At 36.7% G+C, this 144179-nt stretch overlaps 1 protein-coding gene across 1 annotated transcript; it reads right to left on the bottom strand.

The window, feature by feature from the left end:
- Nucleotides 1-51474: 51474 nt before the first annotated feature.
- Nucleotides 51475-125206, bottom strand: Slc13a1 (solute carrier family 13 member 1). Its single transcript, XM_034519347.2, has 15 exons — nt 125063-125206; nt 110126-110254; nt 98627-98763; nt 96223-96410; nt 95564-95621; nt 95435-95483; nt 80871-81022; nt 70852-70971; nt 67402-67500; nt 66604-66705; nt 63513-63619; nt 60814-60923; nt 55630-55791; nt 54140-54277; nt 51475-52279 (listed from the first exon to the last, which is right to left on the bottom strand). Exons 1-15 carry the CDS (start codon nt 125159-125161, stop codon nt 52142-52144), a joined length of 1788 nt encoding a protein of 595 aa, XP_034375238.1. The 5' UTR covers nt 125162-125206; the 3' UTR covers nt 51475-52141.
- Between the last annotated feature and the right edge of the window lie 18973 nt (nt 125207-144179).

Below are 144179 nucleotides of genomic sequence, written 5' to 3'. Positions count from 1 at the left end.
TCTGTCCCCAATAAGAGATAAACAGATACTGGATTATCAGACAAATATGTGAAATTGATATTAAAATATATTTAAATATGCATAGAAATATATATTCAAATGCTAAAGAAAAGTATTTTTTAATAAAAGAGAAATAAAAAGTTTCAACAAGTAAAAAAAAAAAATGGAATCTTACCCTATGGCCTAGAAATCTGTGTGGAAAGGGTAGAAAGATTTTAAGAGTTGGAGGTTTTGGATGATTTCAAGGAAACAGCTTCTTCCAGATATAATAGAACAGATGCACATCTGGACTCACAGCAATTGTGGCAGCATGAATAAGACCAATGAATGCTCCAGCCAAGCCAAATCCAAGCGTTGAGCGTGGAGGGGAGTATGTACTCCCGCCACTAGCTGTGGAGCTATTGTGACTCTTGACAGCTGCTGGGGGAAGGAGAGTCAGGTTTTTAAAAGGATACAACCATGGTAGGATGGCTACAATCAGAGACAGTCCAACCTCAAAGTAGTACAACACAAACTAAACTCACTGGGGGAAACAAAAGAAAGACAATAGCAATCTCATAGTTGAATGGGAAGGGATGGGTAGGCTGTGGGAGAGGGGTGGAGATAGGTTAACATGTTCAAAATGCATTGCATGGAAATTTTAAATAATTAATTTTAAAAGTTATCTAAAATGCAAGTTCTAGAATCATCAACATAACTGAAATAAGAATTTACTGCATAAATTTAACATAAGATTCAGATGGTGGAAGATAGTCAAGAATCTAAACATATCTGAGGCACTTTCTGAGAAAAATACTGGAGATAAGCTGGGACAGGTCTTTCACAACATCCAGATCGCGGTGCATGTTGAATATCTCTTGTCAGAAGTGCTTGGAACCACAAGGTCCTTAAGTAGGAATGGGGCAACTACAGGAATATCAAATCATCTGACAAGAATATCAAATCATCTAACTTACTATGTTTCTTAAAAGTTCCAGTCTAAATACAGAATGAAAGTAGGTAGAAAAAAAATATTTTAAAACAAGAGTAAAAAATGCCTCACATCTAAATGCTCAAGAAGCCCAGCCATCTGAAGCAGGGTGTGCTTCTAGCTGCTGATACAGAGTGCTTATTCTGTAGGAGTTCTATTAGACAAGAAGGGATATATATATATACATATTTAAATATATCATTGGCTTGGTTGTACTTTAAAAAATCTAGGACTGTACTAAGCTAAGGGTAGCCATTAGGCACAGATGGTTTGTGAGCCCCTGTGTATATACTTCAGTTCTCTGATGGCATTATACAGGCACTCAATATTTTTCAGACTGACTTGAAAGAAACTAGCACTTTGCAATTGTGCAAAGAAAAAACAGCAAGGACTGGGGACAGGAATGGGGGACATGTTGGGCTACCTATCTTTAGGCGCCTTAAAGATAATGTATTCACAACCTTTATGACTGGCTCAACACCTTGTGATACTTACCTCAAACATTTAGAATGTATTAATTTAGTTGACTTCACACTTTGACCAACTCTAGCTAAGACTAGTGTAAGCTAGCATGTGAACCCCACAGAAAAGATTTCCCTGTTCTGCTATAATCTGCCTACTTTTGTTTTCACTAAAGCATTGGTTTGTGACATTCTTTTGTTCTGTGCCTCATTCCACAATAGAACATATCATTCAAGGCAACCTAAATTCCTGTTCCTGCTGTTGGATGAAATGAACTATTATTCTCTTTAGCACATGAGCTATATTTAAATCAACATTGAGAACAGGATTGATACATGATGAGATTATATAGTATTTTGGATTAAATAAAACATATTATAAATAATTTTAGCCACTTCTGTTTCTGTTTCTTTAAACTATTGTAGCAGACAGCTTTGTGTTACCTTAAGGAGCTTACACTATTCTTGTGTTGGTTCAGTTTGGTTGGTGAGAGCACTGTAAAGTTGTTCAAATACTTGTCTCAAATCAGATCAATTGGGACTACATACTTTCAGTTGTTTTATTTTGCTAGAACTAATTTAGTTTTATTTTCCTTTGACTCATTTGATATTGTTTTAATTTGTGTTTCTGGAGAGGAACCAGAGATCTGGTGTGTATCAGGAGATGTCATTAATAATTGACAATAGATAATTCTGAACTGAACTTATGACATGAGGTTTCAGTGTTACCAGTTCAGTTGCATCAACTCTCAGTCTCATAGTTTACAACAGTGAAAAGTACTATGAATCATTCTGCTTATGTTCATGTTTCCTCTGAATATATCACAAGGAATATTAAAATGTTTTACAGATTCAAGCACTGTCTACAATGGAGATGTCTTAACAGATCGCTTCTGGAAACAGTGTAATTTTTAAATTTTCATTTGCTTCTCTTTAAAAACCTTTTATTTTCATTTAATAGCCATTAAATTAAACGAAAAACATTGCTTGTAGTCATTAAGAATTCCATTCAATAATACATTTTAATGTTATTTTCACAGTCTAACTGTGAACCAGTAAAAGGAAAGATCGAAGTGATTTGTGCATTTGTTTGAGTACCTGCTACGTGCCAAGTAATACCCTGAACATAGCAGTTTACATGACGTATGTAATTCATTTCCTCAAGGAACTCAGCCTTGTGTGTGACCATTTCCCCTGCAGAATTTTGTTGTCGTTATTGTTTGTTTGTCTGTCTGTCTGTTTTGTTTTCATTTTTGTCTTCCATCATATCATTTCACCCCATAAAAAAAGTGAAGAGCATTACACTGTTCTGAGAGTCATTTTGCCCTTTCAGATGCTCCTGTGAACTTCCAAGTTAGGGTAAGGATCCTTGAGAGTCTAGAAGGTAGAAGGGTGGAGAAATGGCTCACATACACCTGTCTGTGATGGTTATGTGATGGTTACTCCAATGTCCATGGTCATTTGACAAACTGGGATATTCAAGACATCACCACTGCAGGTCATGCTGTCCCTAGAAAAACACTAAAGCCATAGTTTTACTGAAATGACCTGTTTGTGAAAATTGTTTCTCTGAGGATATTTTGCTCAAAAAGACTTTCTGTTTTCATTTCTGCAGATGTTCTAGCCTGAACACTGTCTATTTCTAATAGTATATACATTTTAAAGGACATTGAAAACCTGCTACCATATAATGCTAAGAAATATATAAGGTGTTTCACAAAGGCACAGAAATTAGGACAAATCAATAATATGTAAATGTTATATCTGAGCTTCTCTAGAATAGGTGTGTAAATACATTCTTCCCTGTGTGTGTGTGTGTGTGTACACTTGTGTCTGTGTGTCTATGGATGGGAGACAGGTTACTGCTGTGGAACAATAGGTGATTTTGTTGTGGCTTTTCATATTTTAATCCAACAAAAATAAAGATATTAAAAAAATAAAATAAGTTAGAATGTACTTATGTAAGGCAGAATAGAAATGAGCAAATTCATGTTTTTATTATATTTTCCAGCTTCACTTTGGAAAGACGTAGTGAATAGAGTGTGTATTAAGATGTGCAACTGTGATAGAAATTGACAAGCACTGATTCATCAAGCATCAAACATACACATAGACAGAGAGAGACAGAGAGATGCAAGGGAGAGAGAGAGACAGACACACACATACACACACACACACACACACACAGAGAGAGAGAGAGAGAGAGAGAGAGAGAGAGAGACAGAGAGAGAGAGAGAGAGAGATCCCCTAGGAAACCCCACACATACTTGATGAGAAGTGCATACCAGTTCATCTCTATTGCCAACATTTATCATTGAAAACATTACTCAGCCAACCCACCAACAAAACTATCGACCCCAAATTTATGTTTTTTTACAAGAAATGCGGGGATGAGGAATAGAGCAAAGACTGAGGGAATGGCCAACCAGTGACCAGCACAACTTGAGACCCATCCCATGGGCAAGCACCAATCCCTGGTACTATTAATGATACTCTGTTATACTTGCAGACAGGAGCCTAGCATGACTGTCCCCCTCACACACACCCAGAGGCTCCATCCAGCATCTGAGTAAAACAGATGTAAAGACCCTCAGCCAAACACTGGATGGAGCTTAGAGACTCTTATGGAAGAATTGGGGGCCTGAAGGGTATAGGAACTCCTCAGGAAGACCAACAGAATAACTCACCTGGACCCTTGAGGGCTCTCAGAGACTGAAACACCAACCAAAGATCATACTTGAGCTGGATCTAGGTCTTGCACATATGTAGCAGATATGATCTTCAGTCCTCGTGCGGATCCCCATCAACTGGAACAAGGACTATCCCCAAAGCACTTTCCTGTCTCTCAAGTACTCTCCTCTAACTGGGCTGCCTTGTCTGGCCTCAGTAAGAGAGTATGCACCTAGCACTGCAGAGATTTGATGTGCCAGGGGTAGGGGGCATACTCAACAGGGCTGTCACCCTCTGAGAGGAAATGGGGATATGGGGAGGGACTGTGTTAGGAGAGGACTGGACCCAGGGGCAGCAATTGAGTTGTAAACAGAACACATAGATAAATACATTAAAACAGAAAAGAAAACACTACTCAGCACTAATATCTAACTAAACAAAATGGGAAGTCTGGTTATGTGTAATACCAATCAGAATGGTGAAATGAAAAGCAAGTCAGCCTTCCTTTGCTGTGGAAATGAGCCAAAGAAACAGCTTAAGGGAGGACACATCTACTTTGGCTCCTGGTTTCAGAGGTTTTGATCTATGGTTACTGGCTCCATTGCTTTTAGGCTATGGGAAGATAGAGTATTGCCTAGGTGTGGGTGTGGTAGAGAAGAGCTGATCAACTCCTCACTGTTGGAAGCATAGAGATGGAGAGACATGATGTACTTCATAGGTGTGACCTAGATGACCACCTTCCTTTCCTACACCCACTACCCTGTAGCACATTGAGATAATAAACCTATAACACAATCAACTCTCAATACTGCCACTATCTGGGCATCATACCTCAATACATGAGCTTTGGGTATATTTAATATCCAAACTTTTAAAATTGATACCTTTTCGCATATGAAAAGCCGGTTGAAACATTCTAAGAAAATAAGAGAAAGGGTCATATTTTACTCTTTACATGCAGGACAAAATGATCTCCTGGAGAAAGATTACTTATATAGATGAAGCCAGAGGAAAGAAAAAAAAACTGCATTATTTTGTTAAAGAAAAATACAAAAGAAACCAACATAACCTTTTTGATGATGCTGCCTGAGCCTTAGATACAAGCGCTGTGAAGTAGATATATTCACTGGCGCTGGAGTCCACATCATCTGCTGATCTCTGCCTTGTGTCCAGTTATGGTTTTCTTGGATGGTTTCCATTTGCTGTAAAGACAGGTTTCTTTGGTAAAGGTAGTTTGAGGAAGCAGCATGCTCATGTAACTGTCTCTCCTAGAAATGGCTGCATAAACAATGTCGGAACAATGGCAATAGAGAAAATTTCACAGGGACCTGCTTCCATGAAAAGAACTACAGAAAACTAATGACAGGGTGGAGGGGAATTTGCTTCTTTCAAGGATTAGCTCCCTTATTGGTTGTCCAATTCAAAGTGGTAAGCATTTAAATCACATCCACATGCACATGAACAACAGAACAGAGTCAGCAAGGTCATTTTTTTCACATTTGTGCACATGTGCACACACACACACATGAAACAATTATAATCAATAAAAAAAGGGACCTTGGGAGGTTGGGAGACAGAGAATGGAGCATAGCTGAAATTGGCTTAAAGGAGGAGGAAAGTGATATTATCTTGTTTTGAGTAAAAAAACATGTTATAAAAAGAATTTTTAAAAGCCTTCATAAACTTTACAATTGACAAAAGTGATGAGAATGACACAAAAGAAATTGAAACGACAATGGTCAATGAAAGGCAAATAAAAAACACATCTCTCAACACACTGCAGATACAATTCAAACAGCCCCTAACACGTTTTACAGAAATTAAACCTAGTTATTAGTTATTATTTCCTTCTGTTTAGATGCCCATTTAATCATCTGTATAGAGACATCTAGATTTGTAGTAAGAGGAAATATGGGCAATTAAGCTTTCATAACGTTTAACTTAAAGTTTAAATTCATGAATCCAATCTTAAAGAAGAGAATTTCTTCTCCAGAAAATATACAGGACATTAAAAAAACAAAATAAAACATCCCTCTTAGAAAAAAAGATGCCCTGTCATTAGTGTTGGTCATGGAGGAAGCCATAGGAAATAGCAAGTGGCACCATTTCAGTACAGTTTGTGGATAATGTCAGTGGTTGTCAGTGCACCTGAAACCCTTAATAAGAACAATAGACAATGCCCAGTTGAGGCATGGTGGACGTCTGCTAGTAATTGGGGATCACAGTCTTGCAAACTGAACTTTCTTCTAATTAATTCTCTGATCATAAGACTTTGAATAGGATCAGAAAGATACTAAGGAATTTATATATGGAAAATTGTCTTTCAAGAAACACTTTTATTTGCTATGATGGGTGTTACACTTGCAGGGATGAAAGGTGATTTTCTTTTATTTAATTGGATATACTATTTACATTTCAGATTTTACCCCCTTTCTCCATTCTCCCCAACCCAGAAACCCCCTATTCCATCCCTCCTCCTCCTGCTTCTATGAGGATGTGCCCCACCCACCCACCCACTCCCACCTCCTCATCCTCAAATTCCCCCACACTGGACATCCAGCCTTCATGGGACCAAGAATCTCCTCTCCCACCTAAGCCCTACAAGGTCATCCTCCCCTATACATACAGCTGGAGCCAGGAGTCCCTCCCTATGTGTTCCCAGGCTGGTAGTTTAGACCCTGGGAGCTCTGGTTGTTGGTATTTTTGCTCTCCCCATGGGGCCAGAAACCCTTTCAGGTCCTTTAGTCTTCTTTCTAACTCCTCTATTGGGAACCCATGATCAGTTCAATGGTTAGCTGTGAGCATCTGCCTCTGAATATGTTAGACTCTGGCAGACCTCTAAGGAGACAGCTATATCAGGCTCCTGTCAGTATGTACTTCCTGGCATCCACATCAGCATCTACCTTTGGTGACTGTACATGGGATGGATACCCAGGTGGAACAGTCTCCAAATGGCCCCTCCTTCAGTTTCTGTCCCACACTTTGTCTCCATATTTGCTCCCATGAGTATTTTGTCACTCCTAAGAAGGACCGAAGCACCCACAGTTTGGTCTTCCTTCTTCATGAGCTTCATGTGGTCTGTTAGTTGTATCTTGGGTATTGCAAGCTTATGGGCTAATATCCAATATCAGTGAGTGCATATCATGTGAGTTTTTTTGTGATTGGGTTAGCTCACTCAGGATGATATTTTCTAGTTCCATCTATTTGCCTAAGAATTTCACAAATTCATTGTTTTTAATAGCTGAGTAGTACTTTATTGTGTAAATGTACCACATTTTCTATATCCATTCCTCTGTTGAAGGACATTTGGGCTCTTTCCAGCTTCTGGCTATTATAAATAAGGCTGCTATGAACACAGTGGAGCATATGTCCTTGTTATATGTTGCAGCATTTTCTGGGTATATGCCCAGGAGTGGTATAGCTGGGTCCTCAGGTAGTGCTATGTCCAATTTTCTGAGGACCCACCAGACTGATTTCCAGAGTGGTTGTACCAGTTTGCAATCCCACCAATAGTGGAGGAGTGTTTCTCTTTCTCTACATCCTCACCAGCATCTGCTATCACTTGAGTTTTTGATCTTAGCCATTCTGACTGGTGTGAGGTGGAATCTCAGGGTTGTTTTGATTTTCATTTCCCTGATAACTAAGGATATTGAGCATTTCTCGGCCATTCAAGTTTCGTCAGTTGAGAATTCTGTTTAGCTCTGTACCCCATTTTTAATAGAGTCATTTCTTGAGATCTTTGTATATTTGATATTAGTCCTCTATTGAATGAGGATTGGTAATGATCTTTTCCCAATCTGTTGGTTGCCTTTTTGTCCTATTGACAGTGTCCTTTGCCTTACAGAAGCTTTGCAATTTTATGAGGTCCCATTTGTCAATTCTTGATCTTAGAGCATAAGCCATTGGTGTTCTATTCAGGAACTTTTCCCCTGTGCCCAAGTATTCAAGGTTCTTCTCCTCCTTCTCTTCTATTAGTTTCAGTGTATCTCGTGTTATGTGAAGGTCCTTTATCCACTTGGACTTGAGCTTTGTACAAGGGGATAAGCATGGATTGATTTACATTCTTCTACATGCTGACCTCCCATTGAACCAGCACCATTTGTTGAAATTGCTGTCCTTAAAGATCTCCTATGCTCATGCATTGGCAGGGTTAATATAATAAAATTGTCCATCTTGCCAAAAGCAATCTACAGATTCAATGCAATCCTCATCAAGATTCCAACTCAATTCTTCACAGAGATAGAAAGAGCAACTTGCAAATTCATTTGGAATAACAAAAAACCCAGGATAGCGAGAACTATTCTCAACAATAAAAGAATTTCTGGGGGAATCACCATCCCTGACCTCAAGCTGTACTACAGAGCAATAGTGATAAAATGGTATTGGTACAGAGACAGGCAGGAAGATCAGTGGAATAGAATTGGAGATGCAGAAATGAATCCACACAACTATGGTCAATTGATCTTTAACAAAGGAGCTAAAACCATCCAATGGAAAGTTGATTTTCAATCAGAAGTAATTCATTTCAGTTTTCACTAACTTGAAGTCTGGTTTAAGACAGAACAATTTTACCTATTGCAACTTAAAGACTATAGCTATTCATCGGGGGGGGGCAGCTAGGAAAGGAGCTCTAGGCATGAACTGAAGTAGAGACCATGGAGGGATGCTGCTTATTGGTAAACATCCATGGTCTGACATTTCCAGTAACCTGCAGCATCTACTTCAACTAAAGATTATCTTCAACAATGGCTTCTCCTGGACTCTTATGGTGTTATGCCTCAGCCTCTCCCCATGAGCCCCTTAATTCTGCAACCCTCTTGCCCAAACTAGTACAATTTGGAAGATCCTCACACATTTCTAAATTTGGCCTCCAACTTAAGATGTAGTCTTGGGCCTTTTTGGACCGCTGCATCCGTGTTGACTCGGAAGAAATTCCAGAAAATTTCTGCATATTAGTGGCAGCCTATTCTTAATCACAGCTGATTTTTTCTAGACCTAACTGACAAGAACACAGAGATTCTTAGTTCCCAATATCACATGAACGATGCTGATAGTTTTTGAGGGACTTTCATACTTCTTTCTGAAGCTTCACAACCACACTTCCATCATCTGTATTTCTCTCAGCTTGTCTTCCAAGTTTTGATATGAACGCACTAAGTTCTGGGTACACAGTGGGTTTGCTTTACTACAGCTCCAAAGTCCTACATCATCCTTACACAAAGCAGTTAAAGGCATAAAAATCACAAAGTAGTGTCCATCAAGGAAAACTCCACATTCCTGGTACCAGTTTCTTTCTTAGTTTGGTTTCTCTTCCTGTGATAACAATCATGACCAAAGCAATTCGAGGAGGAAAGGGTTTGTTTCAGCTTATATGTATTATAGTTCACTATCAAGTGATTCGAGGACAGTACTCCATACTGAAACCTGGAAACAGGAGTTGAGGTAGAGAATAGGGGAAGTTACGTTTCACATACAAAGAAGACCCCTTTCTCAAGTGGCTTAGTTAGGTCTGTGTCTATGAAGGGACAACAGGACCAAGGCAACTCTTATAAAGGAAAAAATTTAACTGGGGCTGGCTTACAGTTTGAGAGGTTCATTATCATCATGATGGGAAGCACCAGGGATAGATGGTGCTGGAAGACACAAGAGTTCTGTATCTTGACCGAAGGGCAGCCAGGAGGAAAGTCTCTTCCCCAGTCATCCAGAAGGAGGCTCTCTTTCCACACTGGGCAAAGCTTTAGGATGAAGATTTCAAATCCCAGCCTTATAGAGACACATTTCCTCCAACAAGCCCACAACCATTCCAACAAGGCCACATTTCCTAATAGTGACATGTCCCATGGGCCAAGCATATTCAAACCACCACATCAAGGATAAAACTGCTCATGGTGGACATGGATTTCCTATATTGATTAGCAATCAAGAAAGTGCCCCAGGACATGCCCCCAGGCCAATCTGATCTGAGCATTTCCTCAGACGCTGTTCCCATTTACCAGGTGTGCCAAGTTAACAACCAAGATTAGCCACCACATTCATAATCTTAAAGAAATTAACAAAATAAAAATACGAGTCCCTTTTTATAATTTATTATTTTGATATTTAACACTTTCTGATGTCAGTGATGTCCTCTGTTTATTTTATTTTAGAACCATTACTTACTGGGGAATGAGACCATATCCTCCTAAGTGTTAGACTGACAAGAGATACAGGAAGAAATTCTTGATTGTAATTTTTTTCTGAAATGTCAGTGGACTTAGAAAAGACCACCACTTGCACACTTCCTTTTATGAGTTATCTAGGGGCTATTACAATTCAAGATCTTTACAACTGTTATTAAAAACTACCAATATCAGGTGGGATTCTCTAGAGGAACAGAACTGGCAGAATGGTTATATATTAAAACAGGACTCATCAGATTGGCCTTCATGATACAGGCTGGGTAGTCCAATAATGGCTGTTTTCTTAACCACAGAGGCTAAGAAAAAATACTTTTCCAGCCCATAAGGCTGTATGCTTCAGTTGTCCCAGTATGGCAATGAAGCTGCTCATGATTCCAGAGGTCTCCTAGTCTTCAGCCCAAATTGGGAGGTGTTGAAAGGGAAGAAACTGGGCTCCCATGTCAGGAAATAGTGTTTGTAGTAATTGTGTTGGCACAGACTGATTAGATGTGCTGATCATGAAGAAGTGAATGCAAACAGACAAAAAAAAAAAAAAATGGAAGTTTTCTTTTTGAAACCTCTTTATATCTGGGCCAGCTCCAGAAAGTACTCTCACTCTATGGGAGAAGGTCTCCAACTAAATCCTTCCAGGAAATAACTGTCATAGATTTGTTCAGAGGTTAGACTCTTTATTGATTTCAGATTCAGTAAAGTTAACAACCAAGACTAACCAAAACACTGCCTCGAAAGGGTGCAAGAATACATAATTATCAATTTTAATTGAAAAATTTAAAAAACACTTATCATTTTCCAGAGCATCACAAAGATGCCATGATTAAAACAAAATCATGCTGATGGAAGACATGGGGGAATGGGTGGATATGTTCAAAGGAGTGATATTCAGTTTGAAACAGCAGCAAGCAAAACAGATAAAACACTGAAGAAATTGTATCATTTTAATTACCACTCATTATCTGGCTGGATTGTGTTTTTTTCTTAGAGATGGAAATAGTTTAATTTAATAGCTGCAGATCAATTTCATAAATAACAGTAAATTGCTAAGTGCATCTAATGCTGTTTGAATATTAAAATCAGCCATGGTGACAAAATGTTTCAGGGTTCTAGGAGAATAGGGGATGTTGAGGTTGGAGTTGATGTCTGGGAAGAGAGTCAGTTTTCGAAGATCAGATTTGAAGTAACTGTAAGTTCTAGACATTCTGAAGATAACAATGCCCCTAACTCTACCAAAGGTTAAATAAACCCCTGTGCCACTTCAGGTAAAAAAATTCATATATATTCAATAGTGTTGAGAAGAATCTGCCCCAGGAGCCCAACTAGGGTATGAGCCTCCTTCATGAAAGATGAGGATAGGAAGGTGAAGTCTAAAAGTATACTCTTAATTCCCCTTAAAGGTCAACAAATCTGCTCTTGTTATCTCTCTAATGCAGAAGCCTCACTTCACTAGGAAGTCTAAGCATGCTATGACAAGCTTTTCTAGGGATATCCTGAAGCAAGGTGCAGGAGCTCTGATGCTTTCTTATTAAGCAGAGGACTACAATTTTGAAGTAGTCCATTACATGATGACAGTACCCATAGGAGTTCTTCTGTGTTGATAACTCAAGATCTGAGCACGCACCTAGCCCAAGTGTTGTGCTTCTAAAGATGATTTAGTCAGTAAAATGCTTGCTTTATGATTTGAACCAGAAGTAACAAGGGTTTCTAATGGATAGGTGTTAAATGTGAAGACCAGGGCTGAGAAATAGAGAAAATGAGGAGTAAAGAAGACAAAAGTAATAACTGGGACCAGGGGTTCTTGCATAATCTGGTAAATCATGCCAAACAAGTTTATGAAGAAGAACATATACTATTTGTATGTATTATATATACTATTTGTATGTATCATATATACTATTTGTATATATCATATATATTATTTGTAGGTAGTGAAATCGCCAAGATTAACAGACAAGAACAAGAACACAGAACTAAAGTCCTCTTTGTCCTTACGTCGGGGCATCTAAGCAGATCTTTGGTTTTCTGGATCCCTTAGCCATACAAACTTGAGGACATAAATTTAATCTCTAGCACCCACCTAAAAAGTCATGCACTGTGGCACATACTTACTATTGTAGCCCTGGAAAGTGGAGACAAAGCATCCCTGGGGTCCACTAACCAGCTAGCCTAGCTTAATCAATGAAGCCCTGGTAACTGAGTGACCAAATCTTAAACAAACAAATAAAAACCTCACGCACAAACAAATAAACTAGGTTGGGTGGCACAAAATACTAATCTTAGTACTCAGAGACAAAGGTTGGTGAATATCTGAGTTCTGGGCTATCCTTAAACTGCATAGTGAGTTCTAGACCAGCCAGTGCTATGCAGTTTACCCTGCCTAAATCCCAGCCAGCCAGCCAGCCAGCCAGCCAGCCAGCCAGCCAGCCAACCAACCAACCAACCAACTGCAAAACAAAATCCAAAAATTGACAGTACCCATGGAATGACTTTTAAGACTGATTTCAGGCATCCACATTCACCTGCATACATATGCACCAGCATAAGTACGCACACGCACACACACACACACACACACACACACAACTGGTGCTTTTTAAATACTTTATTTTTTTTCAACTGAACAAAGCTCATGAACTCTCAGAAACTGAAGCAGTATGCACAAGGCCTGTGTGGCCACATGGCATAAGTTCCCATGGATATATACTACAGGTTTTGGTTTAGTGTTTCTATGGGATTCCTGAATGTGAATGTGTAAACGAGTGAGTCTCTGATTCTTGAATCTTCTCTTGAGGCTCTTTTATTTTTCTGTTGGCTTATCTTATCCAATTTCAATGTGATGTTTTTCATTTTATTGTATATCTTTTATGTTTTATTTTGTTATGTTTTGTTGTTATCTCCTAGGAACCTTTCTAATGAGAGATAAAGAGAGACTAGATCTGAATGGGAGAGGAGGTTGGGAGAAACTGGGAGGAGTAGAGGAAAGGTGTTAGGGTTGGTCTTGTGTGCTATGTATTCAGATGTTGAGTCCTGTGCTCCAAGATCAGGTTGCAGTCTGGACATGGGCATTGAAACGACCAATGTGCTGTAAACAATGCTCCCCAATAATTTCTGATTGGAAAATAAAAGGCCAGAGTTTGTGACTGGGCAGAAGAGATGGAGGAAGGTAGGACTTGAGATCAAGTGGTGGGGGTGGGTCTCAGGTAGGGACCAGGGAAAGAGGAGGGAGGAGGTAGAAGAAGGAGGTTGCCTTGAGGCAGGATGGACCATAAGGATGCACCATGAACACTTAGCCAAAGGAAGCTCATCCTGAGAACACACATGAAACAGAGAAAGATTCAGTTGGCAAATAATGGGGCATTTGTCTAGTTATTACTAGCCTAGCCCAATTATAATAGTCTCAGAACCTGCCCAGTTTGTTTGAGGCTTGCTAATAAATTCTGTTATCTCTGTGTTATTTACTTGGGAGCTAAATGGGACAGAATGGGCCAAAAGGCCCCCATAAATTGCTTCTTTAGGAAGGCAAACTGTATTCAGAGTAGATTATATGAGAACAGAACCTATCCTTAATAAAAGGGAAAATAAATAAAATTTTAAAAAGAAAAAAATACTTCATTTGTTGATAATAGTTTGTATCTTTGCACCAGTTACCATACCATTTACATAACTTTTCACCAGTATATTTTTTCTAAACTTATGATCTACCCATCTATTTTTCTATCTATTTTGCTGAGTAATTTTGAGGAATTTAGTAGCACAGAATTCTAGAGTTAAATGCACACAACAAGTGCATTTCCTGATGTGATTATTGCTGGTAAAGAAGACTCAATGACTTGATCAGCATAACAAACATTTAAAGATCTGGGGCTTGCTCTGAAAAGAAAGACAAATCCCTTCTCATCTGAGATTTGGAGAAAGGATTAGTCAGGCTGTGCAAATGACTGAGATCTGGTCCCTCTTGATATTAGACTGTTTGAAATGAAAAGTTTTTCTTTTAATTTAAAGGAAAGTTTTTGGTTTTGTTTTGTTTTGTTTAAAAAAGAAAAACAAAAATACTTTTCCTCCTGAAATGTAGGTGAAATGGCTAGCCAGATAAGAAAGACATACTAGATATTCTCTCATTGTCAGGAAAGGAAGCAAAAGAACCAGGTTAGGCACATAATGTCAATTCGTATCATCTTTTGTTATATTTCTGGATCCAAAGTTGCTTGTATGTACCCTTGGAGATCTGATGAAATCCGGGCTGTATTTAAATATATCATACCAAAAAAAAAAAAAAAAAAAAAAAAAAAAAAAAAAAAAAAAACCAAAAAAAACAAAAAACCTCACCCTGTTCTATACAGTCATCATTTCTAATTTTTTAATTGAAAATCGATTTTTCTCTCATAAAATACATCTCATCCACAGTTTCTTCTCATTCCTTTGTTGTTATCTCCCCAATAACTCCCCTCATTCTCAAATACACCCCATCTCTGTTTTCTTTTCAGAAAAGATGAGGTCTCCAAGAGAAGACAGCAAAATAAGACAAAGCAAGATCCAACAAGACAAGATGAAAGCTCATGGATCAAGGCTGGACAAGACAACCCAAAGGAGGGAAAATGTCCCAAGAATACTAAATACATCAGAGGCACACCTGCTCCCACTCTTAGGACTCCCACAGACACATCAAGTTAGCAGCCATAATACATACACAGAGAACCTGGTGCAGACCCATGTAGGTTCCAGTGTCTGGGAGCCCATGTGAGCCCTGCTTTAGTTTATTCGGTGGGCCATGCTCTCCTAGTGTCCTCCATCCCTTCTGACTCCTACAATCTTCCCTCGCCATTTTCCATGGGGTTCCCCAATCTCTGAGGGAAGGGAAATAATGGAGACCTCCAATTTAGACTCTCTTGCCACATAATTTCTGGCTGTGGGTCTCTGCATTCACTCCCATCTGCTGACAGAGGAAGCTTCTCTGGTGGTGATTGCACAAGGTACCAGGATTTGAGCATATCAGAACAACATTAAGAATCATTTCATTATTGTTGTTTTTTTTCTCTGGGCTATCCAGTCTCTGGTTCCTGGTCATCCAGGCAGTACAGGGTATGAGCTCCCACTTGTGACATAGGTATCAAGTTCAACCACACTTCAGTTGGCCACTCCTATATATTCTGCAACAACCATTGCTCTGGCCCACCTGGCAGGACGCACATATTGTAAGTAAAGGGTCTTGTGGCTAGGTTGGTGTCCATATTTCTCATTCTATAGCTTTCAGAGCACAGGGTACCTTCTTGCACCAAAGAAAGTAGAATGCTATATCTCCAAACCCACATCAGCAGAATCTCTCTACATTCAGTGAACTGAGTTGTCCTCAGCAACAGGGGCCACCTTTGGTTTTAGCATCTGTCTGGGTTATTTAGGTATCTCCATGGGACCTCCTCAGCCAAGGACTCAATCAAATGAAACCAGTCTCAACACTGGAAGTCTTGCCAGACTACAAAAGATAGGTATAATCATTCCTAATTTCTATAAGCTATTATTGATAAGAAGACAAATGACTTGAATGATATCTGTGCATACAAACTGAAATTCCATTTGAATCTAGCCAGAGTGACAGAAAATAATGGTAGTGTTAATAATAGAATTTATAAGTGTTAATTCTGAATTCCACCTATTACTGTTACAGTGAAGGGTTCTGTTTCCCAACAATATAGTTATAGTCAACATTTCTTTGCTTACAGTTCCAGCAAGAAAGCATTGTATCCTCATTAGTCAGATAAATGAGGTTAGGCTATGGTAGTGACATTAACACTAATTCCAGATTGCATTGTAGGTTTGTTTCTGTAACATACTTTGTGTTTAAAGTAGGACATGTCAGAGTCACTCATGATCTTGGTTAAAGGAGGAACTGATACCTCAATACAAGGCAATAGGGAAGAAGGAAAAGAATGGGGAATTACATAGTGTTTTTTTCCCTGCTAAAGTCTAGGGGTGACATGTGCCATTTCCACTCAAATCTTTGTAACCAAGGCTACTAATGTGGGCTTGCCTCACTCTAGCTTACCACACAGGAAGTGAATATGTAGCTTTTATCTCAGTACACTTATGATACTTACAGTGCATATATGGAATCTAGAAGTAGAAACATTGACAAAGAGAATCCAACCAGCTATTTGGAACTGCATAATAATCTGTCTTAAAGAAAGGTGTGTCAGTCAATCTGTCTTTCTGCATATTGTTGACACATAATCAATAAACCATTTATTTACACACTCAAGCATAACTCCATTAGGTCTGATATCAAAGAGGACAGACGTGCCCTTGTGACTTGTGTCCTCCACATGTGGCTATACATCATATCTAGCTTTATGGTTCCTTAAAAAATCAATGATTTTAGTAGAAAAAAAAAGTCAGAACTCCTGCAGACCAGTTTACTGCTCAAGAGTGAGTTTAAGGCTTAATGGCATCCTGCTGTGATGGACAAATTTCTCCACAAAAAAAAAAAAAAAAAAAAAAGAGAGAGAGAGAGAGTTGTCAGGTGGTTCTACATCAGTAAACCATTACAATGTTTTATAAGGTTTTCTCTAGATTCTATTTCAAGCAGGGAAAGACATTTGCCTCCCAAATCAAGTGTTAAAATGAACAGGCAGGTGAAATTCCTCTCTGAGCTTAGATATCAGTAACATGTTAAAAAGTAGGAAGTGTGTTATTACCTGGAAAAAGTTATCTACATTTTTATAATCAGAAGAAAACAAATGGACAAACAACCTAACAAATTGTACATAATGATTGAAGTAAAAGACTTTGAGAAATAACTTTCTCCAGTCCTGCCCCCTCAACCTCCTCCTCAACTTCTTCCAGGCTTTCCCTAATTTCTTAAAAGAAAAAAAAAAAAACCAGAATTTTATATATATATATATATATATATATATATATATATATATATATATATATATATACACACACACACACACAATACCTTGTGGTTCTGAATTACTTAATGAATCAATCATGTTGTCATCTAGTTATAAGGCACAAGGCCAAGATCAACATTGTAATGCTGATCGCTATGAGAATTGCCATGAGAATCTCAAATGAAGAAGACCGAGACGAAAAATAGCTAACAAGGTAGTAATTTGTTAGGGAGAATTCTGTACTGGACTTTTGGTTTCTTCTTTTTTGATAACTTTTATTTTTTTTTACAGTCCAGTTGTTACCCCCTTCCCTGTCTGCCCTCCCACAGTTCCTCATCCCATTCCTCTTCCCCATTGTCTCCAAGAAGATGCCCCCCACCCCACTTCTGCCAGGCCTCCCCACTCCCTGGGGCCTCAAGTCTCTCAAGGGTTAGGCATGCCTTCTCCTATTGAGTCCAGACCAGGCAGTTCTCTGCTTTATATGTGTTTGGGGCCTTGAACCAGCTAGTGTATGCTGCTTGGTTGGCGGTTCAGTGTCTGAGAGATCTGAGAGATCCAGGTTGAGACTGCTGGTCTTCCTATGGAGTCACCTCCTCCTCAACTTCTTCCAGGCTTTCCCTAATTTCTTAAAACAAACAAACAAACAAACAAACAAACACCACACCAGAATTATTATAAGAATATGCTTTCATTTTAAGTCCAGATGTGGGGGCATGTGGGGCTGTTTCACAATAGCTGACTATGATTTGCCTCATGCTCTAGCAGAGGCATAGTTTTGCCAGCTGCAGATAGTTTCTGCAATTATGTAATATTTAGAATTCTGTAATATTTAGAATTCCCCCTCCCCCTCTTCCCCTCTCCCCCTCCCCTCTCCCTTCCTCTCTCTCCCTCCCTCTCTCTCCCTCCCTCTCTTTTTCCCTCCCTCCCTCCCCCTTCTCTCTCACCTGTATCCTTCTTTCTCTTATATGTACAAATAGGGGATGAAACCAGGTGGGGTAGGAGTAGGGTATAAAAAGTGGGAAAAAGAAGAACCCACAAAGTAGCAAAGAACAACTCCAAGTAAAGAAGAAACAAGAAGAAAGAACTTAGATTTCCTCTCCCCTCTGTCTTTCTTTCTCTCTAATGTAGTGATGGAGGTGAAACAGCAGTGGTAGGGGTGGAGTGGATAAAACGTGGGGGAAAAGGAATCCATAAAGTAGTAAAGACCAGCTCTACTGATTACTATACAGTAGCATCCATATGAATACACAGATACCCACACATACATAACTTAATGGGTTGTTCATTTCCCTGGATCAGGGCTCCTTACCTTCATGTTTTGAGTTCAGAAAGTCTCTTGTATGCTCCTCTAAGTACTGTAGGATTTCCAGTAACAAAGGTCTTTCTCCATGCTTGGAGCACCTCTCCCTCCAGCAGGGGCAATAAAAATGTTTCCAGACATTAACAGATATACATAATGAAGAAATCAGCTCTTTTTCTAGAACCACTGATTTAAAGGGAGGTTAACAAAACCAGAAAGGACACCCACAGATTAGGCTAAAGAAAATACTAAAAGAGAATGAAATGTTTTTTAAAGTGATAGTTTACTTTGAAGTAGATAGATGGATATTAATATTTATGAGGAATGAAATTAGGACATGAGTATTTTTAAATAAAATTGGTAGAAAAAATGGTTCCTCTGATTGGTTGTCACATTAATTAAGGAAGTGGAACGTAGATATAGGAATTGAAAAACTAAGTGATAAAACACGACAGAGAGTTCAGAAGTATAGCACACACAGCAGCCCTAGCATTTGAGAGATCTGGATAAAGAACAGAATGAAGATCAGTGTGTTATGGCTCAAGAAAAACAAGCCAGTGACCCCCTCCCCCCATTTGTAGAATTTAGCCAAAATGTGCTGTTTATTCATTCCCAGAGTTCTTGTGAGCAGGTATGTATGAACATCAGAGTTCAGGTTTGCATAGCCAAGTCATTGCTGCATAACTTCTAATAGCTTTTACTAAGCTAATCATTGTGGTTAGAAAAAAATCCTGATATAAGCAAGTCATGAGACACCAATTACCTAGATAGTCATCAGATTAACTAATGAGAAATTACCCACTTCCTCAAAGACTGAGGGTAATGAACTTTTATCTTCAGAACTATAAAACCATAAGTTTCTATTCATTATATATTACCCAGTCTTAGATATTCTGCTATGCCCATACTAAACAGACAGTTGGGAAATGGAAATGTTTCCAGCATATTCTTATAGAGAAATTTTTATAGTCATTACTCATGAGTAAATATATCTTTTCATGACACATCTTAAGTATATATTGTTATGAAGAAAAGGAGAGAAAGAAGAGATAAATAAAATAAAGCCATAGGAAGCACAATTTTATAAACTCACATATATTTGTAAGTATAGATATACACATACATATAGATAGATATCTACATACATACATACATACACGTATACATATAAAACAAAACCAAATCTCTGTTTTTATGTCAATATGATGCTGGTTTTATTACTATAGCTCTGTAACACAACTTGAAATCTGGAATGATGATTTCTTCAGCAGTTCTTGTATTATTCAGTATTGTTTTAGCTATCCTGGGATTTTTGTGTTTCCATATAAAGTTGAAGATTGGTTTTTCTGTTTCTGTGAAAAATTGTGTTATAATTTTGATGGAAATTGCATTGAAAATACAGATTGCTTTTGGTAAGAAGGCTATTTTCACAATATTAATCCTATTGATCCTTCAGTATGGAGATTTTTTCATATTCTAGTGACTTCAATTTCTTTCTTTGATGTCTTAAATTTTTTGTTATACAAATCATTTATGTGTTTGGTTAGAGTTAGCCCAAGATTCATTTTTTGAAGTTATTGGGAAAGGAATCTTTTCTCTGACTTTCTTCTCAGTGTATCTGTCATTTGTACGTAGGAGTTTATGATATTTGTGTATTAATTTTGTATCCTGCCATTTTGCTGAAGGTATTTATCTACTGCAGAAGTTTCTTAGTGAATTTATAGGATTTGTTTTTAATGTATAAAATAATACATCTGCAAACATGACTACTTTGAATTCTTCCCTTCCTATTTATTTCCCTTTAATCTTTTTAGTTGTCTAATACTCTAGCTAATACTTCAATTGCTATATTGAATTAGAATGGAGAGCGTAAGTCTTTCTGTCTTATTCCTGATTTTGGTGGTGATTCTCTGAGATTCTCTCCATTTGGAATGATGTTGGCTGTGGGCTTGTTATACAATTGGTTCATTATGTTGAGGTATGTCCCTTATACCCTCAGGCTCTAAAGGACTTTTACCATTTAGAAAAGACGTTTGGTTTTGTTGAAAGCATTTTTGCATATAATGAAGTGATCATGTGTATTTTGTCTCTGACTTAGATTATGTGATTATGTTTCTTTATCTATTTACATATGTTGAACTATTTCTGAATCTCCAGGATGAAGTCAACCGTAGTATACAATCTTTTTTGATGTGTTCTTACATCCCATTTGCAAATATTTTAATAAAAAATTTTGCATCTCTGTTCTTAAGAGATATTGATTTATACTTTTTCTTTTTTTATGGTATCTTTATTTAGTTTGATACTAAGATAATAGTGGTTTTACAAAATGAATTTGGAAATACTTCTCCAGTTTCTAGACCCATAAGTTGAGCATTGCTCAACCCTCAATAGATGGTAATCTTCATCAGTAGATTGTAATTATCACAGCAACCCCCAACTGGGTAACGTGCAGAGAGTAAGAGCAATAAGTCCTAAACAGGATGTCTTTACCAGAACCCTTCCTTAGAGTCTCAGGGACTTATGCAGAAGAGTAAGCAGAAAGATTGTAAGAGCCACAGGTGGCAGATGACACCAAAGAAACTCTGTCTTCTAGATACAACAGGACTAATATAGATTATAAACTCACCAAGGCTATGATAGAATATTCAAGAAGTTCAAACCAGACAAAATCCCTGCAAAAGGAAGGGGACCTCTACACAAAGCTCCACCCCTAATCAATAAGTTATTTGTAATCAATATCTTTTGGGAAAAGGAAAACCAGTTTTCTCCAATTCATGCCACTGAGTGTATCAATCCCACCTGCATGCAGGCCTCATGCCTAGAAGGAGGTGGGCAACACAAAATGGACCTCAAGGGTTTTTTTTGTTGTTGTTGTTTGGTTGGTTGGTTGTATTTGTTTTGTGTATATGTGTGTGGGTGGGTGTGTATGTATGTGCACATGCACAAGCACATGTGTACTTTGGTGTGTTTTAATTTATGGGGTTTTTTTTTTTTGCTTTTTAGAGTTTTTTGATATTTTGAGGGGGGGTATGCAATTGGGTTGGTAGAGTGATAGGGGAGGATCTGAGAAGAGTTGGGAGGAGAAAGGATAGAATCAAAATATATTGTATGAAAGAAAAAAAATAACACTTAGCCGGGCAGTGGTGATGCATGCCTTTAATCCTAGCACTTGGGAGGCAGAGGCAGGTGGATTTCTGAGGCCAGCCTGGTCTACAGAGTGAGCTCCAGAACAGCCAGGACTACACAAAGAAACCCTGTCTCAAAAAACCGAAAAAAAAAAAAAAAGAAAGAAAAGAAAAAGAAAATAAGATTAATTAAACAGCCCTTCTAAACCCTCAAAAGTAATTTGATCTAGTCATAAAGGCAGCTGTCTAAAACTGATCATTTAAAAATAATTCTGTTTGAACAATAAAAAGCTAAAAGGGGTTTATTGTTTATCTTTTTGTACTTTGCAGTTTTACTGACTATAATTAATAAAATTTTACTTTTGTTTTGTTGAGATAGGGTCTCACTCTGTGTTGTCATGGACAGCCTAGAACTCTTTTTATAGAGTAGGACACCCTCAAATACACAGAAAATTTGCCTTTGTGGGGCACATGCAAAACTAGACAGTGGATTAGCAAATAGTGATGCATGTTTTTCCTGCCATGACTACATTCTTAAACTTAAAAGTTTGTATGCTCAGAAAAACCCATTTGTTGTACATTTTCCCTAAAGACAGGAGTCTGTGCTCTTTCGTTTTGGTGTCTGTGCTTTGAGCCATCTCTGGAGCACAGTAATTATTTCAGAATTGCCGACTGAAGTAATAAATAGTGTGTGTCAACTGGTGTAATACAAAATGCCTAACAGGCAGCTGCTGTGCCTAGGTGGCTCTGATGACATGTTCTTGGTCCCATTAATATTATTTCTGTGTTGGAATTATTTATTTTTACAAATCATAACAAAATAGAATTAGGATATAAAAATATCCTATTTTTTTTAAAATTGTAAACTTTAAAAACATTTTATTATATACTAACCATCTTTGTTTCTGTATTTTCTGTACATTGGGTCAGTTGAAGGTATAACTGTAATTAGATGCATTATATATTCAAATAAATACGGCACACATCAGCTATTCTGATCTGGAGGTTATTCTGATTCTCAAGGAGAGAGTTGGACAGGCTCAGGGTTTTTGTTTTGTTTTGTTTTGTTTTGTTTTGTTTGTTATCAGAATTAGCTGAAGCTGCTTCTGGCATTGAGAAGGTAGAGGAAAGATGTGCTTCTAAGCACCCTACTATGTGCAGAATAGACTCAGAACAGAGAACTGCTAAGCACCCTACTATGTGCAGAATAGACTCAGAACAGAGAACTGTGCTAATATGTCAATAAGGATATGTTTACAAATCCTTATCTAAACTGAAGGGAGAGAGAAAAAGAAGCTTTCGGGTATTAGCTGACAAACTCCTGCTCCACAGTGAAAACATGGAACAGAAAACAGAATCTTCTTGCACAGAGGATTTCAATACACAGGAGAGGCTATAAATTTGTTTGATTTCCTTCTCCGCCTGAATAACAGTTGGCAGAAATGGTCCTATATTCACCAGGATATGTTAAGGAACTGAAAATGAAGCAAACACTTACAAGTATGTATAGACTGATCAGAAAGAAAATTTTGCTTATTATAGAGGAGAGTAAGGACTAGCCAAAAGTAATCTGAGGCAAAAGAGAGTTAAAAGCTGAATGTGTTGCTTCTGTGACCTATAACTACATCAGGAGCCATAAAACAAATACAAGTGCATAGTTTCCAGTGTCTGTAAAGAACAGTCTGTTGGAAATCCCATTTGGCTAGAAAATATAATAAAACCTCTGTTTCCATAGACTGTATAAAAACTGTATGTGTACTTTCCCTAAGCTATTTAAACATTAGTAAAACCTGCCAATAAATATGCAAAGCAGTGAGTATAGCTTTTGTAAATGCCATCAAGTGAATGGAGAAGGAAAATAACAAAATAAACTGCAAAGATCACTTAAAAATTTATACCGTCAATAGAAAAATTTCAAGTGCATTAAAAGCCAAATTGCAAATTACATTCAGACATCTTTGCATATTTTCCATAGTCTATGCAAATAACAAGTGAAATTATGCAAATTTTAATGTATTGTGGACATCTTAATTTAATCCTAACATCAAGGCCAAGAGGAAATGCTGAAAACCTGTTTACTATTAACCTTGCTAATACTGAATTGAAACTAAATTAATTTTTTTCACCTTAAACACATCGTTGAGACCAGCATCAAGGATAGAAGAAGAAAGAAGGTTAAAATGTTACTTTGAAGTAAAATATGCAATCTGTTTAATTAAATATACTATATTTGTTATGCATATTGCAACTAACAAAAGGAAGAGACTTTAAGTACAGCATTGGGGGTGCTGTCCTCTGGGCATGGATAGACACTCACCTTTTAAACTATGTCAGCATGCTTACATAGATCCAAGAAGACCAACAGAAGGCTTGTTGATTTTTTATTGAGGAGTTAGAGAGGGACTCACAAGGCCTCTCCCCTTCTCCAAAGATTTATAGGCAGTGAATGGTTACTAGGGAGACGACTCAATGTATATGAACCAAAGAAGATCTTCAAGCTGCAGATAGAGAGCCTATCTCAGTTGTGTAGTGGCTCACAGTTTTCCCATGCTCCTGTAGTAACCCTTCATCCATTCTCTTCTTCATAACTATAGATAAACTGACCGTTTTCATGGATCTAACCTTGAGTAGAATCATTTTTCTTTTAAACTTGTCATTGGTGTCCTCTGTGGCATAGGTAAATGTTTGTCTCTCCAGGAAACTCACATGACATATGGTATGCTAGGGCACAAGTCTTCATTTTACTGGTTCTGAGTGGCAGGAGAAATGATCTAGGAATTTAAAAAAAAAAATCTCCAGTGAAAGGAGGAAAATAGTCTTCTGACATTACAGAGATCATCACAGAACTGTAAAAGCATCAATCTAAGTGCCCAGCTCCTGAGGCACCGCTCTGCAGAGCCAGAAACAGAACAAGAGCTCTGGATAGGAACAAATCTGAGTAATAAAAATCAGTGATTCTCGGCAATGCACAGCAAGAGCAGATGGTGACAGCTTTTAGACATGAAGAGACACATGAGGGAAGGCATCTACCGAGTAGGGCAGTCCCACTGAACCCTGCGTGGAATCCCACAATGGGAAAGGCTGATGGAAAAGCATTGCTCTCTTAAGGATAACATCAGCCTCTTGTTGATGAGACTAGCATGGTACCTATAAAATAATACTGTTGCATATTATAACAGGACATAAAATGAAGGTTGGAATAACATAATATAAAAAAAGTGCATGCTGGGTATATACTCAAAAACTCAAATGTAATGAGCATGGGGACCTTAGTGGTAAATAACTGATAAAACACTAACTAAGAATTAATCATACATAAACACGTGTGTACTAAAGCTTCCTAGAAATGCTTTTAGTCTCTAAACGTGTAGGGGTTCTTTGAGATATCTTTTTGCCATTAGTGGTTAGTGTCTCAGTCACTCTTCTGTTGCTGGGAAGAGACACCATGGCCATGGAAACTCTAATAAAGGAAAGTATTTGTTTAGGCCTTGCTTACAGTTTCAGAGGTTTAGTCCATTTTCACTGTGGTGAAGAACATGGCAGTATGCAGCAGACATAGTATGGGAGAAGTAGCTGAGAGTTCTGCATCCAGATCTGGAGGCAGCAGGAAAGAGACACTGAGCCTGGCATGGGCTTTTGAAAAATCAATGATTACCCCAAGAGACACATTTCTCTCAGCAAGGACACTCCTACTCCAACAATGCCACACCCCATAATCCTTTCATATAGAGCCATGCCCTAACTATTCAAGCATACGAGCCTATGGGGCCCATTCTTATTCAAATCACCACATTCCACTCCCTGGACTTGTAACTATACCATAATGCAAAAATGCATTCAGTCCAGCTTTAAAACTTTCTACAGTCTATCACAGTCTCAACACTGTTTAAAAGTCCAAAGTTTAAAGTCTCTCCTGAGATTCATTGCAATCCCTTAACTCTAACCCCTTGTCCCTTGTAAAGTCACGATGAAAAAGCAGATCACACACTTTCAACATATAATGTCACAGAATCTACATTACCATTACAACTGGAGGAAAGGAAGCACAATGAGGAAATCCTGGACCAAAGCAAGATTGAAATCAGCTGGGCAAACTCCAAACTCTGCATCTCCATGTCTGATGTCAAAACATTCTTTAGGTTTGTAACTCTTTCCAGCCTTGTTGACTGCAATACACTTCTTTCTTGGGCTGGTTCTGTACTGATTCTGCTGCTTTCTTTGGCAGGTATCCCATGACTGACATCTCCTAGTATCTTGCGATCGCCACCAGAATTCAGGGTTCACTTTCACAGCTTCATGAAATGGCTTCTCTGCCCCTCCATGCAGGGACACCCCTGACACATGCCAGATCTCAGCAGCTTTCCTTAGCCTTGAAGGAGATTCCACAATCCCTCTCTTGTACCTCGACACTAAGGCCAAGAGCACATAGTTGCTAAGTTTAGCTGCTTTCTGGGTCTGGAACTTGACTCCCTCCTTCACTTACATTTGTATCAGCTTTTTGTTGGTGTTGATTGAGTTTTCTATTTATTTTTTTCTTTAATTTCTTTCACATGGTGAAAGCTCAGCTGGGTGGGGGTCTCTCCCTTGGGGGTCACCACTCCCTTTACTCTATTTAGCATCAGGCCTTTCTTTAAACCTTTTATCTCTTTGAGCACCAGACTTAGCTCCATCACACTTCCTGGTGCTTCTTTTCTCCTCAAACATTTTAATCTTTCCCTTGCTCAGCTTGCTTCTTTTTGTTATAGATCTGCATAAGAGTGACCAGTAACAACCATATGACAAAGACAATAAGAAAGTGAAATCTCCTCTGCCAACATTTTTAATCTAAAACACTTCAATTTAGCCTCAGGCAGATTTTTTTTTGGATAAGGGAAGAATGCAGTCACATTCTTTGCCAAAATATCACAGGAATGGTCTCTAGGCCACTTACTAATATTCTTCTTCTCTAAAATATCTTGAGTCAGGTCATCATAATCTACTTAACTCTCAGAACCACTGTTTTCCATGTTTTTCGAGTATGGCTCATAATCCCCACTTAACGTGTTCAATTGCTGTTCTAATCCTAAGTCCCAAAGTCCACATTTTGCCAACAAGAAGCATAGTTTTTGCTGTCTCAGAAATACCCTACTGTCTAGTGACAACTTCTGTCTTAGTCAATGTTGATTTTATTGCATTGTGGTTAGAAGATATGTCTTACATTGGTTCGTTATTATTCAATGCAATTACTGTCTAGTGACAACTTCTGTCTTAGTCAATGTTGATTTTATTGCATTGTGGTTAGAAGATATGTCTTACATTGGTTCGTTATTATTCAATGCAATTTGTTTTATAAACTAGATTATGGTTAACTCATTTGAAGATACGAGGTCAGAATGTGGTAGCTCTCTTGTATAGCAAAGATCATCATTAAACTTTATTGAAAAAATTAAAAAACTCAGGTGAAGATGAATTAAAATTAAATAATTAAAAATAAAAACAATTTATAACATTTATGCATCAGAATTTAGAACTAATAGCAGCTTATTAAATATTAAACAATGAATAGATAACAATATATGTAGTAAATCAGACAGGGTAAAACAGTAAGTAGATTGGGTGTAGATGTAGGATTACTTCATAAAGTTACTTTATTTTTGCTTATGTTTAAGAATGTTCTTTAGACCACAGTAAGGGGAAAACCTCTATTCATTCAATCAGTTTATTCAAAACCTTAGAAAAAAGGCAATCCATCCAATATAAATGATCTGTGAGAACAGAAGAAAGAATGTAGCAACAGGAGTCTAATATCAATTGAGTCACGCTGCATATAATAATGCTATAATCTTGACAATGAATTGAGCAAGAATGTGGAGGAAAAGTACAGTCTAATTTCATATATGAACTTTTCTAGAAAACATTAAAATGACTTTTTGACCATAAGAAAAAGAGATATCTTTTAAATAAGGTGCACATAGTTTATTAATAGGGTAAAAGAGGATGAAATTCTGAATAATAAGAAAAATTATTATGCTGATTATTATAGTTAAAAATGGTTCAAATACAATCTACCACTTAAAAATGTGGTAAAAAAAAAAAAAAAAAAACCCATCTGACAGACAGTTCAATACTATCCATCTAAAGAATCACCACAGAAAAAGTACCAGAAACTAGGGAAGTAAGAGACTCTCAGGACTCAGTGGGAGTGACCTTAGTCAAAATGCCCAAAACTGAGGAGAGGGAACTCAAAGAGTCCACCTCCAGTAGATACACAGGATGTCAAGTGGAGGGATGGGGTTACAAATCCACAATCAAAATTTCTGACCCAGAATTGTTTCTGTAGAAAAGAAATACAGGGACGAAAATGGAGAAGAGACTGGAGGAAGGGCAGTACAATGACCAGCTCAACCTTAGGATCCATCTCATGAAACTGCACCAAGGCTTGACACTATTACTGATGCTATAGTGTGTTTACAGACAGGAGCCTAGCATGGCTGTCTCCCTTGAGGCCCTACCAGCAGCTGACTGAGACAGACACGGATAGTTACACCCAACCATTGGACTGAAGTTGGAGACCCATATGGTTGAATTAGGAGAAGAATTGGAGAAGCTAAAGGGGACAACTACAATGTATGAAGACAAGCAATCTCAACTAACCCAGACCCCAGGAAGCTCCCAAAGACTAAGCCATCAACCATGAAGCATTCAAGGGCTTGTCAGAGGCCTCAGACACATATACAACAGAGGACTGCCTGGTCCAGCCTCAGTGGGAGAAGATGCACCTAATCTTTGAGAGACTTGAGGTCCAGGGAAAGGAGATGTCTGGATGGGGAGCACCCTCTTGGAGGCAAATGGGAGAAGGAGTGGAATGAAGAACTGTGGGAGGGGAGACTGGAAAGGGAGGGCAACAGTTGAAATGTAAATAAATAAATTTAATAATAATAATAATAGTATCACCACAAGGAAATAGTATGAAAGAAGGGAACAGTGTGTTTGTGTGTGTGTGTGTGTGTGTGTGTGTGTGTGTGTGTCTGTGTGCACATAATTCAAAGGATATTCAACCACCTCATGAAAAATCAAGAAAATATTAAAGGAATAACAAGATTATTTCCTAAAAGAATGCCAAGAACTCAAATGTCTAGTAATAAATAATGACAAGGATACAGGCAAAGAAAATGTCTGTACCTTACTGCCCACACTATATGAATACAAATGTATCCACACTATATGGATACAAATTCTACCAATGGCAACCAGACGATAGCTTGTGATACTGGTATTGCTTGTTCCCTAGATGGAACTGAACAGTGGGCCATAAATGTCCACACATGAGCACAAGAAAACCTGCACAAGCATGTTAGTAGCAAAACATAGACAATAAATATGCTTCACTAGCAGAACAGATAGAGGTGATTGTTTAGAATAAAACCCAATACTACAGAGAAATTAAAATTCATAAACCAGTTTCAAGCATATTAATATGGTTAATAAGAGAAACAAACAGGGGCCAGAGAGAAGTCTCAGTGGTTAAAAAAACATTGGTTTCTCTTCCAGAGCACCTGGCTTCATTCTCAGGGCCTCCATCGTGACTTACAATCTACTTTAACTCCAGTTCCTCATCCCTTTTTCTAGCCTATATATGTGGTACACAGACATACATGCAGGAACCTGTACCACCATGCACATAAACTAAATTAACAAGATTTTAAGAGACAGAAATCAATTGTAAAAAATCATCTATGGGATAATGAGTAATATAAAACCTCTTTAAAGAAAGGTTGAAAAAATAAATAAAAAATAAAAAAATAAAGAAAGGTTGATTTTATTTTATACATATGACTGTTTTTCCTGCATGTATCTGTGTGTATTGTGTGCATGTCTTGTGCTCGTAGAAGCAAGAAAAAGGTATACGATCCCCTGGATCTGCAGTTAGAAAGTTATGAGTAATGATGTGGGTGCTGGAAACTGAATACAAGTCTTTAGAAGAACATCCAGAGCTCTTAACCACTGAGCCATTTCTCTAACCCTAAGCTATATAAAACTTTCAAAACTCTAAAATGAGCACTATAAATTATTTACACATATTTACAGATGCAGAAAGAGTGATAAAATATGGATGGATGCAAAAATATATTTAAAATTCAGAATAGTGATTACCACTAGGCAAAGAGTTGGTTATAATGAATTAGGGGATTTCATTTGCTATATTATTTAGTTATTTGGAAAAGATTTGAAACATATTTGATGCATGGATGGTACATAGGATAATAGATACTTTGACATTGTTATTTTCTATATTTTTGAGATATTTTGTAATTTTATTTTTAAATATGAAGGAAATTCATAGTTTTGAATGTTTTTGAAATACTGTGAAGTTCATCTTTTTTGTCATACAATGTGTAGAAACAAGGCAGTCAGATGCCAGACTGCTGAGCGAAATCATCATGGTTGCTCATGTTGTCTTTACTTCCTGACTCTGGCCTTATTCCTTACCCCTACACTTCTACCCCAGGGCCAGTGCATTAGCTGTTTTCTTTTACTAACTGCTTTTATTGTTTTGTGGGTTTCAATCATATGACATTCAAAAAATAGCTCAGGAACTTGGGCATTGCAACAATGCAATTTAGGATGTATTCTTTCATATCACTACAATAGAAACATCTGCAGCAATATGAAAGTACACTCGGTGTACTTTATTACATGTAATGTCAGTTGAATTCCCTGCACTTGTTTTTCCCACACTTCCCCTCCCTCTCATCTACAAATAATCCTAATTTGTTGGAATATTTGACATGGAATTAAGGTCTTTCTTGGGAAGGAGACAATTAAAAGTTACAAATACATAAACCGAGAGGGAATGAGGGAGTTACATTCCCTTCCTGAAGGGAATGAGAGAAAAAAAAAATCTCTCTTACCCTCTAGCTACCTTTAGATGCTGTTGATGGATGTGAGTATAATTCTGCTCCATCATTTTCAAATTGTTGGTTGTCCTGCCAAGGGAAGAGAACAGGGATTGGTTGTTCAGTGTCAAATGGCCACCACTGAAAACACACATACAAGTAAAATTATATGAATTCAACAGGTTGTATATAGGAACATAGATGCATATAAATACTTATAGGTATGCAATAACAATTGATGAAAAGGAGGCCAGGAATTTGAAGGAGATTAGGGAGGTGTATAAAGGAGGCTTTGGAGAGTGGAAAGGGAAGAGAATTGTTACTAAAATTTCATAAAGAAAAAAATTCTTGGCACAAAATATATGAATTGAGAGACTCACTTATTCCAAGAACGTGTTTTTCAACAAATGACACATTCATCCCCCTTACTTTAATTTTTTTTCAGACAGTTTCTGGCTAAGTTATTCAAGTTAATTTTGACCTTATTCCATATCCTAGGTTAATCTTGAAATAGCAATTGCCCTACCTCAGCCTCACTTGTTGCTATGATTACAACCAGTACCAGTAGCCTAGGCTTAGGTTTTATGCTTTTGATATTGTAATCATTTTTATTTAAGTTTTTATATGATATGACTGCTTCTTATTCCCTTCTTTTGACTATGAATATCCAGTTTTCCCAGCATTATTTCTTAAAAAGACTCCCCCCCCCATTAAGTATGTGTCTTAATTTGCTGTCTATTGCTGTGATAAAATACTGACAAAAACCAGCTTGAGGGAGGAAAAGATATATTAGTCCATCATTATAGAAAGCCAAGGCAAGAAATCAAGGTAGGAACCTGGAAGCAGGAACTGAAGCAGAGATCATGGAGGACTTGTTTACTGGCTTGCTCTCCATGGCTTGCCCAGCTTCCTTTGATGAGAGCTTACTTGGAGGTTCTAGAAGGGGAGTGTATATCCTCAACCAAGGAATCATCCTCCTCCATTTTGGGGAGGTTTTCATCTTCTATGAGGAGGGATGTACATGGAGTGGTGAAGGAAGAAGGAGAGACCTACATAGTCAGCCAGATCCACTGACTCAACCCTGAAAGTCAATGGGGTGACAGATGTCACAGCCAGATCACTCTCACATCCCCAGGTTGCTTTCTTATACAACTCAAGACCAGTTACCCAGGGGTGGCATCACTAACATCTATTATTAATCAAGACAATGCTCCCACAGACATGCTGGTCAATCTGACGGAGGCAATGTTTTAGTTGAGGTTGCCTCTTCTTAGGTGACTCTAAATTATATCAAGTTGACAAAAACTAGCCAGCACAATATTTTTGGTACTGGGTTAAATGATTATTTCACTGTAGTTAAGTGTGGGTTTATTTGGGGGCTTACATATTCTGTTCCATTATCCTATGAGACTGTATAAATGGCCGAATTCTACTGCTGTGATTACTATAATATCATATATTTAATGTGAAAAAGAATGATGTCTTCAACTTTGCTCTTTCTCAAGATTGTTCCATACAAATTTTTAGAGTATTTTTTTCAATGAAAAATGGCATTGAAATTTTGTTTGAGATTATATTGAATCTGCAGACTGCTTTGTGTCATATGGTCATTGTAACTGTATGACTCTTCTAAATATTAATAGGATATCTTCCTATTTATTGATTTTTTTACAATTTCTTTCACCAGTGTTATAGGTATTTTAATTTTAATTTTAAATTATGTGTATGTGTGTCTAAATATGAATTTGTATACGTGAATGCAATAATAACAGGGCCAGATAAGGAGTACAAATATCCTGGAGCTGGAGTTACAGATGGTTTTGAGCTACCCAATATTTATGCTGGGAACCAAACTCAGGTCCTATAAAGGAGATTTATGATTACTGGGTCATCTCTTAATTCTCTAGCCTCATAATTTTATTGTAAAAATTTCATCTCCAGTTTATTCTTAAGCTCATTCTTCCTGATGCTATTATAAATGTGACCATTGCCTGTAGAGAAATTTTAATCCAGTAAAATGACTGTTCTGGTTAGGGTTCACATCAAAAGACCTTATAGGTCCTTTAATCCTCCTGTTGGGAATATAGACACATCCGTAGTATACATCTTTAATCCCTATCAATGAAGATAAGATTAGTTTGTAAAAAGAGGAAACTATGTTTAAAAGTGACATCTAATTGAAGGGCAGACAAAGTGACAAACAAGAAAGATTTGACAGAATGAGTCATAGGATATGCCCAACTCTCTATGAGGACACAGAGAAAAGAGAGGCAACTTAAGAGAGTAGCTTGGGATGGGGGCAGGGAGCAGTTTTATCTGGACAGTTTTACAGAAATCGGTTACAGGTGAAGACAGAACAAGCCAGAGAACAAGAAAGAGCCAGAGGATTAGAAGCTAATTTGAATCAGTCATCTTGGAGAGGAGTTTGGGTTGGAACAGCTGAGTTGAAGCAGCCAGCCAGAGTTCAGAACGAGCTAGAAATGGCAAGCTTATTCATCAGTAAATCTCTGAGAAGACAATTACATCTGGCTAATGAAAGTTACATTTACCATTGCCTTAGTTCCTTGTTCTGATGGTATTGTGGTTTCAGTATGAAATCTCTCCAAGAACTCAATGGTTTGCCAACTTGCTCTGCAGCTGGAGGAATCAGTCTCAAAAGTCAGGAAACTCTTAAGAGGCAGCATAGAGCTGATGGGAGCAGGTGGGAACAGGTCACTGGGAGTGTGCTGAATGACCGGTCCCTGGCCCTTCCAATTTCTCTTTGTACTTCTTTTCTGCCATGGTGCTACGGTATTCTGTCCATATGCATGGGGCCAGACAACCATGAAAAGAACTCTGTGACACTCTGACCCCACATGAATTTCCCCACATGATGTTTCTGTCTGTAGTTTTGACTACAACAACAACAACAACAAAAATTACCAATTCAGAAAATGTCTTCTTAACATGTAGAAATGCTACTGACTTTTATATATTGACTTATTACTACAACTTTTCTGAATTTATTCATTATTTCTAAACATGTTTTAGAGGAGTGTTTTGGATTTTCTAGTTATACCATCATCATCTGCAAACACAGGTGTGTAACTTCTTTCTTTTCGGTTATGGTGCACTTCATCACTTTCTCTGGTCTCTTGTCTAATCATTCTAAGAAGGATTTACATTTCCTAATAAATAGAACAGAAATGGTGAGCATCTTAATCCCACTTCTTGATCTTAAAGGAACACTTTGTATTTTTACCCTCACCTATAATGTTAGCTACCTTTGTGTAACATGTGGCTTTTATTTTTGGAGACACACTTTTTGTCTTTTGGAATTTATGGAATTTTTTTTTTTTTACAATAAACGATAGTGAATTTTGTCATACCTATTGAAATTATAACCTAATTTTTATCCATGAGTCTATTAATATGATGTGTAACAGAACCCAATAGCAAAACAAACACAAACAAGAAAATAAACCTATTTAAAGTAAGTCCCTGTTACTAAAAATGCCATGTGCCTTAGACATAGGAGTTAGAAGGTTTGAGCTGGAACTGACTCTAAATCTCCTCCTGAGCACTAGCTTTTATAGTATTAGAAGGTACTATGTAAGCTGCTCATGGAGGGAAAGAAGAAACAGTCCTAGTGATGCCTATGAATCACAACTGTGACCATCGTGACAACATATCCTTAAAAGTGTGATAGTGACACTTAATGTCTTGTTGGTAATCAGCAGATATCTAATTTATCTCAAAGCCCACTTAACAAGAGAGAAATTATGCCTGGTACTGTGACCCAAGTAAATACTGGTTAGTGAGGTCAAATATCTTAGAGGAGAACTCATTTCCACCACTTTCCTAAAACAGTATAATTTCTAACTGCATTTGAAATGCTTATCTTTATACTCTTAGATGAATTTAGCTTTCACGATTTATCAGTTTTGAAGCTGAGGGAGACTATTACAGAGAACCAAAACTACAGAAATAAAATACTGAAAACAACTGTCTGTGAGGCACTCCACCCCCAGTTGATACATCTACAACACAACTGCTGCACCCAACACTGAGGGAACACCGCAGAAGGGGCCGGGGTAGGCAAAGGTTGCGAAAGCCAGAGGATCAGGAAGTCTGATGTGAGGTTGTGTTTTCTAGCATTTCCTATAAAATATCAACCACATGGCTTCCTAAATGGAATGTAAACAATTCCCGGAACAGTTGACATTCCAACCAGTACAGGAAAAATCTCACAGGGACTCACCCCTAGATGATTGACTGCTGAGAGAGGAGCTCCCAGTTAGTTATCCAAAACCAAGTGATGAGCCCTAGAAACGTGCAGGCAACATTAAATGGACTCAGCAGGTTATAATTTGTTCATTAGTTTATGTGTGTGTGTGTGTGTGTGTGTGTGTGTGTGTGTGTGTGTGTGTACGCACGCGCGTGTGTGTGCAATAAGAATGGTTAAAGAAGGGGAAGCTATAAAATTGGGAAGGGTAGTGGGCTATAACATTTTGAGTGGTAGGAGAGAGTAAATAGAGGAGGGAAGTAAGTAATGTGGTTACATTTTTTTAAAGAAACTAATAGTAATAAAAAGAAAATGTGTGGAGTAAATTTTTAAAAAATGTTTAGAAAACCTGAGTTGACGCATTCATAGAAATATATACAAATGGACTACAGAAAAATGAAAAGATTCTCAGTATTATTGGTTATCAGAGCCATGTAAATTGGAACCTCAGTAAGATCTCACTTCTTACCCATTGGGATGGCTACCATGAGAAAGATAAAAGCAGCAAGTGGTGAGGCTGCAGGGGAATTTGAGCTCTTGTCTTATAGTGGCAATGTACATTGATGAAATCAGTTTGGAAAGACCACTGAATGAAAGAATAAGAATAGAATGCCCATCTGATCTAACAATTCCATTTCTGTGTCTGTATCCAAAGAACATGAAGTTGGTATTTCAAAAAGAAATAGCTGTATCCTTATATTTGTGGCAGTATAATTTGTGATAGCTATCATATACAAATGACCTAAATGTCTATTGATAGGCAAATATCCTTTATGCATGAAAAGAAGAAAATTGAGCTATTTTGAAGCAACACTGAAGAATTCAAAGAATATTGTTCTATAATAAATCAGTCAGACACAGAAGACATGCATGGTAGGCTCTACATGCAGGTATAATTTAAAACTGTTGAATTCATAGGAACAGAGAATAAAACAGTGGCTAGCAGTGGTTGAGCATGGGAGAGATGAAGAGTCTCTGATAAGACAGTACAAACTTTCAGTCATAAAAGGCACACATTTTGGGAACTTAGTCTCTTGTATGGATGTTTATGGACGTGTTTATTAATTTAAAACAAATGCAGATTATTAAGTGAAATTGTATGATGAAATAGAAAGACACACCTTGATATAAATGATCTATGACAAGCAAACATGACAAAACAAAACCTGAAAAATCAAGTCACTGAGAGCATTAAACAAGGTATTGAGTCTTCAAGTCAGCCTCTGGCATAAAAATATGTTCCTTGCAGGCAAAAGTACATCTTATATGTCATGGTAAGATAATGAACACTCTTTAAAATTAAACTTTTAAATGAAAAATTAGACAGATGAATTAGGATTAAAATGAAGAATCATAATGGGATGTGCATAATGGGATGTGTAAAACTGTGATATTTTACAGAGTAGGAAAAGGATTTTAAGAATTAAATAACCCAACCAAAGTTGATGCAGCAAGAACACTCAGACTTGAGTTTTTACACCAATTCCAGGATCTTAGTACTTTAAAATTTCCCCTACTATTAAATTAGATAACAGCACTCCAGCAAATTACCTGAATGCACTATAATGTTAGATAATATTGCACCAAAGTCTTCATCCTACATAATTTTAAGGCATTTCTCTCCACCACCATTTCCATTCTGCGGTCCTCTTTCCTCCACTTAAACTTTCAAAAGAATGTCCTAGTTATGCTTTCTTTAGAATCTACTGAGCATACATTTTCACAATCAACATAGTATTTATGAACTCATACTAACAAAGCCACAGGATAACATTCCTCCCAAATGTCATGATCAATTTTCATATATTCTTCTCAGCACAATAGGAATATTTATGATGCTACTACATTGTCATGAAGAAATGAAACAAGGTTTATAAGAGAAAACTTAAATCTCGTTACAGAAGTTTGGTTTTTAACAATGCTTGGCACAATGAACTGAATCAGTCCCCGAGTGACTGGAGATTTCTGAAACTTCCAGTTCTCTCAGACACCTTTTGCATACATTCCCAAGAATTTAAAGCAATAGTTGAAAGGATGGCTGCACTATTAAAACATCAGATTTTTTCCCTGAGAGAATAAAGAGAAGGATTAGAAAATGTCAATAAATATTTGTTTGGAAAATATCCTAATACACAGATTGTCATCTCTTCATAGAGAAGACATGGAAATACACCAGAAGTTTCTGCATTGACACATCAGGGCTGCCACTTTATCTGTTAGAGAGTACTTCATCAGACAGTCATAAAATTGAACAGTGTGAACATCCTCTGAGAACGTGCAATTATACTGCAATATATCTATCAATTAATGCACTGATGTGCCGAGTGTGTTAAGGAGATGCTCTACCAGCTATTCTGGCAATAAGAATGAAAACTCAGATGAATTGAAAAGCAGAAAGCTGTGGAGGAAAAGGGAGGAGCAGTGTCATTCCTGCATGTTTGGAGCGTTGAATTTGTCTGTTCGGCTAACCCTTATTCCAACAATAGCCAGATGTACCTCTGTGAATCTGCTTGCCAGCAGCATTCTCTACTAAAGCGTCACATTTCTTTTCTTTCTCAGCCTCCGTCTTCACAGTTCTTTTTTTTTTTTGGGGGGGGTGGGGTCAGGGGCATGTCAGTTTGAGAGGCACTAGTCTGATATAAGAATATTTATAGATTTTCCTCTAATCATCGTTCACATCAGTAACACAAATAGCAAAAACACTGAAGATGCTTCACTCCCAGTCACTGGGTGGGGCCAGAAACAATTTATGAATCCAACTGCACCTAACATAGTAAGAGAACTTGGTATGAACACAGAGATGTGGCCTATAATTTCTGATTAACTGTTGATACGTTTGGAGAATCCAGATTTCTGATGTTTTTGTTTTTACATTACAAATGAGCTTCTACAAATAGTCAGACATAGGTTTTGGTTTGAGCATAAATTTTCCTTTCTCAAGACAATAATTGTGGGGTCACATGGTAGTTTTGTTTGTAGAATGTGTTCCTGTTTCTTACTCTGGCTGTGGCTGTTACGTCCTTCCCAGGCCTGTCTAAGTCATTGAGTTTCTTCTTACCTGCCCTTGACATCTCCTTTGTTCTTTCTCAGCTATTCCAGCAACTGTGCAGTAATAGCTCACAGTTTTAATTTGTGTTTAGATTATGGTTGATAGCATGGTATGTATCATAAATTCTTTAAATTGCTTTGCAGGGCTGGGATCAAACCCAAGGCCTTGTATATGTCAGAGAAGAGGCCCACTGCTAAGCACAGTGTTCTGGTTGTTGTGTTGAGTATCTTCTCATGAGTTTATTTGACATTTGTATTTTCTCTGTGAAATGTTTGTATCTTTTGCTCATTTTAAGTTGCATTGATTGCTTATTGAGTTTTAAGAAAGAAGTAATTTCAGGCAGAAATCTAAATCTCAAGCTAGAACAAAGAAGTAATTTCAGGCAGGAATCTAAATCTTAAGCTAGAGCAAAGAAGTAGGCTTCAGGCATGAAAATGACTTTGGGCTAGGACAGGGAAGTAGGCTCAGATATTTTGGTCATCCTGATAAGCCCTTAGAAATAGTAATCAAAGGAATGATCATGGAACTCTGTTTATTGTCATGCGTGTTCTTTGACTATCTGGGTTTATTGTCTTGCTTGTTCCTTGACTGTTTGCATCTATTGTATTGGTAGTTCCTCAACCTAAAACTGACTTTAAAACTTGCATGTAATTTAAACAGTATAAAAGCAAAAATGGAGGAGGAGGGATGGGATAGGGAATTAATAATGGGTGGGGGCTGGGGGTGGAATGGGGAAAGGGGATAACATTTGAAATGTAAATAAATAAAACATCGAATTAAAATAAAAAAGATTTCATTATGTATTTTGGATATTGGTTTTGTTAAAAACATGGTTTGGGAATAGTTTCTATTAACGAAGTCTTTTGATGAGGGCAAAATTTTCATTTTGATGAATTTAAATATTTTCTCTTTCTTCCAGGGACTAACATTCAGTATGAAGCCTGCATGGTCCTCACCAATCCTAGCCCCAGACCACTTTCTTCTGAGTCTTTCTAATAGTTGTATGATAGTCTATTTTGCATTTAGATTCATGATCCATTTTGAGTCATTTTGCCAAAGATATGAACGTTGAAGCTTTCTTTTTCTTGTCTTTATTTTTATAGCATGTATATACTTGTTCTGATTTAAAATAATCATTATTCCTGCAATGATATGTATTCAGATTTTCATAAAATAATCAGTGAGGCCTGTACTAGCCTCTGCATATATGTTACAGCTGTTATGGTGTTTTTGTGATACTCCTAACAGTGGGAGTGGATGTGTTTCTGCCTTGGGACTCTTTTCTTCCTGTTGAGTTGCCTTGTCCTGCCTCAATATGAAGGCTTTTGCCTTGCCTTGTTGTATCTTACTTGGTTATGTTTGGTTGTTGTCTCTTGGAGGCCTGCTGTTTTCTGCAGGGTAAAAGAGGGGGAGTAGACCTGGGAAAGATGGGAGATGGGGGGATCTGGGAGCAGTGGAGGGAGTGGAAACTGTGGTCAGGATGTATTGTATGAGAGAGGAATTTATTTTCAAAAAAAAAAAAAAAAATCAGTGAGCCACACTTTCATAGGACTATTTCTGAGCCTTCTATTACCTGCACACACACACACACACACACACACACACACACACACACACACACACGCACACACACACAGAGAGATACATATATATACATATATGTATATATATAGATATACATATATACATATATGTGTGTATATATACATATATAGTACATGTATTACATATTCTATACCTTTATATAATGTAGTCTTGATCACTTCAGGAGTATATAGAGCTATATACTCCTGAAGTGGGTAGACAACTATTTTGTGACTATTTGTTGACACTCAAAAATCTTAATTTAAAGTTTATTTCAACTTTTGTGTAAAAGTTATTACTGGGTCACTATTTTGATATGTACAGTATTTGGAACATAGATTTAGAGCATGTTCCATATAAAGTGTAGTAGTAAATTACATTATGAGTTTTGTACAAAAAATACTCCTTCTTGACAGTTGGCTTATATTTCATAAAGTACTTGTTTAATGCCAGTGTGTGTGTGTGTGTGTGTGTGTGTGTATGTGTGTGTGTGTCTGTGTGTCTCTGTGTGTGTGTGTCTTAGGGTTTCTATTACTGTAAAGTGACACCATTCCTAAGGCTACTCTTATAAAAGACATCATTTTACTGGGGCTAGCTAACAGGTTCAAAGGTTTAGTCCATTATTGTCAAGGTAGGAAGCATGACAGCATCTATGCAGGCATCGTGCTGGAGGAGCTGAGAGGTCTACATCTTGTTTTAAAGAGAATCCGAAGACTGGCATCCTCAAGCAGCTAGGAGGAAGCATTGTTCTGCACTAGGCAGAGCTTCAAAGCTCACTCCCACAATGATGCAGTTACTTCAGCAAGACCACACCTATTCCAAAAAGGCCACACCTCCTAATAGTAGTACTTCCCATGGGCCAATGGTTTCCCTTGCTGTAAACCACTACATTCCATTCCCTGCCCCCCACAGGCCTGTTTAAACACATGAGTCTATGGGGGCCATACATAGCCATAGAATAATTTAAAAAAATACATCTAGTCAAATTCCAAAAGTCCCCATAGTCTATAGCAGTCTCAATAATATTAAAACTCCAAAGTTCAAAGTTTCTTCTGAGATTCATGCAATCACTTAACTGTAATCACCTATAACATCAAAATAAAAAAGCAGATTACATACCTCTAACATCACAGGATATACATTATCATTTCAAAACGTCATAGTGAGAAAAATACAGGAACAAAGCAAGATGAAAAACCAGCTGGGCAAACTCCAAACTCTGTGTTTCCTTGTCAGGTGTCCAACTCTTTAAAACTTTGTTGACTGTAACACACTTCTTTCTTTTGGGCTGGCTCCACTCCCTGTTAGCAGCTTTCCTTGGCAGGTATCCTAGGGCTCTTGCATCTCTAACGTTTTAGTGTCTCCAAGGCAATTTCAATTTCACAGCTTCTTATTCCAATGTCTGGAATCTACACATGATCTTCTGGGCCACTCCTAAGGGCTAGTGTCACCTTTCCAGCTCTGCCCTCTGTAGTACTCTAGACTCTAGTTGACTCTATTGTACTGCTGCTGTTGTTGTGGTACTGGCATGTACTGGCATCTCATCAGCTTCAACTGAGGCTGCACCTTCACCAATGGGCTTATCTCGCCTCTCAGAGTGACAAACCTCAGCTGTTCTCCATGAACCCTTTATGTCCTCAAAACCAGTACCACATGGTGACTCTTACACATTACCAAGTCCAGCTGCAGCACAAGGTAGAACCTTGGCTATCTCTGGAACACAGCTTCTTTGTGCTCTTAGAAAATACTTCCCAGAAGAGTTTATTTCAGTTGTGCTGATATCTTCTTAATCACCCCTAATTTCTTAACTCCAGTTAACAACTGTTCCAATAACTTCTATTCTTGACTCTAAAATCAAAGCCACATGGCCAAAGCTGCCAAGTTCTCCTGCTTGCTAGGGCTGGAATGTGGCCCCTTGTTCAATTACTTACTACCAGATTTCTGTTATTTCTGTTTTCCAACTTCTTCACTGTCTAAACTTGGCTGTCCTGGAACGGGCTCTGCAGATTAACCTTGAACTCAGAGATTTGCATGACTCTGTCTCCTGAACGGCAGGATTAAAGGCATGTACTTAATCCATACCTGGACTTAAACTGTCACCAAGGGCCATGTTGAGGTTTGTAATCCATGCTGCCACTTGAGGATGTATGGATGTTAGTGGGCCGTGTTATTGTCAGAAACCATGTAGAAGTCCATGATCCATACTGCTTCTGGCTGTTACAGGCAGCGAAGCTTCCCTGGTAGTGGCATCCATGACTACAAACTCACAGTTGAGAGTTAGGGACATTGAAGGCTTCTGTGACAACTTCCCCTCCCTAAAGAAAGAAAAGATGCAGTCTAGACAGGAAGGCGTTGAAGAGAACCTTTAAAACAGGGATGCTGCATGTAGCTCTTCATGGTTGACAACTTCTGGCAGAGGGTGAAGTGGGGGGAGGGTTGTAGGTAGGAAGGATTCAGTTTTTTTTAAGAATCTGGCCATTGGGAGTTTGATCTTGTGCTAGGGAGTATATGGGCAATACTAATTGGTTTATTTATTTTTGTTGTTCCTCCTCTTCTACTTTTCTTCTTTCTTCTTCTTTCTTTCCTCCTCCTCCTCCTTCTTCTTCTTCTTCTTCTTCTTCTTCTTCTTCTTCTTCTTCTTCTTCTTCTTCTTCTTCTTCTTCTTCTTCTTCTTCTTCTTCTTCTTCTTCTTCTTCTTCTTCTTCTCCTTCTCCTCCTCCTCCTCCTCCTCCTCCTCCTTCTCCTCTTCCTCCTCCTCCTCCTCCTCCTCCTCCTCCTCCTCCTCCTCCTCCTCCTCCTCCTCCTCCTCCTCCCCTTCTTCTTCTTCTTGGAGAATGAAAAGACACAAGAGTGTGGATCTGGAAGAAATGGGAAGCATGTATGATGGGGTACATTGTTTGAAAATCCCAAATAATCAAAAATACTATGTCTAAAAAAATGATGCCTTTAACCCACAGTACAAATTATCTAGAATAAACCTTGACATGTTATTCTTCATATAGTTACAATATAATAGAATATTATCAAATGAGGGTGTCCCCCAATAGTCTTATGTTTGAATGCTTGGTCCATAATTAGTAGAACTGTTTGGGAACTATTAAGTGATGTGGCCTTGTTATAGGAAGTGTGTCACTGGGGTGGGTTTTGAGGTTTGTAAAGCTCATGTCAGGGGAAATGTCTTTCTCTCTCTTCCTGCTGTCTAGTATTGAGGATGTAACACTCTTGGCTACTGCTCCTTTGCATGCCTGTCAAACATGAGCATGGCTAACTCTCTAAAACTGTAAGCAATCTCTCAATTAAATGCTTTCTTTTATAAGAGTTGCCTTGGTCATAGTTTCTCTTCGTAGCAACAGAACTATGATTAAGACAGTCAAAACCCTGTGCTAAGTGTGAGGATGAATCATGGGTTGGTTCAGACTGAAGGAAGATGAAAACATTCTTGAGAAACCTAGAATTTTCCCTGAGGTCAGGACCTATAGCTCTCAGTATCCTCTAATGCTGTGCTACCAGAAACAACTACTTTCCTGTCTGAGATCAGGATGTCACAAGCAACAGAAACAATACCAGCAATAGCAGAGGCAAGTGGCTATTACCTGAATTATGATGATAGACACACAATTGAATGTGTGTTTCCAGATTACATTCTACTACATTTGTACAGCTTCTTCTGTACTAAGTGTACTTTAATAAATCTGGGCAATTACTAAATAAAATACTCAAGCACATAAATACTAAGTAACTATGATGAATAATGTTGAGAAAGTGCAAAGAACATCTCACCTCATCTCATAGAAACACTGTGTTTGAAATTTAAAATGTTTGTCTGGCCATTGTCCTCATTTCACATTTAAGTATTAATAGGTATTTCCTCCTGATTCTTGCTTAGAGGTGTTACACAAACCTCAAATTGAACAAGTTTCTCATTTCCTCTCATGATGTAATCCTATCCACTTCCCATTCCCACAAGAAAGGTTCTTCAACAGAGTTTATTCTCTTATTTAATGACTTACTTAACTATTATAATAAGAGATTTCATAGTTACCCCTATTAATTCAGTTTGCCCTAATTCCAAGCTTCCTAGGAAAAATAAAAAAAAAAAATATCATAATTAAGTTGAACTGTTCTGGGAACTTCTGCATTTGCCAGGCTACAACATTAGGAATACAATACTCTTCTACCTGAAACAAAGAGGAAGCCGAACAATATATAAAACAATACTTCCAGAGTTTGAACTCCGGACAACACAGAACAATGATTTTTGACACATAGAAAGAAGTGAATGCTATAATGGCTTTAGATATTCTATGGAGATAGGTCCTAGGAAGCAGTTTATCCAAGGGAATTCAGGCTAATCCTGGTGTTCCATGTAGAGATGTGAGCCCAAGGTGATTAAAATTCAGAACAGAGAATCACATAGGATAAAAATGCACAGACCCAGACCATCCCATAAAATCTGCCGAACAGTGATCACCAGCAAAAATTCCAGATAAGACAATTCTCAGGTGTCCTCTGGGGATGACTATAGCTGGTCAGACAGAGTGGAAAACTTCAAAACTCACGGAGAATCAGACACAATATTCAGCTTTAATGCTGGTGTGTTGGCTCAGAAGTTGGGTGAATCTATCCATTATGCTCACTTGTTATATGTTAGATACAAATTATTATCCACGTGCTAATGATCTGAATTCCTGGTACCTAGCTTGTTAGGCTAGTTTGAGGGGTTGTAGAAACTTAAGGTTCTAGTTGAAGGAAAAAGGTCACTAGGAGCTGGTCTTTGTGGTATGATATTCCTAGCTTCTCTCTCTGTGTAAGTTCTCATTGCTCTCTGGTTGGGGTGGTCATCAACTCAGTAGCTTTAACACTCACAGGAATGATATTCTGTCTAATCACTATCAGCCAGGAATCATGGTCTGAATCCTCTGAAACTGTGCCAAATTTTATGCTTCAAGGGTCACTACAACATGAGGAACTGTACTGGAGGGTCCCAGCATTAGGAAGGTTGAGTGACTTCATAGATAAATAATATAGATATATAAATATATAGATATTGATGTAGAGGTAGAAACAGATATATAAATAATAAATACAGATATATAGACATTGATGTAGTTATAGATATGAGATAGAGAGAGATGAATAGATGGATAGATAGATGATAGATAGATGATAGATAGATGATAGATAGGTAGGCAAGTAGATAGATAGATAGATAGATAGATAGATAGATAGATAGATAATGAAAAAAAGGCAGTAAACTCAGGGAGTAGCAGGAGGAGTTAGAAATGGGCTTAGTTCGAGTGTTCTTTGTCTTATTAGACTTTTGTTTATGTGTTTGTGTGTGTGCATGTGCTCACATGGACACAAAATTCTCTCCTTGGAACAGACATAAAACATCTACCTCCCTATTTCAAAATTCTTTTTTCTATTAGTCATGGTTCTCCAAAGGAACAAAAGTGGTAGAATGAAAATATAAAATACAAAAGAGAAGATTTTTTAGAAAGGCTTCCAGGGTGTGATCTGAGTAGTTCAACAGAGGTTGTCTTCCAACAGACAGGACAGGCTAAGAATCCTGTAGCTGTTCAGTCCACAATTCTGGATGTCTTAGCACTTCCAATGTGGTGCTGAAGTTCCCGGGGATTCCTCAGGAGATGCTGGTCTCCAATCTACATTGTATCAAAGAAGTATGTCCTAATTCCAGTAAAGAAGCTCAGATGGCCCTGCAGCCTTTCTTTCACTATTCCCTGGTGTATGAACATGTACAACAACAGTCTGCTTCTTGGCCACAGCCTCCCCAAACAGTACCAACAACGGGACTAAGAATTCAAAATTCCTGAGCCTACAGGAGACACTTTTAATTTAAGCCACCAGTCAGTGAGTCACCTCCTCAGAGTATCATAGCTTTCTTAAGTGTGCTAGCATTTAAATGAACAACTACCAACATTAAGTATTATCACTACCCTGAAGAAAGCAGCAATCAGAGCAATCATTATCCTTTGAACTTGTACATTATACGTTTCAAGCTTTTTAGATTAATTTCTTTACATAGATGTTTGTCAATCTTTTACTTACCATTCCTCATTAAGTCATATATGGTTCTTCTAATTTTTCCTTCTTGATACATCTATTAGAAGAACTTTAGTGAACATTGGATGGTAAGGCTTGAAATCTCTTTTTGTCTTTCATCCTTAAAATATATATATTCTTGAGACATGTAATTCTGGGTTGATAGTTCTTCGTTTCAGATCTTCTGCATGCTTTGAAAGCACTCTACCATTGAGTTATAGTCCAGTCTACCCCTCCTTTTAAACTAGGCTTCACTAGATAGCACAAACCGGTCTTAAACTCTTGCTCTTCTCATTTTAGCTTCTCATGTGCTAAGTCTTGTGCCACTGGGTCTCAGCTTTCTTGTATTATCTACTCCAATTCTGATGAAAGGTATGCATCTTATTTTAATTATTTTAATTTTTCCTAACTCCCTCTGGCCACCAATCATCTTTGTTTACTTAGTGAGATTTAGAATTGTTCTGAAACATACCACTGGGTATGTCTATAAATACTTTGAAAAAGGTTTAACTGAAGAAAAGGGACTCACTATGAATATAGTTAGAACTGTGACATGGACCAGAATCCTAAACTGAATAATAAGAAGAGCATGAACTGAGCACCACCATTCATTTCTCTGAGCTTTCTGACTGGGCATGCAATGCAATCAGCTGCCTTGTGGTCCAGCTGCCATGCCTTCCCCACCAAGATGGATTGCACCTTCAACCTGAGTCAAAATAAACTTTCCCTAAGTCGTTTTTGACATGTTTTTGTCCCAGCAATAAGCAACTAATAAATCTTTCTTTCAGAATGTTCCATATTTTAATCCCTGTGGTATACATTTTACAGTTTTTGAGCTTGCCTTCCAGTTCATACTTCTGGTTTGTAAAATGTGTTACTTAACCTCTTAAGTCTTTAATGTTGTGATATTTCCTATTTCTAAAATTTCTATTTGATGTATTTTTTTTTTCTCTGTGGCCATGGTTTACAGTCTCATGCTGCTTATTGTATTTGTTCTCTTTTGTTGCCATAACATATTAATATGAATTTAGTGGCTAAAAATGATACCCATAATAATTGGAAGTTCTGTGGAATTGATGGCCAAAACAAAATCTTGAGGGATAAATTCATAATTTTCTCAGGGTTGCATCAGCAACCCTCATAGGTGCTCTGAGGCTCACACCCTCTGACTGCTGGCAGAGTTCAGTTTCACATAGCTGTAGGGCGGAGATCCTTATTTCCTAGTTGAGATTTCAGTTGCAAAGCAACCTTAGCTTCTCTAAGCTGCCTGAACCACTTGGCTTGAGATCAGCTTAACGCCCAACAATCAAGCATGGGTTGAATTCTTCTCATTCTGACTTCCATCTCCCCACTCTGCCTTTAAGGTCTGATGCAATTTCCCTGGACACACTTGAATAATCTGAATAATCTGTCCTGATCTCTCTAATTTAAAATCAGCTTCTCATTTAAGCTCATAATTTAACAATATCCATCTTCAAGATTCCTTCACATCAGTGAATTATATAAATGTTTCCTTGAACTTCTAGGTACTGAAATCATAAGGGGAGATTGTTAGTGTCGTGCTTATCATTTTTACACTGTTTCCAGAACTCTCTTCTTTGTGTTCAGATGTTAGTCTTTATGATTTTATGGCCTGTATTTAACAATTAGAATATTTGATCTCTTTGTCATTTGGATTCTATTTATTTTGCTAGTGTTAGGTCATACGTGTTACTTCCATCTTGAAGTGGAATTTGTCAGTTTCTATTAAAGCATCACACAAAATGGAGCTGGAAAAATGGATTAGCAATTAAGAGCACTTGTTGTGGAAGCACAAGTTCAAACTCCTAGCACCCATGTGAAAAGTTGGGCATGGTCTTGTGCAGTTGTTACTCTTTGCTGGGATGGCAGAGAGACAGGAGTAGCTTAAGGCTTGTGAGACAACTGAAAGTTCTCATATTTTGAGAATGCTTCTAATTTCTTCTGTATGCTCTTTCTAGTGACAGCTCAGTTAATGCGGGTTACCTCCATGAAGGTGACTATGCTTTTGATATTTGCATTCCTGGAATGTAGCTAGAACCTTTTTGCTGAATTAAAGTGGTTTGTTTTGGTGTTGAGATGACTAGTAACTGGAGTAACAGTTTTAACTGTTTTTCTTTTTTAGGCTGTGCTCCACTAGTAAAATTGGCTCATTTCTCTTGGTTTTACTGTTTCATTGCTAGCATCCACCTCCTACAAAAAAAAGTGAAAAAAAATTTAATTTAGTAAAATCTACATATTCAAGTACACATAATAGTCCTTCATCTAAGAAACCAATACTCATTATAAAGGTTTTTTTATTGGCACAGATTTTTATTCTTTAAGAAATTTGTATACAATATATTTTTATCATAATCAGTCATTATTCATCTCCAACCTTTCTAGACCCCATTATTCATATTCTGCTTCCAAATTAATTTCCCTTTTTCCCTTGCTCTGGCCCCTTCCCTACCTTCTTCTCTTCCTTTACTTCTATTCTCATCTTTCTTCTCCTTCTCCTCTTCCTCCTCCTCCCCCTCCCCCTCCCCTCCCCCTCCTCCTCCTCCTCCTCCTCCTCCTTCTTTTTCTTCTTGTTCTTCTTCTTCCATTAACTAAGTCCAAATCAATGCTGTTCTATTTGAATGGGTATGGAATCCTCTAGCGCATGAGCAATCCACCCTGAATGACACTGCCAAAACAAACTAACTCTCCCTCCCCGAGAGATCATTATCTGTTAATACATCTTCAGCTAGGGGTAGGGTCTAGCAGAAAGATGTTGAAAAGTTGAATGGCTTGATCTAGTAAACAGCAGTCCTCCCTAATCTCTGGTTCTTACACTCTTTCTACCCTCTCTTCAGTGATGTCCCCTGAGCTTTTGGTTGAAGGAATGTGATATAACCAAGCACTTCATAGTCATGTCTTTTCTGCTCTTCGACCAGTTATCACAAAGGTTCTTACTAAATGATTAGCTGCAGCAGAGATAACAAAATATATGCAACAATATTTCACATGTTGAAATCATGTCAAGACACGAACAACATGCCATGATACTATTTTGTCATCTGGCTGCAATAACGTTAATTAGTATTTGTTGAAAGTCCATTTCTCCACTTCTAAGGCTGAAAAAAGAGACAAGGAAACCAAATATGGAAAGACAACACACACATTAGAGGAAAATCTGGATCCTGGAAATACAGCAGGGTACAATAGCAGTTGGGACAAATGAAGGACATACATGTGCCAATGGAGCCTTCACAGTGTTTTCCTGAAGAGTGAAAGGGTAGTTAGTATAACTGCTATTATTATCAAGATGAAATCTGACCATAAGATACTGGAATTTAAAGTGACAACAATTTCTCCTTAACCTTTAAGTAATGCTCAAGATAATAGCAAATACACTATCCTCTAAGGAGTGGGAGGACAAAGATGTGTTTGTTCAAGTGTTTAGGAGTGCCTTTTAGAAATTTCAATGACGGCATGAAATCCTCAGATTTAAAAAAAACTCGAGGGCTTTGATGTAAAAGGGATTAATGTGAAATGAATCAGTCAGTTCTGATCCATCAGCCAAACATAAAGATGTGGCAAGGAAACAGGATGGCTCAATTAAATAATTTCAGGCCAAGTATTACTGTTCTTGTTCTCAGATGGCAGCTGCTGGAAGTAATACATTAAAATTATTCAAGCTGAAGTATGGGTATCATTTTCTTGAGACCAAAATGTTCATGATAATCTGAAAAGTCATTCTAAGTTTTTCATAATAAAAATGTACATATCATATAATGTAATTTGGCTGTAATAAACTAGAAGTGAGAAAAATGTAATTAATATTCCAGATCATAAATAAGAATATAACATAGAGAAAAGAATAAAGGAATAAATAAGTTAAATGAACACAGATTATTTTCAGGAATCAGCAATTCTATATTTTAAGATTTAAAAGAAAAAGTTTTTGCTTGAAAAGATAATTAATTTTTTATTGATTACTAACCACAGGTAGTGAAGATAACAATTCATTGTACATTACTGTAGAAGAAATACTGGACACTGCTTGAGTGACCAAGAACCTGAGACTAGATAGCCCAGGGACCTAGGATAAAACTAAGTACTACTGGTCGAAAAACAAGAAACAAAAAGTAGTGATAAAATGACTCCTAATAATATTGTGCTATACTCATAGATCAGAGCCTTGCTTGGCCATCACCACAGAAGGTTCCTCCTGGAGCAGATGGGAACAAATATAGAGACCCACAGCCAGACATTATACAGAGAGTGAGAGACCTTGGAATATTCAGTCCTATGTAGTGTGTCTCTATTAATTCCTTCCCTCAGAGCTCAGGGCACTCCATGAGAGAACAAACAATAAGTGCCAGAGGGAAGGCAGAACACCAAGAAAACAAGACCCTCTAAATCAACAAGATCAAAACTTTATGCACTCACACAGACTGAAGCAGCATGCACAGGGCTTGTACAGGTTTGCACTAGTTCCTCTGTATATAAATAAATTATATCTTCCAGTTTAGTGTATTTATGGATTCCTGAGTGTGCAAAAAAAAAAGTGGGTCTTTGATTCTCGTGTCTTTGTTACATTTCAAAAGAAACCCAAATGTGTGAGTGAATGAGTGAATGAATGAATGAAAACTTAGCTACTAGGGTTATGATTAACAACTAAACTGTCACTTATACCTGCTCAGAGAGGGATAATTAGTTTTCTCCAGTGAAGTGACACTGGATATATCTGGGTATACCAACCACTCCGGGGCGAGCCTCATGTTCAGGAGAAGTTGAACAGCACAGTTCTTGTGTGTGTTCTCTTTAGATACAGTTTGGCAGGTTTTTTGTTTGTATTTTTTGTTTTTGTTTTTCTTCCTTGGGGTTATTATATTGTATTAGTTTTGGGGGACTTTTGTTATATTGTGTTTTTGTTTATTTCTTGAGAAAGAACTTAAAGTTGGGTTGGTAGGCAGGGGAGAGGATCTAGAAGGATTTGGGGGAAGGGAAGAACTTGATCAAAATATATTTAAATTTTAAAATTGTTTTACATTATAAAAATGTAATTTAAAAGTTAGTATAAAAAAGATATATCATATTTAGAATGTTCTTGATACTTAATTTTAAGAATAAGTGTATAAATAATATCATTCAGAAAAACTTCCAAACTCGGTCTTTAACATCAAGGAATAAGCTTATGAGAAGTAAAAAGCAAAGTCATATTTTTGTCTTCCATATCATTTTAGCAGGAAAGTTTTATGTTCTAGCATCTTAGGTTTTTTGTAAGATTATTTGGATTTCGTTAATTTTATTTTGGTTAGTCCAACTTTGGGACAACAAAGATCTTTCTCTTTTTTCTGTATTATTGTCTTTCTGTCTGTCCAGAGATTGGCTTTCTTTTTCCTATGATCATAAATACTTTTTCTCGTTTGTCAAATAAGTCGTTGTAATTTTCCATTCTATATTTTACTTTTATCTCATTACAGTATTGATGCCATGGAATTCTGTGACTTTTCTATCTGTATACTGTAATTTTTTAAAATTATGTCTCATTTTCCTTATATTATATTGTTTTCTAAAACAAAGATGTTTTAAAGTAAAAAAAAAATAAATTCAATTAGAATAAAGTGAAAGCAATGAGATGAAGAAGAGGTTTTAAATGTTTTATTATGTTTTCCTGTCATGGCTACTTCCTGGACATCTGTTAACCCAAGTGGAGAGAAGGTGTCTGCAACAGATGTGGCTTCAGGTTCCTGTTCTCATGGTGCTAGACAGAAATAAGCATGCTTCTGGATATGATCTTCAAAATTTGTAATCTTTATGTCAATCAAGAGTTAGTAAAACCAGAGAGTTTACTTATTTTTTTCTATGTTAGACTAAAGGAAAGTTTCACTCCCAAAGGACTGTGATTCAGATCTAACAGATGCAGAATGCTATACATTACCTCAATGTGTTAATAGCTTTAATGCATAGCTTTTCTAACTATATTATAAAAATACTACAAATCATAACTTATTTATTCATCATTCTTCAAAATGCATTGCTCAGTATAGGACTCATAGAAGCATAAATATTGGCCTGTTTATTTGAACAAGAAAAAATTAATCATTATAAATTTTTTACTATCAAATGAATTCATGAATTTTGAAACATGTAACTATTGTAATTTAAACTCGGCCTGTCTATACCTTATTAATAATGCAGTTAGGCTTTTCAATAAATAAATACACACTTCTTTTTACATTACACCAAGTAGCCATAGCTTGATGCTTTAGCAAATTCCCTTGACAAACACTGTAGAAATGATTTTCCAAGTATCTCATTTACTTTCATACTTTATTTTCTGCTTTTAGCTTCAGAAGAAGATTGTCAAATCATAAATTGATGTTTGAAATGTTACACTGAACTCCAAGTTTAAGATGTGGCAAATGGCCCAACTTCTTTGAAGGTCCTTAGGCATCATTTCTTTTTTTTAATTCAGAAAGAGCACGCAGATGGTCTGCCAATGCGATCTGAACCTCAGTTTCTGGATGAAGGCTGGTAGATGCTCTTTGGTTGTATTTCAGAAGATATGGATTCTGTATTACGATGCTGACAGGGAGCATGTGTGGGGCATATTCTGCAGTTGCACTAGCTGTATCACATGTGTCAGTCATACACAGTTACATTGTAAGTCAATTCTTAGCAAGTCCCGAAGTCACCATAAACTGGTAGCTCTTGTGTGTTTGTCATGGCATGGTCTGATTGACAACATCAGGAGCCCAGGAGGGGTACTCATGGAGGTTAAACATAGGTGCAATCCAGGTGAACATGCCCAGCATCACCACAGCAACACCCAAAATATTTACTCCCAGTCCAGCTTTAACCTGGAACAGGAAAAAGCATAAATGTCAGTCTCCCAGGGAGAAATTCTACAAAGGTTTCAGAATAGTATCACACAAAGCATACATCTGATTGACATACACCCTTAGTGACCTGTATAGGTTGTGATTATCATCAAAGTAGGAATGTTCTCTAATACCAATGGCTCTACTGTCAAATGAGAATCTGTTTCTAACTATCATTTTGACAACATCAGAGAGGTTTATTTTTTGGAATATATGTAAGTCAATCGGCCCTTGTATGCTAAGTTAGAAGTTGGATAATACCATGTGATAACTGTATTCTGTGGGGTCACTTAGCATTATTGGTTTCCTATGCAAATACTCTTTTTTTTGTTGTTGTTGTTGGGGTTTTTTGTTGTTGTTGTTTTGGTTTGGTTTGGTTTGGTTTGGTTTGGTTTGGTTTGGTTTTTTGAGACAGGGTTTCTCTGTATAGCCCGGACTGTCCTGGAACTCACTCTGTAGACCAGGCTGGACTCGAACTCGGAAATCCGCCTGCCTCTGCCTTCCAAGTGCTGGGATTAAAGACGTGTGCCACCACTGCCGGGCGCAAATACTCTTTAATTGAAAGTTTATAGCTGTCATTTCTAGTCCACTTTCTTAATTATCCTATTTTCAAAACTCTTACATAGTAATTCTAGTGTCCATTGAACTATCTCAAAATTGTTTTTTTTTAATATTAGAAATTAGCTTCCTATCTTAATCTGCTTTTGTTATACTAATTTTTAGACCCAGATGACAAATGTTCTCATTTATTTATATGTTATCTTTGGAGATACACACACACACACACACACACACACACACACACACACACACACACAATGGTGGATGAGGGTATTCGTGACAGAGACTATGGCCTGTGAAACCTAAAATTGTAATTGTTTGTCTGCTCCCAGAGAATGTTTGGATACTCATGAATTCTCTGCATTAAAACATGGCCTTCCCAAGCAAAGGGGAAATATTTAGCATGATTACTGTGGAGATTCTTTTCTCTGTCCATTCAAGCCACTCATTTATTCCATAAGTCTGTTTATATCTATACACACACATATACATATGTCATATTTTATATTAAATATAGTCTGTTTTCCACAAGTTGTTATGTGCCTTTTACACAAAAATATCTCCAGAAGTTTTATTTTTCTAGGACGCAGCAATGGCTATCTGGGTGGGAGGAAGGACCAAGAACTGTCCTTATGATTTCATTTATGTAATAAACATGGAATTGATTTGGATTATATCCTTCTTTGGGTTGGTTTGGAAATTGATGAGATTGGGTGGAGACTAGAATATTCTTAAATTAGTTCTCAGCTACCACTATTTTTGTATTTGGAAATAAGATGTGTGTTCTATCACATAAATTTGCCTTTATTTCTCACAGAAACCCTACAAGAGCAGGTGTTAGAATAAAAAAGGAAGATACTCTTATCTTTGGTACTGGACAGTGTATTAATATTGCAAATGTTTTATAAATACTTGTGATAGAAAACTATAGTGTTGTTTTGATTGCCGTTTGATTCCATCAATCCAGTTTCTTCTACTTGCCTTACTTGACATATGTTTAAGAAGTTGTGTTAAGAAATTCTGTGCTCTTTTTTTTTCCCCCAGACCAGTGTGTATGCATTCCACATCTCTATTTATGACTGTAAACTCTAATGGCATGTCCACTTCTGGCATGTCCACTTAAAAAAAAATAATTCCATGGCCAGTCATGAACACACTTTCAGAAATAGACTTCAAACTCTGCTTTTCTCAGTGGTTGGTTGGATTTCAAGGCTAGCAGATATTCAGCTCCGGGGGAGGGTGTGTTGGGATACAGTATCCTTTTAGCTGCTGACTTACCATGTCAATGACTTTCAGGTGGCCATATGAAAAAACAATAGCATTGGGTGGATTTGCAACTGGCAGAAGAAATGCAAATGAGGTGCAGAGTGTGGAAGGCAGCAAAATTTGAAGAGGGTTTACTTGAATGGCTTCAGCCTGTCATAAAAGAAAAATAGAGAGGTGAATTAAAATGCTGAGGGCAGGCACCAAACATGAGAATGAACTAACTTATTGTAACTTTCTTTCTGGGAATCAGGGTCAAACCTAATAGCCCCAAATTATTCATTATTTATAATGTTTCAGAGCATTTAAGAGAAAGTATCTTCTTATTTATATTATTTATTATTGTTCTGTATTTAAACCTTCATGTTACAATTCATTTAGAAAGTAAAGTATCACTCATTTTGGAAACTATGTTTATTTATCATATAACTAGTGTTCTATACACACATGCTATATAACACAATATCTTTGAATATACTTAAGCATTTTAGAATAACATAGTATAGATCAAAATAACAGATGATGTCACTAAGGCCAGAGACACTAAATTGTCACACATGCTGCTGGCAAGTAAGAGACCAGAAGACCCAGTGCCCGTGCCTCTAGACACTCACTGTCAATGAACTACTAGCTCTGTCACTTCTGTGACAAATATAAAATCCTTAGTGATCATTACTGAATAAGAGAGTTGTTATTATCTGGAACTCATCACATAATCTTCTAACTGCTTCATTTCATTAAATAAAAATAGAAAGTAGAAAGCTGAGACAACATTTTGCCCTTGATTTCTTGCCAATGAGCAATTGATAAACAATCTGTGTTTTATTTTCTAATTTGAAGCAAGCAGCATCTCAAAGATCTGAGCAAAATAACTCTGTGGAATGGCTAGAAAGTATTTTCAGAGAGATCATCCTTTCTTTAAAATGATTCCTAATTTAAAGTGTTTTTTCTTTTCACCAAAATAACCCACCTGAATCAGAAAAACATTTCACTCAAAGCTAAATCTTGTAATTGCTATGGAACATGAAAGAGGAACTCTTTCCTCCTCTCCTAGCAAATCTGTCTAACTTATTTCCTTGGCAGCAAAGAACCATCTAAGATATTTAAGCCTCAAGGTTAACTTCTCATCCATTCACACATCTTCTATAGGAAGCCCTTCTCAGAAACTTAGGAACACTATTCTGGAAAGAGATATTTCAAGTGCCAGAAAATATTGGGTCATCTTATAGCTGCAATAGATCCAGAATGTATTCATTTATCTGCAAATGAAAACAAAACAGAGACCCAGACATAGTGAAGGTGAATTGTTTACTAAACATGACGCTACCTATATGCGAAACAGAGTTCCCTTGAGTACACGTCACCTTATACAAAGACCATATGAGTTGCTTACAAAAGACCCATTTGGGCCAAAAGAAATTCCATAGCACAGGATGAGACCGTGCAGTCAAAATAACAGCATCCAAACCTACTCTAGAGGAAAATAATATAAATGCAATACTCACCAAAGGAGATAATATTGGGAACAAAATGGTAATGGTAGCTGGGTTGCTGGCTACCTCTGTCAAAGATGTGACAATCAAAGAAGATATCAGAATTATTAGCCAAACTGGTAATGAACCTAAAGGAGATAATTTACTTCCTATCCAGCTAGATAGTCCTGATACCTACAAAACAAATTTACAGTATTTATTATTCAAACAATTCACTTTAATGAAACACTATTTAAGCACACACACACACACACACACACACACACACACACACACAATGCATTTTCTGATTAGTTTCTGAAATATGATTTCCCATTTTCTTGTGTTTTCTCAAATATGAGTAGTTTTGATAAGGGACAAATTTTCAGAATTATTTCAATGTTAGCACTATGCTTTAAGAAGTTTAAATTATCTCTCCATGCTTTTCTCAATTAAATTGTAATTTTATGTAATTAGCATATGTAAATGTCTTAATAAGTCATGATGCACTATAGGGCTTTAAGTAGTGGGAAGCCCTGGGGTTCCTTCCACTACTCCTAAGCTGTATCTCCTAGAGGCAAGAACTTTCAACTGTTATCAGCTATGTTTTATATATACATATATATTTATGCTAATATTTAGGTATTAATATAATTATTTTTCAAAATAATGTTGCAATTATGCTTTTTCTTAAATTTTCAATTTGGAACACTATCTGTTAGTTTCCAAATATGTTACATGAGGACTGTGTTTTCTTATACCATTCACCATACATATGTTTCCTGCCTCTTAATTCCCCATTACACAGCAACACTTTTGGCTGACTCAATATTTAGCCTTTACTGCTGTGATTATATAAATATTGTTCATTGTTGAATCACCTAAGCATCTAAGACTATATTTCCTTGCTTTGTTTTCCTAAGAAAACATTCTTCTGTTTGCTTAGTTTTGTGAGTGCCTATCCTAATTCATGAAGCTCTTCAAAATATCTGGAGACCTAGGCAACAAGCAAACAAACACGTGAAGTAAATGGGTTTGCTTTGCTCATGTTCCCTCAAGAGGCTGTCCTGAAATCGACCCTCCTCCTGCTCCATCTGAATTAAATTTGCTTTGAGCATCCTCAACTGTTGTTCTGGTCTTGTTCTTTGTCTCATCACTCTGCTCTGGAGGAAACCTTCCTCCCTCCCTCCCTCCCTCCCTCCCTCCCTCCTTTCTTTCTTCCTTTGTTCCTTCCTTCCATTCATTTGGAGGAACACATCCTTTCATGCATGCTGAGATTGTTGGATGAAAGGCACATTTGAGGTAGTCTCTACAAGTCTGAAAATTCTTTTCCTTCTCTTCATACTATTTTTCTAGTTCCAATTTCTAGAATTCTAGTTTTGAGACCATTGAAACTGTTCAGCAATTTTGTCATTAATCTATTTTCTGTGTCTTCCAGTGGAGGTTGATCACATACTAATCTTTGATCTATTACATGCAGTCCAAAAAACTACTCTAATTAATAGATTTTTTTATTCTGCTTTCTGACTAAATAGAAGGGCTACTCGATGTTTTGTGAGATGTTTATGATAAACTAGGCTATGCACTGAACAAACTTTGATTATAAAAAGTAAATTGAGATCCAAGGTGAATATAAACATCACAGACATGGGCACTAGATATCAGTTGTATTGTTTATTGTTTTGGCTTATGTATGTGTCTCATTATTTTATTTATTTGTATAATTTAGCATATGTTTGTGTGTACTTATGTTTGTGTGTACATATATATGTATATATGTGCATATATACATATACATACATATATATGTGTGTGTGTGTAGGCCTGTGTTTGTGTTTGTATGTATATGTATGTGGGTGGGGGGTGTTGTAGAAGCCTAAGTTGATGTCAAAAGTTTTCCTAGATTGTTCTTCATGAAATTTGTTGAGGCACATTTTCTCAGTTGAACCCAGAGCTCTGGAATTATAGAGGGCCACCATACCACCTGACATTTACATGGGTCTTGGGTCTTTGAACTCTGTTCCTCAATTTTGTAGAAGCTTCTTATCCAGTGAACCACTATATCCAGTATAGATATTAGCTTTATGGATTCAAATACATGGATATGGATATTAGATATAGCTGTTAAGAGAACAGAAACTAAAGTACAAGACAGATTTCTGAAATATGAATAGAGTGGGTTTTTTTTTCTAAGTATGGTTAAGATGTGAGAGGAATTCACCATTCCTAATTTCTTCTGGAGACCATTGTAATTCTATCTCCATTTCGAGTTTCTGAGACACACATGTAGAATCTTCGTGAGTTTCTTCAGTATGAACCTCTTAATAGCTCTCTTAGTTGAAAATGTCACAGGTGTCACTTCTGAGAATTCCTGTGTTACTTTTAGAACTATCCTCCTTTTCAGCATGTTTTCTGTTCCCAAACAGACTCTTGAGGAGTTTTCAAACAAATACTCCAGTTTTCTTATCTTTTATAATTTTACTTTATTTTTATTTAAAATATACTACACCATTTACTCCTCTGTGCCCTCTTCAAGCCTTTCCATGTCCCTCTATTCTTTTGCAGATTCATGCCCTCCTTTTATCATCATTATGCACACATACACAGCCTTACATATGTGAATGCATGCTTATACGCAGGCTCCCAAGCGAGCTGCTGCTGCTTATGTGTCTATGGCTTAGAGCTGACCACTTGGTATTAGACAACCATTTCTTTTTAGTGTTTACTTTCTTTTCCCTTTTTGTTGTAAAGCTGATTCATGTTTACTTCTACTTTTAACATTTTTGGTGAGTTTTAAATATAAATATCATCATTTTAATTTTTGAGACTTTTTGATACTTTTTAAAATGATATTTTCTTTTATTTCCATGTCTTTAATATTTCTAACACCTCTTAGGCACCAATAATAAAATTTAAAGTGTGTTTTGCTTTATACATTTTCTTTATATTTTCCTTGATCCATTTTTTGTTGTTGTTTCTAGATTTGATTTTTCTGTCTTTGGTTATTGCATCTGAGGTTTCTCCAGTCATCTAGTGACTCTTGACTACCTATTCATTTTTATTTAAAAAGACCATAACATGGTGATTTAAAACTCTTGGTAACATAAGGCTCGTTAAGGGAGAGTGTGCTTCAATTTTGCTACAGAGCAAAGCTTAATTTTCTAAAGCATGTGTGGTTATTTCACAAGTGGGAATGGTAGTTGAGGAAATCACATAACCTTGCATAGTTTTTAAACCATCTTTGATATCCAGTTCTGGCTTCTCTCATACTTGCAAGTTAATCTGTTGCTTCCAATTATTTTGTCTGTGCTATACATTTTTTGTCTTTAAAGACTGATAGGTCTATTATTATTATTATTATTATTATTATTATTATTATTATTATTCTGCTCTTGGGAACATAGGAATATTTGAGAAAAGAGTATTTAAGTTTTCACAGTTATCTTAGAAAAATCATTTGAGGAATGTGAAAAACAATATAAAAATTATTCATTGGTAAGAACTGTACAGTGTCTATTACTTTGTGAGACATTAATCATATTAAATCCTATTAGGGACATTTAAGAGAGAGGTCGCAGCATGAGGTGAATAACACATAATTGCTATCTCATTGTTTTGTCAAGTAGAAGTATTCCGTGGCTTGAGACATTTGCCAGACAAATTACAACTTCAAAAAACATTTTTAAAATTGTCTCCTACTATTTTGTAAAACTAATTTCTAGGGTCATATTTGTATACAGACTCTTTTTTTTTTCCTTTTTTTTTTTTTCTTTTTTTCAAAAAGCTGTTGACTTTAGTTTGGTTACTCAGGAGTAGTTTCTATCTAGAAATTCTTCAGAATGTAGATTCTAATTACTAGGATTTTTATAATTAGTTAATTTTCCCTTTGTGATTTCTCTAACTTTTCCACTAACAGAGCCATGTGCATCAGACTAAACCACACCTTTTTATTTCCTCAGATTTTGCTGCTCTAAGGTCTGGTCGATGGTTTCAAAGCCACTTTGTCTAGAGTCCAGTCTAGATGTACTCTGAGGTGAGATGAGCAAATTCTTAGGAATGCCAGACTTTTTCATTCTGCTATCCTCTCAGTTCAAGTCAGTAGACATAGAGATGGCAGTTATTTATTCTCAGAGTTCAGACCTCATTACTGCTGAAATAGTAGAAAAGAAAATTGTTACTTCTATCTGGACAAATTGTAAGGCAAGGCAAACCTAAGCCTAAAACAATTTTGCAAAAGGCTCTCTTTATCGAGCTGATTCCTAAGACTTACAATTATTAATAAACTGTATCGCTAAAAGCTCAGAATCTAAATACTTTACAAAAACTGGTACTCAAGTTAGAAACAAATAATATTCTCCTAACAAATTATTAAGAAGAAGAGATAGCATTTTACCTGAATATTTAAAAAAATAAGTAAAAATAACCTCTAAGAAGCCAGAGGACTTATCCTATTCCCTTCTTGTTATTCTCTTGTTTGTGACTGAGCATGGAAATGAATGCAAATCACCTCTGAGTATTTAATAAAAAGCTACAAACCCCATGTGAGTGAGTGGCTTTTATCAGATAGAAGGAAAAGAATATTCTTTTCATTTTATAAATAAAAAGTTGAGAGTTCCCTTAGTAATGTATATACACCACTCTCAAGCCCCCCTCCCAACACTCTCCCATCTCTCCCCTCCTAAATACATGGTCTTTTCTTTAAAATCATCTTATTGTTTATATGTGTTATTTTCTATGTATATACACATGTATATATACAATCTACTGATCCATTAGATGTCTTTTGTATGTACATGTGCCCATGAATTTTTAGAGAAGAAATTTTCTTCTCGGAAACCTACAATTCCTAGGGCAATTAGAAGGGATGAAAGCTTGCTTTGCATAATCTGGTGGATAAATCAATAAAATGGACAACTGTCTAACTCATGAAGCTTTTATTTCCTCCTGACAGTTGACAAAATATATTACAAATAAGGTAATCTTCTTTGCATTATTTCTTTTGGCATTCCTGAACACATAACATTACATTTATGCTTATAGCCTATTAAAGTTTTTGAACTATGAACTCACTTCACCTGTGTGGGATATTTCATGGTTACTGAATTCTGAATTATTAAATGAGAAGATAAAGGTGATATGCCTTAAGCTTGGATGCACCTGTGTTCTTCTTTTCAACAGTCTAGTTAATTGTTAAATATCTTATACACTGAGCATTACCTGGCAACCATCTGCCAGGGCAAAGCCTCCGCCAACAAGAATGGCTATGTCCCATGGCATGAATGACTGGAATTCTTTCCAAGTAATCAGGGGAGAGTAATCAAAAGCAACTGCAAAACAAAAATATACAGTTAAATATTGTTTAAAATAAGGCAATATGAAATTGTTATCAGTGTCCTGAATAGTCATTCTACAAGAAGCTTACAAAACTCTGATACTATTTTCAAGGCAGAGATTTGACCTGGACTAAGAGTTTCCACTGACCTTAGGTAGAATATTATATTATAATGATTGAAAAATAACTTTGGGGCTGGAGAGACAGCTCTACAGTTAAGAACACTGGCTGCTTCTCTAAAGGAACTGGACTCAATTTTCAGCACTAACCTGGTGGTTCATAAATGTCTATAACTCCTGTCCTAGATCTGGTAATTTCTTCTGGTCTCTACAGGCACAAGGGATTCAAATAGTGCACATACATATATGTAGGGAAATATTCATACACATAAAATTAAAATAACACTTTAATAAAGTTTTAAAAAGTAACAGACAAATCTTTCAGATACTACTTGAAATAAGTTTAGATAAGTTGTTATGGTATTTTCATTAGTAATGCCATTCGTTCCTTGGCTCATTTTTCTACTCATACTATAGGACACTGCACTGGACTCGGCCAATTGGATACAATTTAGAATCACATGACAATGGAGACTCAAGGAAGAGTTGACTTAATTGGCTTGGCCTTACGTCTCTCTGTGGGGGACTATCTTGATTGGTAGTTGATGTGGGAAGACCCAGGCAACTATGGGTCATGCCATTTCCCGTGAGAAGCCCTGGATTTTATAAGATTATAAAATAATCTTCAAAATCACAAATTCATTTGTTTATTATTATTGCTCTTGACAATGGATGGGATGTGACCGAAGTTCTTCCCTTGGTATCACCCAATGACTGTACCCCAGAATTGTCAGCCCAATAATACTTCCATCCTTTATATTGTTTTGTTGTCAGGCTATTTATGTCAGCAACCAACATGAAACTAACACATCCACTTTTCTTTCTTACATCAAATGTTAATTATACTCTATCTTTCCCCAATAGCATAGGCATATAATTTTAATTATTCACTAAAGCTGAATTATTTTTGTAATTTTTTAATCATAAGGAGAATCAATATTCTGGTTTAAAGATTATTCAAAATTCAAAATTAAATGGTGAAGTACTGTTTTCAAGGATGCTCATGCTTGTGAAGCAATGAGCATAAAGATTTTTCCTTATATATATCCATCCACTTGATGAGTAAGTTAACTTAGGAGCACATTATCTTCTTTTAAAATTTGTATGTAACATGTGTTCTCTCTACAACATGAGGTTATAAGTATACTATTAAGCCTCTGTTATGTTTCTCTTTCCTAGATCCAAAGCAAAATTTTAACTGATGACTGAAAATTTGCTCCCACGTTTGTTACTTGGATTAAGATCATGTGTATTCAGAGGCAAGAACCAAGGAAGCTAAAGCAAACTGTATCTTCCTCAACACCAGCATTGGGCATTGAGTATAGAGGCTATAGATTCTAGTGTGGTGGTTCTCAACCTTCCTAAAGTTGCAACCCTTTAATACAGTTCTCATGTTGTGGTGACCCTAGTCATAAAATTATTTTTTGTTGCTACTTCATAACTTTAATTTATTTTGCTACTGTTATGGATCACAACGGACATATCTGATATGCAGGATATCTGATATGTGTTCCCTGTGAAAGGGTCATTCAACCCCCAAAGCGGTCACATCCCACAAGTTGAAATCCACTATTCTAGTGGGCTTAAAGGAACCATTGCTATAGATTGCTACATCTCTATAACACACATTGAAATATCCTAATCTCACAAAGAATGGAACAATTTTATTTCTGCAATATGTTAATTGTTTAAATCATGTCCCCCAAAAATGAAATATTAATCATTTAGAGATGACTTAAGAGGTCAGCTGGACCAACCCAATGACAGAACTTCCAGTTTTACTTCAGAAAAAAAAGACAAACAAAAACCCCCACTCAACTGTGTTTCCAAACTATTATGACCCATCTGTCCGATGTATTTAACTTAGGAATACAGCTACTGAAAATCAAAGTTAATATAAAGCACAGACATGAATGAATTCTGTGTAAAGAGTACATGTCAGAGAATGCATGCTCCTGCAGATGTATGCACTTTTCTGTTCATGGCTTGTAAGTTGAGTGAGTGTGCCTATGAAGTAATTTTTTCAGTTGTTAATCTGGTTAATTCTACATGGAGCTTGTTTTCTTTTTATTCAAGGATTTCTGTGAAACTGGAGGTGACCTTTCTCATGAAATTCATCCTTTTATAGATGCTCAGAACTTCTTGCTGAGGTCTCATCATAAAGAAGTAACATAAACTCTTGTTTCCTTGTTAGTTAATATTCTGATCTTGGCCAGGGTGGTATCTATCATAGAAGACCTGAAACCTGGGTATAAAAGGAAATATACTTCTTCTTCCTGTGAACTCTAGTGAGTCTTCCTGTAGGTGGAGGCAAACTCTGGCTGAGTAGGGAACTAAGATGTAAGTGGGATATGCTAAGATAAGGGTTGTGGCCATTTCTAATATTCTATGTGCCAACTGAAGATGATAGACTTTTGATTTCTTAAAGGTCTTCTAGAAATTCAGTGTTCAAAATGATACTCAACTAATTTCTCCTGCAGATGTCATTTTTGTCAATTTCTTAGCTGGAATTAGAAAGAAAAGGATTCCTGCCACTAAAGCAACCGTTGAATCTGTAACATAACCCGGATACCTGAAAAATATAAACAAATGTGTGCATTAAAGATGGCACTAAGAACCTATGCGAGCTAAAGTGTCAATTAGTTATGTTAATAATGATTAAGTAGAAGTAATAATACAGGTCATTTATTCTGGGAAATCATTTTAAAACATATGGCTTTCCATTGATGCAACTTATATAGAGTCCAAGCATTTCAGAATGCATTCTTAATAATTCAATACATTTCTCATATTATCAGTACCGCATATATAGATGCTACTTTATCAGACCAAGACAGATAATTTTTCAGGTAAACTTTCAGATTTGTTAACCAATTCCCTCTGTGAAATATTGTTTTTTTTTTAATTATAATGTCAGATACTTGAGCTTTAAATAGTGGCTGGAGTTTGGCAAAGCCCCATATAATTGATTTATAATATCCTTCTATTGAATTTAATACGACATGCTGTTGCTAGTGTCCCCTCAAACTCCTCTATAAACCGAAAGAAATTTGATCTGGTTTCCAGGATGAAACACCTGCTTCTGTTGAGGAAGCACTAGATATGCATACAAAGGAAATCAAGGCATCTGATGCTTTTTCCTCTAGAACCTTGAGAAGATTAATTATCAGAATGGCTTATGAGATGCTCACAAATGATCACTGTACAAATTAAGAGTAATTCAGGAACAGATGGGCCCGAGAACTGCTAGAGCATCTTAGCAAAAAAGACAGGTTCCCGGAAGCCTCAGCAGTTAAGAGGCACCTGGAGATTATACAAATGAAACAGACACAAATAATTAGAATACAGCTTTAGAAGTCAGCAGTATCAACTGCATGCATCTTTGTACCCTGAAGAAATATGTACATCATAAGGCTTGTTTTTCTATCATATCTTATTTTCAATGAAAATATCTATATTCTTATAGTTTATGTGTACAAAATCTAAATAATCAAGGAAGTACATTATATTTCTCGGTATGATATAATTTTTAACGTTATCTTAAATACAGGCTTAGTTTCTTTCCTTGATGACTAAAACCCTATGGTGGTATAATTATTTCTGCAATCCTGACCAGTTCCTGTAACTATATTGTTTCCTTATTGTTCTATTGTTGGTACAATTTTTGGCTAAGTTTTTGCCAAGCTGGGCCAGGTGTCATGTAACTGGATTTTGTTTTATATGAAAAGACATATTGAAATCAGTCCAGGTTCAAACAGATGGACCAAGAGCATTAGGTGGCAGCAATAAATCTTAATATATCATACCAGCTTTAGAAATTGTAACTGCCTAAAACCTGCACATACTAATTGTATATTTTACAGGAGTTATAAATGTTAAAAAATTTCATAATTATTATTTAAAATAATAATTGTCTTGTTATTATTTTGAGATGTGATTCATTATGAATTGGGTTATCATTGTACTATAAATTATTGAGCTTATACAAATTTTATTTGCTTCGCGATTGTTTCAATATATCTTCAAGTTTCTCCTCTTTCAAGCCCCTTCTCCTTTTCTACTGCTGTCTCTTACAAAGCTAGCTGACATTAGAAACACCTGCTCATAGCAAACCCTGTTTTCCCAGTACAAACAAAGCGTCTCCCAGATTATATTCTCTTCCACAAAGAAGAAAAATTCAGTGCTGATGTACTGAGTATCTATTGGGATTTTCTTCCAGGTTTTATTAGCTATTGTCAGGTTCCATCCAGTTCTCAGCACATTACTATTGGGGGTGGTATTTATAATAGTAGAAGTTGGATTTTTTTTTTAAAAAAATGAAGTTTTTTTTTTTTTTTTTTAATATAGCTCTAAATTCTATTAGAAAACCTAAGGTACTAATGTTTTAAACAATAGCTTGTTTTACATAAATAGATGATGATTTTGTTTAGGAAGTCTCAAAATGAGAAGTTCTTTGCCTAAAGGAATCAAGAGACTCCAGCTGATCCTTTAAAACATCCACCTCATGCATTGCTTGAGGCAAGGAGGGCATAAGAAATTTGAATTCATCCCTCGAACTTTAGGTATTGGCAAGGCCTGTGGAAACAGACGGGTCAGGTTGGGGAAGGTTTTGTCTCTCTCTTCTATGAAGCCAGAACACATCTGACTCAAACAGCTTTGATTTTTGCTCCCAAACTGTGTGGATTCTTGCTGGGGTAAGACAGTAAGACCAAGATGAAAATCTTCTGTGTTTAAGAACCAGAGCATATCCATTAAAAAAATAGACTGGGAACACAAATCTCAAAGGCAAATTTTATTGACACACAGGATAGTTAATTTCTTTTAAGTACTACTCATTTCACGTGTCTCAGTAACGGCTGCCGGAGCATACCACACTAAGCTGTACCCCTAACTCTGCTTCCAGAATTTGCTTCAAACTCATCTTACCACTTACTCAGCCCATCTTTATCTATAAAATAGTGGCAGGGTTAATTTTGTAAGAAACTACTGAAAATGCATGTGATGGAGAGAAAAAAATAAAACTTGAGCCCAATAAATAATCTTCAGGAGACATAAAAGTGATAAAAATTACAGAGTATGAGTCAATGTATGTCAGATCAAGAGACACTACGTAGTGTTCATTTCACACACTAAACATTTATTCACCACTTTTACTAGAAAAAAAGACAACAGTATTCTATGTTCTAGTATAACTTCCATCTTCCAGGTAATGGAAGCGAGAGAGCAGTGGTTAGCCCAGAACAAACAGAAGGTTTAGGAGCACAGCCTGTGGACTCTCATACTATGCTCCTAACTAGTTTAGTTACTGCAGCCGAATGCCTAACTTTGTCTGGAGGGAAAAGCCTCCATGGACAGTGGATCTTGGTTTTTATACAGGGCGTGACAGCTATCCTTTGTGCCTTCTTACAGTCTACTTCATCGTGAAGGTTAGACATAAAAATACTTTTTTTTTTTTAAAGAAATGAACCAATCAAGCAATTTCTCAAAGTTGCAGGATGTATTTAGAAGGACACAAAGCAGAACAAAAAGGGATCGCAGACTCCATGGAATACTCACTCTGAAAACAAGACCGACCAACCAGTGACAAAGCCAGGGTCCCGACTGAACCAGAGCAAGGCCATTACAATGAAGATCACCAAGGTCACAATTTCTTGATACCTGTAGAACAACCTGATGTTGTCATTTCTTACTTTTCAAACATTTGAGAAAAGTGAGCTGTTGTCAAGCTAGTCTGAACAGGGTGTGGCCGTTGTCGGACCTCGGAGTGTTCTTATTTGGGGAACACCAGTGCTCTTTGAAAGGACCCTTTGGCATTCTCAGCTTTTCTACTTAGCAAATTTTAGTAGGGCAATGCTGTGTTCTTCAGTATAGTGACAAGCAGTCACTGAGTTTTGTGGGTTTGCGGTCTTAGTCAGTAACTTCTTTTTCTGGTAAGCGCTTGATCATTAGCTTTAAAATAACTGCTTGTGTATGTGCACCCACAACGCATGCGCACGAGTGTGTGTGTGTCTGTGTGTTTGTGTGTCTATGTATGTGTTTCTATGTATGTGTGGTGTGGGAATGCATGCGTGTCTATTTGTGGCATGTGTGTGTGTGTGTCTATGTGTGTGTAGTGTGGAAGTGTATGTGTATTTGTGGCATGTGAGTGTGTGTGTGTCTGTGTGTTTGTGTGTCTATATATGTATGGCATGGGAATGCATCCATGTGTTTTTGTGGCATGTGTGTCTATGTGTGTATGTGTATCTATGTGATTGTGTCTATGTGTGTATGTAGTGTGGAAGTAAATGTGTATGTGTATTTGTGGCATATGTGTGTGTGTGTGTGTGTGTGTGTGTATACTCATGAATATTTTACCTCATTGGCCCAAGTTTTTCGTATTCTTGCTTGATCACCTCGGCACAAGCTTTTTCTTTGAGTGTTTTGGTTTTCCCACACTTGAACATCTCCTTAAAGCTGAAAAAGACAATAATGCTTTAGAGTTAAGGAAGCTAGCTCCCTGTCACTTATCTCTCTTCTAGAAGATACGTCTGTGAATGCTTTATTAAGCGTTCCTCTACTGACACCTGGAATCCATGCCCTGTGCTTGTGTCTCTGTCTCCTGTAAGCTTATAGTTTTGGAGAGAGTGGGAAGAAAGATGGGAAAATGAGAGAGCATACCAACATAGATACAGTTTGGTCATTGTATCTTCATACAATTCTGCTGTAAAATGTTGTTCCATACTTCCTTTTAAAGGAGAAAAATTTCCTTGATTTTATTTGTTTGTTTGTTTGCTTGAGACAAGGTCTCTTTATATAGGCCTGGTTTTCTTGAAACTTGCTATATAGATCAGGCCAACCTCGAACTCACAGAGATCTGTTTGTCTGTGCTTCCCAAGGGCTAAGGGAGTTATGTATGTGCCACCATGCCTGAGTGAAGAGAATTTCTGTAATTCTTAAGCTTTTCATCTTAGGCATTCCCAGTTATCCTCATCCAAACACGATGACCTCTGTAGCTAGTTAGATATTGTTTCCCTTATGACTAGGACTGATAAAATTTTTGTTTCTATTAAGTTTCTGAATATTGCCAATCGCTCAAATTTTTATCCCTAATCCCAACATAAATACTATTATTCAAAAAAAAAAAAAACTAAAAAACAAAACAAGACAAAAAAACAAGTCTAAAGACAATCCTGAGAAACTATCTGTGAAAGAGAAAACAATAGACAAAGATAAAACCTTCCCTTTTCTACCCTCTAAGCAGCTGCATGCGCTCTTTGTCTCTGACTGCAGCCAGTAAACAGATCAAGCTGAATTTGGTTTCCTGCAAATGAAGGATAATATTCAACAAAAGAACCAATGAAGCATACAAGGCTGTGTCAACCTCTTTTCCATTGAAATAGATGCAGAGGACTGATGGATGAGCTTCTGGTATGTTGGGGCTGTTTGTAATGAGCGAATTAACTGTGCTAACAGCCAGAACACTAATCAGAATGTATGGTAGCCTGCCAGGGGAGTGGCAGCTAATTTCTGTTTGTCGGTCTAAAGCCTTTAGAGGTACACACCCTGGCAAACTGAAGAGAACTCTGAAAAATTAGTTGGAACTTGAAACTGCCATGTCTAACCAGTAGTGGACAACAAGAGGACTGTTTAATTACAACACTGAATCATGATTTATGGACTTTGCCTAATGAGTATATTTCACATAGGGTTTTTTTTTTTTTGTATTTGTTTGTTTGTTTTGGTCTCTCACTGGAAGCATACTGTAATATGCATAAACTATATTAAAATAATAATGGAGAGAGGTTGCATATGCAGTTGTTTAAAGTCATTAAAAGCAACAACAAAGAATGAAACCAGCAGGGTACTAGTCACCAGATAATGTGTATCCCTGTCCACTGAATCAGGATTCTTCTTCTTTGTGCTTCCAGCCTTGCTACCTGTACAACTGAACCAGTCCCAGAAAGGTTGGATTTCCTGGGAGGGGCACTTTGTATGCAGCTGGTCTGTCATACTGAAGGCCACCTGCTGAAGTCAGGGACATTCCACACATTTGCTTCAGCAGGCAGACAACCACATGCTGTTCCCACAATCTGGATAGAATGTTTTTTTTTAAACCATCAGTACTATCTTTCAACTACTAGCACAATTGGTCAGTTAGAGAGAAAAACATAAGATGAAAAATAGTGAGGGGGGGAAAAATGTTGGTCATTACCTTGCTAGACCTGGAAACTATGGTCACAGATAAAACACCACACCCTACTGAACTGTGTCATTTTTCAAAAAAAATGTCCTAGTAGCTGAGAGTTCACCTTAGCTGTCTTAGAGAACAGAATGCTGCTTGATTCATAAGTTCTTGAAATTATTAAAATTAAACTATAAAAGTAAATTTTAAATATTTTATTATTCAGAAAATAATTTTCATTTGTGACATATATATAATTCCTAATTATATGCAATGTATAATTCCTAATGGAGTATTAAATAAGTTGAAAGTACAGGCTGAATTTTAGATTTTGGTAATTAGCCCTTTGTGGGTTTTATGGTGGCTATCATCTCAGGCATACAACCACTGCATGCTTATCAAACTAACAGCTTCAAACTTAGAAAAGCAGGGAATTCACCTAGTATACAGAACTTGACATTTTAGTGGCACTGGTGGTTCTTTATTGACCAGTGTAACCTACTTTAGTTGCTGCAGTTCAGCTTAGACTCTTAAGTGTTGACATCATGGTACCAGAAGTGATCTTACCAAACTGATCTTACCAAACTAAAATTCTCTTGTTTACAGTAGAAGATACTGAGACTAATCCAGGGCAGGACTTGCAAAGATTACTCATCTGTCCTGGTGTTACTTCTTGTGGTGGTTTGAATAATAATGGCTCCCATAGGCTCATATCCTTGAATACTAATTACCAGAGCATGGAACTCTTTGAAAGGATTAGAAGGATTAGGAGGTGTGGCCTTCTTAGAGAAAATGTGTCACTGGGAGTTGGCTTCAAGATCTCAAAAGCCCATGTGAGATACAATTTCTCTCTCTCTCTCTCTCTCTCTCTCTCTCTCTCTCTCTCTCTCTCTCTCCTCCTCTTCCTCCTCTTCCTCTTCCTCCTCCTGATCTCTGTCTACAGATCAGGATGTAGCACTCAGCTACTTCTCCAGCATCATGTGTGCTGTCATGCTGTCTACCATGTTGATAAAGGACTAAACTTTGAAACTGTAAGCAAGCCCTCAATTAAATGCTTGTTTCAGTCGTAGTTGCCTTGGTCATGGTGTCTCTTCACAGCAACAGAACATTAACAAAGCTACCTCTCTTCTCCCAGTTATTAGTCCAACATCTTTTCACAGAGAGTCTTTTCAAATCTCTATTTAACTTTGTATTTTGAAGGTGTTATTAAGTTTGAAGTTTGCATGAAACAGGTAAACCCTGCATGGTAACAATTGAAAGTAACTTGATAATCTAAGAACATTGATCCTAAGAGGCACAGGGGCATGGCTTCTCACAACTCTACTGTGATAGATGGGTTGAGACTATGGCATAAACTGTTCCTTATTCCTTTCTGAGCAGTTACTATATCACTAGTTTAAGACTCAAAGGACACTCAGTTGGACCTGTATTTTATAGACTCCACCAATGCCAATGTTGTTTAAATTATTCCAGCCTGTCCTAAAAATGTGTTTAGGCATGCCAATTTTTTGAATGTAAAAAATGTGGAAACACAGTGTGTATAGCATAGGGGAGAATACAGATATTCTCTATATCTGGATATAGAGGTAAAAGCATTGGTCACATAGATACCTTTATTACATTAAAATAAAATGTCTACTTACTTGAATCCTAAGAAAAGCCACTGGAGCCAAATCCAAGACAAAAGCAGAAGAATAACAGCAACCGGGAAGGAAAACAAAAACCAAGATCCAAAGTTGAGGCAACGACAATTGGGGTAGCGTCTATATGAAAATAGAAAGCCATGTTAGGGAGGAGAGACACATGGAGTCTTTGCTGATCGTCATGCAGCAAAGAGCAGCAGTCCACGCCTTTACTGTGCTTTTGGCAGAGATGGTTGTCTTGGAGCGTGATCACAGTATACACACCAACACACATTCCTTTTTAAATCTCCTGCCCTCATTCTGTAACCACATAATTACACTATACCCCAAGAAAAGAAGAGGGTTACATTTTAATTGTTGTCCCTTCAAATCAATCATACTTGTGAAAAAACACCTATCACTGCAGCTCCTATTCGTTAAATATAAAATATATGTGCATGAAGGCATGTGTTTTGTTGTTACTGTTCAAATCATTAGACTACGAATGAGCAAAGACTAATCAGCTGGGCTGGGTACAGATGGCAGAGGGAAGAACTCACAGTTGGTCACCATTCCCCATTGGTATCTGGCAACCAAATATTTGTGAATAACTTCAACTTGGCTCAGACCTTCTCCTCTGGCTAGTTTTAGGTTTCTTTTACCAAAAGTATTGTGCCATTCTGGGTATATCAGAAGCCATTGTACCTAACTTTGGACTCCGTATCATGAAACAACTCTGGACCAGATGAAATAGTAAAATATTCTGTGTAAGACTTCTAATTTTTTTTCTTTATCTCCTAGTTATTTTACTTAAAAATTAACATAATAACAAAACACCAGCAATTAAATAAGCTCAGATAATGAACATCATTTTGTGGTGACCTTACACTCATTACTTTAAAATATAGTCTAAATACTAAATAAATATGCATATCATGGTAATTTTATAACTACAGAGGAACATCAGGAAATTTGAAAAATAATTGGCTTTGATTATTTTTTCTTGATGTGAGAACATAGGAGTTGGAAATCTAAATATACATATAAAATTGACAACCCGTTTTTAGTTCTTTCAAAATGACAAAATACAGAAAGCTTGGTGAAAATAAAGATTTTTGCAATTTTTGTTATACTTTGTTCCATAGCAATTTCCTCTAAATTGAAGCATAACATCATTGGGATGAGAGGGAAGTAAAGTAAACAAATGACACAAATCCAGGAAGCTGAACTTAAACCACTAACCCTCTCCCCAAAGTTATCTTCAGGAAACAACGGCCAGAAAGAGGCTCTGTCCACTAATGAATGAAGGAAGGAACTATGGCAGATATGCAAATGGAGAAGTATTAAGCTACTAAAGGATAAAATCTGGTCATCATCCACAAATTTACTTATATATAAAATATAGAAGATAGTATATTGAATGAATATGCCTGTTACAGAAAGACAAACATTGCATGACCTCACTCATTTGTGGAACCTAGAAAAGTAGAACTTAGACTTTGAGAACAGAATAGCAGTTCCCAGAGGCTGGAGACAGTAGGGAGGAAGACAGAGACTGGGCCATGGGTATTAAGCTTCAGCTGGATAGCAGAAGGAATACATTCTGATGTTTCATTGTTTGATAGGTTGGTTATATGTAACAATAATCATTAAAGAAAATGATTTGAATGTTTTACTACAAAGAGTGGTAAGTATTTGAGGTGTTTCCCCTAATTTGAACCATAAAACTCTGTGTTGAAGCATAACTTTGTATCCCATAAATATAAAAAAAAATTTAATATGTGAACTAAAAAATTTAGTAGGTGCTTTATCCATTTGTATCTCTTTTTTTAAATCATAAATGGATAAAGAGTAAAGATTAAATTTTATTTGCCTGAATATCAGTCAATATTCAGTTTTTCCAGCAGCACTTGTGAAAGGTACTGTCTCATTTGGGGGCATAAGAATTAATATTTAGAGTACAGTTAGGAATTATGCTGGCTCAGTAAAGTACTGGCTGTAGGTTCTTCTCCAACACCCATGACTTCACTATCCCGGAGTAGTTGGCTAGGCTTCCTGTCCTAGGCATGACTTCTCTCTTGTTGAATGGTCGTCAAGTCCAATTAGTGAACTATTGATTACCTCCAAGGTATGTGTGTCACTAAAAATAGACTATCTAAAGGAAGCGCCCCCAATTGTTTACAATAATGTGCATACAAGAAACATTATATTGAGTGAGCAGGTTGCATTATACAATTAGGAATTTGTTTATATATTATAAACTATTATATATATATATATATATATATATATATATATATATATATATATATATGCAAGAATTTGAGGGAGTACATGTGAAAGTTTGAAGAAAGGAAAAGAAAAAGGAAGAAATGGGGAAATGATATAACTATACATTTAATTTTAAACAACTTTAAAAGGGCCTGTATTTTCTGTAATGTATATTTTCAGTGTCTTTGTCAAGAATCAGGTAGTTGTGGGTGTGTGAACTTATGTCTGGGTCCTCAGTTGTATTCCATTGACCATTGTGTCTGTGTCAGCTGATTTTATTCCCATGACTCTATAGTTTAGCCTGAGGTCAGGTATTGCAATACCTCCAGCAATGTTTTTGTTGTTGTTGTTCAGGATTGCCTAGTAGGTGTGATGTCTTTTGTGATACATTTGAATCTTAAGACTTTCAAAAAATTCTGTGAATAGTTGTATTAGAATTTTCATAAGAATTATGACGAATAAACAGATTGCTTTTGACAGGGTGGCTATTTTCACAATACTAACTATACCAATTCATAAGCATGAGAGGTCTTTCTATAGATATGGAGAAAATGTCCTATACATTAAGATGGTGAAGTCTGAGGGACAGGATGGCTGAGGAACAGGACACATTGGGAGCGTGTTCAGAATGAATTGACACGTCCTTTAGTCTTCCAAGTGATCATATCTGATAGTCCTCTATATACATGAGTCTAGAGCTCAAAGGAAAGGACAGAGGCTCAGACGTAAAATTGCAAGCCATTATTGTATAGGTAGGATTCTCAGCTAGGGAAGCATGATCAGTTTAGGGTGAAATGAAGATTTAGATGTAGAGCTGACTCACAGGCTTGCCTTATATTTAAGAGGTCAGGAAAAAGTGGAAGAATGAGTAGGCAGTCTAAGAACTTTCAGTTCTAATGAAATCCCCTGAGCATGGTGTTACACTCCTATTTCACGGGGGAAAAACTAAGTCTTAGGAGCTACATGTATTATTCAAGGTCATAACTTATGTAGTCAAGTGGGATTTTTCAGCCCAGGAGAAGTTTTAACTTAAGACAAAACTACTTTATCACTAAACCACTGTGTGTTCGAATACAGGTCCCAGCTAAAAATGGAAACTTCTGTGCCTATCACAAAACATCCATAAACCAGAATACAATGTTCATATTTTTAAAGGCATTCAAAACAGTTACAACTTCTTCTCATGTAAAACGGAGACATGCTTGAGTCTAAAGCATATATATATAGATCCAAATGTTGGTAGTGGAAAAGATACAACTGTTATTGCAGTTCTTATGACCAACTACGAACAAGATGAATTACTTTAATTCAAGGGAAAAAAAAAAAAATACCTCAGAAACCACCTCAAAAGCAATGATGCAGCTATGGAAATCTACAGCCTTTTCACAGATTTGGATCATTAACAGTCATAATGACTCGGTGTCTAACCCGATTATAATCCTTTTTTATTATAATGCTTTTGATTAACAACTTCTTCAACTGTGTGAGACAAAGTCACTTCTCGGCTTTGGATTTGAGGACACTGAGAGATACTTTCAAAAAAAAAAAAAAAAAAAGTTTGAAATGTTGACTGCTTTTTGTTTTCATTAGCCAGGCATGATTCTTAGCAGCAAGTACAAGGCAGAAGATATGAACGCACAGCAGCGTGACAGCATGTACAAGACCTGTGCAAGTCCAAACCAGACTAAAACCCAGCATGAAGAGGTGCGTGGGCATGAATTCTCACTCCTAGCTGGGGAGCAATCAGAAATTGTCAACTGCTGGGAGAGGAAGGTCAATTTTCCCTGGGAGTGAGTTTCTGATTAGTCCACCTTGCTTCAGGGGAAGGCATGAGTCCAAGCAGGTTTGGGTAGCACAAACTGGCCTTGATAAGAAAAACCTTAGGGGGTAGGCAAGAAAGTGACATACAGATATGGGGAGCACTGGGGGAAAAAATATGCATATGACCAAAATAAGGTATGTGAGACTCTCAGAGAACTAACAAGAAAGAGCAAGGTGGCAGCAAAGCAGAGTTGCTGACAGTGTCACCATCTCCAGGCTCTATGGAGAGCCACACATGCACTGTGCCTTTAATCTGTATGGTAATGCATGATTACATTTCCCCTCTTTAGGTAAAACAAACAAACAAACAAACAAACGAAACAAACCCAAACCTGATGTTCAAGGAAGTTATGGTATATGACACACAATAAATTGTGGCATGTGATAAATGGTGTACTTTGGACCTGATACCAATCCTGTGATGTGCACATTTCTTAAATGAAAAAAGAAATGTATTTTATTATGTATTTGTATAGGAGGTGTGTGTGTATGTGTGTGTGTGTGTGTGTGTGTGTGTGCACGCGCGTGCGCTTGTGTATGTAGTATGGTCATCCCACAAAGCATATATAGAAGTAATAGAACAAACAACCTACAGAATTGGCTATCGTGTGGGTACCAAGGATAAAATTCAGTTTTAAGACTTGACTGCAAGTACCTTAACCTGCTTAGGCATTTTGCTGGTTCCTATATTTCTTCTCTGATTGTTGTCAGGGAGTTTGTTTCTAACAGATTTATACTGCTCGTTTCGGGAGTGAAAGCCATGGCAGTTTTTGAAGGGAGTTAGTACTGTATTGAAAGGGATTAAGTTTACTTTCTTCTCTGATTAGCAAAGACAATAAGGTAGCCAGGTAAGCTTTAAACCCAAGGCAAGAACAAACACATTTCTTTTACTATCCCTCAGTCTGTGAATCATAGAACAGCAGTCCACCCCTTGGCCACAGTTTTGTTTTCTGCAGAACAGCTGTCAGCAATCAATCATAATCTGAATACTCATATTTGTCTTGTTTCTAAAAAAAAAAAAGTAGCTGTGTGTAGATAACCTTCATTACAGTATGTTATAGCTCTTCTAGCTTTTGTATGGTTTTGTAAATATTTTACAGTGACTTGTGACTACTTTACAAATTCAGTACTATATGTGCTACATGTGTGGTTGGGTACTACCTAAAGGTTTATACATTCACTGAGATTTTTGCAGCCTAACCCATATAGATAAGCCAACCGCTGCAATGATTGAATATACAATTAGAAGGAATGACTGTGATGATCTTGATAATAAACCTTCCTTCCATGCTGCTTTCTATGCCCATAATTTTACAGCTAAAACTTAAAACGTGAATACTGTGTTTTTATAATCATCAAGCTATGCCATTTTACTTAGAATAACATTTCATTCGTTAATTCAATAGCTCTTTTTTTTGACTGATATAGCTCATATTTATTTGGTGAAAATAATGCATCAAAACTTCCCGACTACTGCTACTATGAAAATAGCAATTTTTATCAATAATATATTTCCTTTCACGGGTTTAACTTGATATGACAATTACTGCATTGGTAGAATAAGCCCTTGGAACTTTCAGTACTTTATGGACATCATGTATGGACAATGCTTGTCTAGTAGCTCTCTCCTTCTTACTGCTCCCTCCAACCTCCCTTTTCCAAGAGTTTGTATTTCTCAAGGGTTAAAACCAGACCAACATCTTACCCTTGTTCTAAAATAATTTCTCCTGTGTTTTCGTCAGGCCAAAATTTATCCAACCCCCTCCCCCAATCTTGATTAACTTCAACTTTCTGCCTTTCTCTCCCTACTGTGTACTTACTCCCCTCTGCTCAATCTGATCTGTGCCCACCATCAACTGCTATGTTGAATCTACCATCTTCTAAAACACTAAGGAGAATCATGGGCCTTTCTTGGACATCTTCTTGCCTCTTCAACTTCCCATGTTCCACCTATTATTCTGAAGATGGACTTCATTTTTGGCTTCTAGAACACCACATGTTTCTGATTCTCCTTCTACTTTAATTAACTTTCTTTACCTTCCTTATTAACAGTATTTTCTGGAAGTATCTTCCTATCTGTATTCTTTTAAACATTTTCTTTCTTTGTAATTATTGCTATGTTCAAAAATTTAGTTTCTGCCCTTATAGATATGCTGCTTGACATAATTACCTCCTAGAATGCACGTACTTATGAAGCCTGCTACCCAGCTCCTTGTGGATAGGTTCTCAGTAGGCCATATAAATCTGACCAGATTAAGTTAATTTCTCCAAGGAATATGCTCTTTCTCTTCTAGAAGTTCATAGCACCACTCTCCAGCCAGACATCACCAGAGTTGTTTTAAAGCCTCTTTAACTTGAAACTCTCACGACTAATTATAATGACCTTCTGGCTGTGCGATGCCTTGGATTTAAACACTGTCATCTCAGGAGTAGCCTTTCATCATTTCTCAGTGCATGAGTAATGCACTTCTAATTGGATTCTTACCCTAGACTCTTAGAATGTCAATCTGTGTGCACACTGCCACTCTAAACTATGCAAAAGAGGGAGGGAGGGAGGGAGAGAGAGAGAGAGAGAGAGAGAGAGAGAGAGAGAGAGGATCCCAGTATTTAAAAAGTATATTGTAGATATTGCTCCATTTGATTTCAGTTGTTTGCACTAATTTTATTACTGTACATAGTGTTTACCTCTAAAATCTTTCTGCATAATGGCAAGTTTTCTCTAGCAAATTTTCCGTAGCATATGACTAAAGTCCTGTTGTAGGACACAACTTCAGTTTCTGGGGAGGTCAACTTTTCATTAAGGGAATTTTTGCAAATAGTTTTCATTAATTTATTTATTCACTCATTTTACATCCTGATTGCAGCCCTCTCTCTCTCCTCTCTACTCCCAGTCCCACCCTCCCACTCCCCTTCTCTCATTCCCCCTCCTCTGCTCCTCATAGAAGCCCCGCTCCTGCTGGGTACCAACCCTCCTTGGCACATCAAGTCTCATCAAGACTAAGCTCATCCTTTCCCACTGTGCCAGACAAGGTAGCCCAACTAGGGGAGAAGGGTTCAACAGCAGGCAACAGAGTCCGAGTGAGAGACAGCCCTGACTCCAAGTGTTGGCTGACCCAGATGAGACCAAGCTCTGCAGTGTTTCTATTATAATGATGGTCTAGTATTATCATCATCTCTTAGGCCATCTATAAAAATGATATATGGGTTTACGGAGAAATAGATGGTAAGTAGAAGATAAATGGACATGTAAACACCTGAAAAAGATTTCTAAGTAAGTTATGCAATTTTTTCTTTCAATAGTGCAATTGGAAGATGGCACCTTGCTTTGAATATCAATGGCAGAAGTTGCTCATATTCAAGTTTTTTGTAGCCTTTAGAATTGGAAGGCAAAATCATTGCACATTTATTACTGCTCAAAACAATGGCAAGTAGTATCAAGAAGAAATGATTGTATTATCTTAGTGAGTTCCTAAATAAAGCAGAATATTTCTCCAGGTCTAAAAATGGATAAAAAGAATATATATTGTAGAACTTTAAGCTTCTGATATTATTCCAATGAAACTGAATGAATATTACCCCAGTGTAGTTTTATAATACAACTTTTTTTGCAAAGATATATTCACATAAAACTTACCTATCTATTTTACTTTCTAACAAATATTAAATTGAACTTCATTCTAATCATGATTTCAATATATTTGTTAATGTAAAGACAACATTTTGAAGAAAAACACTGAATTTCTATGTATATTTTAAGTAGTTTACAAATTTAAATGAAACTTTAGTCGAATTTCATGATTAGAGACATTAGGTTCATGAAAATAATTATTGAAACATTTGCTTAAATTGTTAAAAGGCTCTTGACCCAATATTAAAAATAGAATAATGCATGCAAAGTATCAAGAGAAATATTAAATAATATTTAAAAAAACTGGCTGATACACTACACAGGAACACAAAGAGCAGGAGAAAACTCAGCATGAACTCAGCTGTGTAAAGTGATTTCATTAGAATGGTCTAACTGTTCTACATATAGCAGCCATTTTCTGACACTAACCGTGATAAACTATTTAAATTGGGCCTAAACATTAGGAAGAGGATTATGCAGAGCTAGTTGAGATGAAAAATCTCTTTTCCTGATCATGGGTGCAAATCTATCTGGCAGAAAAGATTCAGGTGCATTTCCAGTTCTTAAGTGTGGAACACAGCCCCTCAAGATTAAATTTCAGAAGCCCTCCATTTATGCCTCAAATACCTTTCAAATGTTTCTTCCTACATGATTGTTTAGCCCTATGAAGTACCACTGAAGAGGAAAAGTACACACAGTCCCCACCCCTAATCAAGAAACTATTTGAAACTGATACCTGCTGGGAAATGGAAAACCCGGTTTTCTCCAGTGGAGTGTCACTGCTTCTACCAACTATATTTCAGGGCAGACAATAAACCCAGGTGGAGTTAACCTCCAGAAAATGTACTTTTTAAAAAAGTATAATTTCTTTTGGTATATTGTGTCTTTCTTTTTTCTTTTTTGTTTTGATTATCATTTTTGTGGGTTTTGGTTAGAGAGAGAGGAAAGGGGGTTGGAGAATGAGAATGGGAAGATGGGAAGGACCTGGGAAGAGTTGAGAACTTGGAAAAACATGATCAAAATATACTGTTGGAAAAAATATAAAAATAACCTAAATATATCTTTATACTAGATATATAAATTAAACCAATCTATGATGGATATAATATTCACAGAAACATTAAATATACACAAAGGCCTTCGATATGGAACCTGAACTTCTACATTATTGTTCTTAGTACACAAGATGCCACTCTTTGTAGAATGGGGATTGGCATTCTTGTCCTTGCATTTGTTGGAGAAGCTATGTATGTAAAAAGTTTTACAAATTATTTGAGAAGGTTAGTAGAGCCTAGAATTCTGTTCTTTAGAGTGTAATTTCCTGTTTCTGAACCCTACTTTTTATGGGCAAAGCCTGCCTTCTCTTTTTGGGCTTCTTAAAGGCCACTCTTTACTTCCTAGCACTCTGACAAGTATATAATGTACTTCTAATACTTGAAATAGACCTTGCTTCTGAGTTCTCAAAGAAAATCATGTATTTCTATTTCTTCAATAGTCCTATATAACGCAAAATATTTTAGTATTATTTACACATTTAACTTTCATAGTATGTTTTCAAAATGTGACTGTTTTACATATGAAAAATTACGTCTTGGAGGAATTATTTTTTAGTTAAATATGTCAATTTATCTAAAAAGTATAGTATTTGGCTAATTTAATCTTAACTAAACTCTACCAGGGTTGAAAATGGAGATTCCTCAAGGTTTGTAATGGTCTGGTATCACAACTATGAACTTTCAGTTATTCATTCACATATCAGTAGGATATTCTAATGCTTTTATCTCTGGTATAAAATTAATTCTTCAATTTATTTTTTTTTTTTTTTTTTTTTTTTTTTAGTGTTGCCAACCTCAGCCTCTTCCAGTTAATGCCCATGTTCACCGTTCATCATTTATGTTCAGATGCTCACATCCAAACTCTGCATAAATCATCTCATGCAACAGCACATTTTCATTTCAGCTGATTATCACATTATTGAATTATTTGTAATGAGAAATGTATTCACTTTCTGGTAAGAGGCTCAGACAGGAGTGATGCTTCATTCCATCATGGAAGCATGCTGTCTCTGACATTAGCAGAGTAAGGCCTTTTTACAAAATCATGATGGTAGCTTAGCTTAGCAAGAGAATAGATTTTCAAATACATGCCAATTTACCAGATCCAACATATTCATCATCAATCCAAAAGTAGATTTCTAAATCTAGAGACATCCTGATAGGAAACAAAGTTAATCCTGCATAACAGTTTAGTCCCTGAATTTAATGAGTCAAGTAAGAAATATGTGTATGGTTTGTTGAATCACAAATCTGATTTTACTTACGTATTGAAATGCTCAGAGAAAATCAGGTTGGTGGAGGTACCAGTGATTGTTGTCAGCCCACCAATGGTTGAAGAATAAGCAATAGATAAACACATGAGCTTACACATCATGTGGTCCTTCTTTGACCGATATTTTGCTCCTGTGACCGTGTTCTGTTATTAAGAAAAGACATCATGAGAACAGTTCTATTTGTGGTCATAACAACATTTTTTATGTAATGAATGTGTCCTAGCTTTTCTATTTCATATACATGATGGTGTTTGAAGACAGAACTTTGGAAGGTAGTTAGAGTTAATGACACAAAGTGAGATCAAAGCTCCTTTAAAAAGAGACATTAAGACATTAAGATTTCTCTTCACCAACTAGAAATGCACAAAGGTGGCAATGTTTGTACCCAGCAAGACCCTAGTCCCTGCCAGACCTTGATCCTAGACTTAACTGTGGTAAATGAGATTTTTGTTGGTATTTGTTATTTTATTCTGGGTTAAATAATAAAAAACACATAGGAATAATATATAGGAATAAGACATACCAATAAGACAGTATAATAAACATGTAAGTAAAATACTGAACTATTTCAAAAACACAATTTTAGTCATTCTTTAAAGCTTATTTTCTGTTTCTGATCCAATCTTTCCCTTTATTTCTTTCCTTTTTCATAACTTCTAATGCTTTCTATAATTTTCTGCTATTATTGATGGTACACAGTCAATAAGTTTCTTAACATCTTTGTGAGCTTTTCCCCACCTTGGCCCTTTGATGGTTGATATTCATAAAACAGCACTCTAGAAACCAAATGTTTTCATCTTCATGATTCGTAGCACTGAGAGATGATCTCAGAATCCTTCCTCACTCACTGCTCCAAAATAGCCTGCATGTACATGCACACATGAATGTGTGTGTTTGCATGCACACGCATACACACACACACACACACACACACACACATACACACACATGATCATGATATTCTGAAGTAGTTACTTAGTGCTTTCATTTTTTTTTTGCCTGATTTCTCTATTCTACCCAAAACCTATGTCTTGTTTTTGTGAAAGAAAAAAAAATCTTGACAAAAACTACAGAGGCGGAGAAAGGATTTACTTAGCTTACAATTCCAAGTTACAGTCTATCATGGCAGGAAAGTCATAAGGGCAGGAGCTTGAACAACTAGTCACATCCAATTTGCTTGATTGTTTATGCTCAACCCAACTTTTCCATACTTACATAGTTCAGATTCCCTCAACTACGTTTATCCATGTCAATTTTACATCATAGTGAGGTGGGCAGTATTATACCTAGATACCAGGTATAGATGAAGGCAGGAGAAGCAGAGAAGTTAAATGAATTATCCAGTGTCAGTGCTTCAGAGCGACAAACTTGGATAATTAAATCTTGCTTTAAGGTTCAGAGTTGTAGCCCTTGCTCTGTATTATTTGTCCTCCCTAAAATATTCTCTTCTAACACAACTTTGTTGATTTCTTTTTTACATAAAGCACTGCGAATGTGTTTAGATTCCTCCATATTCAATACCATTGTATCATCTTGGTCTAAGTCAATATTATCTCTGGCCTGGGTCAATCTTGTAATATCTCAGAGATTCTGTGGATCAGTTGTTCATGTTTCACAGTCATTCTATGTGTTACAGTCTTCAAATAAATCTGGGAACTATATTAGTACTTGATATCCTTTCTTGTGATATAGTCATATGCATTTCAATACATATGGATAATTTTTAAACTAAGGTATATAAACATATCTGAAATAGCCAAGAATTGCTAAAACAAGATCCACCATCTGTCATGGTAATCAAAATACACTTAAAAATACATTTGTCCATGTACTGCTGTGGTAGTGCTACCATGAACATTGGGAACTAGACATCATCTGTAAGCTTGATTGCATTTCGTCTAATACATGCCTATAAGTATTGATGAAGCATAGGTTAGTTCTACAGCTCATTTTGTAAAATACCTTTATATCATTTTATATAATGGCTGCAACACCTCATACTCTCACTTGCAAAGCACAACAGGGTGCATTGGTATTTCATACAGATAAGCTGGCAGTCTGTGATATTGTCAATGGAAGGTCTTTTCACAAAATCATGATAAGGAAAAATGACTGCTCTCTAAAAGTCGACCTGGATATGGAAATGGCATTTAGCATGACAGGGTTCAGTGCTATGGACTATAATTTACCATTTGCTTTTTAATTAACATAAAGGTCAGCCCCTATAGGTATCTACTCTTTATTCAACAGAAAAAAAATTTATAAAAACTCTATTTACCTTATAGTTTCTACATGGAAATGGTTTGTATTTTCCATGTGACTGTTTTTCTATTAAAAAGTTACCTTAAAAGGTATGTGAAATATGGCAAACTTCATTAAAAATCTTATGAGTGAACCTAAAAGATACCTGAAACTTATGACCTCTGTATTAAATATTTTTATTACAAGAAAGACATCCAATAACCCCACAACTGATGTATAATTTGGACATTGTTATGTTGATAGTTGTAGATTTTTGTAAACGTAATTTATATATAGTGCTCCATTGACATTAAAGCTCGCAGATTTAAAAGCAAAGAAAAATATAAATTTTATATGAAAGATGAGCTACAAATATTTGAATATTGAACATGATGATTAAAATTTGTCAGCTCTGTAATAAAAATAATTTTAAACTGAGATGCCATAGTCTTTTTCTACGTAAAGAATGTAAAAGCACTATTCATGCTACTGTGAGCATTATGACATGCATGTAGATTTTAGAAATTTAAACAAGTGAAAAATTTAGTCAATTCAAATCCTGTAATAAATAGATCTATACACTAATTGATCATACCAATCAAAGCTTAATAGAATGTTTTTGATGTAGAATGGAAGACACACATTTTCCCCATCCTTTTATTCATGAGCCTCACAACTGAGACTTCTTGTCATTTTGTGATATGGGATGTTGAGGTTAACCAGTTACCCTGGAGCAATGAGCAAAGTAGAGCTGATTGCTAGTACAGAAATTATAGGGAAAAAAGTTTTCATAGCAAATTGGTCTTTCATTTCCTGTTAAGACAATAGTTTGAACTTAGAACCAAGTGTTTGATACCAGAGTAAAAAGAAGCTGGAATAAATCATTTAGAATAGACAGTAAGACACTGCCTAGGGGAAAACATGTTTGCAAATAGAGGATGAAAACTATCATAGCTCTATGTCTTCATTGTGGAGACTTTTGGTGAGTGTTGTGTATATATTTATGTTATAAGAATCAGAGAGAGGAGGAAAAAGGAGGGGGAGAAGGAGAGAGATAGATACAAAGACAGAGAGAAAATGTGATAATCACAAAGGAAAAAAGATTTGAAAACAAGTGAAGCATCTAGAAATGTTAGATATGATGTGATTATGAATGGGATAGTGTTTATGTCACAAAGTAAAGGAGACTTCTGTGAAATTACATAGGTAGGTTGATGTGTGCTGTTAAACATATAAATATATCCATATGTACATAGGTGACTTGAAAAAGATGGGCAGACAAAGTTATGACTCAGAGAAAGATTTGACAAAATGAGTCAGAGGTAGGATATGCCCAACTCTCAGGAGAAAGCTACTTAAGAGCAGCTTGAGGAAAGTGAAGGCAGTTCAGTCAGTTCATTTAGTCAGCTGGGAGTCAGTGCAGTGAGTGTAGTGAAGTGGAGTTTGTTTGTGAGTTCATGCAGTTCAGTGAAAGTCAGCAGAGGCAGTTAAAGTCAGACAATAAGAAGGGGTTAGAAGATTAGAACAAATTGCTAGAGTTACTTTGAGGTCAAGCAGAACAATTCAGTAAGAAGCTGAGAGAAGCCAGATCGAATCAGCCAGCTTGAAGAAGAGTTTGAGCCAGAACAGCTGAGTTGAACCAGCCAGCCTGAGTTCAGACTAGGACGTGTGAGCTATTCAGCAGTAAGCCTCCAAGATGACATTTACTTCTGGTGAATAAAAGTCCTGTTTACAAGAGGAAAGTATTCAATTATCTATTTTTTTTTTAATTCTTTTAAAAGGAATCAGTCCCTGTTTCCTTTATTTTCTGAGAGTCCAAAATACCCATGGTATTCTGAGCTCTCAGATTTCTGCTTCTCAGCTGCCACCAGGAGGATTTTAATGATAAATATTTTGTTCTTCCAGCATGGAAGTTCTCTTATATTTCTAAAAATTCTTTACTTATGTTCTCTACTCTTTTCCTAAATCTTTTATTATTCTCTTGGTTTTGTTTCTTCACATTTCATCATCTGAATTTTCTCTTTTAGCATCTTCTGAAATCTTCCTTTTTTACTTAAACTTTATACATTTATTTGCATTGTATATTTCTATATTTTATATTCTTGTTTCCTCCTTTTCTCCTCCAGAATGCTGTTTATACTTTATGAATGGTAGTTTCTTCCCTTACCTCTCTAAACATATTAATGATGTTTTCCTTTCTCATGTTTGTCTCTTCTCGAATTGACTGTTACCTACGCATAGCTGATTTCTTTTTGTTTGGAACTTCTTCATGCCTCAGGCTTTCTTCAGATATCCAGGAATTTGGGGTTGCCTGCTCATATTCAAAGCAGGGAAGTGGTGCTTCAAAGCTCTGCATGTGTGCTTTGGGATTCACTCTTGGCTGTGAGTTTCACTGACAGGCCTTTTCTGAGAAAATTCTAAAGTCGGATGCTGTTGTTTATTCTGTTGTGCTGATTGCATTCTCCAGGGAAGACATTTCTGGACTGCTGTCTGTTGACACCTGGAGGGCATTAGAGTAGGCTGCTGGCTCGGTGGAATAGAAAGCAGGTCCCAACTGTCTGCACTCCTGGAGGGCATTGGGGCAAGCATGTTATCTCTACTCAGGGCAGGAGCTTTCATTTGGTGCCCATAGCTTCTCTATGATCTTCTCCCTTGACTCAGAGCCATCCCTGGCTCTTTATTCTCTGTGCTGCCATATCTAAAGATGATACTTCTTGACAGAGTAGCAGCTATCTAAGTGAATTTATCGGAGACATTTGGAAACTTAATGGCTGCAGAAGCAAAGTTTGTCTTTCATCTCACCTTGGAACATAAGTACTTTGAAAATTACACTATTTAAATTGTTCTTCTGGCTTTTTTCAATACTAATTAGCAATTTTGTGCCCACTGATACCCAAGTCTTTTCCAGACATTCACCTGCATTCTAGCTTCTGAAATGATTTTGGTTTCATTTCATTTCTTACCTTTATAGTTACAAAATTGATTATGATCATGGCCAAAGAAGTCTATTTGTTCATCCAGATAGAGTGGAGGTAAATTGGCCTGTTTAACTTGTCATTTCTATGAAGGTGTGATGCACATATTTCTATTAAAACAGCAAGAAAAATATAGTGTAGGCTTGTATTGCAATCTACCTAGGAGGTTGAGGCAGGAAGGTCTCTGATTACATAGTGAGTTCAAGAAAAACCTGGGCAATTTAGTAAGACTTTGTCTGGTAATAAAGGCGAAAGTTAGCCTGGGGATATGCTCAGTGGTAGAGTACTTTCTTGCTGTATGCACTACCTCAGGCCAATCCCTTAGTTTCTGTTGTTTTAGTAAATTACTCTTTACTGATAAAGAAAGGACAGATTAAACTATGGTAGCTCTATGTCTCATATGTCAACAGATCATATAACTAAAGAAGGGAAAATGAAGTGGAAGTTCAAATGCTCTGAGGTATGAAAACATTGGGCCTCATTGTGTTTGCATATTGAGTTTCCATGTGCTCAGTTAAAAGGATAACAGATTATATTATTTAGTTTTAATTAAGTTTGGCTTTTCATGATGTACATGTGGTTTAAAATAATTTCTGTAAGGAAATTGTTTCTGCAAAGAAGTCACAGAACGTAACTAATAAGAAAAATCAGCAGGGTGAAAGGTAAGAGAGGTTTCTACTTTCTGGTATGAACTCTTCATGAAGATCTATTTATTAAAAGATCTAGTCTGAGATAATCTGGGGAACTTCGGGTGTCAATAAAACTGAAATGATCAAGAACGGTCTTTGAAATAGGTTTTCTATTCTTTGAAGCTACTAAAAGACTGTTTCATACTACAAATGAAAAGAGCAGCTTATAAAGCAATAGGGAGATGCATAGATCAGTATTTACAATTTAGCATTCAGGGCGAAGGCTCTCCAGTGAGAAAAGAAGCTATTTTTCGGCAATGTTTTAAATTATAATTTTTTATGGTACAGGATTTACTTAACACAATTGTATTAAGTTAAATGCCAAACATTTGGAACCTTCCTTTGCAATTTTGGAGCTAAGAAAAAGTGTATGTGGCAGTAGATTTAAATTTTTCTTTCTATAGTGGTAAAATGACTGAAATAATGTATAGATAATAGTATATTATCTATTTTGCATCATAACAAATACAACTCCCTGTTTAACAATTGTAAATTGAAAACATTAAACATCCTTTTGAAAAATATCTCACTAAATTGTATAAAGGAAGAAATCTGTCTTAACCATAAAATATAGTGCAAGTGAGTTTAATATTAGGAAGCGATGAGTCTGACTTTGCTCAAGAGATTTCGTTTATCTTGTTACAAAGAGAATTTGGAATGGAAGATAATGCCCAGGGCTAGTTGGTGAGGGATGAGGGTAGGAAAACATTCATAATGCCCATATCCTCTCTAGAGCAGGGAGAAGAAAATGTCAAGTTAAGCGAAGGAACAATACAATGCATCCTAAAAATTCCTATCCTAAGCACTTCAAAGCATCAATTGCTATTACTTATGTGTTGAGGGAATTATGGTAATATAATTGAAAACTCCTGTAGGCAGCTGCAACCCTGAACTCAGATTTCCCCGCCCCCCTGTGGAGAATTCAAGGGAAATTAGCATTTCAATGTTTGGAAGCATGACACATGCAAGAAAATTGGGTAACAGCATGGAAAAGACCAGCAAACAAAACTAGCAAGAAAACAACCCACAAAGTCATCACAAACGAAAGCTATAGGATACAAGTAAGTTTATTAATCATTAATGAGCTTTTAGAACGCTTTGAAATATTAGTATACAAAATGGGGTTTTAAAATATAATTTAAAACTCAGTGAAGAGGTTCATCAATAAAATAGAAATAGCTTAAATAAGAACTGCTGAACGATAGGATTTACTTACTTGCGAATAATCCACAAGTCCACCAGACAAAGAAGAAAACAAAAGAGATGTCAGTTCTTTTAGAAGACAAGGTTACTTAATGTGGGAGGAGGGAGAGGCAGACATGACTAGGATGAGGTGGTAGAAGATTTATAATTTACAATTCTTGAAACAGACAACAGATATTCAGAAAGAATATACTCATATCAAATGATATTTTAAAAGTGCCCTCTCTCATACACACACACACACACACACACACACACACACACACACACACATACACACATATCTAAAGTAACTGATAAGAAAAGATTACCTACCAAGTAATAATACTATGACTGGTAGCTGATTTCTCACAGAAAAAAAATCAAAAGTCAGTAGAAGTGAGTGTCCATAACTACTAAAATAATGTACTTCAAGAATTATGAGTAGCTTTCTATTAAACAAAACAAGTAGAGATTCAATACCAAAAGATCCCTCTCTGAAGTATAATCTAGTTCTAGACTTTACTAACATTGTAACATCAATAAAATCGACCTCAAAGAAAAACTGAGGTTCAAAAGTATAAGAAAAATAAATTCGAAATGATAAAAGATGTACCTGTAAATAGTATGTAAAATAAATAAATAAAAAATAACATTATGAATAATTGTACATTTTCATATATTCATAGTAAAGTAGAAGTAGTTAAACATTAAATGGAAAAATCTGGATAGTACTGAGCCCAGGACAACCATAGGAAGTCCATTTGCCTTCTACTTCCCTCTTTCTTGTCTTTGCTAGCTATGGTACTGAAGAGAGGGAGTTAGTAGACCATTCAGAGACTAAATGTCTCCATCATGAAGACGGTACAGGAAAAACAGAAAGTTAAGGTCATTCTGGTTGAAGAGTTATCATTTTAGCCTATTTCAATCTTCCTGAAACCCTTGGTATTTTGGGTATTTGTTCAAGTGTTCAAACCCAAACCCTCACTAGTACCCATGGGAAAACCCAGAAGAGCACATCTAAGTTGTGTCAGGTGAGGACTGAACAGTACTTGACTAATATTAAACAGTAGCCACCCTGGTGACTGAACTTCACCCAGGCAAAGGATAAAGGAAACAACAGAGAAGACGTGTATGTCTATAGAGCCACTGTTGTTTAAGCTAAAGTACCTACCCACTTAACCAACACTTTCATTGTAGGCATTGGTAGGATGCCTGTTAATGCTTAGGCTTTGCCCCATAGTGAGAGAAGAACCTTGAGGGGAAATTAATCTCCCTTGTTTAGGTATGCAGCATGGGAACATGCCCCTCTAGTGATGGCCACTATTAAATCGAATCTTGAAATCGGAGAGACAACTGAATATCCATCATCCTTAACTCCACCCCACTGTAATCATCTCCATCAGCATCCAAACTGCTTTTCTATTTACACAAGGACTTCGCAGTTCCTTAGAGCTTAGAGTTCCTTTACAGTTAATTTTATCTCTCAAGCACATGGAACATTTTTCAAAGTCATCATACAGGGATTTATGAATCAAGATGACATTTTCAAATATGCACATGAGGAAAAAAACACATAGTTTTTGTCTGTCTGAATTTGGTTCACATTATTTAATAAATTCTCCAATCCTACCTGTGTCTCTGAAATTTTCATAGAGTGACTTTTCCTTACAGTATAATAAAATTCCATTTTGTATACGTGCAACACTCCATTATTCATTCATCTGCAGAAGAATGTCTGGGAAGTCCCATTTCCTTACTATCAGGAACATAGCATCAATAAAACTATATTGCAGCTGTACAGGCGCCTCTGGGGAAGGATATGGAGTCCTTTGCATATGTGCTCAGGAGTTGTCTAGTTGAGTCACATGGTAGTTTCAGTTTTAATATTTTGGGAAGCCTCCAGACTGATTCCCATAAGAGCCTTACTAATCTGGACCCTTATAAGCAGCGGGGAAGGGTTTGTCTTTCCATAAATTCTTGCATTTTATTGTCAGATTTCTTGGTAGTATCCATTGTGAGAATGAAGTGCTATATCAAAGAAGTTTTAACTTGCATTTGCTTTTAAAAAATACTCATTGTCCATTTAAGTTTGTTCTTTTGAAGACTGTTCATTCATCTGTTGATTTGAACCATCCATTTGTTTTTCAAACCATTGTTTATATTTCCATGCAAAGTTTTATTATGACTCACATATATTTATCTTTTATCTTTATGCCTTTTCTACTTGCTTTTATTACAATTTATATACAGCATTAGTTGTTTTAAATCAATTGTAATTGATGCTACTGAAATTATCCAAGCATTTAGCAAATAATTACTAAATACTTACTATAGCCACCACTGTCCCAGACATATAGTGTAATAATAGTACTGTACCTATATGGGTCTTACAGTTTAGAATAGGAAACAGGTAATACCAAAATAAACTAAAATTAAGCAGATTATATGTAGCCTATGAGAAAATGATACACTCTTTAGAGAAAAATAGAATGCAGTGTGAGGATTTGGAATATGGGATATGGCTGCTACAACGTGGAAAAGTCAATAGGCTGTTTGTTGGCATGGTAATATTGGGCATATGTTAAATTCATTTTTCTTGGTCAATGTGATATTATTATAACAAATAAAGCATTTATTTGGGAGCAATTATGAATTTTCTTCTACTTGAGAAATGTTTATTTACTCTACAGTAAATTATAGCTTCCTCCCTATTTCTCTATCTCTTCTATCTCTCTGTCTCTCCCCCAGTTGTGTGTGTGTGTGTGTGTGTATGTGTGTGTGTGTGTGTGTGCTTTACTGCCTTTGAAAAATCAAGGTAGCATTATTAATAATCTCATGTTAATTTAATGTCATTATTTCAGGTTTAATAAAATTTAGGACAATTCTGAATTTTGTACAAAATAAATGCTTTTAACTGAATAAGACCACATTAATTTTTATTAGATAACAACTTTAATTCTTTTGTAAAAATGTGACAGAACTGTGAAAATTATGGAAAAATCTCAAGTCTCTTGTTTGTGAAAGAATTACACTCTGTGGCCCTGGTAGGTTTGCCTAGAACTCACTATATAGGCCAGGCTGGCCTCAAACTCATGGCAATTCTCCTGCCTTAGTTTACCATGTGATGGTATTACAGGTACAGATCACTATACATAGTTTCACCCTTTCATCTTTTTTATCATTGAAATATATTTTAAACCACTCTTTTCCAAAGGAAGGTAATATTTATATCTTTATGGTTTGTAGATAAAATGTGATGTCAAAGTATACAGGGTTTATTTTAATCAATAGAACACCCTATCTATTTCAAGAAGAATGCAGACAAACAAAACATTATGAACTCAAATGTGCTTTCTATTTTATAACTAGATAAATTAGGTATAAAGCCTTTCATATAATCACTCAGTGTTAAATTGTCTAGTGTAAGCCTGGTGAGCAGCTGCAGTTCTTTAGAACTGCAATATGAACCATATAATTTGTTTATTCTTGAAAACAGAGCTGAACTTGCTAAGAATCAAAGTAATTTTAGATTCGTAGGTTTAATTTGGAGCGCCTGTAAAAGCCAGGGAACTAGGAGGGGTTAATGGAGGAAGGGGGTGAAGAAAGATTTTTAGGGAAAGGGACAGTGGAACACATGTGGTAATGAAGGCAGAAAGCGGAATAATTGGGAGGGTGTGGCTAAAGGGGGTCGGGGCCAGGCAGTGGTGGCGCACGCCTTTAATCCCAGCACTTGGGAGGCAGAGGCAGGCGGATTTCTGAGTTTGAGGCCAGCCTGGTCTACAGAGTGAGTTCCAGAACAACCAGGACTACAGAGAAACCCTGTCTCGAAAAACCATAAAAAAAAAAAAAAAAAAAAAAAAAAAAAAAAAAAAAAAAAAAAAAAAAAAAAAAAAAAAAAAAAGGGAGGGGGGAGTGGGGCAGGATATGGCAGACAGACAAGGGGTTGGGGAAGGGAAAACTAACACTAGGAAGTTTTGAAAGAGCCACATGGAAACTTATTATTTCATAAGGTGTGTGTGTTGTGTAAACTGGCACTGGGGAGATAGCTTAATAATTATGATATTATAATATTATAATTAATAATTATGATATTATAATATTATAATAATATTATAATTAATAATTATATCCTCTTATATCCTCTTGCAGAGGATCCCAAGTTTCATTCCTAGCACTCACATCAGGCAGCTTATAACTGCCTATCACACCAACTCCAGGGGACTTGACCTATATATCCTGGCCTTCTTGTGCCCCCTGCATTCATGTGTACATATCCATTCACAGAATACAAAAACGCACATATGCATAATTGAACATAATAAAATCAAGTTTAGAGTTACCCTAAATTGGGGAATAACGCTCTCCAAGACACAATAGGTTATCAAGCAAAGAACCCAGTGCCGTGTGTAGCTATTTGATTTGTTGATCAGAGACATATCACAGACCTTCAAAACAATCTATAGTCACTGCTACTGGTTGGTTATCCAATAGGATTTGAAGGTAAGACTCAATTTCTGAAGATACCACATACTTGGGGAACCGAGCATGGGGGGACCAAGCTGATACTGACCTGGTTCTTCCCTACTGGTTAATTTTCATAGTGATAAGAGGCGCTATTAAGGCTGATGAACAGACAAAATAACCAACAATCTCACCCAAATGTGAATCCTGTAAGCTATAGAAATGACCAACTCTAACAAAAGTGGCATGTATGTTATGAGAATAACCAGCCATTTTTTGGTTAAATTTAAGGCCCACTTCACAGGACAAAATTGATGAGTGACACTTCAAACCATCTAAGAACCCATCACAGGTGACTGTGTGTGTGTGTGTGTGTGTGTGTGTGTGTCTTACAACTGGTCAAAAGGCAAAGCATACATTACTGTGAGGTGCTCATCTCTAAGTGTGATGCCTTTATCACATTCCTGTTCGGGAAGGCTCAGGGAACATTATGGAAGAGCCAGAGGTTTGGGAGGACTGCTGCAAAACAGAGTTTTCTGGATGTAACAGAGCTACTGAATTCATGAACTCACAACTCTAGTGGCAGCTGCTTATAGAAGACCTACACAAGATCAAGCTGGTAAAAATTCCAGAGTGGATGGGGTGGGGACGGAAGTTGGCAGCTGCTAGAAGGGAAGGCTTTCTTCAGTGAAGTTCCAACTCCAGAGACTGGCCCTACATTCATGGTTATAGGCAGCGCTAATTAGACTTAGTGGTTTATTTTAACAAGGGGGAAGGAAATGAAGTGGTTTAGGAGACATGGGTGAACTGGAGTTTGGGAAGAATAGGGAGAAGTGGGAGTCAATATGATCAAAACACTTTACATACATATATGAAAATCTCAAAGAAGAAATAAAAATGTTTCCTCTATATACAACACAATGTTTTTTTTGTTTTTTTTGTTGTTGTTGTTGTTTTTGTTTTTTTTTTTTTTCCTAAAAGCCTATTCTTGAGAAAGAAAAACTCTTATAGCTAAAGTATGGTAAAAGTTTTACCATACCATTAAAGTTTTGTTTCTTCTAAACTTAGATATAATCCTTATTGCCTACAGTATACCCCCAATTACTTTACTATATTTATGGGCAAGTTTGCCTCCATCTGTGTTCCCCATCTCAATCCACTGCATCCCAGTCTAACCTCTCCTAGTTTAGAACAGTGGAGACATTTTTTTTTATATAATGTTTTCTCATTTCCAAGGGCTAATTAATCAGAAAATTTAAGTCAAATTCGTATCCATTTGCTTCCACAATGTTACTAGAGAATGCATGCCGAAGAGATTTTGCCATGCTGCCCAATAGCTTTAAGGAGTCTTCCCAAAAGAGAATCTTCCAACTTACTGTGGACTCAAAGACCCACCCTTAGCCTGGCCCAGGCATCTCACTCTTCTCTAGCACCTGTACAGCATCCCAAAGGCTGTGAGCTTTGAAATGTTGAGATTTTGATAACTATATTCTTTGATTAGAGTGTCTTTTTCTATTTTCACTCTTCATATTCTCTCATTCCTTGACCGATGAAGATAAATATTGAATTCCTGCTGTGTTTCAGATAGTGGATATTCTGAGGTTAAAATCAGAATCAGTAGACCTGTCCGTAGACCTGTCAGACATGGAATTTGCAATCTTCTCTTACAGATTCTCTTACAATCTTCCCAGATTCAAGCACGTTACCGAATGCTCCTTCTCCATGTTATGCACATATTAAACTAATTGAGCTACTTTTTGGAAAGCTTAGCTTTTGAGGAAACGTATTGTGCATTTGTGTGTCTGTATATCATTGTTGTTTTTCACTCCCTAGATTCTGAGATATTTATACTAAAGAGTAGTCTGTTTATTATGTTTCTCCCTACAAAGCCCAGAACACATTGGATAGCAAATCAATTTGAACTTCAATTTTAGGCATAGTGCCAGAAACCTAGCTTGCTAAAGACATTTCCAAGGAAGTTACTAGCTATGTGTACATTTTTTTAAATCCCTTTTGTTTAGACTTGCTAGGTTTCATGAATGTATACAGAGTTTATTTTCCAATGTATGCTTCTATAACACATCTGCCTCTCTTAATTTTTAATGTTTTATAAGGAATATTTCTATCCTCACAGATGATAATGGTTTCACAAACATATGAATTTTTTTTTTATAAAACCCTTCAGGTAGACACAGCTAATGGTTTAAACCTTAAATTTATTTTTCTCTTTCTAGAGAATTCATTCTTTCCTTGAAATTTCTCTGAACAAAAACGTTCCTTTTCCCATTGAGCTGCATGCTGATGTATCAGACAGCCCAAAGAGGAAATAGATACCTCGCTCTCCTAGTCTTAATGCCATGGTAACTGTAGGACCATTTCTAAGTAGGAGTATTTTCAGTCGTCTTGAGAAATTCTGCTCCTGGTACAATGCATTGCAGTGTTTGTATATTGATTTATTCTAAGGAAATGCATTATATGGTGCGGTTTTCTAAGGTCCCCTTCCTCTCTTCAATGTCTACAACAGCTACAACTCTTTTGCCTGAATTTGACAGAAACAACTCACGAATTCCACATTGAAATTTTAGTGGCAGTGGGGAATGCTAAAATTACGTGCTCGCTTGTTAGTAAATTTAAAAGGGTGTTCTAAGTCTGTAACCTGAAGAAACAGGGATGATGCTACTGAAAACCAGTATAACGAGTCAACAAGATTTAGTGAGAACTGAAACAGCAGAACTGTGTCTCTTTAAAGTCAGTTGGCTAATTGCCATTGCCACAATTCTAATAGAAAGAAAAAAATATATTGATGTTCGTTTACAAAACCCAAAGTAATTCTTATCTGTATGTCTATTGAGGAAGGATTATCAAACCATTGTATCAAACTTGGAATTTTTATAGAAATTAATTTTATATGAGAAAGTAATACATTTTAAAATAGGTATGTATCCAGTTAGAGTGTGCACATAATTCATGTACAAGTACTTAGAAAGAATCAAATGTAATGTACCTTTTCTGTCTCCATCTTGCTTGACACTTTCTCTGTGTCATTACTGCTTCTGAAACATAAATTGACCCAGCTTGTAATTTCATTAAAGTGTAATTTGGAAAATCTTTATTAAATATCAATAGTCTTTACCCTGGAGGTGGTTTTGTTTTCTCTTTTCTCTCATTTGTTTCTTGTCCAATAACAGTTTCTGTAAAATATTAAATGAAAGAAAAGCCATTTAAATAGAGAGTTATCATTGGGTCTGTATATATGCATACATGATGTGTATGTATGTATTAGAAAGTAGAAGAGCTAATTATAAAACAAACAATTTCACCTTATATCAATATAACATCCTTCTATTATAAGCACAAATATCCTGCAACATCTTCCATTGCCTCAGAGCAGTTCATCAGAGCAAGAAATACAAATGGTGAAATTTAATGCTATGTTGTACCCCAACAGGATATAGAAATTAAATATCTATAACTTATGCAGGAAAACCATTCATGGGAAAGGAGAATAACCTGGATGTCTACTGATAAGAACATGAGAGCATTCCATTGGACTGGCTGGAGGATACAAAGGCATTCTTCCTTTTTATGCCAGAGAATATATTCAACAGTTAATTTAATGTAAAATATTTGTAGAATTAATTTGGGTAGATACTGGGGACTACAAAAATAGTGAGGCTAAATGCATCTTGTGCATTTATACATTCTTAATTCAAAATATATCCCAGCATTGTTGAATTTATGCCTACTGCCCAAATGACAAGACCCCACTGTGGCCATATCAATACATGATACCATCAACTTCCAGTCCATAGGCGGCAGATTCATTGAAATAAGTCATCTGAGTGGCCTCGGCCTCTGCTTCAGCACTGATGATCTGCTGCGCCACAGCCTCCACGATGGGCATCACCATGGCAGCAGTAGAGGTGTTGCTAAGCCACATAGATAAGAAGGCAGTACTGCTCATGAACCCCAACGTCAGCCTGAAACGAGACGGTCTTTAGTGTGGAGCTGTGCTGTCCAGATCATGTAGCTCTCTATATACTCAACTATTTAAAAAATGTTTGCAGATTGTGAAGAATGTGTTTCAGAAAACAGAAGGTAAAATTTCTGCCCTGATGGGCAACTACAAGTGTAGTTATACAGGCAAGTAGGAAGTTATTAAGATATGTATCCCCTTAAGGGTACAAGGAGAACATTCTTTTCAAATTCAGATAGCTACTTAGATTTATACCTTACTGCAAATTAGTATATAGCAAAGCAGTTTGCAGTGTGACCCTAATGCTTTAGTATGATTTTTTTTTTTTTTTTTTTTTTTAATGAATGGCTACTTGTCTCTAGACCCAAGGAAGTTGCAAGTGCCACCAAGTAACGAGAATTCTCTGCTTTTGCTTCATCTTTTGGGCATTTTTCTGTGTGTTAATATGTGTAGCAAAAAGAAAGAACTAAGAATAGGGCTCATATTGATAAATCTTCCTTTCGCTCATTCATTCTGCTGGTGGAGGAAATGGTTACAATCACTTGCTAAAATGAAGTTTGAAGATTTTCTATCAATCCTATTATTTATGCCTTCCTGGACCTAGCATTCCTTCCTGTTGTCAAAAATTAGATTTATTACTTGTCTTTTCTTATACATAGAGTAATTCATCCTTAAAATAACAAATTTAAGACTTTGGGACTTAAACCCATCTCTATAAAATTTCATCATGATATTTGCACAGAAGGGGGGCTGATCTAATAGGAGATGCCAAAAATCATTCAGAAGGAGATATTTCTATGAAATACTAATTATATAATCTCCTTTTCAAAAATTAGGTTTATATAAACAATTCTTTACCGTGTTTCCAATTAAATAATCTCTTTTTTAAAAAAAAATAGGTCTATATAAACAATTCTTTACCATGTTGCCAACTTGAGTATGATGAATATTTTTTTATGTGTAAAACAACATAAAATATCTTAGAAATATGTTTGAATGGAACTTATTCTTAATTTAAAAAAACTATAACTATACTATAGTTACAAACTAAAACTATATTAACATAGAGTATCTATATAATGTGTAGTTTTTCCATATTAAGAATATTAGCATCATATGAAACGTCTACTGGTGGAAATGCCTTAAACCAAGGATAATGTGATGGACAGGAGTCTTGCTTTACTGTACACTAAAGTTTCCTCTCTCCTGTAACAATGGCCAGATGATTAAAGAAAAGATTTCTATGGTACCCAAGAGGAAAAGGCTTAATTCACTGTATTTATAAAATAAATATATTTTAAAAATATTATTTGTATAATAAAATTCTAAGTAATATATTTTGTCATGTGTGTTTCATATTTGTCATATATACACAGAGAAGTGTGCATGAACTTACATGCATAGTATTAGTATTTTAGCAAAGAAATTTGCTCCACAGTGGTAAACACAGAGTCTCCTATGCCCTTGAAGAAATTATGCAACAGAAGTCAATTTTTTTTTCTTATTTTCCAAAGGATGATAAGAAGGGGGAAAAAGACCTAAGGCTTTAAAAATAGAACATTATGCAAATTGTTATGACACTGGAAATGTTCCTAGCTGATGTTTGTGTTTATAACAAGAGGTAGAGTAGAACCCAAATAGCCAATTAATTAAATGGAATGAAAAACATTCATCTCAGTGAAGGGGAATCAGTCAAATGAGTAATTTCACATATAGAAGAAAATTCTCAATTGATTTACTTTGCAACACTTGCTTTGAAAGGAAAAATGTGTTCACCTTGAAATTTTTCTGCACAGATTTGTATTCTGTCAGTAATGTCTTTGTCTTTGGTTCATAACATCCTCCCTGTTGATAAAGGATGCTCTTGAATAAGTTTTGAATGTGTAATCAGCCAAATAAACAGGATGGGATTGAAATCTACTCTGAAGTGTATCAATCTCCTGTGCTGGGGTTCAAGGCTCCTCTCATCTTTGACTCCAATGGTGGTTTAAAGCTGAGAGCGTTGTGCACATTTCTTCCAATCTCCCTGAAATTTGACCTGCAGTGAAAGGAGACTTATTGCTGTTTCCCTCCTACCCCTCAAGCTCACGTTATATCACCTTCATAATTTCATAGTTACCCAGCTACCCAAGGCATTTCCGGCATTACTTACTTAGATTTTGCTGGGCACAAAATCATATGCTTAGGATATAATCTGGGTGCTATATACAAAATACTCACCAGGCCGGATTCACCCCCACCATCATCACCATCCTCAGAGCGATCCTCTTGTGCAAATTCCATTTTTCTATGGATGTTGCTAAACAGATGACTCCAATTAGCAGAAGGTGAAAGTCTTTGAAATAAGCAGAAGCCACCTGAAATTGCAATGAAACCCATGATTATGTATCTTGGCCAGAGAATGATGTACAACAGACACTCTTAGGCTACTACTCTTAAATGTGACCTTCAACTGTGCAATTTTCTATTGTGTCAAAGGACATGTAAATGTGTTTGAATACACATTATCTATAGTTTCACCCAGAAACAGCACAATTTTAAAGAATATAGGGAAATATGTATACAAAAAGACTAGATTTTTTTAAAGATATGGATCACTTTGTACAAGTGGTGCTATTCTTTAATTTCTCCATCTAGAAATAGATGTTACTGCTAAAATGTCATAGTGGAAACGTCAGGGAATTTCACATTGGTCCCTACCTTTCAAATCTGCATCCTCACCAACCCGAATCCACAACTTTATCACTATCTGTTTTCTGATAACCGTAGTCCTCCTTCATATTTAATTGATTTCATCTTCAGAGTCATTTATTATAAAATGAATGTCCTTACCTAAAGACTGCCATCTTAAACCTTTTTTACTTATCATTACTCAGAGAGGAGCACAGTGTCCAGTCACTTTGAGCAACTATTTGCCAGAGTGATTCCAAAGAATTACCCAGCATGTTGAATACAAATATCCTGACTCTGGAAAAAATTGTGTGTTCTGTTAAGTTAGAATCTCAACTCTTAAAATTCTGGATTTTTTTTTCTCCCACGGGCCTTCACGAAACCTTTAAATGATAATTTATCTTATATTTTTCAAAAAGTGGACTAGCATCTTTCCTATTTTCAGAATGTCTTTCATTTTTAATAAATTTACTCATAATTTGTTAGAGAAAATATCTCATGCAACTGGTATTTAGAACTGACATTAGGAAATGCCTTATAAAATCAAATCACAAAGCTATGCTGAGCAAAGTCAAACCATGTTTTCTGAATGTACTGGGGGGAAAATGCCTATCCTGTGTATCTCTGGGCTTTTTTAATTTTTAGCTGCTTCGTGTGGGTTTTTTCTCCTAAGGTATTTTGTAAAGCCTTTATGCAATGTCCTATCATAGGATCCAAAGTGATGCTCTTTAACAATGGTCACTATACGCTGGGCTAACAAGTCTGAGGGGCTATGCTGAGACTGAGCTGACTGTATGTGCTGGCAAACGGAATGGGCAAAACCGAGGCTTGTGATGCAGAACCATTGCTATAGGTGGTGGCATCTGGCCATGGCTTTGAGCTCTCAGACCCTTTTATATCTTGAGAAGTGCCTCCAGGGAATATCTGCTACGTAGCCTCATATCTATGACAGTTACCAGCTGCCGGAGATGGCCGGCTGTCCTTGGAAGAGGACCTTTTCTCTTTTGTAGATTAGTGCTTAGACAACTCTGCTGTGTTTGGAGGATGACTGGGAGGAGGAAGAGTGTCGACATAGCGGAGGATGACTTATCAGAGTTCCTAGAATGGCTCCTTTTCTCTTTGGTTATCCGGATCAAAGATACTACGAGGGCTGTATGCTTGCTGGTAATTCTGCCAATTGGAACAGTAGTTTACATAGCCGCCTCGGTTATACTTGCCCCGTGGATAAAATCCTTGGTTTTGCCCACAGAAATAACAGGGTCTCCTGTAACCTCTGATGTGACCTCGGACATCTCGATTCTAATATACTCTAGGGTGATTCCTTTCTCTTTTATGAACTGGAAAACATGATCTGAAACGAGACCCAGAACTCAGCCTGTGCTTCCTTCAATGAGAGACAAACTGGCTTTGGGATTGAGACTTTGAAAACGAATGAGACTGAGATCTGGATGTAGATCTTGAGCGAAACGAAAAGAGGAAGACCAGCCTTGGATTTGTTTGTTTTTGACATCTTTGAAGAGATTACACTTCAAAGATTTTATTATGGCTTGAAACCTACAGCAAAAATTCTACTTTAGAGATGATTCGTTTGTTAAGAATGCTTGCTGTCGTCAGTCTTGGTAACACATGTCTTTAGTCCTACCACCTCGACCTGAGAGACAAAACGATTACAGCAGTCTCACAAGGGCACAACCTGCTAGAATCTTGCGCAGCGTCTGCCCACCATTACATCTTTTTAAGAATGAGAAGAATTAAATGTTCCACAACACAAAGAAATGACAACCATTTGAGGAGATGCAGATGCTCTCATTTGAGACCAAAGGGATATCTGATAGTTTTTTCTCCGCCTGCCCTCCATGATTTTATTCAATGATGAAACATCTGGAATTTCTAAGTGAGTCCTGTCGGCATTCTGACCTGCCTTGCTTCTTTTCTTTACCATCTCTTGTAACTGCTTACTTAGCTCTATGCCCCCGTCTTACGCCTGACACCTATCCTGTGGCTTCAGGAACTGATGTTTTTAAATCATCAGAAGTCTTGGCACAAGCTAGGAACTCTGTAAATGAAAATTAAATAAATTAAAGAGGAAGCAAAGAACACAATGATTTCGGAGCTTCTGCCTTCCAAATGTCTTTAGTCCTAATCCTTCCAGGCACCCAACTCTGTGCCATTACTTGCTATAACTGTTTTAGTATATTTTCTAGTGGGTCTATTCCTGTGAACACCCTTTTCCTCAGTAGTCTGTCCCTTGCTCTTTGAGAAAGTTTTCTTGGCCTACTTTGAAATATTTTAAATCTGTTGTCACAATTGTATATATTATAGAAGGTTTCATCTATGCTCTTCTTGTTTTATACATTTATGGCAAATCCTAGAGACATAATTCTTATCTCTGTGTGACTAACATGCATACTATCTAACACAGCAGCGATCAACTACACACTTGCCAAATGAGTGGTGACTTCAACCCTCTTTGTATTCTGATAGAGAACTCCAAGCTCCAGAACATGAATGCAACAGACATTTCCATTTCTCACAAACATCTAAAACTTAGTGATTCAAAATAGCAGATACCTTCTCAACTCAAATATCCTTCAGATACTTTGCTCCTCCTGTTCTCTGTTTCATGAAGAATAAAACTCCATCTATTCTGTGGACTACATCAAATTTCAGAGTTATCTGAGATTCCCTTTGCATTTCCATCCAATGTATGTGTGCTGTTCCTTTTACTGTCTCTGTATTTTAAAACGCATTGAATCTTCTGTATTCACATATGATCCCACCATTAAGGTTTCACCTTTGTTTTCTAACCTATCCTATACCACTGTTAGTTTTATGAAGTGTGAATCTAGTCACCTCATCAATCTTTTTATTCCCTTTCAGCTCATTCTGTGCTGTCTGAGACCAGATTCTATATTCTCCATTCGTCATACATAACCTGTCTGAATTTAGGCTCACTGCATCTCTTCAGCTCAATCTTTTACCACCTGCTTTCATTCAAGTGCTTTCTGTATATTTATTTCTCCAAACAGAAAAATAATTAGACATTTGTTTCCAATTTAAGCTGTAATCACCTTTTTGCATTTCCTACAAACTTCTAATCTTCCTTCATAGATTAAAACAGATGTTAATTCTTCAAAGATTTCTTTTCTTGGCCCTTTAGCTGGACTGCATGGTATTTCTCTGTTTTATCAAAAAAATGTATATTGCATTGATTTTTCTTTTACTATTAGACTAGATAACTCTGAAGATAGAATGAATTACATTAATCAGAAAGTTATGAACTTAGCATGTATGTATCACATACAGTTTGTGTTTAATAGGTATTTAATTACCAAATCCCTAGGTTCAAGAACCTTGGAGGTTATTAAATGAAAAGAAGCAAGTTATCAAAGAAGGCAATATGGTATCATAAGCATACGGGGGATACTTCTTCAAGATATAATTAAGTTTCAAAGAATAAGTGACCACTTTTTCCTAGGAAGTGTAGAAAGTTGTTCTGTAAGACCTAATACTGGAATTTTGAAAGTTGCTCTTTTTAAAATTTTGCTTATGGAAATAACTCATTGACTGCTACAGTGTGATGTTGTTGTTTCCCTAAATCTATGTATGTGACCATAACATGAACATAATATTGGCTCTACTTTCTTATAAAAGAGGGTAAAAGACATTCCCTTGTCCTTCATCATGAGTGAAACACCAAGTAAACATCTACAGAGCAGAAAGTTAACCCTTACAGACACCAAATCTATTGTTATTTTAAACTTTTATTGTATTTGTATGTAAGTGTATGTGTGTGTGCATGCACAGACATGCTTGTGTGTGTATTAGTACATATGGAAGTAAAAAAAAGGCCACTAGATCCCCTAGAGATGAATTTATAGGCAATTGTAAGTGGTTTAATGCCAGTTTGTGAAACCATACCCTGATCCTTTATAAGAGTAACAAATACTCTTTGCCACTGGAACCTCTACAGCATCTCTACTGGTACTTTAAACTTGTAACTTTCAGCCTCCAGAACCATGAGTAATTACATTTCAATTGTTTGTAAGTTCCCAGCTTCAGTGAACTTTGTTATTTTGTTTTAGACTCCTGAATGAATAATTAATACATTTAAACTTATAGCTCTGTTTAAGGTTATGTAATAAAATCTCACACTACCTTTCTCTTTCTATACCAGAATATTAGTCAACCTTTTCTCTAGTGTATCCACGATGTATACACTACCTGCAAGTTAGTCATTAGTAGCCTTCTTTTTAATCAGACTGATAACTATGGTATCAAAGTACTTATGTTAAGTAATTCTTATTTTACTTACTAATGGATATCAAGCAAAAGAAGATAGCAGGGTATAAAATATAGAAGATCAGATTAACTCTGGAACTATGTTTCAGTACTGAAGATTATATAGGAAACATTCATAAGCTACTTGGGGTTTGGTACTGTCATCAGTTTTAGAGAAATCTCTGGTTATCTTGGAATGTATCCCCAGAAAATGAGAGGAAACAACTGCATTAGTAAGTGATTAAGCACAAGAATAAGTTCAGAACTATGAGTTATTTTATGGGTATAGTGGAGGCAGATGTTGAGAAGGGTATTGATGTAGCTCTGGCTATTCTGACACTTACTGTTTAGACCACTATGGCCTCTAACACACAGAGATATACCTGTCTCTAAAGTACTGGGATTAAAAGTATGCACCACCGTGTCCAGCACGATGTTCTCGTAATCTATTTGGTTTATTAAGGGATTATCATACTTTTCAAAGGATAGATAGCAAATATGTAAATGTTCTAGGTGTTTTTGTTGTTCTTGTTTGTTGGTTTTCTTTAATGTACATGGTCCCTGTAACAATTTATTCAACTTTGTCAGTGCCATGCAAGAGCCAAAGGCAATATAAAGTAAATGGCAAGGTTGTATTGCAATAAAACTTCACTTTGAAAATTAGGAACCAAGATGGATTTACTCTCAGTTTTCAGATATTCTCTCTCTCTCTCTCTCTCTCTCTCTCTCTCTCTCTCTCTCTCTCTCTCTCTCTCTCTCTCTCTCTCTCTCCCAGCAAAGCATGGTCTACTTTGTAAACAAATTTAGGGATTAAACTTAAAGAAGAAGGTCCATATTCTTTGATTGTTGTTGTAGATGCTACCTAGATATACTTAAGGAAGAACATTGTGTATATCCTAACTGTACAGTAGAAAATTCTCTCAGAGACTAGTGGTGTGGCTCAGCTGGTACAGCTCTTGCCTAGCATGCACAGATTCCTAGGTTTTAATATCAGCACCAAATAAACCACAGCCTGTTGCATGCTTATAGTCTCAAACATACACTCAAAAGGTAGAAGCAGGAGGGTAAGAAGGTTCAGTTCATTCTTGGCTACAAAGAAAGCTTTAGGCCAAGAGGTTGTAAAATAAATAAATGAAGGAAGGAAGGAAGGATGGATGGAAGGAAGAAAAAAGGAAGTACTTATGATTTAGAAATGACACTGAAAAATATGACTATTTTGAGAGAAAAAATGGATATGTCAAGTAAAATTCATGAGGTTTAAAGTCCATTTACAAGATCAAGATAGTTACATTCCTGCCCCCAAATGGGATTTCATCTAAAATAATATGCAATTTTCAATCAAAACACCTGGGTTCCTGCCTAGTTATATAATTTATCAGCTGAGCAACCTTTGCCCAAATCAATAAAAAGTCATGAAAAATAGTTCTTCATATTGTCTGTGAGCTAAATAGTCTCTGTAAAATATGCCTTGTTGGTTAAAATTAATATGATTATATAGTTCATTTTAGAATATTTATTTCAGTTGTTTTGTTAAATGCAATGATCAAATTTCAGGTCTGCATTTTAGCTGACTTAATAGCAAATTTGACAGCCTGGTAATTGCTTCATCCTTAAAGCATTCGGATCTTAGGTTTTCACACCTTTCTGGTTTTCCTTTCATCTCAGTAACCTTTTCATCTGGTCTCCTTGCCTAATACTTTTTTCTTCTCATTATCCTGTTTCTTGTTTTGTTGTTGTCATTGTCATTGTCATTGTCATTGTCATTATCGTTATCGTTATCGTTATCGTTATCATTATCATTATCATTATCATTATTATTATTATTATTATTATTATTATTATTAACATTATTTAAACTGGCTTTTTTTGTTCATCTTAGGATGACCATGCATTTACAAGGTTTAGGGTAGCCTCAAAATTGCATCCAAAGTACTTAACTTACAGGTTTAAGCTACCATAGGCAGTGTTGACAATCTCTGAAAGTTGTAGCATCCAACACTCAACTTTGATTTTCACTCTTTCTTTTTTCTCTTTCTTTCTTTCTTTCTTTCTTAGTTTCTTTCTTTCTCTCTCTCTTTCTCTCTCTCTCTCTAGCTCTCGCTCTCCCTCTCGCTCTCGCTCTCGCTCTCGCTCTCTCTCTCTCTTTCTTTCTTTCTTTCTTCCTTAATGTTCATTGGTGTTTTGCTTGAATGGATATCTCTGTAAGGAGGTTAGAAGCCCTGAAACTGGAGTTACAGACAGCTGTGACTGCCATGAGGGGGTTGGGCATTGAGGCCAGGCCCTCTGAAAGAGCAGCTGATACTCTTAACCACCGCCTCTATGTCAACTTTCTGTTTTCACTTACTTTCCTAGATGATCTTAAGTCATAGGCTTTAAAAAATATCTACATGCTGATGATTGTCAGATCTTGTAACTCCAGATAAGCCCATGTCTCACGAACTCTGAATGTCTGGTAGGCTATATACTCCATAGTCAACATCTTCACGTAAGTACCCAATAAGCATCTCAAATATACACATCAAGCACTAAACCCCATGCTTTAGCCCAGCCAGATTGCTCCTTCTACATTCATTTCAATTTCATGGGATGCAACCACATTTCTCTATCTGACAGGAAACACCTAGAAGGCATCCTTGAATCTCTTCTTTCAATTGTATGGTATATCTAATACATAAAGTAAGTTAGTTGGCTTTTCTTTTGAACGTTATTCACAACATTGTCGACATATGTGTCACAGCCCAGTTCTGGTCTCCACCTAGCTTGCAGTAGTAGCTTGCCATCTCCTTGTTTTACTTACTTTCTCAATACAGTAGCTCAAATTATTCCTTGAAAATCAAAGTCAGATTAAGCATGTTACTTTTCTTCTAAAAACTGTTTTAAGTTTCTACGTTTTCAATTGATAAAAGCTCATCATGAACTTCTTTGGCCATGGCCAGCCCAAATCTTACCACAGCCCCTCCTTGACACCCTCATCAGTAGATTTCCCACTTAATCCTTTGGCTGTAGTCATACCATAGGCACTGACCTGCCTTGAGGCTTTTGTACTGGGGGTTTCTCACTTAAGTGGGCATTCTCCAGTACTTAAATAGCTAACATCTTCATCCCCAGTAACTCTTTATTCAGTTAAATAGTTGTTTTATCTGATTTTAAAAATTTTATTAGAGTAAATAACCCTATCTAAATTGTTATCCCTACTGATCTTCATTAACATTTTGCATTTTTCCATATCATCAAATATATTTATTTTAAGCCGGGGAGTACGTGATATATACAGATGTGTGCCCATGTGTGTGCAGATGCCTATGTCTGAGTATGTATATGTGAAGGCAAGAGGTGGACATCCGTATCTCTCTCTATCACTCTCCACCTTATTTTGGAGACAGGTTCTCTCACTAAATCTGTGGCTCGGCACTTGTATAGATTGGCTTTCCACCATGCAGACTCTGTCTTCTACTCCCTGGAGCTGACATTATAGGTTTATGGTGCCACACCTGGCTTTTTGTGTGGCTACTGAGGATCTACATTCCTACCCTTGTATTTGCATAGCAAGTAGATTAAATACTAAGCTGTCTTTTCAGAACCCAGCAATTACATTTTAAACAAACTATTTAACTCATCTATCAGATATATCCCTTATCCTAAAATAAATAAGGAAATTTGTCTATTTTTATTCATGAAAAATTTTCAAAGTTTTACTTATTAATATTTTCCAAGTGTCTGGTAGGCACTTAAATATTTGTTGAGTGACTGAGTAAATGTAGTATACAACATCCATATATGCATAGATCTTTTCTCATATATTTTATTTATAAATGTATTCTCAATTATAGTAATACTAATGTCTGTTATAGAAGATCAAATTGATCATACTCACTACTTAGCAGTTTAGATTTAACTCAACAGTATAAAAATTTAATAGTCGTTGGTATTTTTCAATTATAGAAATGCATACAGCAAGGTTAGATAGTCAGCATTGGCTTTAAAGAAATAAATTTAAGTGTATTAAATTAAATAGATAAAATTATAAATATTGAGTCCAAAGAACGACATGGTTAGCACTCTCTCTACTTGGGTGAAGAGACTCACCTACTCACTGATAAGATTTGATATTCAAAACTGCAGACATGAGGTATATCAATAATGTAATACACTCAAAACTGTTGCTATAAAAAGTCATGGGTGTTGTATTATCATCTGAACATTGTTTTACATCTTTTATTTGGTTGTATAACCTTGGTTTATGCAGCTTCATGTTCAACTTATATATGATACAAACATACTCAACTCATACCTTTCTGACTAAATCTGTAACTCTGTCCTCACTATCTTTGTCAGATATTTACTGATTAAAGGTTAATTGTCCTTTGTAGAAAATGAATCACAAGATGGAAGAACATGTCTCACTACTAAACATTCTAAGTGCTTTGACCTCCTGTAAGCTCCAGTTCTGCTTACTAGGTCAAGAGACTCAAAGGACAGAAAGATCAGACCAGAATGTAGATGGTGTAGGTTTTTGCCTTTGCAGCACTCCAGATAATTCTAAAATGATCTGATTTTGTCAATATAGTAGTTAACACTAACTAATATTTATTGAGTACTTACTTTGTGGCTGATTTTACATTTGCTAACTTTGATAGTTAATATTGTCAACTTAATGTCATCTAAAATCATCTGGAATACCAGCCTGATAAAATGCCAATAAGGGATTTTCTAGATTAGATTAGCCTCTAGGCATACCGGAGGGCAATTTATCTAGGTTGGGTTCATTGAGGTGGGAATATTTGCCCTGTGTGGGTAACACCATCCTATGGATTTTTATCCTGGACTGAATAAAAAAAGAAGAAATTGAGTTGAACACTCGCATTCCTTGCTCTTTGCCTTCTGACTGCAGATACAATGTTACCAGCTGCCTTAAATTTCTTCTGCTACTATTTCCCCAGAATGATAGACAGTACAACCAAACTGTGAGCCAAAGTTAACCATTTCTGCCTTAATTTACTCTTGTTAGGATACTTTATCCCAGCAGCAGAAAACATAGTTAATTGGTTAACCTGCTTGTTTTTAAGTATTGTCAACAAGCAAAGTAACTAGAGTTAGTTCTGGAAGGAGATAAGATGGGATGAGGGGTGGTGGTGATAGAGTTAACTAAAGGTGGTAGGTTTGAAGAGGGGAGTTAAAATCTAGAAATCACACAGACTGGAGATACGGGTGGCATTAATGTTTAATTTCCAAGAAATGCTACCTGCATTTATGATGTTTATTTGCAGAACAGATGTGAAGCAAAACTTGCATGGGTCAATGTAATTGAATGTCAGACTTAGTCTAAATGAAACTGAACTTCTTGAAAGTCAAAATTACCACTCTTGTGACTTACTGACGACCTACAACCAGAAAAACATAACATGGAATGAGGTCATCTGTAAGACATAAAATGGAGGAGATGCCTGCCCTAGATGAAAGTTGTCTCTGAAAAATTCTTCTTCACTTCTAAGACCTGAAGGCTAGTGATGATGTCACCTTTGAGAATAAAGGATTTCTGAACAAGTACTACCAGCAACAGTGGTGCAACTACTGTTAGCTCCTGCAACATATTTGCTATGTCTGATTGGTCTTTTCCACTCCACATGTTAGACCACCTAAGAAACTTAGAATTTGGGGCTCAAGATTCCTCAGAAACTGAACCTCAGCCTAGAGGGAAGAGCAATGGAATAATAACCTTTGCCATGCTCTTCTCCAAAACAATCATAATTAGAAAGAACAAAAGAAAAGTTGGGAGGAAGATCAAGCACGGTATGAAAAGAGGAACAGACAAGATCATAAATATAAAAAGAATTTGGCTCCTACTTGGGGAAGAATTATGTGCAAATGAAGCAGGAACAACTCCTCTTGTAGGAAGAAGTTAACCAAGACTAGTTAGAAAGAAAAGCCTCCATTCACACAAAAGATGTGTCAGCACCCAGACAATGGTATTATATCCAAGAAGAAGGCAGAAAGACAGTCATACTGCACTGACTGACTGTATGATCTTGAGGGCTTTCCCAAGAATGCTACTGCTCTAAAGTTGTAAGTCTTTTAGGTAGTTATTTATTCCTGCCTGGAGACTGAATGGAGATAAGTGCTCTGGTTTCAGGGTGTTTTGTGTATTTAAGGGGAAACTGAATTTATTTTCTTTAGATGGGTACCCTTAGACTGCATAAAGGTAAAGTAAATAAATAAATAAATAAATAACAGTTCTCAGCATAAACTCTTCTCAGCAAGATCAAACTAGAAATGCACATGAAAGCTAATTTGACTTTATCTTTTGAAGTACCATGTTTTTGGGAAAGAAAACCAGGGAGCGTTTTTTTTTTTTTTTTTTTTTTTTTTTTTTTTTTTTTTTCATTAAAAGCACAAATTGTGTTTGCTTTAAAAAAACAAACAAACCACTGTCAGTTCAAATTCTATGGAATTTGGGAATTGTACAAGATTATTCAGGATGTGAATGAGTAGCCTCTTTAGTTGGGAGAAAGGTGCCAGCTGTAAATGTCAGCAAGAGAATATGGTCACATTTCTTCTATAGAGACATATGACTCAAGAAACTATGACCTGTTTGTTCATTGAAGATAAAAACAGACATGCAGTATCTCAGAGAAGGAGTACTTGAATGTTTGGAACACTTACAAAGAAGTCTTATGTCAGGATCATGGCTTCTTTTAAAGACAACTTTTCTCAAATGATGTCGCCACATAAATAAAGGAATCAAAATTTAACAGCATTTGAAGAACTTACATGTGAAGAAGACATAATCCCAAACATGGGGAACATTAACCCAGGCAATAGAGCTGTGATTGACAGGGGCAATGCTTCTGTGATCCAAAATATGGCAATAACAAAGAGGATGTAGGCACATTCTGCTTCCTGCAAAGAACCAAGACAAGGTGTAAGGTGAAAAAAAATGACCCTCAGAAATCATTCTTCAAATCATGACTACTTTTTCTGGGTGGTGCTCAGGAGGAAGGAGTTGTGACATTTTTTGCATCATTAAGTTACCACCAAATAGTTATTTTTAGGGGGTTTGAAGCAAAAATTAATAAAGGTGGAAATGAAAACCTGGAAATTTTCCCATTTCCTTTCATATTTCCTTCCAAACAGATCATCTTCGTATCAATTTTCTGTACTCAAAATAGTATCTGTGGCTGTCTATCTATACTGCCACTTGGACTCTCAAATGGACTGAATGCTGCTGGAATAGGCAGCCTGCAGACATTTCTTCATGATGACCTCTCTTTTGATTTTATTGCCTTTATCTTTTAATTGTGTCTGTATGGGTAGGACCTGCATCCATATTTTTAACCAGAGAAATCAGAGCAAGCACAGTGAGAAGATCAGTGGCTCAGACGAGCCTGAATCCAGCTTCTAAGCACATGAACCTGGGGATGCAGAGGTGTCCAGCTTGCATTTGTAAGGATGGCAGCTGAGCTACTGTGGACAATATAGAAGGATTCAAAGGGAACCTTAATGCTAGTGAAATCTGTTGTTTTGCTTAGTCTAAAACTGTAGGTTCCTACAGTTCTAGGACACTGAAAGGAAGGGGTTAACTTTATAAACCATCTGTGACTTATATAATTTGCTATGCAATCACCTGAAATGTGCTAAACAATCAATAAGTGTTGTCATCTGCTACATTGCTGCTTCTATTTCTCATGCTCCTTGCTGTCTGAGAACTCTGAATTGCATTTGGAAATTTACTGGGACTGTGGCTAGGGCTTTGATGAAGTCTTTTCTTTAGGCCCATCCAATACCCAGCTTTCCTCTCTATGATTCAGTGGCATCTGGCTGAATCTTCTGGGCTGGGTTTTTGCTCCCCAACATCTTTGCTCTTTCAGAGAATCTAAGAGATGCTTAATAAGCCCAGACTCTGCCATATCTTCATTGTGTTATATTTTTAAAGGAAAAAGAATAAAGGTATTTTGATGTTGACAGTTTTTACAGAGTTTGCCTCTGTAGTCTTGACAAACAATAAAAAAGCGAAATAAAGCAGAACCTTGACTGAATCCTTCTAAACAGCTCTGGAGAGAATCTGTGGGCACTAGTTTAATTTAAAATGCCAGTGTAGAGGGAAGGCTGTTTATTTTCTTTTAACGACAATCCACAGATAGCCCCAAAACTTTTCCTTACAGCTTTACATTTTTTTTTTGCCATATATGGAAAAACATAGGTTTTAAAGACAACATGAGTCCCTTGACTATCATACTCCCTAGTTCTGACCAACCCATCTCCTGATACTATTTATTGTTCTTACATTAAGTCTCAAATATGTCCCTATGCCTCCATCCAAGTCCATTACAGGGAAGCTTGTCCCAAGACCAGATCATTTTCTAAGAACACAATTGATTTTATCATTTCTTCCATAAAGGTCTGTCTACCCAGAAAATACTTTGGAGCAACCACATATAATGGTCTGCATCAAAAAAATGAGTGGAAACTCAAATGAGGCTGCTGAGTTCTGGTTACCACTTCTAACTTCTGCCATAGACTAGAATTTTACCCCAACAGCCCTAATCTACTCAGAAGGGGCAGCTTTGGTCACAGAAGTTTCAATTGCTGAATGACATCCTTTCCTGGAAGATTTTCATAATGTACCAACACAGCTCTAACTTCAGTCAGCACCTTTTTTTTGCTTTATTTTTGTATTTGTGATAATTCACAACTTCCATCCTGTATTTATTCCCCTTTACTCTATAATCAGACTTATACAAATACTTTTTGACATCAGTTCTCTACTTTTGGGTCAGACATGGTGGCCCACACCCTTAGTCCCAGCATTTGGGAGACTGAGGCAGGAGGAAGAGGGATACCCTGAGATAGAAACTAGCCTGGTTTATGAAACATGTATGGGTCTAGCAAGATCTACATAGCAAGACTGTGTCAAGGCAAACAAACAAGTCTCCTTTTTACAACATTTTGATGTTTGGATCTGATCTTGCCTTTTTATTTTGCACCACATTCTAATTTACAACATTTGTCCAGGTGTCTACCAGTAAGCTTCAATATCTCCTGTAAGGCTTCTTTACATTGGGTCTGCTCAAATCCTGGGCCCTTTACCTTACTTAATGATTTGAAATACCTTTAAGCCTAACAAGAAAGTTCAATTTCTTTCACTCACAATGCTTGTATTTCTTTACATATGTGTCTATTTGTATATGTGTACAAATTTGACTTGAGATTTATGAATCAGTAGATTTTATAGTAAAACATAATGAATTTTTGTCTTTACCTTAACAAATGAGAGGCTGGGTAACATTAGTATTATATTGTACAGGGCAACAATTCTCCAGATTCTTGGAAACTTGTATCTTAGAAAGTGACAGCTTTTTTCTAGTTCTGCATAGCTCTTCCCTCTTCCTTCTCTTCCTTTCCCATCTTTAGTTAGCATTTGAGTGAAATGTCTAGAAACAAACCATTCCCTACTTGTTCTGATTTTTTATTTGTTTTCCTATCCCTGAGTTATCATATTTGCTCATTGGCTTTCCCTGCATATATCCAACATAATCAACAACACAAGATCATCTGGAAACTTGCAAGAAATGTATGCCTGTTCATGGATATACTGAAACAAGACAAACATTTTCAAGGTAACCAGGGGTGAAGATCAAAAAGCTATGGGATATATGATCACTCAGTCTTTTCTTCTCATATTTACCTCTTGGTCCAGAATCTTGCTTTCAGGGAATATCCTTCTGCCAGGTGAAATTCCTAGATCTGTAAGCTATTTGGAAAGTCTGACATGCTGCTTTCTGCAGTTCAAAATTATATACCATTCAATGGAGTTTTCCACAATGACATGTGAACATAACTTTTTTCATATGAGTAATTCATGGGATTATAATTGCACCATGCTTCTGTTGTCTCTGTAAACTAAACTAGGATTTGTAGAAATTTTCCATGCCTGAAGGAAACTCAAAGTCTAGAAAAGGAAGAAACAGAGTCACCCTTGTCAAAATAGAGTGAGGGAATTGTTTTTTTCCATCTCAAGCCCACCCACCTCCAAGGTCTGGTAAAAGTTTGCAATGGTTGTGATGTTGTTATAATAACCTGCAACCAAGGCAAGCATGCATTTTAATCCAAATTCTGTTCTGGAGTTAGAAAAATTTTTTAATATTATAAATATGTGAACAGAGAGACAGAAACCAGAATAATAGCTATTTTATCTTGTTTGTATATTTTGACTGAAAATGCAGGAAGAGAAGACATATTTGAAATTATGACTATCACAGACTTTAAAAAACGCTTTTAAAGTCCATGATACCTTTTTCAAAATGCCATATGTGAAGTGAACAGAATGAAGGTGGGGAAGGAATGAAAAGAGGAAGGGAAAGAAGAAAAAAGAAAACAACAAAAAAAAATTACCCACGAACCTCATCAGGACCAATAGTGCCACTTACGTGTTCAAAATCTCTAGATGCCCCCACTGTTTGGGTACATTTGTTTTAGGAAACAAGACACTCATTCAAGCAGTATATGGTTATCAGCTATTCCATTAAATCAAAATGAAGGAGATGGACTACCCCTTAATCTAAGATGCCTACCGTGTGAGCACTGGACCTCCCTGGCTCACTCTTGAGTGTCTCTACCTTTCCCTGCTCCAGGAAGGTTTTCTGTCACTAAGGGTGACAGAAATGTTGTGGAAGACACTTTTCCTTTACATTAAAAATACCCAGGCATTAAACTTGTGGAGCAATCCATTTTAAAATAGCCTTAGAAATTCTAAAATATTTAGGACAGAAAAATTACATAACAGGTATAGTTGTTTACTTTGCCATATTGAACAAATATGGATATTCAGTTCCATTTATTTTTTTTAAAGAGATAAAAATGTTTCTGTGAAAAGCTCTTCAGAGTCACTCCCTCATGTTCTTTCTCTGTACTCGCCCCCGAGATTTTCCTCTGTCTAGCATGTGGTTTGTCTCCTTCCATCTGTGCTTTGTGATTTCTGTTATATAGAGACCATTAGTATTTTAATAACCATGTTTTTTTTTCTCTTCTTTGTGAGTGGTGTCTGCCTGTGTACACATTTGTGTAGGAGTGCACTTGCCTGTACATTTATGTGTGGAAGTCAAAGGTTTACATTAGAATGTCTTCCTCAACCACTTCCATGTTTTTGACAGGCTTTTATTGAACCCAGGGCTCAACATCTGGGCTAGCCTGGTTGGCTGGTGATCCAAGGCATCCTCCTCTCTCTGCCTCCCAGAATGGGGGTTGCAGGTACTTACCACCACACCTGGCTTTAGCATGAGTGCTGGAGACCCAAACTCAGATATTCATGCTCTCTGAGCCATCTCCCCAAGCTCAATATGCACTTTTAAAATTAAAATGCTTTACTCTGTATCATTTTGTGACTTCCTCACTAAGTATTTTGCATTGCAAGCACATTCATTCTAATATATGTACGACTGTTGTTAAACTCATTTTAAGTGGATCAAATTTTCCTTGCTAAGGAATATATTAGCATTTGTGTGTATAGCTTTCTAACTCTTCCTAATTTTTCAATACTGTATAGCTGTGAATATCTTTGTATCTCAGCTCCATATAAATATAGGAAGAATACTTTCAATCCTAGAACAGAAAACAAATAGCAACATTTTGTGGTTGAAGAGCCCATTTAAGCTTATTTAGCTATTCCCATGTTTCTATTTATTAGTATATATGATAGTAATACTAATTTTGTATCTTATATTTATTATGTGTATAATTTGTACAGTATTGGTTTTGGTACAACAGTGAGAAATAATCCAACTTCTCTTTCGCTCCTTCTCCAAACTGTTTCTTACAACAACACCACTCTTTTAATTTCTATGGTTTTTCAATAAGGTTTCTGATCTACATGGAAAATTGCTTTATTTTTCTCAAACTTGCCTTAATAGACTTGAGTTTTACTTGAAAAATAAAATTTAGAATCACAGTTTCATCCTAGACTTTGTTGTACTTCTCAGACGGGTGTACACCCTAAGTGTTGTTCTGTTTCCCATTGTTATAAGGAACATACCCAAGACTGGATAGTCTTTTTTCAGTCTCATGAGCATCACATGATGGTGGTATCACAATAAGGGAAGTACATGTAAATAAAGATGATAAGATCAAATAAGAGACTAAGAAAGGCCCAGACTTGCTATTTTTTACAACTCAGTCTCATGATTCTACCCTTTTAATTGTCAACTACTAGTTGACAATTTTGCCAGAAGGTCACACTCAGCCCATGTCCCAACTCAACACTTTTCTGTTAACTAATCTTTCTTCACCATAACTGAACCTAATCTAATTCTCATACCCTCCAACAACTTGACTGGATAATGGACCTACTTTGCTCTCTCTGACTGTTAATATAGCTTAGCCTTGCCAGATTGCTCTGAGGATGGTACCCATTTCTTTTTTCTTAGCACTAAAATATAGATACCCTGGCCTACAAGATATCCTAATTCTAATTGGATCCTCTTCCCTGTTTTCCTGAGCATCTTCTTATCTGACCAGTCCTGAATAACCATGATGGTCTATTTCTAGATAGTTCCATTTAGCCAACCCCATATCATCCCGCCCTCTTTTGAATCCTCCTACATGAATGTGACCAGTGTCCCCAGTCTTTAATCTTCCACTTCCATTCAATTGAAGTGTGATGGGGCAATTGTGGTGATTATTTCAGCAATCCTAATCACTGGGAGTTTCTTATATAGGAAAAAGAAAACTTTTGGATGCCAAGATAACCATGGTAAAGGAAATACTCATTCTGATACAGTTGATATCCAAGGCTCTTGAAATCTCTACTGCCTTCTCATCTTCTTATTAGGGTCATATTTTTAGATAATACTAAAGTCTACATTTTGACATTCTGGAAGGTTTTTCTTCCTTGAGTTTGCCTCTTGATATTGATGGGTAGGTGAGACTTGCCAAATATTTAAGAAACCTAGACCAAAGCTTCCCAATCCAATAAGCCTCTCTATACCTTAATTTGTTCTCCTGATTGACTCTGTAGCTCTGAGGACATTTAAACACTTTTACTCGGAGCGTTTGGTGATCTCCTCTCTTTCAAAAGAAATCTATTCCTTACTATTTGGCTGACCTCTGGGGATATATTTCCAAGTGCTGGCAGAGTGGAGTATTGATCCTTCAAGGGAAGGGTATAGAGTACAGTATACTTTTAAAAATCTAAAATTAATGATAGACACTAGGCCAATTCAAACATCTGTAGGAATATTATTACCTGACACTTAGCTATCAACCTTGCTGCAAGCTAGCCAAAGGATTATCAGGAAACAAGGCAAACACAATACAGATTAGTATAAAGTTTACCCTTACAAAAATACCTAATAAAGTGCCCCAACTTACTCAGGCATAAGGCAGGAAGAATACTCCTCTGACACCTTCCTAATCAGTAAACCTTCTGGCTGTACCTGAGCCATGCCTTGGCATGGTCCTGTTATTCGTCTTATCCATGTATGGTACTGTCACAGTAAATTGCTTATGTTAGTTGATGTATACAAGTCATCCTTGAAGAAACTGAATTCAACCATGAAAAGAGACATTTCTCCTGAGGAAGTTGCTTACCACTCAAAACCCCCAACACACTTCTGAGTTATAAATTTTATTTCATTGCTTTGAATTTCTATGACTATCTTTATTCATGTTTAACATAATTTTTAAGAGTTTTCTGTCTATTCTTGCTTATACTTCTATTTTTAGAGACTCTCTCTTCATAGATAGAGAGATAGACAAATAGATGATAGATATAGATACATGCTTCTCCTTTCCTACATTGCTGATTCCTGATTATTTTCATTGAACTTTGGGTGTTTTCACCTGCTTATTGATTTCTGCATTCTTCATTATTGTAGTGCATTTTTGAAGCTTTCAAAAGTATCCTGAGTAGTAATTGTTTTACTTATTTTATATATATTTAAAAATTGAGTCATAATTATATTATTTTCTCTTCCCCATTCCTCTCTTCAACCCTTTCAACATACCTCCCTTGCTATGTCTGAACTTCATGATTTCTTTTTCTTTACATTTTATTGCATATATATGCATAAATATTCCTAAATATATTAATACAACCTGCTATAAATTCATCTACAGAACAATTCCTCTACCTAAGTTCATAGCAAAAGGGGTGGAAAGATTGGAAGAGCCAGAGAAACAGGAAGACTGCTGTGAGGCTTTGTCTCATAGAGATGCCAAAGAAGTTACATTCAATGAAGTTTCATCAACATGACTGTCTAAGCAAGATCTGAGCAAGCATGATGACACCAGTGGGCATGTTACCATGAAAAGACCATGGCGCTTTAACCCTAGACAAAGAATTGCAGGTAACTAAGGAATGCTGAGAACAGGAGGAATAGTCTTCCTTGGGGAAGACTCGCCCCGCCCCCGAGCCAAATTGATTTCTAATACCAAGTGGTCAACCCTGAACTCATCATATACACAAAGGGAACTTTACAATTGTTCTATTTGTGTGCTTTCTTTTTTTTATATATACTTATCTTTCTGCTCTAGAAGTTTCACTTTTACCTCCCTTAGTCCGTAGATAAGATTCTGTCAGCTGAGAGTCCTTATCCTGCTAGTATGACCCAAATGGCACATCTGACTACATGAGGGAGCTGATGTGTGGTTCTTTCTGTCCTGGAAAACTGGAAGTGCCTGATTCCTATGGACCAGAGGCAGTGGCCAATCTTGCTTGTTTTGTCTTTCAGGAATTAAAGAATATTTCTTCAGCCCTTAGTTTCTGGTGCTGAGCTATATCTGATCCCAGAATATTTTTGAGAACTGTTGACTATGAGTTCTCTATGTTTATTCTGCTTTTATATTTGCTAACTTTTTTTTTTTTGGTTTTTCGAGACAGGGTTTCTCTGTGTAGTCCTGGCTGTCCTGGAACTCACTCTGTAGACCAGGCTGGCTTCGAACTCAGAAATCCGCCTGTCTCTGCCTCCCAAGTGCTGGGATTAAAGGCGTGCGCCACCACCGCCCGGCTGCTAACTTATTTTGATACTTACTCAAAACACTCTTTGTCAATACAAGCACAAGTTTCCTTGGACTTAAGAATCTGTCGCTTAATTGCAAAACTTGATATACTTTTAAAGATCCCTATCTGTGAAGATGGAAGGTATGGAGCTCAGTGTTACAGTCAGGGGAACATAGCATCTCTGGTCAGATTTTAGACTTTAAAAATGAATAGCAGAGACAGCCAGTTGGTGGTTTCATATGCCAGGTATCAGGGATATTTTTAACTCCCCTTTTCATTAAACTTCAATAACTAGCTAGCACCTGAGAGGCATGGCTTTCATCTCACCCCCACCTCACCCTCATACAAGTGAATTGGAAATAATCACTATTCTACATTTTATGCATTAAGATGAAATCCATGAATTAAGATCACAATCACCTGAGGATTTTGTTAACCAAGTCCAGAAGCTGGGATTTTACAGAAGAATCTGAGGTGAGTCTAGAGCAGCTGATCTGTAGACAGTATCTCAAAGGTTTTGTTTTGGTTTTGTTTTTTTTTTTTTTATTTTTTGGGTTTTTGTTTGTTTGTTTGTTTTGTTTTTTTGAGACAGGGTTTCTCTGTGTAGCCCTGGCTGTCCTGGAACTCACAATGTAGACCAGGCTGGCCTCGAACTCAGAAATCCACCCGCCTCTGCCTCCCAAGTGCTGGGATTAAAGGCGTGAGCCACCACTGCCAGGCCTCAAAGTTTTAAAAGAGAATCCTCTTCATTTTATAAATGAGGGAATGAGCCAAAAGTAGAATGTCAAAATCTTTTAGAAAACTTATAAGAATTATTTAGGTAATGGGAGACAGAAGAGGCTAGTATCACATATATAGTATACGGTCAGTATCCACATATATCAGAAGCTTAAAGTAACTGACCTGTATTTCTTGACACCTTAAGAGTCCATCATGGGTCAAGATTCTTGTGCAACAGTTACAAGAGCAGAGAATCTGCATCTCAGTGAGCACTTGTGGTATTTAAGTTCTGCAACATATGCATACCTTTTCAGGATCTGATAGAGAAGATGCACCTAACCCTCAAGAGACTTGAGGCCCCAGGGAGTGGGGAAGTTTGTTGGGGTGGAGGGTGGGGTAAGGACATCCTCTTGGAGACGGGGAGGGAAGGGTGGGGGGGGAGGTATGGGATGTGGAACAGTCAGAGGGTAAACCTGGAGGAGGATCAAGTCTGGTCTGTAAAAAACGATTAAAGAATAAATAAAGAAAAGAAACACTATTCCAGAGCAATATCATTTCCTAACTAGTGAGTTTTAGTAAAAGAAAATGACATATTGTTTCTAATACAATATGAAAAATTGTATCCTAATTGGAAAATTAAAAAATACAATACAAAATACCATTGTGCTCTGTGGGCTTGGGAGTTTCTAATACTTTGTATGCTAATTAAACAAATACAACACAAAAGAGGGCTGTCCTCTGTGGGTTTGGGAGTCAGGCAGTCTGCTCGAATCTTTTGTTCCATTTATAGGTTCCTGTAACTTTAGGTAATTTTTAACCTGAGTTTGTTCAACTGCAGAAGGGAGATATTGACTATTTCTAATAATTACTATGAGGCTTATTATTAGGAGCTGTCATATTTGTCATGTTTACCAAGCAAGATACAAAATCCTATCCCAAATGGGAAAATGAACTTTGTGGGTCAGGTACCTTCCATTTATACCACGTTCTCTTCACTACTCCTTTTCTCTGTACTAGAAGCCCTCTCCTCCAGTCACACCTTCATCTTATAGTGCATAGAAATTCCATATCCTTCTGTCACATGAGAACATGTGACAATCTATTTGCTCACTCAACATAGTCATCTACTCTCTGTGTGATAAGCCCTGTATTTTGGGCTAGAGAACACAGACTGACAATCTGCATGATCCCCTAAAGGCATTTATAGTCTGTAGAGGAAGGCAAAGATAATCACCACCTGGAATACACACTACAATGGGGCCAACATAGCTATGATGACACAAGAGCAGCCATAATGATTCTCAGTTTCTCTGCTCTTCTCAAGGAGGGCAGGACAAAGTAGGAGGCAGGAAGAGATTAGAGCATGAGCAAAGACAGAGCATTAGGAAGGAATGTTCACTGGTACTCTGGGGATGGCAAAGAGTGAGTGTGAAAGAAGAGGCATGAAATGATGATGTGTGAATAGAGGTGAACATTGTTGTCTCAAGGAGAGTACAGTGAGAATGGAGAATGGAAGATGGATGGAGAGAAGAAAATATAGATGAAAAGACAACATATTCACATACTCAGTGGTAGAGAGATAGAGGGGAAAGCATCTGAGAGGACACACAGGTTAGAGGTTGTGCTTGTAACTTGACTCTCCCATGCTCTTCTCCCTTGGAGTCCATCTTGATATGAAATATTAAAAACAAACAAACAACAACAACAAAAAATCCACCAGAAGTACCAAAGAGAAAACTGAAATGCAGTTGGGGTTTTACAATCCATCAACTAATAAGTGGTTTTGGTTTGTTTTTTTTGTTGTTGTTGTTGTTTTGTTTTGTTTTTGTTGTTGTTATTGAGTACCCATAGGATTGTTTCCCTGTCTCTTTACTGTGAAAAGGGCTCCAAGCAAAAGCATCAGACAGCTGGAGTGAGACACTCTTGGGAGAAATGCAGCCAACAGAATAATATACGATTGCTCAGGTTTTTCCTACGGCTTCTCAAGGAACCCGGCTTGTTTATTTATTTAAGATTTTATAGAGACAGTGTCTAGTGAAGCCCAGGCTGGCCTTGACCTTGACCTCCAGTCCTCCTTATTCCATTTCTGAAGTGCTGGGATTAGAGGCATGGACTATCACACCCTGATTACACAGTACTTGGCCTAGAACTAGGGATTTCATGAATGATCAACAGTATGCTGATTGAGCTAGGTCCCTAGCTGGACTGTCTCTTAATCTTTTATGTTTCATAAACAGTAATACCAAGACAAACCAAAACACTGCAAAAAAAAGAATAAAAATAAAACAGTAAATACTGAAAAGATTAAAATTAGCAAACTGCTAGAAATAGTTATAAATGAATAGTTACATAGAAAATACAAATGAAACTGTAGCACAGTACCTAGGGCAGTATTAATAGTCTTCTGTATGAGAATATTTAGGCAACTTCTTCTTCAAAGTGAGAAAAATTCATTGTGATTATATAATTAAAAAAACAGCAGTTGCATTAGAACTTTGATATTGATTGTAACTATTAACTGTGGAAGAAATAAGAGTACATTTGTGTTTAGATGAAAATTTTAAAATATTTCTGATACTTTAGATTCATAAGAAAGTATAATTTATCTCTTATCAAAGGAACATCTACAGCAATGCCATAGGACCGAACTTCTAACCGCCATGGGATTGCTATAGATGTATATAATCATAGTAATGAAAATTGGTGGTCAGACAATGAACTCAGACAAGTGTTTGAAAACATGAGCAACCACATCATATGAAGCTCTTTACTAGTTTTTTTCTAAGTTTATTGTGAAAATTTTGAGTGACCAGTTAATAGTAATAACCAATTGGTAAAAATTAAATCAGGTCTTCTATTTAGCTTATGCCCAGAACCTTCAGGAATAAGGCACAATCTCCTTCCTTATAAAATATCACTCCCATAAAAACACTGAAAAACATGAGCTTAATTTCTCATTCAACAAGACGGCGTGGAGATACCAACCCCATGCATATGTGATGCATAGTGAGCACTGGACAAGAAAAGGTCAACATAACCTGACAAGCAGACATGACCCTGTGACATAGTTGGGACTCTGTGACATCAGGAAACGGCACACACCTAGTTCATTGCTTCATTTCTCAAAAGGCCTTTCCCCAGTGTCAGGAATCAATGCCATTTTCTACCTCAGGACTCTAAACAGCATGATGCTAATTAAGGAAATAGTTAGGATAAGCCTCCTTTGCTCTTTGGCTTATTGGGAACATTATCTTGTGGAGAACTGCCTGAGTTGTTGATAAATGATTAACAATCCATGAGGAATAAGCCTTTAAAAACACAAAAGTCTCTAAAACACCTGTTAACATATAAATTCCAAGTTTTGACAAAACTCGAGTTCAGAACAAGCTTCTTGGTCTTTGTTGTGTTCAGTGTCTCTAAACACGTACTCCTTCAGACATGGAATGAGAATGCTGGAATGTCAGCTATCATCTGCTGGTTTGTTAGAAGGTTAAATATAATGGTTTGGGCAAAGCATTTGGCAGAAAGCCTAGAAGAGAGGAGTGCTCTGTACAGATATCCTTTCTCCTTCCTTCTTAATATTGCTTAAAAATTCTCTGAGAATCCCTTTGCTGATGACACATTTTTGGCTGGAGATGGAATTGAGATAAGAGGCAAAGCCAGTCTCTAAGAGCACCAGTAACCAGTGAAAATTTCAGCCAGCAACTCCTCACTTGTTGGTTCTATGCCACATACATTCACTGTGTTTTTAAAAGACAAGTTTGATTTTTCATTTTGCTTGATTCCTCTGTTACCTTATTGCTGTGTCTACAAGGGCAGATTTCTTCACTTCAGTAACAAAGATGCTAACCATAAATTGATGTATATCCTTGTTGACATAAAACTTTATCAAATATCATACCTTCTTTCCTACCTTCATTGCAAGAGTTAAATAATGTTCTTTTGAGTTTACTTAGTAGTTTGTTAATGATAAAATTTCTATTCAAATTTGCCAAAATAAAATAAAATTTTGTTATGGTGTTAGGAAACTTTTTCCTCATTAAAATTAATTGAATTTTAACAAATGAATTGATTAGAATAAAACAAAAATAGAACACATTCCTGAGTACAACTCCTTGCTTTGCTCTCAATGTACTTTGGCTAATGCATAAACGTAATGTACTTTTACCATTGCATGTTTGGGAAAGGAAAATCAATCTTAGCAATGATACACTTTCCTGGTGGTGAATCATGAAGTCACATCATTGCTTTTTATTTATGCATTTGTCTTCTTTCTCAGTGAGCTTGTATTTATTTCCTGAAAAATTATGAATGGTAATTAGAATGAGATGTATCTGTATGTCAGAGGAGCAGCACAGATGATGTGTATATGATGGCATAGGATTGACTGTAGTTTAATTTCCTGCATTCTCTGCAATAAGGGCCCATGTAGAGACTAAGGCAGAAATGTTAAAATCTTTCATGTATGAATCAAAATGTGCCCGGGAGAAAATTTAGATACATCTGCAGATTCATAAGATTAAGGGGCTTGTAAAGAGGTTATTGTGCATAATTAGATGGAGTGACAGACCTAGAAATGTTGAGGGGAGAAGCTGCATTAGAGCCCTGTATGTGCGAGTCCAGTCTGCTATCTGGTCCATGCACAGGGTCACACAGATGCCTAGTCTCGTGGATGGGAATTAAGTGTAGGAAGCTACAGTAGAAAGATCAAATCTGGCTGAAAATAATCCACAGCATTCTGTTACTGCATATGAATTTCCTTCAGGAATTTTCAGATAGGTGGCTACGACATCTGAGGAAAGCTAGAGCTCCCAATGTACTGTAATTATTCTATTTTATTAATCCAACAGTCCTCATGAGGAAAGAGCATTGGGTAGGTTCTCTTCCACTGAGTGGAGGGACTTCCTGTCAAGGGAGGGTAAAAATTTCCCTAGCTTTACAGTCAACTCATGAAGGGAGAGTAGCAGAGCCCCACTTACTGTTTGGTGAGTGATGACACATTTAGTCTTCACAACAAGCCTGCTATGATCCTGCTCTTATGTGAAAGCAGAAGTACAGGGAGGTTATGTAAGTTGTTCAGGTCACACAGCTTGCAAATGCTAAATGTGGCATCTCAAGCAGAGAGCCTGTCTCCAGCACCTGTTCTCCTACCACCAAATCACACTTGTGGCTGGCACAGGGAAGGGGCTCACTAAGTGTTTGGTCGTTCAGACCATGTCACCAAAACATGAACATTCATTGAGTTTAATATCCTGGGCTTAATAGACTGATTATTTTCAAAAACAAACTGGAAGATAGTCATGAGTACGCCAATGTAAGTACACTAAAATCTGAAATGAGCAAAGCGATGACTTATTATATTTTCTGATTAACCTGGAAAATAACTTCATATCTTTGATGTCTCTGTTCAAGGAGAAAATTTAGTTTCTGGCAAGTTTTTTTGTGGCTGACTCTTAAGACACAGTGCTGACAGCTCTGTAGGTATCTCTAGACCTTACTTTTCCAATTGTTCTGTTTAGAGCTGTATAACCTTACAGCCCTCAAGGTTCTTGCATCCTAGAATAACTATGAATACAACACAATGTATGTGTAGCTAACAACATCATGTCACAATGTCACAAAGCTGGGTATCCCTGTCAGTCCTTTAGATAGACATTTATTATTGCTTATTCCTGGAAGAAGAAATCATTATCCACAATGCTTGCTGGAGGCTGATAACTTGAAAGATCTAAAGGGTTGTGTTTCTTTTGCTTTTTTCTTTCATCTACTTGACAGGTGGAGAACAATTCTCATTGATTATCATGTCTAATTATTCCACTTAATAATGCCAAGATGCAAATAAGACCAACGACTAAAAATGAAGAAAACGGACAAGTACAATGTATAGACAAGCAGAAAGTATTACCATTTCTCAGCTTTGAACCAGACCATAATCAACATCGAAGAATAACCTATAGCCCAAACCATGTGCCTGTGTGTGCTCCAGGCTTGCTTACCTTGGTTCGGACAATGAGAGGGAGTGGCAATAAAACCAAAACACTGAAAACCACAAGGAGAAAGCGGCGATAGACCAAAGCATAATTGAGGAGCTTCATTGTCCTGAGCAGGTACCTTCAACAGTATCCTCCTCATACTCAGGCGGATGTTAAATAACCAGCCTGGATTAATATTTCTCTACCTCATCATCTTTACTTACCGCCTCAGAAAAACCAATGTTAGTTAAAATTAAATCTCGTTTTTATTGTTTTACTATCACAATTAAAAGTAAGAGATAAGCCCAAGAGTTCTCGAGGATTCAAAGACCATTTGCTTATGTGATTTATACGATGTAATACTGATTCCCTCCCTCCTTCCCTCCTTCCCTCCCTCCCTCTTTCCCTCTTTCTTTCTTTCCCTCTTTCTTTCTTTCTTTCTTTCTTTCTTTCTTTCTTTCTTTCTTTCTCTTTCTTTCTGCACAGTAATGGACTATAGCCTGGAGAGACTAGGAGAAGGTAAGGTCAGATCATGAATAAAGTTAACTGAGTTTGTCCACACTTAATCCCCTCTTACTGTTTTGATGACCCCCTAGCTTCTCCTAGCTGAAGCTGTCATCACTGTTGTGATACCCTTAGTATTTCAACACCGACTGTCTCCAGAGTCCTGTCTAAGAAAGTATATTTTACTGTCTAAGGTGAAATAGCAACTCCAACTGCATGGATTTCAGTGCAGGGGAGTGGGTAAAAGAAAGGTGTTTGAGGCTAATAGCTTTTCTTGGGGCTTCTCCGGTCGTGGTCTGAGTCAGCATTCTGAAAAATTGATAGTAATTTTTCCCTTTTGAAAGCAAAGTATGATGTTTCTTTTAAAGATCTTAATACCTTTTCTTGGTAGGAAACAAAAAAAAATGTACCTTATATAAGCATTCTACTTAAGAACTTTATGCATTTGAAATGATATTATTGTACCAATATTAGTTATGTAATTATAAAGGGAATTGTACAGAGAGAAATCAGTAGGGTCATTCACCAGATGTGTGTGCATGTGTGCTTATAATGAGAAAGTCATCATGTGTGAATGTAGGTAAAGATGAAAACTGTTAAAACATAGAGAAGATATGGCTATGGGTTGTCTGTTGTGTCTTAAAATGTGAATTAGCCACTAAAGCTCAAGTTAGCAACTGTGAACTCATCCTTAGGTATAAACAAAGCACCCCACCAGAGATCCTGAAATTTAAGTAAATTTCTCTTGACACAGATTTCACTATTATATAATGTATGGTTATCATTGAGACCTGACTTCTAATTCCGAATTAGTGTTGACTCTGCTTTATTTTTCTCTCAAAGAAAATTATTCCTTTCAATAATAGTCCCTATGTTGGTGCAAATAAGATTTTCCCCCTCTAAAGTGATAAATTTCCAGACAAATTATACTGTTATTCAGGAAAACCAGAGAGGTAAATAGAAAAAAAAGTTTTGAATAATAATGGTTCATTACATAGAAATATTTCACAGATGAAAGGGTGATTGCCATCTGAATAACAATAGTAATATAATGTGACTATCCACAAAGTAGCAATAATAAACAATATTAAGAACAGATTAAAGGAACTGAGCTGCTCAGAATCATCCTTATTTTTCTCCAATAATATCCTGAATAGTTCATCATGGGCTCTTCCTTTCTTCTAGTTTTTGAAGGAAACACTTTTGGTCTCAGATTTTCTTAGGCCGCCTGCTGTGACCATTTGAACTTCACTTTCTCATCTCGGAGGACATCACTTTGTGAAATGATATAAAAAATGGAAGGGCATTTATGTTCCGCTTAAACAGTAATGAAGATCTAAGGTAAGCATAATGTCGAGGAGGTAGCTCGTCAGTCAGACAGAAGCTAAACAAGAGAGCTTGATGCTTGCCTATGCCTCTGCTCTCTTCTGGCAACCATTTCTCCCCATATGAAGATTCTCAGGACCCTCATTCTGTGACCTGAAACTACAGCTGGACCAGTCTTCTGTGGTCCACATAAGAAGTTTCATCCCATAATTCCAAAATGTCCATCCTCAGCTACCCTGTAGCCACATAGCCATTCTCCTAATCTCAGCAATACTCTCTTGTTGTCACAAGGGAGAAAAGATCTGACAAAGTAATTAGGATTAGTAGGTCATAAATGTCACTCAGGACTCACTAGGGTATGAAACAGCCAAGCTATTTGAAGCTTCAAGAAAACATACCTCAAGAGACTCTGCAAATTGCACCCTGTTGTTAGACAGTTTCAAGACAAAGACAGGTTAGTTCCCTGGGTCGAATTTTGACTTTTTTAATGCAGAGAAACTAAACCTCTTGTGACATTCTGTAGTGGTGTTAACATACAATTGTGCTGTATGTGAATTAAGTTGTAACAACAGGTGAACATCAGTTAATTTAAAACACACTTTATTGAATATTTTTAAAAATTACTAATGTTGTTACCTTGCACACCATCTTCTACTGTGCACCAGAGATTTTACAGTCTCTACCCCATTTAATTTTCAAAACCTAGTATAATCCAGGCATGTGGTACAGGACTATAAATACAGCTACTCGAGCTAGTTTAAGCAAAAGGATTGTAAGTCAAGGAAATTCTGAGTTACAGAGTGAGCTTAGACAATTTAGTGAGACCCTGTCTCAGTATTGAAAAACATAAAAGGAGGGCAGATAACTCATTGGTAGAGCCCACCCCCAGCAATCATGAGTCTCCAGGTTCAATCTCTAGTAACATGAACATACACAAATGCAAGTCATGAACTTTTGTATTGTGATTTGCTATTTTTGTTACCATTTGTATTTTGTGAAAGCTGAGACTCAACAAGGTTAGTTAAAATGTGCCAGAAATCAACTGTCAGAGCAATGACTTGAATCCAACTCTTTCTACTCTTAAGGAAATGCTTTCTTCTTCTTTTCCACGATGTCATATGTCTACAATACTGACTATTTATTGAACTCACTAACACACATAGACCTTGCATGTGCTTTGGTAAGCTTAAGGATCATATCTTTCTCATTACTCTTGGGCATTATGGATAGCATAAATGATATGAAAGGATCAAACACAGTTGGAGAGGGCCCTCTTATCTATTTCAAGACAGTTTAGTTACCCATCACACTTGAGTTTTGCACACAATTGGTGGGAGCGGAGTGCAAGGAGTTTCTTTCGTCATTCTTTTCTTATATTAATTGTCGGATTTGTGATTTTCTTCAAGCCTTTCATTTTAAGAATATGCTTTCCTTCTCTCCTTCAATCCTACACATGTTGAAATTTGATCTTATTGATTCATCTACAAACTGCTTCTCTATAGAGATAAGTCTAATCTGTGCTCAAGTCCCTGATCCATTCCTTTCCAAGTCCATTCCAGGAAGTTTCTTAGGGTAAATGCATCCATATATCCTGGAATGCTTAACCTAAGAGGAAATGACTATAGTACAGAACCAAAATGAGTCTTGAGAGTCTTCATGTTTAGTTTGCTTTATATGTAATTTTATGCATCCTAGAGTTTGAGAATCATTGACTTAATAACTGTAAAATACTCCTTAGCTTTGACGTAGTATGACTTACATAGTTCACTATTTGATTCATATACTAATGCATATAGATCTCAACTTTTCAGTAAGGTTGTTAATTCTTTGAGGTGGGCATTCAGTTACTTCTCATGTCAATATCAAAGTTATGGGTACAAGTCTGTACTCAATGGGTAATGTCTGTTTGCTTACCTGTGACTGTAATCAAATGAAGTCAAATAGACACATTGATTATGGCTGGATTTGGTATGGTGTCCATCAGTAGAGGATAGTTCAGCTTTCAAAAGATACATGGCATTTCAATGGCTTTTAAGTTTATGTGTACTTGCTAAGGAGGAGAAAACACACCAAAAGTCAAAGTGCTTTTATTCTGCCTGAATCAGCAGCTGCCTCAACCGCACTATTTTTATTCTTTGAACCAATCATTCTTTGCCAATTTAAGTCGATTGCAATTGGGACTTTTGGTCAAGGAATAAAAACCAAAATTGCTCCTGGCTTTCTTTGTTCCTAAGCCTCTACCAGTCCCCAAACCGAATGTCATTCCTGAAGGATCCTTGTGAATTTATTTTTAGAATTTATTTATTGTATGTATATTACTATGTGGACACATACACATTATGACACATGTATAAAAGTCAGGGGACAAAACAAATGTAAGCATCAGTTTTCCCATTTGTCTCTGTAGGTCTGAAAGGCTGGGCTTAAGTCACTATGTTTGTTAGCAGATGCTTTACCTGCTGAGCCATCCCACCATCTGGGATTCCTATTTAGATATTCCAACCATCTTTATAACTTTTAAAACTTTTAGACATTATGTGTGTGTGGGGGGGGGGTTGAAGGGGGCAGTATTGTATGTGAGCTGACTCTCCAACCATTTTACAAGCTATTCAAAGAAGGCATTTTCCCCTTGTCTACCATCTAGCAGTTTGGCGTTTCCCTCTCCATGTTTTAATGTTTTCAATTACTCCAAGTTCATATATCTAAAGCCTTCAGATGAGCCAGATCCTCTCAATAAAACCAAAACATAGACAGTGTTACATGACTGACAGACACTTATTCCAACTATTGGGAAGGCTGAAGCAGTAAAATTATGAGCCCCAGGACAGGCTAGGCAGTAGGGGCAATATAGTGAAACCTTGCTTCAAAACTAAATAAAAACTATGTTGACTAACTTCTAGGCTCACAACCCATCTCCTAAAATGAAGGATAAAATATTTGTCTGGTATGTATTATGTAGAGTGTAGATTCAAACACTAGCTGCCCAGCTGCTTATGTTGGCAACATTCATTAACCACAACCTCAATAATCATGAAGTAAATAACTGACCAAATAGATAAAGATTGAACTGTGTCCTGAGAGGCCAGGACCTGGGCTTCTGTGAACCGAGAAGAGAAGCAAATTCCAAAAGAGGAGGGACTACTCAAGTGAACATAGCAACTAGCAGACTGTCTCAGTACCAGGGCCAACTCAGAACTGGCCACACCCTCTGCTAGCCTGAGGAAATACTTCTTCTGGACCAAGTCTGACCTCATTTTTATTTTGGGAAATGAGATAGAAATGAAAAACTCAGATGACAAAAGGGAGGTGAAGACTATGAAAGAGGAGAAGAAGGGAGAGAACATTCTAGAACACTAGTACTCATTCCAAAGGGGTAATAAACTACGTTAATTCATAAGCTAGTGATTTGGATGTTAAATAAAATTAAATGTATGTATTCTTTATAGAGTGTCATTACTTTCTCTCTGAAGTCACTGGCTTTATGATTTATAAACCAATGCAATTAATTATCACTTACATAATAAATTTATAGTATTACTAGTTAATAATGCCAACAGATGAAGCTTTTTAGTTTTTGAAGAATTAAACAGATGATATTCACTTGCTAATCTGAATGTTTTACAATAAGTTATTTTTTTCTAATATAAGATTATAATCTATAAGGTAAAATGAACTCCAACAAAATGAATACTAAGTTATTCTATAAAATAGCTAAGGAAATACTGTTTATGATTTAATCTGTTTATTTTTATTTATCATGGACATACATTTTATATAAAGCCTGCTTATTTTTTCTTTGTTTTTTTTCAATTGACTTTTTTCTTTCATCCAAAGATTTTTAGTTAAAATACAATTATGTCACTTTCTCCTTTTCTTTTTCTTCCATTTGTCATGTGGCTCCCCTCCTGCTCTCTCTCTTAAATAGGTCACCTCTTTTTGATTATTAATGTGACATATATATGCATAAACAAATAAATATATCCTGTTGAGTCCATTTAGTGTGGCTTGTGTGAATATGATTTGAGGGTGGACTGCTGTGTATTGGATAACCCACTAGGTTCATCCAGGGAAAGGGTGATCTCCCTCTCACAGTAGTCATTAGTTACCTGTTTGTACGTGTGTGTGTGTGTGTGTGTGTGTGTGTGTTTGTCTAGGTGCTGGGGTTTGGTGAGATTTCCTTCTTCCACATTAGCATATCTGCTGATGATGTCATTGTTTGGTCTTGTTTGAGCAACTATATGGTTCCAGTAATATAGCGTCACTTCCTTGTCCTCTCTAGCAGACAGAATCTCACAGCCTGGTCCTCTGGCTCTTAGAAGCTTTTTACCCCCTTCTCCCATGATGTTGTCTGTGTCTACAGTGCAAGAGCTGTGTTGTAGATGTATGCATTGAAGCTGGCTTCAACATGAACCCTTGATCTCTGTATTATGTATCTGTTGTAGTTTTCTGTCGTGGTTTTCGTTTGCTTTGTAGAGAATTTTCTTTGATGAGGGGTGAGAGCTACATGTATCTGTGAGTATAAGAGTAAGTTTTAGAATGTGGTTAGAATGCAGGTCATAAAATAGTGGTAATTGATGCTCTAGTAAGATTCATGACCTCACAGCCCCAGGTAGTTGGTTTAACTTTCTAATGTTGAACTGTTTTGTTGTTGTTTTTGTATTTGTTTTGCATTGTCCAATTTTCTATTTATGAGGAAAATAGAGTACAAGTTTGTTATGAACGTTTTCCAGTGAGCTTTTTCATAGAGTAGACATTTGCTAATTATCTGATATGGGAATGAACGAATGAACACTATAAATTAATGAACAAGAGAGCATCCAAACCGTTAGAAAATAACAAAAAATAACAAAAAAATTAAAGAGGGAAACTGAGTAAAGCTGCCATAAGAAGTGCAGGAAGAGCACTCCTGCCCCATGAATGCTAGTGTCCCATTTCCTTTCCTAAGCATCTGGTGAGCTCATCACATTTCGACAATGTCAGCATATCTCAGTCCTAATGGGAGCTGCCAGGGTATTCAGAAGCAAACCCAGGACACCTGAGTGTAGCATTTATTACATTTGCGCATAGATAGGGAAGCAAGTAGAGTTGTGATGTTCTAGAACACTGACATAAGTTTAGTGTTCTCCACAAGGGAATCTGAAGACTCCTAGCAATTGATTACATGGACCCATTACATAGTCTGAGTTGATGTAAGCTATCATACTGCATGTGAAGTCAGAATATTCTGCTATGCAGATACATCGAATCAGGCAGAACTAACTGTTGAAGAAAGCTACAGAGACCAGTTTAAAGAAATAAGTGAGGCCAACATCCTCCCCTTACCCCATCCTAGGAAGCTCAGTTCTGCTACAAAATCATTATTACTTTCAGTAAAATATGTCTGTTTATCTCTCTTAGGCAGAAAGAAAAAAAAAATCTTCCTATTTAACTACCAAAATATTGTCCCTTTGAAACATTTCCTGTCCCTGATGACGATAAAAACAAAATGTTAAGGTTCCCAATGGTGATTTTATTTTAAGTGTAGTAAATGGCCTTGACACAGTACAGCTTGCAGTCAAGCTGACCCATCTCTTTCACAAATTATTTTTTTTTTACCTAAGTGTAGAATATTTGACAATATGCTATTACCATGAATATGGAAGCTGGCCAGGCTGTCCTCCTGCAGTAATTTTCTGTTGGCATAGCTACAGCATTCTTTGTTCTGCACCACTTGGATTCTTTTATTGTTTGGGTTGGTGGCAAACTCCTCTTCTTTTATCATAGACCTACAGAGATACATTTTCAGAACATTTTCTTCTCGACTCATATCATTGTCTGGTTATACCACCTTATTTGAAAAGCCCTGAGAATCCAGCTGAATTTATACTTTTGGTCTGAATGCACAAACAATAGTATTAAGAAGTAGTATGAATTCTGGGACATTTGAAAAGAAATGAGGCATCTATGGCTTCTGTTTAGTGCATTCCCTGAAATGTTCAAATGCTGGAAGTTTAGTCCCCAATCTAAACACATCGGTAGGAAGTGACAAGACATTTAAGAGAAAGAAATCAACAAGAGTTGATTAAGTTATAAAACACTATTATCATAAATGTATTAACATCCTTTTTAAGAGACCAAGTTAACATTCTCTAGACAGGATGAAACCTTGCTGAAATTCGCTTTTATCATTGGATTACTGACCGTGAAATGGGTTTAATATCAAGCAGACTAGCCTCTTTTCCCTCTCTGTGGTCATGTGACCTGTCTCCTTACACATGTCAACCTCTCTTCTATCATATGGACCTCATTAGAAGACAAGCAGAATCAACGTTATGTTCTTGAACTATCTCCAAAGATCCATCTTAAAGAAGCTTCTTTGATGAGTAATCTGCCTCAGGTGTCTTGTTACAGTAGTGAACATGGACTGACTTAGAAGCTAATAAAATGGATCAAAAGAAACTCTTTCTAGCAAGTGATTTATCTTATCTACATGAGACTATCTCTTCCAAACAGGAAAACTAACTGAACATGACAAAGAATCCTCTGGTCTCGTAGAGATAAGACAAGCACTACTGGAGGGCAGTTAATTCTGGCTTATTACTTTGCATAATGATTTCTCCGTGATAATTCACTATAAATTCTCAAGCAACCATCTCATCCTACTATGGTTTCACGGACATTTTTAGAATCATAGTACTTTTGGTTTGGGAAATTGTTCCAAGGCCTCAGGAAATAAGCAAGCCAAAATCTGTTTCTTCCCAGCACATTGCTGGGTACCTCTAATGACAAGTGACTCACTTCTCCTTCCAGATTTAAACATCTCCCTTCCTCTCTGTTCATCTTATATTTTATTGACAGTGAGCCAAAATTTGTCTTTCTATAAGTTTATCTACCATTTTAATTATGGATGGTATCATCTCTGAGAGGGAGAATCAAGGGGGGGGGATAGGGAAAATTATGTGGTAGTAGTCGAGAATTAACTAAAGGAATATGGAAAGACGTAAACTACTACTTCACAAACCAATTAAAAATATAAAGGGAGGAAAGATTAGAAACCATGCCATATCCAAATAGGTGGGAGGATACTGGAAATTAAAACTTCAAGCAGTGCTGAGGTGGAGGGAAGATGGCAATAGGAAGAGGGTTAAGCAAAACTAAGAATATATGAAAAGGTTTATGAGATCCACTAGGTAGAATGTGAATTCCAAAATATTATTTCGAGAGTTTGAACCGCTGTATCCTGTAATCGTGTACAATGATGCTTCCTCCTGAAGACATGAGGTATTAAGTTAAGATTGTGGTGCCAGGCATGGGAATACTCCCCAACAAGTTATTGATCAGGGAGGATGCAGAGGTCTCCAGAACAACATGTGCAGTTGCCCTTGTTTTGGGCTACTTGCCATTACTACATGGTGAGACATTATTGTCAAAGAAACCAACATTTTGACTGCAAGATGTAAAGAAATCAGTCATACTGTGCCAGGTTAAGAATTCTCCAAATAAAGAGTTAGCCTAAAGTGTTAAAAAATCAGAAATGTTCATATGTTCTGTAAAAGAATTAAAATTAATATTGAATATATCTGAGGCCACAAGTGTAAGTAGCATGTGCCCCCTAAACAGTCCTTTTTTTTTTTCTTTCCTCCTGTAGGAATATAGAAAAATTCTGCAAGAAGCAGTCAGGAGGTCCCTGCTGAAAGAGGTCCCTGTGGAGTGTTTGTGTAGGGAAGGACGAGGTGAACTCACCTCTGACTCTCTTGTAAAATAGAATTTCAGCAGAGATAGAAAAGAAAATTCAAATAACTGTGGCTCATATTTTTGCATCCTTCATATGTTTAAAGGTGGCTTTGAACATGTTTACCTAAAGTTATGGGCTTATCAACTACTCCCCTTACATTGCTTAAGCTGACCAAGTCAAAATTAGGGCAAAGGAATCTATTGCAAGCCATCATACCCACATAAAGTTCCCAGCTCCTTGTGTCTTTTCTTTGTTATCTCTTTTAATAACATTTGCTACCTACTTCTACCTGTTGTGTCTGAGGACACAGACTCAGAATTAAAGACTCCTTGTCTTTAAATTCTGTAATTAGCAGCAGAAAACAAACCCAATCAATGCTCTAGATGGGGAAAGAACCATTGCTCTAATAAAATGATATTTATTTGTTTGTTTGTGCAGTACTGAAATTTTAATCTAAGGTCTTCACACATACTAGTTAGATCCCTAGACAAGTAGCATACTTTTCAATGGACTACTAGATTAAAAACATAAATATGGTAATTGCGGTGACTTTTAAAACCAAAGTGTAGCAATTTATTTTATATTTAAAAAAAAGTCATTGTATGAGTAGCTACTTTCCTGGACAGTTGCATCTTGTTTTCTTGGTGGATTTGACATTTGTAAGTAATTTGAAAAAATGTTAATGGTTTGGTATGAAGAAAGTCAAGATCTGAATCCAAAAGCCAGAGTTTGAATCCCACCCTCACCCCAAATTACAAGTTCAAGGGGTCTAACCTCTCTGCATCCAAGATTCTAGTCTTTCCTTGGCAACAAGCATAGACTTACCTCACAGGTTTCTTTAAAGCAGACAAGCAGACATAAGTTGTTTTGAATAGCTATACAGAAACAGACATTGGACACTCTTTGCTGCTGTGGAGAATGACCATCCAGTTATCATTTTTTTTTCTTCTCTAAAGCCAGTATTCCATCATAGTTGATGCAAAGGTTAAAACTTTGGCAGGGTACCCTCTCCACTAGATGCTTGCTCTGGGGTCTCATTCCCATGACTGTTAACCTTGGAATGATAACGACTTTTCTTATTGATTTTGACATATACAGGTATCATAATAGACTTTCATCTAAGGTGGAAGGATTATAAAACTCTAGTGAGAGAAAATTTAGTTACAAAAGTACTTGATTGGCAATCTCACTCAATTATCTCATACAGAAGTTATAAAGACTGACAAAAAAATTATGACTCTAAATAACTAAGTTAATTTCTTTCCAAACTAGGCAAGTGTCCACTAACTGAAGGATGCACAAGCCTCACTACAAAACACAAATCCATCACCTAACAACTATAAATAGCAGCTGTAAACATGATGAAACTCAAGTCCTGAAAAAACACCTTCCAGCTCTATTTTTCTATGTCTTTATGTGTCATTGTGGCTGATAGCCACAGTCTTGTGCCATCTCCCTAATTTTTCTGCCTCAGCCCAGGTGGAAACGGCTCCATAAAGCAACTGAGCTGAAATTAGAGGGACTTTATTACACTACCACATGAATAAGCAGAATAAATGTGTGTAATGTCACAAATCTTATCCTATAAGACATTAAAAAGAAATAAAGATGTGTCAGGTTTGAAAACCTACATTCTCTTTAAGAAAAAAAGTACATGATCTCTCTTTACAGCTCTTTCTAGATATTCTACTTACATATTTCAAATGATTTATGCTTAAACTTATTCATTTAAACTTAGAGATTCTCTTCGTGTCTCAAACATACATGGTTAGCTAATACACACATACTTTCATACAAGGTTTTTAGGGTTTTGTTGTTTTTGTTTGTTTCCTGAGCTGAGAATGAGATGTAGGACTTTGTGCTTTGTCAAAGGAGGAGAAATTGGCTTTGACAACTGGATCCTGGGCCTGACTCAGGTCCTTTAAAGGAGAAGTAAGTACCTTCAGCAGCTGAGTGATGTCTCAAAGCTCTGCTGCTAGGTTTTAATATTCCTGCATGAAACATGCTGGGTCTGACAAAGTTCAGACCCAAACTTCTTTCTATAGTAACCTACAGCGTGGTTACTTTAGCTTATCATGATAGTCAATACATCAATTTTTTTCATATTTGGAAAAAATCTCCAACTGTTTAATAAGAAGCTGGTTTCTCTAACATGTACTATTAGTTCAAAACTTTATTCATTTGTTTTAATGTTTTGAAACTCTTAGAGATAGTATCTTTCCCTGTAAAATAAATGTGTAATTATCAAAAACTCTGGGGATAATCTCCAACCTTTGATGTTGTTTCCTCTAAAAATGAAAAACAAAGATGAAACTGTTAAGAAATCTCCCCAAAGCTAATCCCAAGAAATACCAAGAGCCGCATAGCATAAAAATGGCCCTAGCACGACTTAGAGCTCCCAGACTAATCCATCAATCAAAAAAACACATATAGGCTGGTCCTATGCCCTGGAACATCTGTAGCAGAGTACTGCCTTGCCTGGCCTCAGAGGGAAAAAATATGCCTAATCCTGGGGAGACTTGATGCTACAGAAAAGAGAGATGCTGGGGATAGTGAGGTGAGGTGGGGTGAGGGGGGTAGGTGGGTGGGTGGGAGAGTACCCTTTCAGAGGCAAAGGGGAGGGAGGATGGGTAAAGAGCTCTAGGAGGGGTGACTGTGAAGGGAGGCAATAGTTGGCATGTAAACAAATAAAATAATTTAATTAAAAAAAATTTCCTTAGCACAACTTTCTGGTAGGACCTCAGGAAAGATAAGAAAAACTTTAAGGGGAGTGTTCCATGGAATGTTTTATTTCAGCACTAGTGATTCCTCTACACACACACAATTCTTATAGCCTTTGAGTTAACAATTAACATCATGTTACATATTTTCACAAATTATCTGCTTGGCCTGAGCATGTGCACATTGGATTCAAGTGATACATATAGCTAGTGGAGACTAGAAGCCAAGAAAATTAGAGCAAGAGTAAACGTACCTCTAAGAGTTTCACTGAGAAAAAAATAGGTTCTTCAAAATACCTATTATGACAACTGGACAATTACATGTTAAAAAATAAATTTGAAATTTAAATAAGTCAAAGACATGATAAAAAATGTAAAAGGACAACCTACAACACAAGAGCAAGCCAGAACCACTCTCTCACTGACTGTTTTGCTCAAAGCGCCATTGCTTCTATTCATTTTTTTTATCAGAGGCAAAAACTTTGGTTTTTGAGAACCAATCTGAGAACCAAACAGAGCTATGAACTAAATAAATCTCTATTGTTTATAAAGTTATATTGATTCAGTTATTTTATTACAGACACAAAAAATAGATTATTATAGTTCAAGAAATGGGGTTCCTGGATCATATGGTAATTCAATTTTCATTAAGAAACCCAAGATTAATTTCAATATGACTATACCAACTTTTGGAAAATCTATTTTTTGAAAATCTATTTGAAACATTATACATGATAGAAGTAGAAAAAAAATCCCTTATGAAGTTTTCTATGAAAGGAAATTGTAACAAATTCTTGATTAGTCAGAAACTGTTCCATCCCCAAGAGAGAATATGCAGCTTAAGTGTGGCTTCATAGCATGAATTGGGTAGTGTTTCTTCTGTTTCTATTTTGTAGAATAGTTTGAGAAATATTGGTATTAGGTCTTCTTTGAATGTCTGATAGAATTCTGTATTAAACCCATCTGGTCCTTGTGGGGTGTTTCTTGGGGGGGGAGACTTTTAATGACTGCTTCTACTTCTTTAGGGGTTATGGGACTGTTTAGATGGTTTATCTGATCCTGATTTAATTTTGGTACCCGGATCTGTCTAGAAAATTGTCCACTTCATCCAGATTTTCCAGGTTTTTTGAGTATAGGCTTTTGTAGTAGGATCTGATGATTTTTTTTTTTAATTTTCTCAGTTTCTGTTGTTATGTTTTTCTTTTCAGTTCTGATTTTGTTAATTTGGATACTGTCCCTATGCCCTCTTGTTAGTCTGGCTAAGGGTTTCTCTATCTTGTTGATTTTCTCGAAGAACCAGCTCCTGGTTTTGTTTATTCTTTGTATAGTTCTTTTTGTTTTTACTTGGTTGATTTCAGCCCTGAGTTTGATTATTTTCTGCAGTCTACTCCTCTTGGATGTACTTGCTTCTTTTTGTTATAGACCTATCAGGTGTGCTGTTACGCTGGTAGTATGTACTCTCTCCAGTTTCTTTTTGTAGGCACTTAGAGCTAAGTTTTCCTCTTAGCACTTTCATTGTGTCCCATAAGTTTGGGCATGTTGTGCCTTCATTTTCATTAAATGCTAAAAAGTCTTTAATTTCTTAATTTCTTCCTTGACCAAGTTATCATTGAGTAGGGTGTTGCTCAGCTTCCATGTGTATGTGGGATTTCTGTTGTTTTTGTAGATATTGAAGACCAGCCTTAGTCCCTGGTGATCTGATAGGATGCACGCAATTATTTCAATCTTATTGTGTCTGTAAAGGCCTGTTTTGTGATTGATAATATGGTCAATTTTGGAGAAGGTACCATGAGGTGCTGAGAAGAAGGCATATTCTTTTAGATTGAAATGTTCTATAGATATCTGTTAAATCCATTTGGTCCATAACTTCTGTTAGTTTCAATGTGTCTCTGTTTAGTTTGTGTTTCCATGATCTGTTCATTACTGAGAATGGGGTGTTGAAGTCTCCCACTATTATTGTGTGAGGTGTAATATGTGCTTTGAAATTTTCTTTTATGTTTGTGGGTGCTCTTGCATTTGAAGAATAGATATTCAGAATTGAAACTTCCTCTTGTTAGATTTTTCCTTTGATGAGTTTGAAGTGTCTTTCCTTATCCTTTTGATAACTTTTGGTTGAAAGTTGATTTTATTTGATACTCGAATGGCTACTCCAGCTTGTTTCTTGGGAATATGTGCTTGGAAAATTGTTTTCCAGCCATTTACTCTGAGGTAGTGTCTGTCTTTAACACCGAGGTGTGTTTCCTGTATGCAACAAAATGCTGGATCCTGTTTAAGTATGCAGTTTGTTATTCTATGTCTTTTTATTGGTTAATTGAGTCCACTGATGTTAACAGATATTAACAAATAGTGATTGTTGCTTCCTGTTACTTTTGATGTTATTTTTTAATGAATATTTTATTTATATTTCAGATGTAATCCCCTTTCCCCCCAACCAAGTAACCCCTTATCCCATCCCCCCTCCTCCTGCTTCTATGAGGATATGCCCCCACCTACCCTCCCACCTCCCCACCCATAATTTCCCCCATACTGAGGTGTCCAGCCTTCACTGGACCAAGGACTTCCTCACCCACCTATGTCTGACACTGTCATCCTCCCCTACATGTACAGCTGGAGCAATGGGCCCCTCCCCATGTGCTCCCAGGCTGTTGGTTTAGACCCTGGGAGCTCTGGTTGGTTGGTATTGTTGCTCTCCTCATGGGGCCAGAAACCCTTTCAGCTCCTTCAGTCTTCTCTCTCACTCATCCATTGTGAACCCCATGATCAGCTCAATGGTTAGTTGTGAACATCCACCTCTGTATATTTCAGGCTCTGGCAGACCTCTAAGGAGACAGCTATATCAGGCTCCTGTTAGCATGTACTTCTTGGCATCCACATCAGTGTCGACCTTTGGTGACTGCACAAAAGGTGAATACCCAGGTGGAGCAGTCTCTGGACGGCCCTTCTTTCAGTTTCCGTCCCATACTTTGTCTCCATATTTGCTCCCATGAGTATTTTGTTACATTTTCTAAGGGCCAGAATACCCACAGTTTGGTCTTCCTTCTTCATGAGCTTCCTGTGGTCTATGAGTTGTATCTTGGATATTTCAAGCTTTTTAGGCTAATAGCCAATTATCAGTGAGTGCATACCATGGTTTTTTTGTTTGTTTGTTTTGTGATCAGGTTAACTCACTCAGGATGATATTTTCTAGTTCCATCCATTTACTTAAGAATTTCTTGAATGGCCGAAAAGCACCTACATAAATATTCAATATCCTTAGTCATCAGGGAGATGCAAATCAAAACAACCCTGAGATTCACCTCACACCAGTCAGAATGACCAAGATCAAAAACTCAGGTGATAGCAGATGCTGGTGAGGATCTGGAGAAAGAGAAACACTCTTTCATTGCGATGGGATTGCAAGCTGGTACAGCCACTCTGGAAATCAGTCTGGCAGTTCCCCAGAAAATTGGACATAGCATTATCTGAGGACCCAGCTATACCACTCCTGGGCATATATTCAGAAGATGCTCCAACATATAATAAGGACACATGCTCCATTATGTTTATAGCAGCCTTATTTATAATAGCCAGAAGCTGGAAAGAACCCAGATGTCCTTCAACAGAGGAATGGATACAAAAAATGTGGTACATTTACACAATGGAATATTACCCAGTTATTAAAGACAATGAATTTGATGTTATTTTTGTGTGTGTGGCTATCTTCTTTTGGGTTTGTTGAAAGATTACTTTTTTGCTTTTTCTAGGGTGTAGTTTCCCTCCTTATGTTGGCATTTTCCATCTATTATCCTTTGTAGGGCTGGATTTGTGTAAAGATATTATGTAAATTTGATTTTGTTATGGAATATCTTGGTTTCTCCATCTATGGTAATTGTAAGTTTTGTTGGGTATAGTAGCCTGGGCTGGCATTTTTGTTCTCTTAGGGTCTGTATAACATCTGCCCAGGATCTTTCATAGTCTCTGGTGAGAAGTCTGATATAATTCTGATAGGTCTGCCTTTACATGTTACTTGACCTTTTTCTCTTACTGCTTTTAATATTCTTTCTTTGTTTTGTGCATTTGGTGTTTTGACTATTATGTGATGGGAGGAATGTTTTTTCTGGTCCAATCTATTTGGAGTTCTGTTGGCCTTTTGTATGTTTGTGGGCATCACTTTCTTTAGGTTAGAAAAGTTTTCTTCTATAATTTTGTTGAAGATATTTACCAGCCCCTTTAAGTTGGGAATCTTCATTCTCTTCTATACCTATTATTCTTAGATTTGGTCTTCTCATTGTGTCTTGGATTTTCTGGATGTTTTGGGTTAGGAGCTTTTTGCATTTTACATTTTCTTTGACAGTTGTATCAATGTTTTCCATAGTATCTTCTGTACATGAGATTCTCTCTTCTGTCTCTTATATTCTGTTGGTGATGCTTGCATCTATGACTCCTGATCTCTTTCCTAGGTTTTCTATCTCTAGGGTTATCTTCCTTTGTGATTTCTTTATTGTTTCTATTTCCATTTTTAAATCCTGGATGGTCTTGTTAAATTCCTTTTCCTGTTTGGTTGTTTTCCTGTAATTCTTTAAGGGATTTTTGTGTTTCCTCTTTAAGGGCTTCTAACTGTTTACCTGAGTCTTCTAGTGTTTTTTAAAGTGAGAATAAAGGTCAGGCATGAACCCAGATGCAAAGCATGGCTATCTATTAGGCAGTGGGAGAAGAATTAAAGGCAACCCAGCAAAGGGTTAATAGCATTAAATAGCTTTAAATTTAAACATGTAGAGTTTTACAGGTTGTTTGGTGTGTTTGGAGTATAGTATCTTCATGGATGATGATAAAGCAAAAAGTCAGTGGAACCTAAATGATGATGGATTATAAATTATAGCTTAAGAAATCTGGACTTTGTTCTAAGATCAGTGGGGATCCATGTACTAACTTAATCAGGAAATAAGAATACACCAGGTTTTGCTTTCAGAAAGATTATTTAAATAGGTTCAAGAAATTGAACTGACCTTCCCTTAAAGGCTGTTGGCGATAGACAGAAAATCTCTCCCTCAGGAGAACTGAAGGGCTTGACTTGAAACTAACTAAAGAAATGAGACTCAAAATCATTTTCAAAATGGATGGCAAAGTGATGCCACTGAATGCTAAAGTAACTTGCTGTGATAATACTCCCCTGGAGATCACTAACAAAATGGGATACATGGAAGCTTCTTCCTCTGCCTGCTCCCTTTTTTGAATCCAGCTGTTCATGAGCAGCTGTAGTTACCAAGTCCCAGATCTCATGCCTGAGACCTCAGTACTGAACAGCATGAGAAGTCAGATCTCTGGTCTTGGCTGTACAAAACCAGGTCTGTAAAGCAGAAAGTGTTTGGTCAAGTTATCACGGCCTTTAAAGGCTGGGCTTTCAAGTAGATAGCCACCTTCACTTGGCAATGTAGTTTATGGGAAAAAAATAGGAAGAAATCAACACCTAGAGGATTGTATAACATTTCAGTCAATAAATGGACTCTGGTGTGAACAGTGTTACTGAAAAAGGGAAGTCAAGGCTGAGTATTTGAGAGTGCCATCTACATTACAGAAAAGCATCAAGAAAGAAGACTTAGAAGGAAAGGTTTCTTCAGGACAGACAAAATTGTTTTCTTAACTAGAACTGGTAAAAAGGGAGGTTACTGCTGATAGAGAAAATTAATGTACTTTGGCTATCTAATAGATTAATTGTTAATGATATAGAAATCTGTTTGTTGAATATTTTATCTTCCAGTAACACTAACCAAATAAAATAATATAGTCACAGTTTATAGTTATATTCAATGAAGTAAATTAAAACCACTTGATTTCTTTTTTTGGGAGGGGGAGAGTGAAATTAGGGTTATATAGAAAGAAAAATATTAAATATTTACCTTTTCAGTAAATTATCAGATGCTGCTTTTCCTGGCAGTTAGTGTCCCAGTTAATGGCCACGCCACTAGTTAATGACTTACTTATGTAAATCTATAATTGGTGTCACTATGTAGTATCTATAGAAAACATTTCCCTTAATGTAGTTTTGTGGTAATAACTACTGTAACTGAGCCAGTCTGGACTTCAAACTTAAATAAGAAAGATAGATTGCTGTTTATCCCATCATCACCATGGCAGGCACAAATGGGAAATTCTTAGGAATGACAATGGGAGAAAGCAGTGAGCCCGATCTATTCTCAGTGAGCCTGATCTGGTGGTCGATCAGCACAGTCTTACACAGTTTTGATTGACGGGCCCCTTGGCTAAGTATTAGAAGGATGCTCCAGAGCAGCAGCACGATAGCCTGTCTGTGTTGATTGCTTCCTCACGGATCCCTCAGGTTCTTTAGGACCTTTGTCAGACAAGACAAAACCTCTTATTGTCATCCTGGCACTTGGGCAGGGACAAGCCTTCCTTTTTCTTTGTGTTTGTGTGTAGAGAGTGTAGATGGTCTTATCTGCTCAGGGGCAGGGGCTGTGAAGAGGAGGTTCCTCTAGTTCCAAGCACAAATCTGTCTTAATAGATTCTATTCACTTAAGCAGCTCTGCCTAACTACTGTTATATGGCCTAAAAGAATCCACTCTTCTTCTTTTAATTCTGCCATTCTTAACACAAACAACCAAGCAACCACAAAGTGCTTTCTGACATGCTTGTACAGTTGTAACACAGAGACAAGTAATTCTAGATTGATCAGAACACTCTGTTTAGCTGAACATGGTATACATAATGTAGTAGGCACAATATTAGTTATGATATGATGAGAAAATGCTGAGGACTGGCATCGTCAACCATGGGTTCTTTTGTATTTGGAGGATGAGTGTATATGTGCTGGGAAGGCTATATGTACACACACACATGTTTGGGGAAGTGTATATGCACATGTGCATGTAGAGTACAGAAT

This window comes from Arvicanthis niloticus, chromosome 15 (genome assembly GCF_011762505.2).
Source record: "Arvicanthis niloticus isolate mArvNil1 chromosome 15, mArvNil1.pat.X, whole genome shotgun sequence".
Taxonomy (NCBI): Eukaryota; Metazoa; Chordata; class Mammalia; order Rodentia; family Muridae; genus Arvicanthis; species Arvicanthis niloticus.
Note: the sequence above shows the minus strand (reverse complement) of the source record. Positions and strands in the feature narration are given on the sequence as shown.

What these genes read in the sequence shown, in the direction of transcription:
- Slc13a1 (XM_034519347.2), bottom strand. Translation starts at nt 125,161, where the DNA reads ATGAAGCTCCTCAATTATGCTTTGGTCTATCGCCGCTTTCTCCTTGTG. An exon ending in AAAACAAAACCACCTCCAGG is followed by an intron (nt 95,484 to 95,563) that starts GTAAAGACTATT and finishes TTTATGTTTCAG; the next exon opens with AAGCAGTAATGACACAGAGA. An exon ending in TCCCAATATTATCTCCTTTG is followed by an intron (nt 54,278 to 55,629) that starts GTGAGTATTGCA and finishes CTTTTATGACAG; the next exon opens with GCTGAAGCCATTCAAGTAAA.